Source organism: Stegostoma tigrinum, chromosome 26, assembly GCF_030684315.1.
Source record: "Stegostoma tigrinum isolate sSteTig4 chromosome 26, sSteTig4.hap1, whole genome shotgun sequence".
Lineage (NCBI taxonomy): Eukaryota > Metazoa > Chordata > Chondrichthyes > Orectolobiformes > Stegostomatidae > Stegostoma > Stegostoma tigrinum.
Window position 1 is genome coordinate 2276147 of NC_081379.1, and position 144179 is coordinate 2420325.

At 47.4% G+C, this 144179-nt stretch overlaps 1 protein-coding gene across 1 annotated transcript; it reads left to right on the forward strand.

Moving 5' to 3' along the window:
- Positions 1 to 4003: 4003 nt before the first annotated feature.
- Positions 4004 to 108669, forward strand: mmp17a (matrix metallopeptidase 17a). The gene is made up of 10 exons (XM_059654888.1): positions 4004 to 4416; positions 42070 to 42199; positions 52565 to 52694; positions 60213 to 60496; positions 69939 to 70115; positions 75642 to 75738; positions 77684 to 77766; positions 96562 to 96714; positions 105105 to 105362; positions 108100 to 108669. The coding sequence occupies exons 1-10, from the start codon at positions 4321 to 4323 to the stop codon at positions 108402 to 108404; spliced, it is 1713 nt and encodes a 570-aa protein (XP_059510871.1). The 5' UTR covers positions 4004 to 4320; the 3' UTR covers positions 108405 to 108669.
- Positions 108670 to 144179: the final 35510 nt, after the last annotated feature.

Genomic DNA, 144179 nt, shown 5'->3' on the forward strand with positions numbered 1-144179 from the left:
GTGCAGATATACAATTCTTTGAAGTTTGTGTCACATACAGACAGGGGGGTTAAAAAGGCGTTTGGCGCGCTTGCCTTCATTGCTCAGACCTTTGAGTATAGGAGTTGGGACATCTTGTTGAGGTTGTATAGAACATTGATGAGGCCTCTTCTAGAATACTGTGTCCCATTTCAGTCGCCCAGTTACAGGAAAGATATTAATGAGCTGGAGACGGTTCAGAAGAGATTGCCTAGGATGTTGCTGTGTATGGAATGTTTGAGTTATAAGGAAAGGCTGGATATGCTGGGAGTATTTTCACTGGAGTGTAGGAGGCTAAGAGATAACCTAATAGAAGTTTAGAAAATAATGAGAGAGATAGATTGAGATAATGTTAGATAACAAGGTGTAGAACTGTTTGAGCACAACAGGCCATCAGCATAAGAGCACAAAGGCAGACTTTTCGGGTCTAGACCCTTCATCAGAAAAGGGAGATGGGGAGAGGGTTCTGAAATAGATAGGGAGAGAGGGGGAGTTGGATCGAAGATGGATAGAGGAGAGTATAGGTGGAAAGAAGACAGACAAGTTAATGAGGTAGGGATGGAGGCAGTAAAGGTGAGCGTAGGTGGGCAGGTAGGGAAGGGAATAGGTCAGCCCAGGGAAGACGGACAGGTCAAGGAGGCGGGATGAGGTTGGTAGGTAGGAGATGGGGATGGGGCTTGAAGTGGGAGGAGAGGACAGGTGGGAGGAAGGACAGGTTAGGGAGGTGGGGACGAGCTGGGCTGGTTTTGGGATGCAGTGGGAGGAGGGGAGATTTTGAAGCTTGTGAAGTCGACATTGATACCATTGGGCTGCAGGGTTCCCAAGCGGAATATGAGTTGCTGTTCCTGCAACCTTCGGGTAGCATCATTGTGGCACTGCAGGAGGCCCATGATGGACATGTCGTCTGAGGAATGGGAGGGGAAGTTAAAATGGTTCCCGACTGGGAGGTGCAGTTGTTTATTGCGGACCAAGCGGAGGTGTTCTGCAAAGCGGTCCCCAAGCTTCTGTTTGGTTTCCCCAATGTAGAGGAGGCCACAAAGTGAACAGCAGATACAATATACCACATTGGCTGATGTGCAGGTGAGCCTCCGCTTAATGTGGAAAGTCATCTTGGGGCCTGGGATGGGGGTGAGGGAGGAGGTGTGGGGACAAGTGTAGCACTTCCTGCGGTTGCAGGGGAAGGTGCCGGGTGTCGTGGGGCTGGAGGGGAGTAAAGAGCGGACAAGTGAGTCACAGAGAGAGTGGTCTCTCCGGAAAGCAGATAAGGGTGGGGAGGGAAAAATGTCTTTGGTGGTGGGGTCGGATTGTAGATGGCGTAAGTGTCGGAGGATGATGCATTGGAGACACGGTAGAGGGCATTCTTGACCACTGCGGGGGGGATGTTGCAGTCCTTGAGAAATGAGGACACCTGAGATGTACGGGAGTGGACTGCCTCATCCTGGGGGCAGATGCAGCGGAGGCGAAGGAATTGGGAATAGGGATTGGCAGTTTTGCAGGAAGGTGGGTGGGACCGCTTTGCAGAACACCTCCGCTCGGTTTGAAATAAACAACTGCACCTCCCAGTTGCAAACCATTTTAACTCCCCCTCCCATTTCTCATGTCCATCCTGGGCCTCCTGCAGCGCCACAATGATGCCACCCGAAGGTTGCAGGAACAGCAACTCATATTCCGCTTGGGAACCCTGCAGCCCAATGGTATCAATGTCAACTTCACAAGCTTCAAAATCTCCCCTTCCCCTACCACATCCCAAAACCAGCCCAGCTCATCCCCGCCTCCCTAACCTGTCCTTCCTCTCACCTATCCACTTCTCCCACCTCAAGCCCCACCCCCATTTCCTACCTACTAATCTCATCCCACCCCCTTGACCTGTCCGTCCTCCCTGGGCTGACCTATCCCCTCCCTACCTCCCCACCTACACTCACCTTTACTGGCTCCATCCCCACCTCTTTGACCTGTCTGTCTCCTCTCCACCTATCTTTTTCTCTGTCCATCTTCTATCCACCTCCCCCTCTCTCCCTATTTATTTCAGAACCCCCGTCCCCTCCCCCATTTCTAAAGAAGGGCCTAGGTCCGAAATGTCAGCTTTCCTGCTCCTCTGATGCTGCTTGGCCTGCTGTGTTCATCCAGCTCTACACTTTGTTATCTCAGATTCTCCAGCATCTGCTGTTCCTAATATCTCTGGAGATGATGTTAGTTATCTTTTCTCTAAAATGGGGGATTTCAAGACTAGGGGGCATACTTTTGAGGTAAGAGGAAAGAGATTTAAAAATGAGGGGCAAATTTTTCACGCAGGATGGTTCGCTTGTGGAATGAATTTCCTGGGGAAGTGGTGGATGTGAGTACAAATACAGTGTTTAAAAGACATTTGAATGGAAATACGAATGGGAAAGGTTTGGAGGGATGTGGGCCAGGAGCAGGCAGGTGTGATTAGTTTAGTTTGGGATTATGTTCAGCATGGACTGGTTGGACCGAGGGGTCTGTTTTGCGCTGTCTGACTCTATGACTCTACGCATCCAGAATTCCTTCACTAACTCTATCTCTCTCTCTTGATTTAAGATCATCCTTAAAATCAATTAAAATCTTTTGCCTTCCTTAAATAATAGCCCTTTAAATAAGTCCAGTTGTGCTTCTGCAAACATTATAGTACCATAAGAGTGCTATAGAAATGCAATTCGTCTTTGCAATGCAGCTACTATTCTCGATGCTGAGTCAGTGGGTTGAGTGTTCAGGTCCCACTTCAGAGACTTGAACCTAAAATTCCAGGGTGCAATTGGCAGCTCACTGAGGGAGTGCCACACAGTCAGGGGTAACATCTTTTGGCTGTGACTTTCATACTGTCTGGTGGGCGGAGCGGGGGGAGGGGGTGAATCCCATCTGCCTTCTGGTGGTCATGAAAGATTCCACAGCCAAGGTTTTGGAGGAGAACAGAGATCATCTTGAGCGAGTATTTACCAACACAGAAAACATTTTCTATTCACTCATGGGACATGGGCATTGCTGGCTGGGCTGGCATTTATTGCCCCTCTCTAGTTGCCCTGGATTAGGTGATGATGGGCTGCCTTCTTGACCCGCTGCAGATAGACCCACAATGCCCTTAGGGAGGGAATTCCAGGATTTTGACCCAGCGACAGTGAAGGAACGGGGATATATTTCCAAGTCAGGATGGGGAGGGGATCGGAGGGGAGCTTGCAGGGGGTGGTATTCTTACGCACGGAATATCAATGGGGATGCAATGATCTGACCACTATTGCCCAGCTGTTTGTGGGATCCTGCCTTCCGCAAATTGAGCGCTGCCTTTGGTGCGACTCGGCACTTGGGGATGTGCCTGGGCTGGTGGGAGTCGCTATGCAAATGCAAGTTTCTGAGGTTACAACCAAAAGGGGGCATTTCTGTCTACAGCCCACAGTTGCCCCAACCCAAAGGGGAAAGGCTGCCTGAACAAATGATACCTACCTTGTGTGAAAAGAACGGCAGATGCTGTAAATCAGGAACAAAAACTAGAAGTTGCTGGAAAAGCTCAGCAGGTCTGGCAGCATCTGTGAAGGAGAAAAAAATCAGTTAGTTAACTCCGGTTTGTTTTCTCCTTCACAGATGTTGCCAGACCTGCTGAGCTTTTCCAGCAACTTCTGGCTTTGCTCCTCCCTTATGTTAACGAGTTTGTGGGGGTGGGGGTGGGGGTGGTGAATGAGGAATAACGCATTGAAACGTGACAACTGCCCCTGACCCTAGGGCATGGGGCGGGGAGGGGGGAGTGCAGGGACGGTGAGGGCGAGAGAATTCTCTTTCAATTTGCAGCTTCCCCTTTAAGAGAGGAAGGTGCCAGATTCAGGAGGAAGCTGAGACACTGACCTGGAGGAGGATTTGCACTCGGGCGAGGCTGCAGCGGCTGTTCAGCCGCCGAGTTCACTGCTGTACCCGGGACTGGCTCCAGTCGAATGCAGCCCGTGTTTGTTGCTTCGATTTATTTGTTGCGCGGATGCAATGAGTGAGTGGGACTGTGAGAGAGAGCAGGGAGCTACTGCCTCGCTCTGTTACAAATCAGATGGAAGCAGAATAGAAACAGAAGTTTATTTATTTCTGCGCTGGCTGTTTATCTCATTGGGGTTCGGGGTGAATTTCACACCAGAGGCTGGGGGGCGGTGGTGGAGATGAGATGCAGTGGAGTTGGTGAAGAGCCTGGAGACTGGAAGCAGGATTCTTTATCCAGCGTCTGGAAGAGATGAGCAAACGCTGAGGATCTCAGGAAGAGAGAGGAGGCTTTCTCACCGAGAGACCTGTTGGATCTGCAGCGGGGGGTGAACCATGTTAGAGTCGGTACTGTCAGTCCTGCTACTGCTAATCCCCTACCCTGGAGCACAGTTAGCACCAGTCCCCAGTGAGGAGATAGCCCTGGGCATTGTGAGTATGGCTTTCCCTGTATAAAACAGCTAAACAAAAAGCAGTAACAACAGCCAAAAGACATCTCAGTGCTTGGATTGTGGGATTATGCCCGGCTCGAACCGGTCAGGTTCAATTTTCGGGCTGGGAATTAATTCTTTAAAAATGTGCGATTTGAGATACTGAACGGGGGCTGGAGTTAGTGCCTGGAGAGAGATGTTTTGTACAACAAAGCAGAGACACAAACTCAATGGAGAATGGTCAGCTTTGCTGCTAGAGATTTGATGTTTGTTGGGATCTGGCTGGGTTTGACGCCGGCGACTTTCTCACTCTCTCGGGCAGGGACCTGTTTGGGTTACTGCAGACAGAGCACCGGGATTAACCTGCAGCAGCTGGTCCCTCCCAGCGTGCCCTCTCTCAGCCCCCCGTCTTCTATCACCCTGCTACCCCTTTCACCACCTGTCTCACTCTTCTCTGCCCCTCTCACCCCCGCCTGCCCCTCTCAGCCCCCGCCTACCCCTCTCACCCCCATCGCCTGTCTCTCTCTATCCCACCTGTGCTGCTCACTCCTGCCTGTCCCTATCACTCCTGCTTGCCCCTCTCAGACCCCTCTGCCTCTCTCAGACCCGTCTGCCCCTCTCAGACCCCTCTGCCCATCTCAGACCCCTCTGCCCCTCTCAGACCCCTCTGCCCATCTCAGACCCCTCTGCCCCTCTCAGACCCCTCTACCCATCTCAGACCCCTCTGCCCCTCTCAGACCCCTCTGCCCCTCTCAGACCCCTCTACCCATCTCAGACCCCTCTGCCCCTCTCAGACCCCTCTGCCCCTCTCAGACCCCTCTGCCCATCTCAGACCCCTCTGCCCCTCTCAGACCCCTCTGCCCATCTCAGACCCCTATGCCCCTCTCAGACCCCTCTGCTCATCTCAGACCCCTCTGCCCCTCTCAGACCCCTCTGCCCATCTCAGACCCCTCTGCCCCTCTCAGACCCCTCTACCCATCTCAGACCCCTCTGCCCCTCTCAGACCCCTCTGCCCATCTCAGACCCCTATGCCCCTCTCAGACCCCTCTGCCCCTCTCAGACCCCTCTGCCCATCTCAGACCCCTCTGCCCCTCTCAGACCCCTCTACCCATCTCAGACCCCTCTGCTCCTCTCAGACCCCTCTGCCCCTCTCAGACCCCTCTGCCCATCTCAGACCCCTCTAACCCTCTCAGACCCCTATGCCCCTCTCAGACCCCTCTGCCCATCTCAGACCCCTCTGCCCTTCTCAGACCCCTCTGCCCCTCTCAGACCCCTCTACCCATCTCAGACCCCTCTGCCCCTCTCAGACCCCTCTGCCCCTCTCAGACCCCTCTGCCCATCTCAGACCCCTATGCCCCTCTCAGACCCCTCTGCTCATCCCACACCCCTCTGCCCCTCTCAGACCCCTCTACCCATCTCAGACCCCTCTGCCCCTCTCAGACCCCTCTGCCCCTCTCAGACCCCTCTGCCCCTCTCAGACCCCTCTGCCCATCTCAGACCCCTCTGCCCCTCTCAGACCCCTCTGCCCCTCTCAGACCCCTATGCCCCTCTCAGACCCCTCTGCCCATCTCAGACCCCTCTGCCCCTCTCAGACCCCTCTGCCCCTCTCAGACCCCTCTACCCATCTCAGACCCCTCTGCCCCTCTCAGACCCCTCTGCCCCTCTCAGACCCCTCTGCCCCTCTCAGACCCCTCTACCCATCTCAGACCCCTCTGCTCCTCTCAGACCCCTCTGCCCCTCTCAGACCCCTCTGCCCCTCTCAGACCCCTCTGCCCCTCTCAGACCCCTATGCCCCTCTCAGACCCCTCTGCCCATCTCAGACCCCTCTGCCCCTCTCAGACCCCTCTGCCCCTCTCAGACCCCTCTACCCATCTCAGACCCCTCTGCCCCTCTCAGACCCCTCTGCCCCTCTCAGACCCCTCTGCCCATCTCAGACCCCTATGCCCCTCTCAGACCCCTCTGCCCATCCCACACCCCTCTGCCCCTCTCAGACCCCTCTGCCCCTCTCAGACCCCTCTACCCATCTCAGACCCCTCTGCCCCTCTCAGACCCCTCTGCCCCTCTCAGACCCCTATGCCCCTCTCAGACCCCTCTGCCCCTCTCAGACCCCTCTGCCCCTCTCAGACCCCTCTGCCCATCTCAGACCCCTATGCCCCTCTCAGACCCCTCTGCCCATCCCACACCCCTTTGCCCCTCTCAGACCCCTCTGCCCATCTCAGACCCCTATGCCCCTCTCAGACCCCTCTGCCCATCCCACACCCCTTTGCCCATCTCAGACCCCTCTGCCCATCTCAGACCCCTATGCCCCTCTCAGACCCCTCTGCCCATCCCACACCCCTTTGCCCCTACCCCCACAATCTGTGCCCAGCTGTAGGATTTGTGGTGATGCCCGTCACTGGCCACACTGTGCCCTGGGCACATGGGATGATGTGATTTGCAGTATCTGATCTGACAGTCTAGAGTGTGCCCTGACTGCATACCTCTCAGTCCCAGGGCTGCAGTAAATTGGCAACTCTCTGGTTATCATTTGGACTGCCAAGGTTTCTTTTAAACTGAAAAATTTTTGAACTATTTTGAAGCTACAGCTGAAGTCCTGAATGCGCACATCCATTTGGAGAGAGAGGGTGCACCTCTTCCAGATGATCAGCCCAAGTCAGAAAGGGGAAGGACACTGTGGTACACATTCTGCCAGCTGTGTGCACGCTGCACTGGCTGTGTACACATTCTGCCGGCTGTGTGCACGCTGCACTGGCTGTGTACACATTCTGCCTGCTGTGTGCACGCTGCACTGGCTGTGTACACATTCTGCCTGCTGTGTGCACGCTGCACTGGCTGTGTACACATTCTGCCTGCTGTGCACATGCTGCACTGGCTGTGGACACGTTCTGCCGGCTGTGTGCACGCTGCACTGGCTGTGTACACGCTCTGCTGGCTGTGTACGTGCTGCACTGGCTGTGTACACATTCTGCCTGCTGTGTACACACTGCACTGGCTGTGTACACATTCTGCCTGCTGTGTACACGCTGCACTGGCCATGTACACATTCTGCCTGCTGTGTGCACGCTGCACTGGCTGTGTACACATTCTGCCTGCTGTGTACACGCTGCACTGGCTGTGTACACATTCTGCCTGCTGTGTACACGCTGCACTGGCCATGTACACATTCTGCCTGCTGTGTGCACGCTGCACTGGCTGTGTACACATTCTGCCTGCTGTGTGCACACTGCACTGGCTGTGTACACATTCTGCTGGCCGTGTACACGCTCTGGCAGCTGTGTACACGCTCTGTCGGAGGGGACACTGCATGCAGTCTAGGTGCATATACATTTGGCTTGTTACGCAGTCTGCTGGCTGGCTGCACACTCAAAGCACTTTCATTCGCGGATCTTGGTGCAGTTTTAGAGCGTTTCAGACAGAGGCTGCCTTCAAAGATAACCAGTGTGTTTGTATAGATGTGGTCCCAATTTTAACAACAGCTGATCAGGGGAGACAGCAATTCTGCGGAAATATCTGTAACAATCACAAGTAACTACTGTTTGTCACTGTATTTATTTAAAGCAGCTCTATCTGATTTTACTTGCACAAAAGTATGATAATTGTTTCAGTCTTTCCAAGACTCAGGTTGTTTCAGAGCTCCCCCTGATGGTTAACTTGGTGGTCTTTGCATGAGAGGCAGACGGCCACTGCAACCCCCCCCCCCCCCCCCCCCCCCACACCCCGGGAGTGTGTTCTCATAATCCATCAGAGCAGGGACTGTGACAAATCCCTCCACAAACTGGGGATGAGTGGAGCACGCCCCCCCCCCCCCCCACACCTAACCAAACAGCTCGCTCATTGGTACTTACTGCTGTGAGTCAGAGAAACAGGTTCCATCTGCAGAATGTGCCCCCCGCACTGATGGAACTTAGACAGACACAGGGCATGTGGGAAACTCCAGCAGACAATGATTTCTATGGAATGCTGTCCTTAAAACCTTTCAGAGTGAAGTGCAGCTTCCTTCACCCAAAACAAAATTTGCATAAGATTTTATTTAAGTTACAGTTATCTCCTGAAATAGACAGAATATTTACTGCCTGAGACCCTGTGTTAAAACCTTCAGACGTCTCTGCAATGGTTAGACAATTGCTGCAGGAGGTGGGTCTGTTTTGGAATGGCAGGTCTTTCAGTTGCAATCTCGCCTGATCCATTTCCTACGTGACACAGTGTTGATTTTTGTCACCGTACTGTGGCTTTATGAGGTGTATTTTATCCTGCTTTGTTTTTCAAGAGAGGTTTAAAGGCAAGAGCACCGAGCTGTTATTGAACTCTTAAAGGAAGCAGCTTGTGAGGTCTTGGTTTTTTTAAAAAGTTGGAACTATAGAAGCAGCCTGAATGGGTGTGGTTAAGCTCCCACAGAACCAGGAATTTTTTAGGTTTAGTTTTAGCAGCCAGGTTTGGAAGCTGCAGTACACCTGTCCACTCTCTCAGAGTTTTCTCTTGATGTTTATTTTTCCTGGACTGTTAGAATTGCATGTGAAATAATCTATTCTATTAGTGGCAACAAGGTGCAGAGCTGGATGAACACAGCAGGCTGAGCAGCTTCAGAGGTGCAGGAAAGCTGACTTAATGGGCCTAGACCCTTCATCAGAAAATTTCTGAACCTATTTTATTGCCTTTGCCAAAGGTGTTTTTTATGGGATGTTGCTATTTTGGAACAATTAATTAGTAATGGTTACTGTGTCTATTATTTTATTAAGCATTTCAATCGGATTACAGCTAAGTCATACTTTTCCTTTTAGTTGCATTTTCACTATGTATGTTTTGCTTAACGTTGAGTAGTTTGACCAATCAAATTGCAACTTACCTTACAAATAAGAATGAGTTAGGGTTAAGGCCACCTTCTGAATATTTTGAGGATGGCTTGGCCTGGTCTACAACATATTTCTGGAACTTTCTAGGAAATGTTTCAATGGCTGTAACTACTGCTCCTGAGTCAGGATGACTCTTTCGGCATCTAACACCAGCTGGCAATCCTGATGTGGTGCTGACAGAGTGTCACATCTTCAGAACTGCCGTGTGACAGAGAAGTTCACCCAAAACTGAACCCTTCCGGCTGGGTGAAAAAATCCCCTTTTTTCCCAAAAAACTAAAAAATCCCACAGTATGAAGGAGAGTTCAGGAGTCACATCGTAGTACCCAAACCAACATAGACCCTCAGCCAGCATTGCTGTCGGGGCACTGATCTCATTGTTGTTGCTGTGATCTTGCTGTGCTACCTTATACCAGTGACTACAGTCCAAGTGCTTTTCTGGCTATGAGGTGATTTGGCACCTTGTGAAAATACCGTAAACTACAACCGATTTTCTCCCATATTTAAGTAGCCAATACCGAAAACTGTTTGAAGTTGTAAAGCCACACAGCCATTGGTGTGATCACATAGAGCCAGAAAGACCTACTGCACAGGAATAGGCCATTCGGCCTACTAAGTCTGTGCCGGTCAAAAACAAACATCTGACTATTCTAATCCCATTCACTAGCACTTGGCCTACAGCCTTACCTGCCATGCATTGCAAGTGCACATCTAAATCCTTCTTCGTTGTGACAAGGGTAGTACAGGCAGTGAGTCCCAGGTTCCCACCACCCTCTGGGTGAAAAAGGTTTCCTCAAAATCCCCCTAAGCCTCATGCCCCTTGCCTTAAATCTGTGGCCCCAGCTGTTGATCCCTCCATCAAAAGTAATAGTTTCTTCCTTTCTACCCTATCTGTGTCCTTCATATTTTTGACATCTCAATCGTGTCCCCTCTCAGTCTCCTCTGCTCCAAGGAAGACAACTGCAGTCTGTCCAATCTCTCTTCAGAACTGAAACTCTCCAGCCTGGGCAACATCCCCTCTGCGCCATCTCTAGTGCTATCCTATCTGGAGTACTCTGTGCAGTACTCATCACTGTACTTCGAGACGGATGTTAATGCATTGGAAGCAGTTCAGAGAAAGTTTTCTAGGCTAATACCTGGAATGTGCAGGTGCCTTATGAGGAACGGCTACTCAGGCCAGACCTGTAAACTCTGGGGTTTAGGAGAATCAGAGACAGCTTACACGAAATGTATGAGATCCTGAGGGGACTTGACTAGATGGATGTGGAAAGGATGTTTCCTCTTGTGGGAGAATCTGCAACGAGGGGTCACTGTTAAAAATAAGGGAGTGCCAATTTAAAACAGAGAGAAGGAATTTTTTTTTCTCTCAGAGACTAGCGAGCCTTTAGAATTCCCTTCCTCAAAAAACAATGGGTGCAGAAACTTTCACTATCTTTAAGACAAAGGTAGATAGGTTTCTGATTCCCAAGGGGTAGAGATTATCAGGGGATATGCAGGAAGGTAGAGCTGAGGGTAAATCAGATCAGCCATGATCTTATTGAATGCTATCGCAGGCTCAGTGTGCTCTCTTTTTCTTTTTGTTCGTATAATCGTGAATTTCATACAGTTTTTACTTGTGAATGTTTTGTAGAATCTTTCCCCTTTATAATTAGGACATTGAAAGGTTTCTGCTCCCGGGCAGCAAATTTCCCTAATCTCTGATTTCTTTACAACGTAAAGAATGGGGTAAAATTGGTGGGGTCATTTGAACCCTCGAAGCCGTTGCACAAATCTCTGTGGTTCAGTGACCCCCATGTAAACTGCACATTTGAGAAAATTCAGTCACGTATCTGTTCATTTGCTAAAATTATAATTCATTTGCATCTCCTAGTGATAGTAGAGAAGCAGCAACAACACATTACACATAGTGTTGTTCGAAGATAGTGTTTCAAAGATGTGACTGAGCAGTAATTTGGTTAACAGCATGCTTTACATTCATGTAAAGAGGTAATTGGGACCTTGGCTTGCTACCTCACTTGAAAGCAGTGTAGATTATCCTGTCTGCTCTCGGCAGTGGTTTAGGAAACCTCAAGCCTCTGAACTAAATATGTGATTTACTTTGAAAACAAAAGATCCTAACTAATTTCTACTTGAAATGCTTTTAAAATATCAACATGGTCTTCAGTATAGTAAGGGGTATCATGAGTTTGATCTCCAGATTATGTTTGCAGCTTTAGGGAGCTAATTATAAACCTGCCACTAACAGAATAAAGCTGCAGGAGCAATGAGTAATGATATTATTTTGCTCAGAAGACGGTGACTGGTGTGAGATCTAAAATTGGAAGTCAAATATTGTAGCATTATGCAATGCTTTATCTAATACTGCCGATAATGACTGTTCTTACCAGCAAGTGTGTTTGATGTTACTTTCATCTTGAAAACGATCTCATACTTAATAGCATGCAGAGTCCATTAGTACTACATAGGTTTGGCTCAATCAGTAACCACCGTGCTCCATTCCTCAAGCTGTGCGGTGCAACTCCTCCTTTTTAAAGTCTGTGAGGTGCTTTGAATTCATATTGCAATGCTGAATTCTAAAGTGCTCTTTCCTCTCAGGGAGTCAGCTCGGATCTGTAATTGGATGAACTTTGCACAACTGCTCACAGAGATTTGGAAAATCAATCAATACTAGCAACCCTCCAATATATGAAGTTGAATTAACTGGGAGACCTGCCCTGAGGGATCTCAGTCCCTCTCTGCCACCTTCAACCTCATTCCAACAGGATATTTTGTATCTGTAACTCACTATACTGTTGGGGCATGTGGGTCATGGTGTTGGTGAATGTTCAGAATTCTGCAAACTGAGAAAGTACAAATTCTGTAGACTCAAGCTCACAGTCAGATCTCCAAATCGTTGAGGGAGATTGTGAGAAAAAGCTGAGATGCTGAATTGCTGGAACCTTTGAAAGAACAGTATGATATATCAGAATATCGGAGCATTGCTTCGTGAGAATGCTGCTTCTCAATTCCTGGGAGGGTTGCACATTCTTTGAAAGGGAAACACAGCGCATTTTACAGCACCACAACAGGTCACTCAGTACAGCAGCTCCATGCTGATGCCTGTGCTGTATAAAATCCTCCCCCCATCCCGTTCGCATCTCACCCTGTGATCACAACCTTTGATTCCTTGCTCCCTTGTGTTTACCCGGATTTTCCCTAACTGCTGAGGATCTAGTTAGCTCAGTTGGCCAGTTTCATAGAATCCCTACAGCATGGAAGCCAGCCATTCGGCCCATCAAGTCTACGCCTACCCTCCAAAGCGGATCTCCAACCCAGACCCACCCACTATCCTATCCCTTAGTACCCTGAATTTCCTGTGGCTAATCCACATAACCTGAATATCCGTGGATACTATGGACATTCTTACAATGCAGAGTGACAGCAACAGGCTGGGTTCATTTCCCACACCAGCTGAGGTTACCAGCTTGGGTGGGCCCTGTCTTCCCAATCTCACCCACCACCACCCCCCCTCCACCCCGGGTTGTGCTGTGGCGACCATCAAGTTAACACCCCCACCCTCTGTCATCACTCTCTCATGAGAATAGCTATCATAAAGCCTGGTAAGACTTTCTCATTCTTTTCACCCCGACCACTCCCTGGGACAGCACTTTCCACATTCTCCCCAGTCTCTTGGGGTAATGAAGGTTATTTTTCGGAATTCCTGGTCGGTATTATTAAGAAATGTCTTGTATTGATGTCCCCCCAAACAAATTTGGGGTTTGCCCCTAAAGTAGGAACCTCTCCATGTTTACTCCATCAAAACTTAATCTTAAAGCCTGCTATTTTCTGATGATGAGCACCAATCCAGATAATTGTATTTTTAAGAGTTCTAACCTCTTCATTTGGATGTTATCTTTGCAAGTGTATTTCTTGTACCTTCTCACCATCTGTGACTTTTTTTGTCTGGATCTGGTTTGTTCAAACTTGTCATGGTGTAAAACATCATCACTGAACATAGAACATAGAACATTACAGCACAGCACAGGCCCTTCGGCCCTCGATGTTGTGCCGATCTGTCATACCGATCTCAAGCCCATCTAACCTAAGCTATTCCATGTACGTCCATATGCTTATCCAATAACGACTTAAATGTACCTAAAGTTGGCGAATCTACTACCGTTGCACGCAAAGCGTTCCATTCCCTTACTACTCTCTGAGTAAAGAAACTACCTCTGACATCTGTCCTATATCTTTCACCCCTCAATTTAAAGCTATGCCCCCTCGTGCTCGCCGTCACCATCCTAGGAAAAAGGCTCTCCCTATCCACCCTATCTAACCCTCTGATTATTTTATATGTTTCAATTAAGTGAACATGACATTGAGTAGCTGAAGCCAACGGTCTGACTCCCACCCTCCTGTCACCTTGTCCCCCTTGTTGAGTCTATCCATTACTGTCTGTGTCAGGACAGATACAGGCTGTGAACGCCCCAGTTACACTGTTCCTCAGTTGACCACAGGGAGTGGACAATGACCGGCACAGCAAGATCACATCAACAGCAATAACATCCACATACAGAGATGCTGCTTGAGGGACAGATATTGGCTTGGACTCCACAGTTATCCCCCAAACTCTTCTTCACCCAGCACCTATGGGATCTTTCTGATCACCTCACTCTGCCTCTCTGGCTATCAGAATGTCAATCTTTCTACACTGTAAAGCCCATATTTGAGAATTGCCAGCCCAACAGCTCATTGATCCTGGCTGAGTGATCGAAGTTTAGGGCTGGGAGTGAACTGAGGGGGTTCCCTGTTCATGTCCCTGAACTCATAATCCAGGGACTCAGGCCCACCCTCTGAGAACATGTGCTCAAATCCTGCCCTGGCAGACGATGCAATTTAGACTCAGTTCATTAAATTTTGGGATTGAAAAGCTAGCCTTAATGTTGATCTATTGCAAGTTGTTATTAAAAACCCATCTGTTTCCCTGGTAGGGAAATCTGTCATCCTTTCTGGGTCTGAACTACATGTGACTCCAGACCTGCAGCAATGTGTTGACTCTTAAGTGCCCCCTGAAATAGCCCTAGTCAATCAATCAGTTCAAGGAACACACACATGTGTGTGTGTGTGTGTGTGTGTGTGAGTATTTATGTATGTGTGTGTGAGTATTTATGTATGTGTGTGTGTGTGTGTGTGTGTGTGTGTGTGTGAGTGTATGAGTATTTATGTATGTGTGTGTGTATGAGTATTTGTGTGTGTGCGTATGAGTATTTATGTATGTGTGTGTGTGTGTATGAGTATTTATGTATGAGTATTTGTGTGTGTGTGCGCGTGTGTGCGTGCGCGTACGTATGTGCGCATGCATGTGTGTGTGTGTTTATACGTGTGTGTGTGTGTATGAATGTGGGTATGAGTATTTATATGTGTGTGTGTATGCGTGTGTCTGTGTGTGTATGCGTGTGTGTGTGTATGAGTATGCGTGTGTGTGTGTATGCGTGCGTGTGTGTGTGTATGCGTGTGTGTGTGTATGCGTGTGTGTGTGTATGCGGGTGTGTGTGTATGCGGGTGTGTGTGTATGCGGGTGTGTGTGTTTGCGGGTGTGTGTGTATGCATGCGTGTATGTATGCCTGCGTGGGTGTATGCTGGCGTGGGTGTATGCGTGCGTGTGTGTGTATGCGTGCGTGTGTGTGTCTGCATGTGTGTGTCTGTGTGTATGCATGTCTGTGTGTGTATCCGTGTGTGTGTGTATGCGTGTGTGTGTGTATGCGTGTGTGTGTGCGTGTGTCTGCGTGTGTGTGTATATGCGAGTGTGTGTGTGTTTATGTGTGTATGAGTATTTATGTGTGTGTCTATGCATGTGTGTATGTGCGTGTGTGCGTGTGTGTATGTGTGTGTGCGTGTATGTGTGTGTGCGTGTATGTGTGTATGCGTGTGCATGTGTGTATGCGTGTGCATGTGTGTATGCATGTGTGTGTGTGTGTGGGTGTGTGTGCATGCGTGTGTGTGTATGAGTATTTATGTGTGTATGAGTATTTATGTGTGTGTGTGCGTGTATCAGTGTTTATGTATGCGCACGTGTGTATGCGCGCGTGTGTATGCGTGTGTGTGTGTGTATGAGTATTTATGTGTGTGTGTGCGCGCGCGCGCGTGCGCGAGTGTGTTTAGTGGTGTGTGCGTGTGTGTGTGTCTTTAGAAAACAAATGTTTGTTAAAGTCATGTTATGAAAATAAACACTTGTTCTTTCTTTGATTTAAATTTGCAATAAAACCTGTTCATGTCTTCCTCAAATGACCAAAACTCGAGATGGCTGAAATACTCCTTCTAAGAAATACATTTTGTCATGTTCGGCCCAGGGATGAGAAATGGGAGAGAATTATCCCCGACTGTCTCTCACCATCTGTGCAAACTCTCTGAGTTACAACGTTGAGGTGAGATGTTAACCCAAGGCCTTTCTGTCCTTGAAGTGACAGTCAAATTCCAATCTCATCCGGAGATAAGCAGAGAAATCCTCCCTGTATCCTGATCAATGATTATCCCCTCAATCCTCCCTCAAAAACAGGGTTTCTTTTCCATTTCCATTTTGCTGCTTGTGGGGACTTGCAGTGTGTAGCTTGGCTGTTGTGTTTTCTAAATAAGAACAGGATCAACATGCCAAAACTGCTCCATCTCCTGCAAAGCACATTGAGATGTACTGAGGGTGTGAAGTGTGATGTACAAATGCAAATATTTCTTCAAGTTGTTTCTCACTCTAACTGTTCCATCCTCTTCAAAATGATGACATTGCCTTTATCTGTAAATTTGTTGATGCCCCTTCATTTCCTGCTTAATATCAGTGGGGGATGCAACAGATAATCTAACCTGTTCTTAATGTTTCTAGCTCATCACAAAACTGTAATCTCTCAGTACAAGGATTAACGTATTAATCGCTTATTATTTGCTCCATGTTAGTTTTAAACTACGATCACATCTGACCGATTACAGCCAGCATTTTCACCTAAAATAGACGCTGAATGTCACTGTTTAATGTCTGTGGATTATTTTTGACACCCACATCACTCCTGAAAATTCTCCGAGATGTCTGCGCTCATCTGCTCCTGGCATCTACAATTCCCTTCACCTAACTACTGGAGGTGCCGATTCTACCTCCTCCTTTCAGACACACCTTAAAATCTTTGCCTGAGGTTTGGGTTCACTGCCTGAACATCATTTTAATGTGGATTCATTGTTGAATTTTTGTTGATGTCCCTTCGAAATACTGCAATGCTTCACAACTTTATAGACACTGTGCAGATACAAATTGTTACTCTTTTTGAAATTCATTCCTGAGACGTGGGTATCACCGGCTGGGCCCAGCATTTATTGCCCCATCCCTAACTGCCCCTTGAGAAGGTGGGGGTGAGCTGCCTTCTTGAACCGCAGCTGACTATGTGCTGGGGGTTGACCCACAATGTCCTTCGGATATTCCAGGATTTTGACCCAGCGACAGTGAAGGAACAGGGATATATTTCCAGGTCAGGATGGTGAGGGGCTTGGAACTTGCAGGAGTGGGAATTGGAGGATATTTTGATGTATCTGCTGCCCTTGTCCTTCTGCATGGAAGTGGTTGTGGGTTTGGAAGGTGCTGTCTGAGGATCTTTGCTGAATTTCTGCAGTGCATCTTGTAGATGGTACACACTGCTGCGACTGAGCGTCAGTGGTGGGGGGAGTGGGATGTTTGTGGATGTGGTGCCAATCAAGCGGCTGCTTTGTTCTCGATGGTGATGAGCTGCTTGTGTGTTGCTGGAGCTGCATTCATTAAGGCAAGTGGGGAGTATTCCATCATACTCCTGACTTGTGCCTTGTAGATGGTGGACAGGCTTTGGGGAGTCAGGCAGTGAGTTACTTTGTGTCGGATTCCCAGCCTCTGACCTGCTCCTGTAATCACTGACTGATATTATCTTTGTCACAGACATGAAACTGCAACACTCTCAGTTTGTATTTAAGGTGAAAAAGCTGACTGTAACCAGTGAGATACGGTGAAAAATGTTGTTTTATGTGCTGTACCGGCACATCGTACCAAACGCAGTGCATCGGGGGGTAGCAGAGCAAGGTGCAGAATTCAGTGTCACAGCTGCAGAGACGGTGCAGAGAGAGATCAGCTTTAACGTTTGTGAGGTCTATTCAAAAGTCTGATAACGACGGGGAGAAAACCTGCTTTCGAATCTGTTTGCATGTGTATTCAAACTTTTCTATCTTTTTGCTTGGATTGAGGAGGGTGGAAGAGAGTATAACTGGGGTGGGGAGGGGTCTTTGATGATGCTGTGTGCTTTCTCGAGGCAGTGGGAAGTGTAGATGGAGTCAGTGGATGGGAGGCTGGCTTGTGCGATTGACTGGGCTGTGTTCACAGCTCTCTGTAATTTCTTGCGGTGTTGGCAAGAACAATTGCCAAACCAAGCTGTGATGCATCCCCATTGGATGCTTTCTAAGGTGCATCTGTAATAATTGGTTGGAGTCCATGCTGAATTTCCTTAGCCTCCTGAGGAAGTAGAGACATTGTTGTGCTTGACCATCATGTCGATGTGGGTGGACCAGGGCAGATTGTTGGTAACTGTCACTCCCAGGAACTTGATGCTTTCGATCATCTCCACCTCAGCACCATTGATACAGACGGGGGTGAACCCCTCCACCTCACTTCCTGAGGTCAGTGCCCAGCTCCTTCATTTTGCTGCTGTTGAAGGAGCGATCATTATCTTTACACCATACTGCTAAGCACTCAATCTATTTCCTGTACTTGTTGTTGTTTGGGATCTGACCTACTACAGTGGCGTTGTCAATGGAGTTGGGGTGCAATTGGGCCACATGGAGGTGAGTGTACTAGGGGTAGAGTAACGGGCTGAGTCCGTTGCCTTGTGGGGCACCAGTGTCGAGGATTGTGGTGGAAGAGGCGTTGTCGTCAATTCTTACTGATTGTGGTCTCTGGGTCAGGAAGTCGAGGGTCCAATTACAGGGTGGGGAGGTGAGATGAGTTTGTGTTCTTTGGTGAATTCAACTGAGTTCCTGGTCAACACGACCCCCAGGATGTTGATTCTGGAGGATTCAGTGATGGTCATAGTGTCATTGAGTAAGGAAACAGAGCCTTCATTCCAATCCATCCATACCAAGTTTCCCAACATAAATGCCTCCCACTTGCCTGAGTTTGGCCCATTTCCGTCTGAACCTCTCCTATTCATGTACCCGTCCGAAAATCTTTTAAATGCTGTAACTGCATCCTGCATCCACCTCTGGCAGTTCATTCCATGTATGAACCACCCTCTGTGTGAAAAAGTTGCCCCTCGGGTCCCTTTCTCATCTCGCCTTAAAATTTTGCCCTCTAGCTTTGAACATCCCTACCCTATGGAAAAGACCATTGCTCTTCACCTTATTTATACTTCTCATAATTTTATAAACCTCTGTAATGTCATCCCTTAACCGCCTATGCTCCAGGGGAAGAAATCGCAGCTTATCCAGCCTTTCCTTATAAATCAAATCCTCTGATCCCGATAATATCCTGGAATATCTTTTCTGCGCCCTTTCCAATCTAATCATATCCTTCCTATAGCAGGGTGGGGTAGTGGTTAGTTGTCTCTTACTGGAGAGGGCCATAGCCTGGCCTTTGTGTGGGATAAGTGTTACAGCCCAGGCCTGGATATTGTCCAGATCTTGCTGCATGTGAACATGGACTGCTTCAGTATCTGAAGAGTCGCGAATGGCGCTGAACATGGTGCAATGATCAGCGAGCATCCCCACTTCTGACTTTATGATGGATGGAAGGTCATTGACGAAGCAGGATTGGGTGCATCAAAGACCCACAATTCACCAGAAAGTGAAGGGCAGGGCTGGGGGTGGTGGTTGCTGAAGGAAATTCTTTCTGTTTTGATAGCTATTTGCTGTTTTACTTCGCAAGTAAATCAGCACCCCTTCTCCCGGTCAGGAGACCCTGTTTCAATGAACTGGCCAATGTAGTTGTTTAAATGATGCTCTGTGTACAACTGACAGGGTGTGAGGTGGAGTCTGGTACCCAGCGCTTTGACAGTCGGGTAGCAACTTGAATCCTTTCCATCCCTTTGCTTCAGACTCTACTCTTCTCCATGAGCCAGCGATTGAACCCTTGTGCACACGGTGAGTTCTACAGCAATGATCTCGGGAGCACAGCATCCTGACAATCTGAGTACATGCCCCGGAAACGAACAGAGGAGTGCTCCCCAATCCCGTCGCACTGGTGTACAAAAATGACCACTTCTGTTCTACACCTCGGCCACATCTTACATTTCTGTGACGCCTTCGGCATGGAAATGCTGGGAGGCCCAGAACAGTGGAGGAGGAGGAAAGGTGGTTCAGAAGTTGTGCTTCAATTGCACTAAGCGCTCATTGAAGCTTGTCCAGGGTTTAATTTTGCGATCTGCAGCTCAGTGAGGCTCAAACCTAGCGGAATGACTTCACCACTTTACAGGGTTAAATAAGGAGGGAGGTTGTATATCCTACGGGGAGTTGTTTACACCTCAGTTTAGACATTTGAGGTGTTTGCCTATCTGTCATATCGTTTTACAGAGGAATATTTTACAGAGAAGTCCAGGTTAGAGTGGAATGGCGAGGCAGGCTGGATGCACTGAATGGCTTCCTCCACCTAGCACATTGTCCCAAGATTTTCCTTCTTCCTAATTTACAGCTTTAAGTCTCTTGAGAATGTCTCATCGCGCTCTCCTTCAGAATCATGCCTGTGCACAAAATTACAAATTCTTCAGCTGATTCTTGTGATTGCAAAGAAAACTGTGAATAGCTCATTTTGATTCATTCATCTTGGCTTTACCAGAAACAAAAACGCAGTTATAAAACCTGTTCCTCCAATTATTACTTATATCCACGGTGTAGCTGTGCCTCTCAAGAGCAGTGTTTTTTTTTGCTAAAATTCAAAACCTCGAACTGTGGCTTAATGATTAGCTTCCACCACAAAAAAAGCCTCTTATCTTTCTAGATGTAATTAATTATTTTATCTTCATGTGAATGCAATCCAACTGGGAAAGGTCAGGAGCAGCAAATTGAGATGTTAGAAAGTCACTGGATTAAAATCCTGGAATTCCCAGCCTGAGGGCATAGTGGGTCTATCTACAACACATGGACTACAGTGATTCAGGAAGGCAGCTCACCCCCACCTTCTCAATTGCACCATCTAGCGACACCCACATCCCACAAATGAATAAAACTAAGTCTGAATTGTAGGTTGTAGGCTCCTATGTAAAACCAAGGACAAGTCTGAAATCTCAAGTGGATGTAGAAGTTCCAGAGTCACATTTAGGACAGGTGATGGAGACTTCCACCAGCTTTTTTCCTCATTATTTTTCTCACAGCCGTTGTCATTAACGCAGATCAGTAGGCCACCATCACTTTGCTGTTTGTGGGAGCTTGCTGTGCACAGATTGGATACTGTGCTTCTCACATTGCAACAGTGACCACACCTCAGAAAGATCCTCATTGGCTGTATGTCATTTTGGGACATGCTGAGACAGTGAAAGGCACCGCTGGAATGTAAGTCCTCCATGCATTTTCATGTGGAAATGTTGCTCTTTGCACCTGAGAGTTGTTTAGTTCAGCAGCAATATCTCAGCAAGACTCTGATTGCTGTTTGTTTTTGTTGAGGATCATTTCAACTCACTTTTGAAGGTAGTGTTGGAAAAATGTTGGCTTTTCTGTAACTTCTTGAAGCGCAGCTCCATTCACAGTTGTTGTTGTCTGGAATTGATGCCTGGCTGAAGACTGTCTATATGTAGTAGTGGCCAATTCAGGAGTGATTTGGATTTTGAACTGAGTCATGGGTGTCCTGAACCATCGGGACACTAAGCAGACCTTGTGGCTAACCGCTCTTGCAGTCCTTAACTCTAACCCCATTACTTCCACCTTTGTTGTAGGAACATGTGAGCAGGAGAGGGATTGAACATTCATGGGTGACCTGTGCAGCCAGCACCATTTGTGAAAACATAGAAAGAAGACATTCAGCCTATTTAGTCTGCACTGACCCTCTGAAGAACATCCCCACCCTCCTTGTAACCCTGCACTTCCCCTTGGCCAATCCACCCTAACCTCCACATCTTTGTGGGAGGAAACCAGAGCACCCAGAGGAAACCCACACAGACAGGGGAGAATGTGCAAACTCCGCACAGACAGTCACCCGAGGGTAGGATTGAACCCGGGTCCTGGGCGCTGTGAGGCAGCAGCGCTAACCACAGCGCCTCACCTCCCAAAAACATTGGAAATTTCAAAACCTTTCTCATGCAACCCAGAGATTCCCTTGAGCAGCTGATGTCTATGACAATCACCATTTCAATCTATATATTAATGTTCAGCAGAGTAGGACGCCAGTCAGCCCATCATATTCCTGGAGGTTCTCTGAAATAACTACCAGTCATCACGTTCCACAAAGCGTTTTTCACCGTTTTAAAATATTTATCCAATTCCCCTAATGAAAGTGTTTATACACCATTTTCACCGTCTTCACAAGCAATGAATCTGGATCATTTCTCTGGTCCCTTCACTCTCCACCTTACGTCTGCTTTTTGGTTTCTTGCCTTCCTGTAATTTGGAACAGCTTCTCCTTGTTTGAGCATCGTGGTTTTGAACTCAAGTGCTAAAATATCCCCCGAACACTCAATGCTTGAGGAAACAATTAATTAGTAACTGTGTAGATTCAGCATTTGAAGGGATATAGTTGTATCCATTCTGCCACCTAAGTAACACAACTCCTGCATCAGCTCAGGCTGTGGCCCTCCGTGTATAATTAGACAACAGCAAGTGTAGCACAGCCCTGTCTGCTCTCAAATATATCCCAACTAGGTAATTTTCACCAACCTTCTGTCATAACATGACAAGTGCATCTTCACCCTTTGATGATCTCTCTCCCAATAAAATCATTTCTCTCTCCCACTAAGGCCTTTCCTGACTTTCCTTCACATCTACTCGCATCAGCCCAGGAACGCTGATTTGAAGAGCTATAGTGGATCTCGTTGTGGCTTAGCCTTCACAGCTTATCCAGCTCGTCTACATTCCTGAAACGAGGCTCTATCAGGTTCAGAGACTGCATTTGGACCTCAGTAAACCACAGACCTTTGGTTCCAGGTCTCTGTTTGCCTTCCCAGCCCCTGCTCTGCCTTCAGTCTTACTGTAGACCTTTTAAGCCTTTTGTTGGCGATAGTGGACACTTGGGCAATCGCGTTCACTAATGTATCGGTTCTCCCAGCACATGGGTCTCATCTACCGACCAGCTCCCTGTCTGCCAGTGTGAGGCTGTGTCACCCTAATGGTGCTACCGGTGGGCTGTTAATCCAGGCGACCCCAGGTTCAAATCCTGTCACAGCTGACAGTGGGATTTAAAATCAATTAAAGGTCTGCGTTTAAGAGTCTAATGATAACCATGAAACCATTGCTGGATGTTGGGGGGAGAAAAAACACATCAGATTCACTCCTTTAGGAAACACCTAGCCTACACATGATCCAGGTCCACAGCTTTGTGGTTGAACTCTCAAGTGCCCCGGGGCAATAAATTTTGGTCAGGCCAGCAATGCCAACATCCCATAAATGAATTAAACACACCTTCTAAGGATTTGAGCACCTCCAAAATTCATCTGTCTGATTCGTACCTTGCACAAGTTCCCATTTGCACATCACCCCTGTACTGGGGAGGTAATGGCCTAGTGGAATTATCGCTCGATTGTCAATCCAGAGACCCAGGCAATGTACTGGGGACCTGGGTTCAAATCCTGCCCTAACAGCGGGTGCTATTTGAATTCAACAAAGTATCTGGAATTAAGAATTTAATGATGACCATAAATCCATTGTCGATTGTCAGGGGAAAACTCATCTGGTTCACTAATGCCCTTTAGGGAAGGAAATTGCCATCCTTACCTGGTCTGACCTACATGTGACTCCAGACCCACAGCAATGTGGTTGACTCTTAACTGCCGTCTGGCCAGTTAGGGATGGTCAATAAATGCTGCCTGGTCAGTGAGGCCCGCATCCCGTGAATACAGGAAAAAACTCAGTGACTTGCCCCATACTACTACAGTTTATGATCCTTGTTGGGATTCCCTCTTTAACTCCGATCTCATCAGCCCACATCCCTTCCTGACATTTGCATCCATCCAGTGCTTGCTGTTTCCATGATTTGAATGGCTCTGCCAGTGGTGGATGTGCTATCAGCCACCTGTGCCCCTAGCTCCAAGACCCCCTCCCTCACCATCTCCCTACCTCGCTCCCCTCTGTAAGACCAGTGACCATATGTGGCTTTGGTGTCAAACCTCGGCTGATAATGCACTTGTGAAGCACCTTGTGGAATGTTAATCCTTCAAAGGTGCCACGTGAATTCAGATTTCTGTTGTCATAATTATTATGAAATTCAAGACAAAACAGAGGGAATCTTGCCTTATTCCAGTCTAGACTCAACGGATCGATTGGCCTCTTTCTGTGCATTGGTAACTATAACATGTTCAGTCAGCAGTCACCCTCACCCATGATCTTTTGCATGTGTGTGATGACCTAGTTTGAAAGTTTCTGAGTGACAAGGTTGTGATTTTAGGTGGTAATTGTTCTTGGGGGTACCATGTAGGCTGACACTTCAGATTCTAACTTTGGTCCTGAAGATACATCATATTGTCTTCCCTCTTTCAGTCAACTTCCCAAATAGACTGCTTTCCTTTGCTTTCCCCGGTATTCTTCTAACTACAGGCTAACATGTCTCCAGGTGCTGGGGCTTCTCTTGCTGATGACATGCAAAGCAACATCCTGGGAATCAATCTTTCGAGTGTGCAGACTCTCAGCCTGTTCTGAGGAATGGATGGAGGGGCTGAGGGAGTGCTGCTCTGTTGGAGACACAGTCTCCCAGATGAAACTTCAGCCGTCTCTGTCCTCCAAGTTGGACGGCATTACCCAAAATATTCTGCAGCAAAGATGGAGGCCATTCACTCCATCCCACTGTGCTAGCTCTTTGAAACAGCAGTCCCACAATCAAGAAGCAGTGCCCCCTAATTTTGTGATTTGGTGAATATTGGTGCCTGAGCCACTGCTCCTGGAAAATCCCTTTCCTTATGTTGCTGATTACCAAGAGGTCCAATAGTGGGCAGACTTAGTGGGTGACTTCACATGAGCCATAACAGTTAGGAGCAGGAGGAGGCCATTCAGCCCCTCAGGTCTGCTCTGCTGTTCAGCAGGATCATGGCTGACCTGGCATTCCTCACTTTACTGCCCTTTCCCCAGAACCTTTGACTCCCTAGCTGATCTAGGATCTATCACATAAAATCCCTAAATTGCAGAAGGAGGCTTTTCAGCCCGAGTCCTCAGAATACCGTACCTCTCAGACCCAGCTCCCTACCCTATTCCCATATTTCCAATGGCTAGCCCACCTAGCCTGCACTTGCCTGAACACTACGAGCAATTTAGCATGGCCAGTCTACCGTAACCTGCACATCTTTGGACTGTGGGAGGAAACCGGAGCAAATCCGCACAGACACGTGAACACAGCTTACACACAGGCAGCCACTCAAGGATGGTATCCAACCCAGGTCCCTGGCACTGTGAGGCTGAAGCTCCAACCACTGAGCCAACATGCCATCCTACCTCAGCCTTAAGTACACAGGACATGGAGAGTAACTGCTGATGATGAGATTCATTGGGTTCTCCTGACAATATGATAATTTGAAATACAAACGTGAGCTGGTTCAGTTCAAAGTATCCCCCCAGAATATCCTTTGTGCTTGAAAGTGTTGAAGACATTCAGAACTGCAGATCTTATCCTTCCTCTATGCAGTTTCCATTCGGCAAGTCTCTCGTGATTTATTACAATGCAGCATTGAAACTAAACTCCCCAAGCTTTCCCAGTTTGTAACTTCAGCCCATGCATATAGTCATTACTGAGTGTTATCAGATCATTTTTAGAGTGTAATCATGAATATTCCTGGTGATAGTAATCAGAGAATTTGAATAAAATGTTGGTCCTGCTTGAGAATTAAAATTTGTGTAGAGCTGGATGAACACAGCAGGCCAAGCAACATCAGAGGAGCAGGAAGGCCAGCTCGGCCCGCTGTGTTCATCCAGCTCTACACCTTGTTATCTCAGATTCTCCAGCATCGGCAGTTCCTGCTGTCTCTGAGAATTAACGTTTGCTGCTTTTTATGATATTGTGAAGGATGTAATCACTGAAAGTGTTGTACAGTACACTGAATGTTGTTCCCAGTTCTATCATGTACAATTGTAATGGCAGGGTTTTAGCAAGTTTTCAATTGAATTTTTTAAAAACTTGCACTTTTATAGCACCTTTCTCAACCTCACAACATCCTAGAGATAGCAAGAACTGCAGACCCTGGAGTCAGATTGTGGAGCTGGGGGAGCACAGCAGACCAGGCAGCACCAGAGGGAACGCAGTGTGGAGCTGGAGGAACACAGCAGGCCAGGCAGCACCAGAGGGAACACAGCGTGGAGCCGGAGGAACACAGCAGGCCAGGCAGCATCAGAGGGAACACAGTGTGGAGCTGGAGGAACACAGCAGGCCAGGCAGCCTCAGAGGGAACGCAGTGTGGAGCTGGAGGAACACAGCAGGCCAGGCAGCCTCAGAGGGAACGTAGTGTGGAGCTGGAGGAACACAGCAGGCCAGGCAGCATCAGAGGGAACACAGTGTGGAGCTGGAGGAACACAGCAGGCCAGGCAGCATCAGAGGGAACACAGTGTGGAGCTGGAGGAACACAGCAGGCCAGGCAGCATCAGAGGGAACACAGTGTGGAGCTGGAGGAACACAGCCGGCCAGACAGCATCAGAGGAGCAGGAAAGCTGACATTTCAGGCCAGGACCCTTCTTCAGAAATGGGGGGGGGAGAGAAGGAAGCTCTGAAATAAATAGAGGAGGGCTGGGGTAGATAGGTGGGATGGTGATAGGTGAGTGCAGGTAGGTAATGGTGGGGATTGGTCAGTGAGGTGGGAGGGGCAGACAGGTGGGTGGGGTGAACAGGTGGGAGAGAAGATGGACAGGTTGTGTCAGGTCAAGGAGGCGGGGATGAGAGGGAGGGTTGGACATGGGATGAGGCTGGGGGTGGGGTCCCAAGGCGGAGTTTGAGGCGCTGCTCCTCCACTTTGTGGGTGGTGTCTTTGTGACACTGGAGGAGGCCCAGGATGGTCATGTCACCCAGGGATTGGGAGGGAGAGTCAAAATGGTTTGCGATTGGAAAGTGTTGTCGTTTTTACTCTACAAAGTGGTCTCCGAGTCTATGCTTGGTCTCGCCAATGTAGAGGAGGCCGCACTAGGAGCAGCGGTACAGTGAACCATGTTCGCGGATGTGCAGGTGAGCCTCCGTCTGGTGTGAAAGGTTTGCTTTGGACAATAAGTGGAGGTTGTCGGGGGGAGGTGTATCACTCCCTGCGGTTACAGGGAAAGGTGCTGGTGGGTGGTGGAGCTCATGGGGAGTGTGGAGTGGGCGAGGGAGTCACTGAGAGAGCAGTCTCTATGGGCGGCAGGTAGGGATGGGGACGAAGCTATCTCTTTGGTTGTTGGGTTGGATGGTAAATGGCAGAGAATGATACGATGGATGTAGAGGATGATGGGGTGATAAGTGAGGACAAGGGGTATTCTGTCTTTGTTTTTGTTGGGGAAGTGGGTCTGAGGGCAGAGGTGCGGGAAACGCAAGAGATATGATTGAGGGAATTTTCAGTCACTCCCTCTGGGGCTCCTCCAGTGTCACAAACTGGGGGAGTAGCACCTCATAGTCCACCTCGGGAGCCTACAGCCCGGACCTGAACATGGAATTCACCAGTTTTAAAATCTCCCTGCCCACAGCCTCATCTCATGACCAACCCTCCCTCTCATCCCTGCCTCCTTGACCTGACACAACCTGTCTGTCTTCTCTCCCACCCATCCCAAAGACCAATCCTCACCCTCCCTACTTGCACTCACCTGTTACCATCCCACCTATTGTCTCCGGCCTCACCCATCCTCTCGATATTTATTTCCCAGCTCACTTACTCCTCCTCCATTTCTGAAGAAGGGTCCCAATCCTCAACATGATCTTTCCTGCTCCTCTGATGCTGCCTGGCCTTCCATGTTCATCCAGCTCCACACTGTGTTATCCCACAACATCCCAGTGTGTTTTTAATCAGTGGATGAAGCTGTTTTTGGAGTTGTAGTCATTGTTGTAATTAGATTCCCTACAGTGTAGGAACAGGCCCTTCGGCCCAACAAGCCCACACCAAACCTCAGTGCATCCCACCCAGACCCATACCCCTATAACCCACACATCCCTGAACACTACGGGCAACTTAGCATGGCCAATCCACCTAGCCTGCACATCTCTGGACTGTGGGAGGAAACCAGAGCACCCGGAGGAAACTCACACAGACACGGGGAGAATGTGCAAACTCCTCACAGACAGCCACTCGAGGCCAGAATTGAACCTGGGTCCCTGGCGCTGTGAGGCTGCAGTGCTAACCACTGAGTCACCGTGCCGCCCCCTAGGAAGTGATTGCACAGCAAGATCCCACAAGCAGGGATAATAAGCAGATCGCCTGTATGGGATGATGAGATGGAGGAAAGATATTGGCTCAGATAAAGCAGGGGAAAATTCTTCTGAATAGTAACATGATTGGCTAAGGGGGAGCCTTTGCTTAACATTTTGTCTCAAAGCCAGCACCTCCAACAGTTCCACACATCATCAGTCCCACGCTGGGAATGCCAACCTAGATTCTGTGCACAAATCTTCAGGGTAAGCCTTGAATCCGTAATCTTCAAAGCAGACAGAAAAATCTGATGCATTGAGCATCTGTGTGCAGTTATTTACGCACTAATTCTTAAACTCTTATTTCCTCAGGGATGGTTAGTGATGTCTTTATTCATTTACAGGATGAGGGTGTCTCTGGATAGGCTGGCATTTATTGCCCAGAGGGCAGTTAAGAGTCAACCATAAGTGGCACAGATCGCAGTTTTCAACCATAAGGGGCATCAGAAAACCAGGTGGGGTTCTCTCCCCAACAATCAATTCATGAGAGATAGTAGAAACTGCAGATGCTGGAGAATCCAAGATAACAAGGCGTAGAGCTGGATGAACCGAGCAGCATCAGAGGAGCAGGAAAGCTGACGTTTCGGGCCTCGACCCCTCATCATTCGACTCTCAATTCCATTCTTTTCTTCTTTTAATTAAATTCAGATTCCAACCTCTGCCACGGCAGGATTCAAACCAAGTACATGATGTGGGTCTCTGGACTAACAGCCCAGCGATAATGCCATTAGGCATCACCTCTCCAGCATGTTCCCAGTTTCTGCTTTTATTGCTTTGTGTGAACCTGGGGGAACTGGGGTCTGCTTTAACCGGCAGAGTCGCACCCGGACTCTTTTCGCACAGGATCCACATTGACCTTATTGAAAACATTCTGTCCATCCTCAGCCTCCCGTTTTAACCTCATCCCATAATTCATGAAATTTATGTCAATATCTTACCATGGAGTATCAAGGATATCTTGCTGCAGTTATACAAGGCCTTGCACCAGGAGCACTGTGTGCTGTCTTGGACTCAGGATCTGAGGAAGGATGTTCTGTCTTATGGAGGGAGTGCAGTGAAGGTTCACCGAACTGATTCCTGGGATTAGCAGGACTGACATGCAAGGGAAGAACGAATTGGGTAGGACGAGATTCACTAGAGTTTAGAAAAATGAGATGGGGCCAGAAGCTGGTTGAGAGCGATAAGCCTTTAACAGAATGACACAGGGTGGACGCAAAAAGGATGATCTCAACAACCAGGGGTCTTTGTTGAATTGTACTATGTTGGCTATTTAGGACTGAGATGAGGAGAAATGTCTTTACCTAGAGGGTAGGGAGCCTGTGGAATTCTCTCAACAGAAAGCAGTCGAGGCCAAAGCATTGAATGTTTTCAAGAAGGAGTTAGATATATTTCTTAGGACTAAAGGGATCAAAGGAAATGGGAAGAAAGCAGGAAGAGGGGACTGAGTTGGATAATCGGCTACGATACTAGTCAGTGGTGGAATAGGCTCAAAGGGCCGGCTGCTCCTCTGCTTTTCAATGTTTCACCCAGTTTTATCCTTCCCTTTGCTCACATGTTCTTATTACTGTGTAAAACCTCAAACTGCTGCCGTCAGTCAAGAGATGGGCCTGGGGTTTGGGTGAGGAGGGGTATCAAAAATCCAAGCCACAAGCTGAGTCCCATTGCTATCCTGCCAGTGAGTGGGATTCTTCAAGGAGCGGCATCCTTCACTAGCCTCAGGACAACTCAGTTACCTGGAGCTGTTGGTGCAAGGTAATGTCATTGGGCTGGTAATGCAGGTCACCAGAGTAATATTGAGAGTTCATGGTGATAGCAAGGTGGATGGAGAAGTTTAAATTCAGTTCTGAAAACAAAAGCCCAGAATGAAGATCTAATGGTGACCATCTAACCCCTGCCAATTGTCATGAAAACCCCTTTTCTATCACTAATGCTGTTTAGGGAAGGAAATCCCCCATCCTTACCTGGCCTGGCCTCCTTGTAATCCCAGACCCGCAGTTAATAAATGCTGGCAATTTTTCCCACATCATTAAAGGAATTAACAAAAAAAGTAGACGTAGTCATTTCTGGCCCAGTTATGTTCATTAGGAGAATTCAACACTATGTTTCACTCTGAATTCTACATTAAAACGCACCCCACGTCAGGCAATTTAAAAGACACAAACTTTACTCATATCATCCCCTTGGTAACTGGTTCAGTTATGATCAGTGATTGCATAAGCAAATTGATTTCCAGAGAAATAGATGCAATTTAAATATTTGATGATCGGTACACTTTTTATTCACTCATGGGATGTGGCTGTTGGCAGATCCAGCATTTACTGCCCATCCCTAGTTGCCCCTTGAGAAGGTGGGAGTGAGCTGCCTTCTTGTACTGCTGCAGTGCCTGTGCTGTGGGTTGACCCACAATGCCCTTAGGGAGGGGATTCCAGGATTTTGACCCAACAACAGTGAAGGAACGGGGATATATTTCCAAGTCAGGATGGTGAGTGGCTCGGAGGGGAACTTGCAGGGGGTGGTGTTCCCATGTATCTGCTGCCCTTGTCCTTCTAGATGGAAGTGGTCGTGGGTTTAGGAATGTGCTGTTGGAGCAACAGATTTCCTAGAATTCTGAAGAACATCTGGTTCTTGACCTATTCCTTTAGCCACGGTACTTATTTGGCTAGTCCAGATCTGTTTCTGGTCAATGATAAACACCTAGAATGTTGACAGTGGGGGATTCAGTGATAGTAATGCTATCAAACTGTGATGGTTAGATTCTCCCTTGTTAGAAATAGACAGTGACTGGCATCATTGTGATGTGAATGTTACTTGCCACTTGTCAGCCCAAACCTGGATATAGTCCAGATCTTGCTGCATATGAACACGGACTGCTTCAGTATCTGAGGAGTCGCAAATGGTGCTGAACTTTGTGCAATCATTGGCGAACATCCCCACTTCTGACATTATGATGGAGGGAAGGTCATTGATGAAGCAGTTGGGGTCTAGAACACAACCCTGAGAAACTCCTGCAAAGATACAGGACGCCAAAAGGTGTTGTGTTATTATTTAAGAAAAGCTGCAAAGAAAAGCCAGGGAACTATAGACAGGTGAGCCTGACGTCAGTGATGGGTACGTTGTTGGAGGAGATTCTGTGAGACAGGATCTGCATGCATTTGGAAAGGCAAGGACTGGTCAGGCATTGTCAATATGGCTTTGTATGTGGAAAATTGTGTCTCATAAACTTGATTGAGTTTTTTTGCGGACTTGACCAAGAAGAGAGATGAGGGTAGAATAGTACATGTCTACATGGACTTTAGTGAGGCTTTTGACAAGGTTCTGCACGGTAGACTGGTGAGTAAAGTTATGTCACATTGGATCCGGGGAGAGCTAGCCAATTGGATACAAAATTGACTTGATGGTAGGAAACAGAGGGCGATGATGGAGATAACAAAGTGTGGAGCTGGATGAACACAGCAGACCAAGCAGCATCTTAGGAGCACAAAAGCTGACGTTTCGGGCCTTTCTGATTAAGGGTCTAGGCCCAAAACGTCAGCTTTTGTGCTCCTGAGATGCTGCTTGGCCTGCTGTGTTCATCCAGCCCCACACTTTGTTATCTCAGATTCTCTAGCATCTGCAGTTCCCATTATCTCGGGGAGGATGGAGAGGTATTTTTCGGACAGGAGGCCTGTGACCAGCAGTATTCTGCAGGGAATCGGTGATGGTTCTACTGTTTGTCATTTATATAAACAATTTGGATGCGAATATAGGAAGCGTGAGGCTAGTAAGTTTGCATATAAAACCAAAATTGGCGGTATTGTGACGATGAAAAAAGTTATTTAAGAGAACAACAGGACCTGGATCAGCTGGACCAATAGTCTGAGGAATGGCAGATGAAGTTTAATTTAGATAAATACAAGGTGTTGCATTTTGAAAAGACAAACCAGGGCAGGACTTAGACAGTTAGTGGTGGGACCCTGGGGAGTGTTGTTGAACAGAGAGCCGAGGAGTTCAGGTACATAGTTCCTTGAAAGTGTCATCAGAGGTAGACAGGGCAGTGAGGAAGGCATTTGGCACATTGGCCTTTATCAGTCAAAGCATGAGTACAGGTGTTGGGATGTCGTGTTGCAGTTGTATAGGACATTGTTAAAACCACTTTTGGAGGACTGTGTACAATTCTGGTTGCCCTGCCATTGGAAGGATGTTATTTAAATATACAAGGATGTTACTGGGAATGGAAGGGTTGAGTTGTAAGGAGAGGCTAGATAGGCTGGGACCTTTTTTTCCCTGGACAGTAGGAGTTTGAGGAGTAACCTTATAGAGATTTACAGACTCATGAGGGGCATAGATCAGGTGAATATCAAAGGTCTTTTCCCTAGAGTAGCGGAGTTCAAAACTAGAGGGCGTAGGTTTAAGGTGAGAGGAGAAAGATTTAAAACGGACCTGAGGGGTGTTTTTTTCACTCAGAAGGTAGTTCCCATGTGGAGTGAACTGCCAGAGGAAGTGATAGATGCAGGTACAGTTACAGCATGTAAGAGATGTTTATACGGGTACATGAATAGGAAATGTTTAGAGAGATATGGGCCAAATGCAGGACTAGTTTAGGTTGGGAAACTTGGTTGGCATGGATGAGTTGAACTCAAGGGTCTGTTTCTGTAACTGTATGACTCTTTGTCTTGGAACTGAGATGACTGACTTCCAAGAACTACAACAATCTTCGTAGTTAACAAAGTGTGGAGCTGGATGAACACAGCAGGCCAAGCAGCATCTCAGGAGCACAAAAGCTGATGTTTCGGGCCTAGACCCTTCATCAGAAAAGGGGGATGGGGAGAGGGAACTGGAATAAATAGGGAGAGAGGGGGAGGTGGACCGAAGATGGATAGCAGAGAAGATAGGTGGAGAGGAGAGTGTGGGTGGGGAGGTAGGGAGGGGATAGGTCAGTCTGGGGAGGACGGACAGGTCAAGGGGGGCGGGATGAGGTCGTAGGTAGGAAATGGGGGTGGGGCTTGATGTGAGAGGAGGGGATGGATGAGAGGAAGAACAGGTTAGGGAGGCAGGAACGAGCTGGGCTGGTTTTGGGATGCAGTGGGGGGAGGGGAGATTTTGAAGCTTGTGAAGTCCACATTGATACCATTGGGCTGCAGGGCTCCCAAGTGGAATATGAGTTGCTGTTCCTGCAACGTAGAGGAAGCCACACCAGCTACAGCAGATGCAGTATACCAAATTGGCGGATGTGCTGGTGAACCTCTGCTTAATATGGAAAGTCATCTTGGGGCCTGGGATGGGGGCGAGGGAGGAGGTGTGGGGGCAGGTGTAGCACTTCCTGTGCTTGGAGGGGAAGGTGCAACCACAGGAAGTGCTACACTTGCCCCCACACCTCCTCCCTCACCCCCATCCCAGGCCCCAAGATGACTTTCCACATCAAGCAGATGTTCACCTGCACATCTGCCAATGTGGTATACTGAAGCCACCCATTCTGATTTCACATTTCTTGAATTGAATTTAAACTCTGAGATTGTTCAAAACTCTGGATTAATATTTCAGAAATAAACCCACTTTGCTTCGATATACCACATTGAGCGACTTGAAGTTGATATATCTGTCTGATAGCTGTAAACAATGCTCACCACTGAGACTGACATCTTAGCAATTCCTTCTTTTTAACGCAAGTCCCCTTTTTAACGATGTGTTAAAATTTAGCCTCAAACAACATCACCATCGGTGAAAAATTAACTGTTACAAGTGCAGAGTCACATTCCTTTAGAATTTAACTGATGGATATTTTATAAATTTCTATTTTAAATAAATGTTTTTAAGTCTTCTCAGCCTTCTTTTCTCACTCTTTCTTTCTCTGTATTTATCTCTCTTTCTGTATTGGATTGGACAGTGAAGCCACCCGTTCGCATTTACACTTCCTGATTAGTCATTACATTGTTACATCTATAATCATTCAGTCAGAAAATGAAGAAGGGTCCAGGCCCGAAACGTCAGCTTTCCTCCTCCTCTGATGCTGCTTGGCCTGCTGTGTTCATCCAGCTCTACACCTTGTTATCTCGGACTCTCCAGCATCTGCAGCTCCTACTACCTCTGAAACAATTTTAACTCTCTTCCAACTTACTACCCTGTTCCCACTTTCTCCCATACCCTTTGATGTCTTTTGCCCAAGACGTCTTTTTGTAATCTACTTTTAAAAAGGTGAATGAGAACTACACAATTTGCAGCAGTTCATGGGCTAAACGATAAAGAATTGGAGAACATCAGTTTCAGACTGGAACCTTATCAATCCAAGTTAACTGAATTAAAAGCCGGCATCTTTAACAGTGCAGCACTTCCTCAGAAAGGTACTGAGCAGGTCAATCTATATTATGGATTCAAGTCGGGGACTTATGAAGCTCACATCCGAAATTGGAGCTGCAAACTGTTCTGGCGTGGATCAGAGACCTTGTTCATTGAGTTACCATAACAACAAGCTCCTTTTGTACTCGTGTTTTCAGTCTCTCCTATCTAATTGTAAATACAATTCAGTTAACTTGGGACAGATAAAGCTTCGGTCTGCAACTGATGTTCTCCAATTCTTAATTGTTTAGCCCATGAATTGCTGCAAATTACATAGCTCTCATTCGCCTTCTTAACAGCAGATTATAAAAAGGCGCCTGGGTCACAGGGAATAACGTTGACTCTGAGGAAAATGCTGTAACAAATGAAAGATTAATAAATGCTTCAATAAAAAGCACAGAGTGGTCTAATCTCACAGAGATCAATGCGCACTTGTTAAAAGAAATGAGAAAGTGAAGCAAGATGGGAATAAAATAAATAAAGGTGCAGAAATAAATTAACTTACTACGGGAAGCTGACATGGAACTGGATTTTCCACTACTTATTACCCTCCACAAATCTTTATTAAGAAACTTAACAATGAATTGTCACTGAGGGTACAGCCAGAACAATTGGTTATTTCTGGGATAACAAGGAGTGGAGCTGGATGAACACAGCAGACCGAGCAGCATCAGAGGAGCAGGAAAGCTGACGTTTCAGGCCTGGACCCCCAAAATGTCAGCTTTCCAGCTCCTCGGATGCTGCTTGGCCTGCTGTGTTCATTCAACTCTATATCTTGTTATCTAATAAGTTGGATGGTCAGCCATGATCATATCAAATGGCAGGAAAGGCTCGAAGGGCCCACTCCTGCTCTTATTTCCTGCATTTCTAGAATGTGTCGGATTTAATCCTCGTGCTCAGGAGAACCCAGTCAATGAAGACCAGAATATGGTCCTTACAAACGCGGTCAACAATCGCCCACAATGTTTGAAACCGAAAGGGGAGATTGTTACTTTCCACTTGTTTGTCTAAAGGATCTCACTCCAGACCTGTGTGACCACCGCTCAATGCCCTCCGCCCACTGACCGCACTAACTGTAAAAGATACCGTGGCAATATTTTGAAGTTTACCAGGGAGATTTTTTTCATTCATGGGATATGAGCTCCACTGGCAGGGCCAGTGTTTATTGCGCCCATCCCTATCTGCCCCTTGAGAATGCGGTGGTGAGCTGCCTTCTTGAACCGCAGCAGTCCATGTGGTGTTGGAATACCCACAATGCTATTCCAGGATTTTGACCCCATGAAGGAACGGGGATATATTTCCAAGTTAGTCCAGCATTCCTGAGTGTCTATGCTAAAGTTTATCCTTTAGGGTGTCACTCAGACCACCGGATGCTATGTTATGATTACACTCTAAAAGTACTTAATTGGCTGGAAAACACTTTGGGACATCTTGAGTTTTGTGATAGGTGCCATAGAGATGCAATCCTGAGGAAGAGGGCTGAAACAGTTTAGCATTGCCTTAATCAAGATTGTTATCTGCACCTTCTCCAAGTGAAATGCACCTTAAGACTGGGTAAATCGCACCAATATGGGCCTGAAGCCTGCCATGGTCAGTGAGTAGCAAATAATACAGAGACAAGGCAGGAGAATGGGGTTGAGAAACCGATCAGCTCTGATTGAATGGTGGAGCAGACCAGATGGGCTGAATGGCCTAATTATGCTTATATCTTGTGGTCTTATGATCTAACCAATCCAGTTTGTCTTCATTCTGTCTCAAATGATACCAACTGAGGCATCAGCTACCAAACAAAGTCTATCAGAGATGAATTTCTCTTCTGAAATCCAGAGTTATGATGAAGATTCTTTGTTCGTGTCAAGCTTCTTCATAATTCCACTGCAGTTCCATTTTGCCCTCTGTTGCTATCCCTCATAAATCTTTGCTGTAATTTGGAATGGAATTAGTGTGCGTATAACCTGAGTCATTCATCAAAGCCCTTCACCAACTCAAATCAAAGATGACATCCTGCCAATTCTTATTTCCAATCATTTAAGGGACTTTGTAGTCAGCTTTCCAACCAGCCAAATTGCTCAAAATGCATTTAATAAATAAATCGGTACCGACTTGAACCCTGACAAGACTGTTTCCTGAAATTCTATTGCCTGTCTTTGTAGGTTTGTTTCTGTTCGAAACTTAAATATAGTTAAAACAATACACTAAAAAAAGAGAGTTTTGACTCGAAACATCAACTTTTGTGCTCCTGAGATGCTGGTTGTCCTACTGTGTTTATCCAGCCCCACACTTTGTTATCCCAGAAACTCTTGATAATTACTTTTAAAAGGATACTTGTGATTTTGGTGCGTGTGCCGCAGCCTGTTGACTTGCTTGAAGGATTGTTCTATAAGACAACAGCTGGCTTCGGCTGTTTGCAGTGTTTTTGTGTCTAAGACGTAGCCGGACTATGGTGGTTTCACCAAATATTACAGATTTGGATATATTGAGGAATCTTGGCATGGGGGTTTTGGGAGGCGGGCGCTGGAGGATGGGGAATTGAGTCGGGAATATGGAGTGACTGTCTTTGGGATTTTGTACAGTTGATAGGAGTAAGTTGATATTGCTGAGGTTGGTGAGCTGTTAAATGAAGGTTAGATCAGCAGTTTCTCAGACAGAGCTAATTGCTCCGATGGTGCTATATTGAAGCACAAGGCATTGTGCCATTGTCCCAGCCAATGTCCCTCAGCCATTATCATTAAAATCAAATTATGCAATCATTATCTCTTTCGTCTTTTTGGGAGTTTGCTGTGTGCAAATTGGCTGCCTTGTGCTTACTTTATAACATGTTTGGCAGCATGTCAAATGCATTTAATTGACTGTAAAGCCGTTGGGACATTCTGAGGTCACAAAGGGTGCGAACAAAACAGAAGGCTGCCTGTAATCAGAGATAATGGGACCTGCAGATGCTGGAGAATCCGAGATGAACACAGCAGGGCAAGCAGCATCTCAGGAGCACAAAAGCTGACTTTTTGGGCCGAGACCCTTCATCAGAGAGGCCCGAAACGTTAGCTTTTGTGCTCCTAAGATGCTGCTTGGCCTGCTGTGTTCATCCAGCTTCACACTTTGTCATCTCAGAAGGCTGCCTGTCTATTTTTTGACTGCCTGTCTGTCCTTCCATTGTCTGCTTGTTTGTCTGGCTATCCTTGAAGGGTCTGCCTGTGTGTGTCTGAGTGTCCTGTGCCTGTCTGCCTGTGTCTGTCTGTCCTTTGATCGTTCTTCTAACCTTCGATGTAATTTTTTATGTGTGCCTTCACATTGAATTTCTTGTGGAAATCTAAATGCACTGACACCCTCCATGACAAAGCAACCCACGTGACTGGCACCACATCGGGCACCTTCATCACCTCCCCCTTCGCCAACGCCCAGTAGCAACAGTGTGTGCACTGCAAAAATTCAACAATCATTTCCCGAACCCACAATCTCTACCACCAAGGACAAAAACAGAAAAATCTGTGTGTTGAACGGTATCTTCTGGCTTGGAACGTATGTAACACTAAATTCCAGATTCCATTTAATAGTGGCTGGCTTTTAGTAATTGGCTCCTAGTTCACATCTCCACCATCCTCACAGTGATTAACGTAGTAAATCCTTTTCTAATTTTAAAGCCTTCATAAGCTATTGCACAGCTGAGGGCAAAGAGATGATGGCCTAGTGGTATTATTGCTGGACTGTTAGTGTAGAGACCTAGATAATGTCTTGGGGAGCTGGGTTCAGATCCCACCACAGCAGCTGATGGAATTTGAATTCAATAAAAAAAATCTGGAATTAAGAATCTAATGATGACTGTTCCAGGAAAAACCCATCTGGCTCCCTAATGTCCTTTAGGGAAGGAAGCTGCCATCCTTACCTGGTCTGGCCTACATGTGACTCCAGACCCTCGGTAATGTGTTTGACTCATTACTGCCCTCTGGATTATTAGGGATGGGCAATAAATATACCCTGGCCAGCAACGCCCTCATCCTGTTAATAAATTCAAAAAGGGACCCACAACCTGTTCAAACTTCCTTGTTAAATTCTCACCTCATAGTCAAGGTGATATCATTGTATGTGTCTTGCCCACTGTTTCCATATCCTCTCTGAAATGTGGAGATCTAAACTATTCACATGGGCTCCAATTGAAAGCTAATGTTATACTTTGCCACAAAAACAGAGATTGCTGAAGAAACTCAGCAGGTCTAGCAGCATTTGTACAGAGAGAAGCAGAGTTAATGTTTCGAGTCCAGTGACCCTTCTTTGGGGCAATCTGAAGTTGAGGGTCAAACCAATGACCTCAGGGTAGGAGGCATCCTACATTAAACTGCCCGCCTATCTCTCACTCCACAGCTCAGCATGCTATTACCAAATCTTTAATACAGGTTCTTAGGAATCCAATGCTAACAAAAAGCAGAATCAGGAGAAATGCTTGAATGTTGTCAGGGCCCATAGCCTTTGCAGTATCCAGTGTCTCCAACTGTTTCTTAATATCACGTGGAGTGAATCGAATTGGCTGAAAACTGGTATCTGTGACGCTGGGGACCACTGGAGGAGGCCGAGATGGATCATCCACTCGGCACTTCTGGCTGAAGATTGCTGCAAATGCTTCAGCCTTACCTTTTGCACTGATGTGCTGGGCTCTTCCATCAATGAGGATGAGGATATTTGTGGAGCTTCCTCTTCCAGTTAGAAATATTTCAGGGGAAGCTGGATAAACACATGAACTAGACAGAACAGAAGGAAATGATCAGAGTGTGAGTAAAGGATGCTATTATGAGTCACGGTGTGGACTGAATGGCCGATTGAGTATAATTCCATGTAAACATTTTTCATTTAAATTGAATCTATGCTATTTGAGATCTAGCAGCATTTTTCTATTCACTCCTGGGACCTGAGTATTGCTGGCCAGGCCAGTATTTATTGGCCATCCCTAGTTGTCCCCTTGAGAAGGTGGGGATGAGCTGCCTTCTTGAACTGCTGCAGTCCATGTGCTGTGGGTTGACCCACAATGCCCTTGGGGAGAGAATTCCCGGATTTAGACCCAGTGACACTGAAGCAGCGGTGATGTATGCCCATTAAGAGCATTGTGCTGGGAGATGGGGATTTCCTCTGAGCAGCTTTGACTCTGGACTTTGAAGGAAACTGCGTCTCAGTGACAGAAACTCTGAACACATTCATGGTGACGCCTTTACTATGAGAAAATGTAGAAAACTGATGTCAACGCCTGGCAGATTGAGCAGTTTCTGTGACAGCATTTGTTTTGCCAGCCTAGTGCTTAGTTTGTCCAGCATTCTCTGAGTTGGATTCACATTCATCCACAGTGTTTTATCTTTTTCTGAGGTTATGCTGGGACACTATAAAATGCTGGTTAGGCCACAGCTAGACTACTGTGTGCAGTTCTGGCCATGACGTTATAGGAAGGATGTGATTACACTAGAGAAGGTGCAGAGGGGGTTTACCAGGATGCTACCTGGTCATGAGGGAGGCTCTAAGGAACGATTGGAGACTGGATTTGTTTTCCTTGGAGCCGCAGAAGTTGAGAGAGAGCCTAATAAAGGTGTATAAGATTATGAGGATGTAGATGTCAGTTGAGATGAAGTTGAGAGAGAGCCTAATAAAGGTGTATAAGATTATGAGGATGTAGTTGTCATGGATAGGAGGCACTTCCATTATTAGACAGAGGTCAATAATCAGGGGCATATTTAAGGTAAAAGGTAGGAAGCTCAGAGAAGAGTTGAGGAGATTTTTTTTCTCATCCAGAGGATAGTGGAGGTCTGCAATTCAAATGCCTGAAAGAGAAGCTGAGTCAGAAACTCTCGTAACATTGAAGCAGTACGTAAATATTCACCTATGATACCATTGTCCACAAGGGGCGGAAGATGGGATCGGTGTGGTCAGATCTTTGTTGAATGGCATGGACATAAAGGGCTGAATGGCCTCATTCTGTACTGTAAACATCAGCTGGAAGGGCTGAATGATCTTCTTTTGCTCCTAAATTTTGTGTGCCAAAAATATTAAAGGATTTATGCATGTTAAAATCATGTAACGAATGACCGGGTTTATGTCCTATTCATTTATGTACTGATCTGAAATGTAAATAACTAACAGAAGAAGAAATTGCTGGAGAAGCTCAGTAGGTCTGGCCGCATCTGTGGTGAGAAATCAGAGTTAGTGTTTCAGGTCGAGTGATCCATCCTCAGAAGGGTCCTGCTTTGAGGAAGGGTCTTTCGACCGAAAACGTTAACCCTGATTTCTCATCACCGATGCTTCTAGGCCTGCTGAGCTTCTCCAGCAACTTCTATTATTGTTTCTCATTTACAGCATCCACAGCTCTTTCAGTTTTTATATAAATAACTAACTCCAGTCCCCAGTTTAACACACATGGCCAGTGGCTGGTATTGTTTGGATAAACACTGGTATATTTGGATAAACACTGGGAAATTTGGATAAACACTGGGAAATTTGGATAAACACTGGGAAATTTGGATAAACACTGGTATATTTGGATAAACACTGGTATATTTGGATAAACACTGGTATATTTGGATAAACACTGGTCCTTGTCAATGAGTATTCTTACTTCCTGAGGTTTCACCCTAAACACAAGCTGCTACACAGTAGAGAAAACAAATGTGTAGACTGGGAGAGAAATTTCACTTCTCTGCTGTTCATGGATTGTGGCTGACTCTGACAGGCGGAACAATTGAAGATAGATAGATAGATTGAAGATAGAACATAGAACATTGCAGCACAGTACAGACCCTTCGGCCCTCGATGTTGTGCCGACCTGTCATACCGATCTCAAGCCCATCTAACCTACACTATTCCATGTACGTCCATACGCTTATCCAATGACAACTTAAATGTACCTAAAATTGGCAAATCTACTACTGTTGCAGGCAAAGCGTTCCATTCCCTTACTACTTTCTGAGTAAAGAAACTACCTCTGACATCTGTCCTATATCTTTCACCCCTCAATTTAAAGCTGTGCCCCCTCGTGCTCGCCGTCACCATCCGAGGAAAAAGGCTTTCCCTATCCACCCTATTTAATCCTCTGATTACTTTATATGTTTCAATTAAGTCACCTCTCAACCTTCTTCTCTCGAATGAAAACAGCCTCAATTCCCTCAGCCTTTCCTCGTAAGACCTTCCCTCCATACCAGGCAACATCCTAGTAAATCTCCTCTGCCCCCTTTCCAAAGCTTCCACATCCTTCTTATAATGCGGTGACCAGAACTGTACACAATACTCCAAGTGCTGCCGCACCAGAGTTTTGTACAGCTTCACCATAACCTCTGGGTTCCAGAACTCGATCCCTCTATTAATAAAAGCTAAAACACTGTATGCCTTCTTAACAGCCCTGTCAACCTGGGTGGCAACTTTCAAGGATCTGTGTACATGGACACCGAGATCTTTCTGCTCATCTACACTACTAAGAATCTTACCATTAGCCCTGTACTTTGCCTTCTGGTTACTCCTACCAAAGTGCATCACCTCACACTTGTCTGCATTAAACTCCACTTGCCACCTCTCAGCCCAGCTCTACAGCTTATCTATGTCTCTCTGCAACCGACAGCATCCTTCGTCACTATCCACAACTCCACTGACCTTAGTGTCATCTGCAAATTTACTAACCCATCCTTCTATGCCATCATCCAGGTCATTTATAAAAATGACAAACAACAGTGGACCCAACACCGACCCTTGCGGTACACCACTAGTAACTGGTCTCCAGGATGAACATTTCCCATCAACGACCACCCTCTGTCTACTTTCAGCAAACCAATTTCCGATCCAAACTGCTATATCTCCCACAATTCCATTCCTCCGCATTTTGTACAATAGCCTACTGTGGGGGACCTTATCGAACACCTTGCTGAAATCCATATAGAAATAGAGGATGGATTTACTTAACATAACTTTGAATATAGAGTTTCCGGGTCATAATGGTGTTCAATTGTTACCTTCCACAGGAATGGTTGACTAAATTTGGCTACTTGGCTCACCTGGATCCAACTGATCAACTTCAAACCCAAGAAGCATTGACTCAGGCCATTAAAGCCATGCAGAGGTTTGGAGGCCTTGAAATTAATGGACTATTAGGTATGTGCTGGCGTTTCCAAAGCCAAGTTTGTATTTCAAATAAGCTTTTATATATTTCAGTTTGTGATTTTGATTCGCCCCCAGTAGCTGTCGAAAGAGCTCTGCTTCTCTTCCTTCACTCTTTTATTGATCACAGTTAATGCTTGGAAAGGCTAGTTTTGTCACCCATCATCCCCATGAACCGAGTGGCTCTCTGGGCTATTGCAGAGAGGGGATTAAAGGATCAACCACATTACTGAGGCTCTGGGGTCACATGTAGGCCAGACCAGGTAAGGATGGCAGATTCCACTCCCTGAAGGCCATTTACAAATCAGACACATTTTTACAGCAGTTGGCATTTAGGTGGCTGACATCAAATTAATTTTTATTTCCAGATATTTTTTGTCGATGAATACAAATTTCATAATCTCACATGTGACCGTTACACGGGGGTTCTGGATTACCAGTACACAGCAGATAAATGATCTCCTGACTCCCCAAAGCCTGACCATCATCCAAAACGCACAAGCCAGGAGTGGGTGGAATACTCCCCACTTGCCTGGATGGGGGCAGCCCCAACAACACTCAAGAAGCTTGATACCATCCAGGGCAAAGCAGCCGCTTGATTGGTACGACACCCACAAACATCCCACTCCCCCCACCACCGATGCTCAGTCACAGCAGTGTGTACTATCTACAAGATGCTCTGTAGAAATTCACTAAGGCTCCTCAGGCAGCACCTTCCAAACCCATGACCATTTCCATCTAGAAGGAGAAGAGCAGCAGATACATGGGAACACCACCCCCTGCAAGTTCCCCTCCGAGCCACTCCCCATCCTGACTTGGAAATATATCCCTGTTCCTTCACTGTCGCTGGGTCAAAATCCTGGAATTCCCGAAGGACATTGTGAGTCAACCCCCAGCACATAGTCAGCTGCGGTTCAAGAAGGCAGCTCACCCCCACCTTCTCAAGGGGCAGTTAGGGATGGGGCAATAAATGCTGGACCCAGCCGGTGATACCCACGTCTCAGGAATGAATTTCAAAAAGAGTAACAATTTGTATCTGCACAGTGTCTATAAAGTTGTGAAGCATTGCAGTGTTTCGAAGGGACATCAACAAAAATTCAACAATGAATCCACATTAAAATGATGTTCAGGCAGTGAACCCAAACCTCGGGCAAAGATTTTAAGGTGTGTCTGAAAGGAGGAGGTAGAATCGTCACCTCCAGTAGTTAGGTGAAGGGAATTGTAGATGCCAGGAGCAGATGAGTGCAGACATCTCGGAGAATTTTCGGGAGTGATGTGGGTGTCAAAAATAATCCACAGATGTTAAACAGTGAGATTCAGCGTCTATTTTAGGTGAAAATGCTGGCTGTAATCAGTCAGATGTGATCGTAGTTTAAAACTAACATGGAGCAAATAATAAGCGATTAATACGTTAATCCTTGTACTGAGAGATTACAGTTTTGTGATGAGCTAGAAACATTAAGAACAGGTTAGATTATCTGTTGCATCCCGCACTGATATTAAGCAGGAAATGAAGGGGCATCAACAAATTTACAGATAAAGGCAATGTAATCATTTTGAAGAGGATGGAACAGTTAGAGTGAGAAACAACTTGAAGAAATATTTGCATTTGTACATCACACTTCACACCCTCAGTACGTCTCAATGTGCTTTGCAGGAGATGGAGCAGTTTTGGCATGTTGATCCTGTTCTTATTTAGAAAACACAACAGCCAAGCTACACACTGCAAGTCCCCACAAGCAGCAAAATGGAAATGGAAAAGAAACCCTGTTTTTGAGGGAGGATTGAGGGGATAATCATTGATCAGGATACAGGGAGGATTTCTCTGCTTATCTCCGGATGAGATTGGAATTTGACTGTCACTTCAGGGAGAGAAAGGCCTTGGGTTAACACCTCACCTCAACGTTGTAACTCAGAGAGTTTGCACAGATGGTGAGAGACAGTCGGGGATAATTCTCTCCCATTTCTCATCCCTGGGCTGAACATGACAAAATGTATTTCTTAGAAGGAGTATTTCAGCCATCTCGAGTTTTGGTCATTTGAGGAAGACATGAACAGGTTTTATTGCAAATTTAAATCAAAGAAAGAACAAGCGTTTAATTTCATAACATGACTTTAACAAACGTCTGTTTCCTAAAGACACACACACATGCACACACCAGTAAACACACTCGCGCACGCGCGCACACACACAGACACACACACACACACACACACACAAATACACACACACACACACAAACAAATACACACACACACACACATAGACACACACAACTACACACACAACTGTACACACACACGTACACACATACACACACACACACAAATACACACACACACATACACACACAAATACACACACTCTGACACACACACACACAAATACTCACATACACAGACACACACACACTCACATATATAGACACACACACACACAGACACACACACACACACACACAAATACACCACACACATAGACACACACACACATACACAAATACACACACACACACAGACACACACAGACACACACACACAACACACAGACGCGCGCGCGCACACACACACACTCACACACACACACACACACACACACACAGACGCGCGCACACACACACACAAATACACACAACTTTGAAGCATGTATCAAAATGTATTGCCGTCCCTTCACTGTCGCTGAGCCAAAATCCTGGGATTCCCTCCCTGCAGGCAATGTGGGTCAACCCACAGCACATGGGCTGCAGCAGTTCAAGAAGTCAGCTCACCCCCACCATCTCAAAGGGCAACTAGGGATAGGCAAGAAATGCCGGGCCCAGCCAGCGACATCCCATGAATGAATAAAAAGTAATTAATTACAAAAATAAACAACAAATCTGTAGAATCGTACCATCTCGCCATAGCTGTACTGAAGTTTAACACTGGACTCGTACCCAATACAGGTAAATGTATTCAACTCTGTGAGCAGTTACTGTACAAGCCCCTGCTGGCATTTAGACAAAAAGAAGATAAAACACTCACAACAATCAGAAACCTCGCTTCCCTTTCTTTCCAGCTTAGCAACAAATGCACAAATACCCAGACAGCTCTGTGCAATATCTTTTATAGAATGTGACCTCTGCTTGTGAAGAATTCTCTCAGTATGGGACTGCTTTGTAAAAACAGTGGAAATCCTCCTGTGCAGAGAGTTTTGAGGCTGAGGAAGCAACTCATTTCCGGGCTCCATGACTGGACCACATGAAGGAATTTCTTAAGAGAGGTAAATAGAGAACCAGGGGTTAGCAACATATGGGAATGGATGGCTAAACTTTCCTCAGCCACAGTTAGAGTACTGGAAAAGATGGAAATAGATTTATAAAGATGATACCAGAACTTTGACCCAATTACAAGTTAGTTCTCTTTCGTATTGAAGAGAGTAGGATTGGGGGTAACCAAATAGAGTTTGTTAAAATTGTGCAAAGTTGTGACTGCGTGGATACAGAGAGAGTGTTTCCAGGTGCAGGAAAGAGCAAGTTTAGAGGCCACAGGTATCAGGCAGTGACTTGAAAATCCAACTGGGAATTCAGGTGAAACAAATAGTTTGGGTGGAGCAGATTTTGTCAGGTGTGTCCAGGATGGATTTCTGACTCAATATGTCAGCCAACTAACGGGGGAGGCCATGTTGGATTTAGTGCTGGGCAAAGAACCAAGACAGGTGTCAGATCTCTCGGTGGGAGAGACTTTCGGTGATAGCAATCGCAACTCCCTGACCTTTACTATAGCCACGGAGATGGATAGGACCAGATGGTATGGGAACTTATTTAATTAGGGGAGGGGGAATTACAATGCTATTACGCAGGGACTGTGGAACACCAACTGGGGTCAGATGTTCTCAGGGAAATGCACGATAGAAATGTGGAGGTTGTTTAGGGAGCAGTTGCTTCAGATACTGGATAGGTTTGTCCCACTGAGGCAAGGAAAGGATGGTCAGGTGAAGGAACCTTGGATGACAAGACGTGTGGTACACCTCGTCAAGAGGAAGAAGGAAGCTTATTAAGGTTGAGGAAGCAAGGATCGGACAGGGCTCTAGAGAGCTACAAGGCAGCCAGGAAGGAACTGAAGAATGGACTTAGGAGAGCTAGAAGGGGGTATGAGAAAACCTTGGTGGGTAGGATCAGGGAAAACTCCAAGGTTTTTGATACTTATGTGAGGAACAAGAGGATGGCCAGAGTGAGGGCAGGACCAAACAGGGATAGTGGAGGGAACTTGTGCCTGGACTCGGAGGAGGTAGGGGAGGTCCTTAATGAATACTTTGCTTCAATATTCACCTGTAAGAGGGACCTTGACGTTTGTGAGGACAGCATGAAACAGGCTGATATGCTCGAACAGGTTGATGTTAGGAAGGAGGATGTGCTAGAAATTTTGAAAAACATGACCATAGGTGAATCCCCTGAGCCAGATGGGATATACCCAAGGTTTCTACGGGAAGCAAGGGAAGAGATTGCAACCCCTTTGGCAATGATTTGGCATCCTCACTGTCCCAAGAGTAGTGCCAGACAATTGGAGGGTGGCAAATGTCATTCCCTTCTTCAAGAAAAGGAATAGAGGTAATCCTGCGAATTATAGACCAGTCAGTCTTAATTCTATGGTAGGTAAATTATTGGAGAGGATTCTGAGAGACGGTATTTATGATTATGTAGAAAGGCACAGTTTGATTAGAAATAATCAGCATGGCTTTGAGAGGGGCAGGTCACGCCTCACAAGCCTTATTGAATACTTTAAGGATGTGACAAAACATGTTGATAAAGGCAGAGCAGTGGATGTGGTGTACATGGATTTTAGCAAGGCATTTGATAAGGTTCCTCATGGTAGGCTCATTCACAAAGTAAGGAGGCATGGGATTGAGGGAAATTTGCCTGTCTGGATACAAAACTGGCTGTCCAATAGAAGACAGAGGGTGGTATAGATGGAAAGTATTCAGCCTGGAGCTTGGTGACCAGTGATGTTCTGCAGGGATCTGTTCTGGGACCTCTGCTCTTTGTGATCTTTTTAAATGAGTTGGATGAGGAAGTGGAAGGGTGGATTAGTAAATTTGCTGATGACATGAAGGTTGGTGGAGTTTTGGACAGTGTGGAGGGCTGTTGTAGGTTGCAACGGGATATTGACAGGAGGCGGAGCTGGGCAAAGAAGTGGTAGATGGAATTCAACCCAGAAAAGTGTGAAGTGATTCATTTTGGAAGGTTGAATTTGAATGCAGAATACAAGGTTAATGGCAGGATTCTCGGCAGTGTGGAGGAACAGAGGGATCTTGGGGTCCACGTCCATAGATCCTTCACAGTTGCTACTCAAGTTGATAGGGTTGTAAAGAAGCCGTATGGTGTGTTGGCTCTCATTGTCAGGGGAATTGAGTTTAAGAGCTGTGAGGTTACGCTGCAGCTCTATAAGACCCTGGTTAGACCACACTTGGAATATTGTGTTCATTTCTGGTCACCTCATTACAGGAAGGGTGTGGAAGCTTTAGAGAGGGTGCAGAAGAAATTTACCAGGATGCTGCCTGGACTGGAGGGCAGGTCTTATGAGGAAAGATTGACGGAGCGAGGGCTTTTCTCACGGGAGCAATGAAGGATGAGAAGTGACTCGATAGAGGTTTACAAGATGATGAGAGGCATAGATAGAGTGGATAGCCAGAAACTTTTTCCCAGGGTGGAAATGACTATTACAAGGGGACATAATTTTAAGGTGATTGGAGGAAGGTATGGGGGAGATGTCAGAGGTCGGTTCTTCACACAAAGAGTGTTGGGCATGTGGAATGCACTGCTGGCAGTAGAGACTTTTAAGCAACTCGTGGATAGGCATGTGGAGGATAGTAAAATGTAGTGTGTGCAGGGTAGATTGACCGTAGTAGGATAATAGGTCAGCACAACATTGTGGGCTGAAGGGCCTGTGTTGTGCTGTACTGTTCTATGTTCTATGTTCTTCACCCAGAGAGTGGTGAGAACGTGCACTCACTTCCACAACGAGATGAATTGTGTGGGTGTTTTTAAGGGGAGGCTTGTAACTACATGAAGGAGAAAGGGATAGATACACTGATGGGTGAGATGTGTGTTTCATTGTGTCGGCTAGTTAGTTCTGGGGGTCAGTTAGCTCAGTTGGTTAGCTGGCTGGTCATTGATGCCAACAACATGGGTTTAATTCCCGCACCAGCTGAGGTTTACCATAAAGGACTCTCCTTCTCACCTTGTCTGTGGCGTGGTGACCCTCCGGATAGACCACCACCAGCTGTCTCTCTGTAATGAGAGAGCCCCCATGGTCTGGAAGGCATGTTTCAACTTTGGTGTGAGTTCTTCAGGTCTGGGAATTGGCTCAGACCATGCTGCTTGGTAACTGTATGACCTTGACACAACAGTGTAATGTTCTGAGCTGGACAGAAACGCAACTATTTAAAATATTAACGTGTGACAACTGAGGTCACAATTCCATCACTGCCTACCTAATGACCTCACTTACATATTAATTCAAGCCAACTGGAGGAGGCCGGAATAGAGCACAGACACTGGGCCTAGCCTGCTTGGACCAAATGGCTTGTTTCTATGTTGTCATACCATGCTGAAGAGGCTCTTCAGCCCATTGAGTCTGTACTGACCAAACACAACCCATCGGCTATCTACACTGATACCACTTTCCAACTTTTGGTCTACAGCTTTGAAGCTTATGACATTTCAGGTGTTCATGCTCGCAGCCTTTTAAAGGACGTGAAGTTTTCCCATCCCGTACAGTGCATTCCGGATTCCCACCACTTTCCGGGTGGGAAAAATGATGCCCCTTCTTGTTGACCCTTCAGCTGAGGGGATCAGCTGCTATCTATCCTCCCTGTTCATGCCCCTCCTATCAGTGATGTTGTATGTTCTGTATAACTCTGCGTTAACAGTCAGGATTATTTGCTGAGGAAATGATGGCATGGACTAGTTAGGCTGCATGTTAGGCTGTGACAAGATATTAACTAGCGTGCATAATTCCTCATCTATGTCATAAGATTTCATAAGATTGTCATGAGACAAAGAAGCAGAAATCAGCCCATTTGGCCCATCAAGTCAGCTCTGCCTTTCAGCCATCGCTGATAAGTTTCTCAAGCCCATTCTCCTGCCGTCTCCCCATAACCTTTGATTCCCCTTAAAAATCAAGAAGGTGCCACGTGGAAATGTCGAAGTTCTATAAAATGGTACGTGGCACAGGCAAAGTACCTACACAATATGGCTTTGAACGAGAATCTGATGGTGGTTTGGAGAGTTACAGATTGAAATTGTTAAAAGAAAGATATAGATGGCCCATCTCTCACCTCAATTGCGCCCCACGCCCCACCCCGTGAAGTTCCACACAGAGTGGGCTAGGTTGGTGATGGAAGGGTTGATTTTATAAGCTTAGAATCCCAGCATGTTCCCCCCCACCCAATCAATGCCCCTCCTAACTACCCTTTACAATGCCACTGGAGAGTAATGTAAACTCCAGCCTGTATCTTCAGTTCAGGACGAGAGATTGCTAGTTCAGTCACAAACACAGATGGTAAAAATTTGTATCAATTGGAACTTCAAAAGAAAATGACAACTTAGAAGTGACCTGGTAGAGGTCTTTCAAATGATGAATGGATTGGTCAAAGCAGATGTGGACAGACAGTTTCCAAGTGTGGGAGTATCGATGACAAAGGGCCATTCACTGGAGACAAATCCATGAGGGAGATATGGAGAAATACCTTTTATCAGACAGTGTTGAGATCAGTGTATCCCAAACATTTCCCCACAGTCACCCTATTGAAAAATGGTGCCACCCCTGAGGGGGAGTGGGAGGCATTGGTCAGAGCAGTTGTTCAATGAAGGAGTAGAGACCTGGCTGATGAGGGGATGAGGAATTAACGAGCAGTGTTAAATGTTTTTGTCCTGAGCCATCTGAAGATTTTGACTGAAGTCTCAGAGCTGATCCTGGGACTGTGTAGGACTTCTTCACCTAAAGGGTTGTGAATCTGTGGAATTCCCTGCCCAGTGAAACAGTTGAGGCTTCCATGTTGAATGTTTTTAAGGCAAGACTAGATAACTTTTTGAACAGTAAAGGAATTAAGGGTTATCATGAGTGGGCGGATAAGTGGAGCTGAGTCTCAAAAAGATCACTCATGATCTTATAGAATGGTGAGGCAAGCTCGAGGGGCCGGTTGGCCTACTCCTGCTCCTGTTTCTTATGTTCTTGTGTCAGTCTCCACTTGACAATGATCATTGCTGCCTCTGGGCTGAGCACCCCAAATGATTGTTCCCCTAACCCATTGGGAACCACTCATCGGGATTGTTACATTCATGGCCACAGTGGGATTTAAGCAGGTGGCGTTGATGCTTTTGGGGGGGGTATATGAGAGAATTGGAGATAGAACCAGATGCTGAAAGTCTGAGATGGCAGATGGTATAAGACATAAAGCATGTGATATAAACATTAACACAGGTGCTTGAGGACAAATCGCTGTATATTGTATATTTGCCTTTTTGAACTTGGGAGTCAGGCTGCAGCAATGATATGAAAGTCAGACTCCATGCCCTGACTGTACTCACATTATCTCAATAACTCCTCCAGTCTGTTTACTAGAATGATTCTTAATGTGTGCCTTGTTAATGATACTCTATCGTAAAGTTTACTACCACCATTATGTTTTCCATCACTGCTTTTGATGTCCCTGTTTAATTATTGTACCCTTGAGCTATTAAAATAAAAGGATCCCTACCGTGCAAGAAGAGACCATTGATCCCACTGAGTTTTCACCGATCCTGTAAACAGCATCCCACCCAAACCCCATAATCCTGCATTTCCCACAACTAACCCTGCATATCCCTGGACATTATGCGACAATTTTTGCATGGCCAGTCCACCTAGTCTACATATCATTGGACTGTTGCTGAAAAAGATGCTTCTTGTTGAAGATGTTTGTCTTGCACTCATCAGGACAGTTAGAAAGAATGTCAAATCAAGTGGGGGGTGTGGAGTGGAAATCAGTATTTCTGTTGCAACAGAGAAGAGCACTGATTGGTTGACAATTGAACTATGATTGATTGAGATGTAAAATCCACCAATAATGTTGATCGGCAGTTAACTGCTAGATTTGTTTAATTTTTAAACTAGGCAGTTTGACACTGATTGATCTCGGCGTTACTCTGAGAAATGAACCAGAGATTGGCTGTCATTTATTTTGTTGTGTTGAAACCGATGCTGTTCTTTCAGTATGCAAAAAACAGAGCTCTGTGCATTAACATACAAAGCTTTCAGTGTGCACAAATATGCCACACTGTGAACATGAAAGACAATCCTTAAAATAGTTGTCAGTATACTTCCTCACACACTGTCCTCTCGTGCAGTATCAATAATGTTTTGCCCTTGGATTTGATATTCTTGAGAATTGTCCTGATGATTGCAAAACAATCTCTTCGACAAAATGTGTCATGTTCCAGAAACCAGAATGTCTGGCTTTAATTTCACCACCTCTGCTTCCCATTCCTTTCTCCAACTCCTGCTGCTCATTGCCCTCCTCATTGACCCCAGGTCCTTGTCTCATCCATTTCCATGTAGAATTATGCAGCACAGAGTGACGCTATTAGCCCATCTTGCCTGTGTCAGTGGTTTTCTTCCTAACTCTAAACTAAATCCAAACCCAAACACTGAATCTAACCATGGCACTAGCCCTAACCCTAACCCTAACCTTAACCCTAGCCCTAACTCTAACCCTGACCCTAACCCCAACCCTAACGGTAACTAGAACCAGGAACCTAACTTTAACCTTAACCCTGACCCTGACACTCACCCTAACCCTAACCTTATCCTGAACTGTAACCGTAACCCTGACCCTGACCCTAACCCTAACCCTAACCTTATCCTGAATTTTAACCCTAAACCTAACCCTGACCCTAACCCTAACCTTATCCTGAACTCTAACCCTAACCCTAACCCTAACCCTGACCCTGACCCTGACCCTAACCCTAACCCTAACCTTATCCCAAACTCTAACCCTAACCCTAACCCTAACCCTGACCCTGACCCTAACTGCACTCTAACCAGGAACTCCTTTTAACCTTAAGTTTAACCATAACCCTGACTTTAATCTTAACCCTAACTCTAAACCTAACCACAAACCGAACTAAGCCTCACCTTAACCATAACCCTGACCCAAAGCCTGACCCGAATCCTAACCTTAACCCAAAAATCTTAACCCTGACCTTAAACTTAACCCACATTTCTGCTGGCAGAAGTGTTATGGAAGTAACTGTGTGAAGGAACTTGGTGCATGGACATTCCGTCATCTGGTTCATTTGCTGCGCTCCTTTATGAAAAGCAATTGACTTGTTTGAATTTTAGATCAAGCCACTGTGACACTAATGAAGACACCTCGCTGTTCACTGCCTGATATTGCAGAACCAGAAAGTATCAGGAGGAAAAGATCTGTTCAACTAGGGACTAAATGGAATAAAAGAAATATATCCTGGAGGTAAATGTCAATCTTGTAATTGCATCCTCATATTGAACATTATTAATGGAAAGTTGTGAGTGGATGAAAGCTACTTCAGTTAATCAGATATAAAATTTATTGGCAATTGCACTTTAGAACCAAAGTTACTTGCTCGGAGAAATGTAATAGTTTTAAGTGCTATAAATAATTTCACTCCTTCTTATTAAAAATGTTATTTGGCCAGTAATCTGCTCTGTTTTCCTTCCATTGCTCATAACCAGATCTCTTTCTCCCCCTGCGTCATTTGGAGGTCTTGCAGCACAGTGCTTACTGTCCCTCCTCGACTGAGCCAGAGCTCTGGGTACACATTGCAGTTCAGGACTGGATGGTCAAGGAGCACACATTCACAATTTGACCAAGCTAACTGATTAGCACACATTACCAAATTGTAATGGTGCAGGACGACACCATTCAGCCCTCTGGTTCTATCCCCTCGTACCAACCTCCTCCCATCTCCCTGGAAACTATTTCCACCCAAATAGCCATGCAATACCTCCTTGAATACCTCGATAGAACCTGTCTCCACCACATTTCCAGGCAGAGTGTTCCACACTCTTGTTGTCTGCTCAACTGCTCAAAGGTGTGCTGCATGAAAAGGATTTTTTCCTCATATGCTCATTTGCTCATCATTTTAAGTCTGCACCCCCTCATTCTCGCTCCTTTTATGAATGAGAACAATTTCTCCCTATCTACCATGCCCAGCCCACTCACCGTGCTGGCAGCTTTCTCAGATGAATTTGCACTAGCAGGAGGTTAGAGTGGGACAGATTGCTGTTTAGCTGTGTGAGGAAAGAGAAGAGGAATCTCTACCGTCACTATCCATCGCCCCACGCTGCATCATACTGGTAATAGTGCTGTCACAGCAGCTTAAACCCATTGAGGTGTGGGAGGGGCTGGTTGGCTGGGGTGGGAGAGATACTTTCTGGCTGAGTTTGGACTCAGGGACCTACTCTCCTTTCTCTCTCCTTGGTGGAGGTAGTGAAGCTGTGTGGGACAGACCTGCCTTCAGCCAGACAACTGAATAGAGAGTCACTTGGAACCAGCAACTTAAGGTATTCCTTGCCGACTTGAGTACTGGCCAGGTGTGGAAACATTCCATTGGTCAGATTTTGATGTACCCAGTGGCAGATAGTTCTTGCTTTGACTGCTGCAATTCAGGGGTTTGGTAAAGTGTGGGCCACTCCTTCCAAGCAGCACCAGCATTTCTTTTCACTGATCACAGGATATCTAAGCACTACACTTACCGAGTGAGAGTTTGTTTGTGTGTGTGTGTGTGTGTGTGTGTTTGTGTGCACCTGTGTGTGTGTCTGTGTGTGTGTGTGTGTGTGTCTGTGTATGTGCACCTGTGTGTGTGTGTGTCTGTGTGTGTGCACCTGTGTGTGTGTGTGTGTGTGTGTGTGTGTCTCTGTGTGTGTGTGTGTCTCTGCGCGTGTGTGTCTCTGCGCGCGTGTGTACTTGTCAGCATGATTTGTGTCTACATGTGTGTGTGTCTGAATGTGTGTCTGCATGATTTGTGTGTGTGTGTGTGTGTGTGTGTGTGTGTGTGTGTGTGTGTGTGTGTGTGTGTGTTGGATTTGATGTGTCCAAAACAGTTTACAATGTTCAATAAAAACCAAAAAAACTGTGGAAGCTGTAAATCAGGAACAAAAACAAAGTTGCTGTTAACAGAGTTAACGTTTTGGGATGTTAAGAAGACTCTGAGGAAGGGTCACCGGACCCAAAACGTTAACTCCGTTTTCTCCTTCACAGATGCTGCCAGACCTGCTGAGCTTTTCCAGCAACTTTGTTTTTGTTACAATGTTCAATGTTGGCCACGACTCAGTGTATAGCATTCTGATGTTTTGCGTTTGAGTCCCACTTAGTCCAGGCTGGCCCTCCCAGTGCAGTACTGAGGGAGTGCTCTTAGATGGTGACATCCTTCAGATAAGATGTTAAACCAAGGCCACGTCTATCATCTCTGATGTAAACACCCCTCCTTGAAGCAGAGCTGATGAGTTCTCTCTGGTGTCTTGTCAATCTTTAATCTTTAATTCAGCACCATTAAAGCTGCTTATCCAGTTGCTGTTGTGATGCTGTTTCTGGAAGTTTGCAATGTGCAGCTTGGCTGTTGTGCTTTCATTACAACAATAACGTTAATAATTGAAAGGTACTTGGTGAGTTTAAAGAGTTTGCAGACACCCTGAGACTGTGAACCAGAACAGCTTGCATTTATATCGCATCTTTAACAGTCAGCAAACAAAGCTTGACTTTGAGCCATGAGATATAAGGACAAGTGACCAAAAGTTTAGTTGAGAGTGAGGATTTAAGGATGGCTGAAAAGAGAGAGAGAAATCGAGGACTTAGGTTTACATAGAATTACATAGAAAATAGAAAAGAGAAGACCATGCAGTCCTTTGAGCCTGCTGTACCATTCAATACGATCATGGCTGATCATCCAAATCAGTCCCCTCTTCCCACTTCCTCCCCATACCTTTTGATCCCTTCAGCCCCACAAACTACATTTAACTTCTTCTTGATAACATTCAATGTTTTGGCCTCAAATGCTTTCTGTGGCACAAAGTCCCACAGGCTCATCACTGTCTGAGTGAAGACATCTCTCCTCATCTCAGTCCTAAATGGCCCACCATGTATCCTTAGACTGTGACCCCTGGTTCTGGGCTCCCTGGTCACTTGCAACATCCTTCCTGTGTTTATCCTTGCCTCATCCTGTTAGAATTTACAAGCTTTCGAGATCCTCTCCCCGCCTCCAATTCTTTTAAATTCCAGTAAATACAATCCTAATAAATCCAGTGCCTCTTCATACATCACTCCTTCCATCCCAGCAATCAGTCCGGGAAACATTTGTTGCACTCCGTCCATTGCCACAACATCCTTCCACAGATCTGAGGACCAAAATTGCAGACAAATCACAGGTGTGGTCTCACCAAGACCCGGTACAATTATAGCAAGACATCCAGGCTCCTGTACTCCAATCCTCTCACTACCAAGACCAACATATCATTTGCCTTCTTCACCACCTGCTACCCCTGCAATGCTTACCTTCACTGACTGGTGTTACAAGGACACCCCTCTCTCAATCTATTGCCAGTCAGATAGTACACTGCTTTCCTGTTTTTTGCTCCCAAAATGGAGATGCAGTTGAAGATACAGCAGTCACTGACCCAACAATGCAAACTGAGGATGACCAACAATCACAGAGTGTAATGGCACGCAGGGAGGCCATTCAGCCCACCAGGTCCGCACCTGCTATCCAATGAGTGGCATGATTTAGTGCCATTTTCCTCCCTTGTCCCCACACCCTTGCACAATATTTATGAAACTAACCATCCAATGCCTCAGTTGAACGATTGTCATTCCAGACAATGCATTCCACTTTGGAACCACTCTGTATGAGCAGTTTTGTTGCTCACATCACATTTGCTATGTTTGTAAATTGCTGTAAGTCTGCGTCTATAAGTTCTTGATCCGATTATGAGCAAAAATAGATTCCCCTCCAACACCCCCCCCCCCCCACCCCATCTACTCTGTCTAAATCTCAGATGATTTTGAAAACATATCAAATCACTTCCTAGCCTGCCACTCTCTGCAAGCAAAAGAGTCAGAATGTCTCCCCATAAATGAAGGTTCTTAAGCCTGGAACTATTTGTGTAAATCACTTCTGTACTCTCTCCACCATTCCCTAAGAGGTGACGCCCAGAACGTTGCACAGTACCCCAGCTGCAGTCTTATATGTGTCATACAAAAGTTCAGAATCACCTCTTTCTTCTTGTAACTCTATGGCTCTGTCAGTAAAGCTGAGAACACCATATGCGTTATTCACTGCTCACTCCACCTGACCTACCGTGTTCAATGATCTGTGAACATATACGTCCAACTCTCTCTTTTCCTGCAATCCTTTGAGTATAATACACTGAAACTGTCCTAAACCTAACCTGAGCTCAAACCCTATTGCAGAGATCCCAGGAGGAGGAGGTTACATGGAAGTTACAAGTTCAAGAAACTATTCTAACAGTCAAACCTACTCAAACGCCACAGAATCACTCCAGTGTGGAAACAGGCCATTTGGCCCAGCAAGTTCACACAGACCCTCTGAAGAGCATACCACCCAGACCCAGTCTCCTACTCTATCGCTGTAACCTTGCATTTCCCATGGCTAATCCACCTCGCCGGCACATCCCTGGACACTATGGGAAATTGATCATGGCCTCTCCTGCCAACCTGGGCATCTTTGGACTGAGGGAGGAAAGCCGCGCAGACACTGGGAGAGCGTGTAAACTCCACACAGAGAGTCACCCGAGGTTGGAATCGAACCAGGGGTCCCTAATGCTGTGAGGCAGCAGTGCTAACCACAGAGCCACCGTGCCACCTTTCAGTTTTCTTCGCTTCTTGGTAGAACATGGGCACAGTCAATGTTGGTATTCCCCCAAAAGCAAGGAGATATTTGTAGGATTATACATATGATGAGATTAGGATGCTGGTGTTTATCAGGTGCTTCATGCTTTTTTGATATTTTACAAACATCAGGTGCATCAACTTCATGACATCAAATATGGATCAATGATTGCTCCTCAACAAACAAGGTATTGTCCTTTCAGAGAGAGCAGGAACTGCCGATGCTGGAGAATCTGAGATAACAAGGTGTGGAGCTAGATGAACACAGCAGGCCAAGCAGCATCAGAGGGGCAGGAAAGCCGATGTTTCGGGCCTTGAAGAAGGGTGTAGGCCCAAAACATCAGCCTTCCTGCTCCTCTGATGCTGCTTGGCCTGCTTTGTTCATCCAGCTCCACACCTTGTTATCTAAGGTATTGTCCTTTAGTCAACTGAAATTTATTATAATAAACTCATTAAATCTTAAGTGGTGACATCACATGATGCCAATTGCCTTTTATGAATGTCAACATTAGGCTTAGCTAAAAGCTGAACCTTCTTTCTCGGGGATAGATAAAAGATACAGCCCACCTGGACTGTAAATCAAATTTTGCACTAGAGGAAAATGAGAAGACTGTTCAGCCCATTACCATTCAGTTAGAACATGCCTGAGCTGTAATTCCAATCCCTTTGCCTGCCATTATCTTATAATTCTAGATGTCCAAGCCCAGCAATGATCAATTCCAGGCACAACTGCCCATAAATACCATCCTTTCATTTTGGGAGAGAGTTCTAAATTTCCACAACCCTTTGTATGAAGAGGTACTTATTGTAATCAGCTCTCAACAGCCCTTCTCAAAGTTTGCCCCTTGAACGGGATGCCCCCCCACCATCTGAGGAACTAGTTCTCTGCATGGGACTAGTTGAGTTTGGCAGCATGGTTGTTATGGACTAGTTGGGCCGAAGGGTCCGTTTCCATGCCTTCTAACTCTGTGATTCTATCTACCCACTTGGAACACCCTCAACCATTTTGCATGGTGAAGGCACTCACTTTGTGAATATATGAAGAAAAGTGTTTCCATTTCTGCCTCTTTGGCCCTGACACATGATGCTGATAAAACCCGCTGATGCCTTGCCCACTTCATAAATTTGGCATTTGTCAAAAGGCAACATGAGGAAGTGTTTTTACACTGTACACAGTGAGAATCAGGAGAACATTCTCAGAGTGTGTGACAAACATTCAGTTGTGAAATAGGATATGTTTCTGAAGGGGAAAGTGATTGACAGGACTACAAGAGAGGGGCTGGAGAGTCGAACTAATTGGTCTGAGATAGACCTGGCAAAAACACAATGGGCCAAACAGGCTCCGAGCTGTTACTATGCTGTGATTTGAAGCAGACATCCCACTAAAGCACAGAATCCCAGCTAAACACAATCTGTTCTCAGCTGATCCTCAGACATGAACCATTCACTTCTAATGGTTTTCACCTGTCAACACACATGATAATTATCAGGCCACTATGTTGAGATGAGTTTCAAACCTCCAGCTATTTCTCTGATTGAGATTATAGATTCGTTCTGCACTGGATACAACACAACATTTCCATTCAAAATAGTCTTTTTACCTTTGAGGCCATTATATAGAAGCATTCAGCACATTGAGGCAGGTTTTTGGAAGTGCTATTCTATTGATCCCACCTGCCTGCACTTTCCTCGTAGTTCTGTATATTTTCCACACTCAGCTGTTTATCTTGTACAATCTTGAAGGTTATGACAGAATCTACTTTTCCACTGCCCTTTCAGTGTGTGCGCCCCAGGCCATACGTGTCCTAAAACATTCTCCTCACCTCTAATTCTGGCTGATTGATCATTTATCTTAGAATTCTCGGGTCAGGTTACCAATGCTCCTAGAAACGTAGAAGATAGGAGCAATAGTCCAATCTGCCCTTCAAACTTGCTCTGCACTTCAATATGATCATCCAACACAGTCCCCTGTTCCCACTTTCTCCCCATTCCCTTTGATTCCTTTAGCGCTAAGCATTATATCCATCGCCTTCTTGAAAACATTCAATATTTTGGCCCTAAAGTAACTGCGCAGAGGCAGGTATCTCTCACCAAGTCACCCTTTATTTACTTGTGCACTGTACACTGGTTGTGACCAGCCAGCTTGGTGTCAGTCCCCCTGAACTGGGGAGAGTCTGAATCCCCTGCTTGTATTGGTCAGCCAGGGCTTTCCTCATTGGCCCAGGTTAACAGCCCCAATCAAGGATCTCATAGTCGGTGGATCCACCTGGTTCCAATCACAACAGACCTCAACCACTTTCTGTGGCAGAGAATTCCACAGGCCACCCACTCTCTGCATTTTCCCTCATCTCAGTCCTGAATGGCCAGTCCCGTATCCTTAGACTACAACCCTCTGGATCTGGTCTCCCTGGTCTTCGGGAACATCCTTTCTGTGTTTACCCTTGTCTCATCCTGTTAGAATTTTATGGGTATCTCTGAGGCACCCCCATGCTCCCTACACCACCATCCCCCCACCACTCCCAATTCTTTTAAACTGCAGCGAATATCATCTGAACCTATCTGTCTCCTGACAACGTTCTCACAATCTCCCCTTCACAGTTTTGAACAGCTGGAGTAAATTTCCCCTTAACTATCTGAAATTGGAAGAGAATGCTTTGAGATCCTTCAGATCTCTCACGTATTCGAAGGCCTTTATTTTGGACCAGTCTCACCTGAAACCTTTCTCTCTGTGAGATATAGTGACGTAGCATATGCAGAGTGATAAATGTTTGCAACAAGTCATTGTGGAATTGCCCAACAGCTGCCCTTAATGGCGGAGTTAATTTTTTTGTTCAGTGATACTGTTTAGGAAGGATTCTGAGAATTGGTGAGGACTCAATGTTGGTATGGTAGTCTTACATCAGTGCAGTTCTAGACTCAGTTATTGATATTTTAATCCTAATGCAGATGTCAGTTGCTAAAAGCATTATCATTTTTTCACTGAAGCTTAAAAGACGAGACTATCACATTGTGCTCCCATTAATGTTTACAAGTGATTAATTGCATCGTTGTCACTAATTAGCAGTAATTAAGTCCACACTTACAGCTTTGCTTTATGATCTGCAGAGTGCGAACATTTCCGACAGACAGTCACTTGGGACATGACACCATTCGTGCTCTGATGTATTATGCTCTGAAGGTGTGGAGTGACATTGCACCCCTCAATTTCCACGAGGTAGCAGGAGACAACGCAGATATTCTGATCGATTTCCCAAAATCTCAACACAAAGACCACTACCCCTTTGATGGACCAGGGGGCGCCGTGGCCCACGCATTCTTCCCCGGCGACCAACCAATTGCAGGAGATGTGCATTTCGATAACGATGAGGCTTGGACCTTCCGATCGTCAGGTACTGTCATTAACTGGAGCGACAGCCAAAAGTGACCTTTCAACAGTGTCGGCCCATTGCTCAGTGTTGGCTGTTTGAGTTAGGAGGTTCTCAGCAGCACAGAATCCCAGGTCAACCTTACAGGTGCAACACAGAGAGCAGCACACTGTCGGAGGGTCAGTGCTGAGGGAGCCCCCCACTGCCGGAGGGTCAGAGCTGAGGGAGCGCCGCATTGTCGGAGGGTCAATGCTGAGGGAACGCCACACTGTCAGAGGGTCAGTGCTGAGGGAGTGGGCACTGTCGGAGGGTCAGTGCTGAGGGAGCGCCGCACAGTCGGAGGGTCAGTGCTGAGGGAATGCCACACTGTCGGAGGGTCAGTGCTGAGGGAGTGGGCACTGTTGGAGGGTCAGTACTGAGGGAGCGCCGCACTGTTGGAGGGTCAGTGCTGAGGGAGCGCCGCACTGTTGGAGGGTCAGTATTGAGGGAGCGCTGCACTGTCGGAGGGTCAGTGCTGAGGGAGCGCCGCACTGTCGGAGGGTCAGTGCTGAGGGCGTGGGCACTGTCGGAGGGTCAGAGCTGTTGGCTTGGGCACTGTCAGATGGTCAGTGCTGATGGAGTGGGCACTGTCGGGGGGTCAGTCCTGAGGGAGCGCCGCACTGTCGGAGGGTCAGTGCTGAGGGAGCGCCGCACTGTCAGAGGGTCAGTGCTGAGGGCTTGGGCACTGTCAGAGGGTCAGTGCTGAGGGAGTGGGTACTGTTGGAGGGTCAGTGCTGAGGGAGTGCTGCACTGTCGGAGGGTCAGTGCTGAGGGAGCGCCGCACAGTCGGAGGGTCAGTGCTGAGGGAATGCCACACTGTCGGAGGGTCAGTGCTGAGGGAGTGGGTACTGTTGGAGGGTCAGTGCTGAGGGAGCGCCGCACAGTCGGAGGGTCAGTGCTGAGGGAGCGCCGCACTGTCGGAGGGTCAGTGCTGATGGAGTGGGCACTGTCGGAGGGTCAGTGCTGAGGGAGCGCCGCACTGTTGGAGGGTCAGTGCTGAGGGAGCGGGGCACTGTCAGAGGGTCAGTGCTGAGGGAGCAGGCACTGTCGGAGGGTCAGTGCTGAGGGAGCGCCGCACTGTCGGAGGGTCAGTGCTGAGGGCGTGGGCACTGTCGGAGGGTCAGTGCTGAGGGCTTGGGCACTGTCGGATGGTCAGTGCTGATGGAGTGGGCACTGTCGGAGGGTCAGTGCTGAGGGAGTGCCGCACTGTCGGAGGGTCAGTGCTGAGGGAGCGCCGCACTGTCAGAGGGTCAGTGCTGAGGGCTTGGGCACTGTCAGAGGGTCAGTGCTGAGGGAGTGGGCACTGTCGGAGGGTCAGTGCTGAGGGAGCGCCGCACTGTCGCAGGGTCAGTGCTGAGGGAGCGCCGCACTGTCGGAGGATCAGTACTGAGGGAGTGCTGCACTGTCAGAGGGTCAGTGCTGAGGGAGCGCCGCACTGTCGGAGGGTCAGTGCTGATGGAGTGGGCACTGTCGGAGGGTCAGTGCTGATGGAGTGGGCACTGTCGGATGGTCAGTGCTGATGGAGTGGGCACTGTCGGGGGGTCAGTCCTGAGGGAGTGCCGCACTGTTGGAGGGTCAGTGCTGAGGGAGCGCCGCACTGTCAGAGGGTCAGTGCTGAGGGCTTGGGCACTGTCAGAGGGTCAGTGCTGAGGGAGTGGGTACTGTCGGAGGGTCAGTGCTGAGGGAGCGCCGCACTGTCGGAGGGTCTGTGCTGAGGCAGCGCCGCACAGTCGGAGGGTCAGTGCTGAGGGAGCGCCGCACTGTCGGAGGGTCAGTGCTGAGGGAGCGCCGCACTGTCGGAGGGTCAGTGCTGAGGGAGTGGGCAGTGTCGGAGGGTCAGTGCTGAGGGAGTGGGCACTGTCGGGGGGTTCAGTGCTGAGGGAGCGGGCACTGTCAGAGGGTCAGTGCTGAGGGAGTGGGCACTGTCGGGGGGTCAGTGCTGAGGGAGTGGGAACTGTCGGGGAGTCAGTGCTGAGGGAGCGGGCACTGTTGGAGGGTCAGTGCTGAGGGAGTGGGCACTGTCAGAGGGTCAGTGCTGAGGCACGCCGCACTGTCGGATGGTCAGTGCTGAGGGAGCGCCGCACTGTCAGAGGGTCAGCGCTGAGGGAGTGCCGCACTGTCGGAGGGTCAGTGCTGAGTGAGCGCCGCAGTGTCAGAGGGTCGGTGCTGAGGGAGTGGGCACTGTCGGACGGTCAGTGCTGAGGGAGTGGGCACTGTCGGGGGGTCAGTGCTGAGGGAGTGGGCACTGTCGGGGGGTCAGAGCTGAGGGAGCGGGCACTGTCGGGAGGTCAGTGCTGAGGAAGTGCCGCACTGTCAGGGTGTCAGTGCTGAGGGAGTGGGCACTGTCGGAGGGTCAGTGCTGAGGGAGTGGGCACTGTCGGGGGGGGTCAGTGCTGAGGGAGTGGGCACTGTCGGAGGGTCAGTGCTGAGGGAGCGGGCACTGTCGGGGGGTCAGTGTTGAGGGAGCGCCGCTCTGTCGGAGGGTCAGTGTTGAGGGAGCGCAGCACTGTCGGAGGGTCAGTGCTGAGGGAGTGCCGCACTGTTGGTGTGTCAGTGCTGAGGGAGCGGGCACTGTCAGAGGGTCAGTGCTGAGGGAACACCGCACTGTCGGAGGGTCAGTGCTGAGGGAGCACCGCACTGTCGGAGGGTCAGTGCTGAGGGAGTGGGCACTGCCAGGGTGTCAGTGCTGAGGGAGCGCTGCATTGTGAGATGGTCAGTATTGCTGCCCTTATAGCTGTGGATATGAAAAGGAAAATGAAAAGAAATGCTCACAATCATGACTCTTTGGTTGTTGTAAATAAGTAGCGACTATTCCAGTGATCGGTGACTCAGGATCTGGAGCACACCAGTTTTAAGCAGTTACTCACCAGGCCTGGCAGCATGTCAGAGTTCGTGTTTCGACTTCAGTGACCCTTCGTCAGAACCAATTCAGAAGGGCCAGTGGAAAGATATCATTAACTCTCAGATGCTGCCAGAGTTTCTCCAGCAATGTCTCAGAGATAGTGGGAACTGCCGATGCTGGAGAATCTGAGATAACAAGGTGTAGAGCTGGATGAACACAGCAGGCCAAGCAGCATCATAGGAGCAGGAAAGCTGACGTTTCGGGCCTAGACCCTTCTTCATTTTCTAAAGAAGGGTCTAGGCCTGAAACATCAGCTTTCCTGCTCCTATGATGCTGCTTGGCCTGCTGTGTTCATCCAGCTCCACGCCTTGTTATCCCTCCAGTAATGTCTTGTTTTTGTTTGATTCCCAAAGTCTCTGGATTAATAGGCTCACGATAAGTTTGGTTTTATTTAACCCTTTTTTCTAATCAACCTGTTCAGAGATGTTATTGTGCATCCCTGGCACAGGTGGGGCTTGAACCCTGGCCTCCAGGTTCAGGAGTAAGGATACCACATCTGTGCCATAACAGAGCCCTTCATTTTAGAATAAAACCTCTGGCTTATTGCCTCCCCTAAACCTGCACATGATTCCCCTGCAATGATTTATCCAACTCCTTCTTAATATCCCTGATTCTGTTTGGCCCAGCCCCCCTTTCGGCTGCCCACTAATTCCATTGGCAGTGTTCCAGCCACTGCATTGAGGTAATTCTTCAAATCTAATCTTTCACAGATGAAATGGACCAAATTGCAAGAAATTCATTGATGTCAGAAACATATTGATGCATTGACGAGATATGCATCTTGTAGATACAGTAAAGACCTTTACGTGAAGCTTTGAGGATGTCTGCTCACATGCTGGTGTCTCTCCTGGTGCACGGCATAGTCAACAAGATGAAGGAGCACATTAAATACACATAAAATCTATCTGCTGAGCCCCAGGCTAAAGGATACATTTGAACATTAGATGCAATGTTCTCAGGTAGAACTTTAACAGCGTTCTGGTGCTACTGACAGTAAGGCTGATTTTACAATTCAGTTTTATTGCTGAGTGATAATGGGAACTGCAGATGCTGTAGAATCTGAGATAATAAAATGTGAGGCTGGATGAACACAGCAGGCCAAGCAGCATCTCAGGAGCACAAAAGCTGACGTTTCGGGCCTAGACCCTTCATCAGAGAGGGGGATGGGGTGAGGGTTCTGGAATAAATAGGGAGAGAGGGGGAGGCGGACCGAAGATGGAGAGAAAAGAAGATAGGTGGAGAGGAGAGTATAGGTGGGGAGGTAGGGAGGGGATAGGTCAGTCCAGGGAAGATGGACAGGCCAAGGAGGTGGGATGAGGTTAGTGGGTAGATGGGGGTGCGGCTTGGAGTGGGAGGAAGGGATGGGTGAGAGGAAGAGCAGGTTAGGGAGGCAGAGACAGGTTGGACTGGCTTTGGGTTGCAGTGGGGGGAGGGGAAGAGCTGGGCTGATTGTGTGGTGCAGTGGGGGGAGGGGACGAACTGGGCTGGTTTTGGGTTGCGGTTGGGGAAGGGGAGATTTTGAAACTGGTGAAGTCCACATTGATACCATTGGGCTACAGGGTTCCCAAGCGGGATATGAGTTGCTGTTCCTGCAACCTTCGGGTGGCATCATTGTGGCAGTGCAGGAGGCCCATGATGGACATGTCATCTAAAGAATGGGAGGGGGAGTGGAAATGGTTTGCGACTGGGAGGTGCAGTTGTTTATTGCGAACCGAGCGGAGGTGTTCTGCAAAGCGGTCCCCAAGCCTCCGCTTGGTTTCCCCAATGTAGAGGAAGCCACACCGGGTACAATGGATGCAGTATACCACATTGGCAGATGTGCAGGTGAACCTCTGCTTAATATGGAAAGTCATCTTGGGGCCTGGGATAGGGGTGAGGGAGGAGGTGTGGGGGCAAGTGTAGCACTTCCTGCGGTTGCAGGGAAAGGTGCCGGGTGTGGTGGGGTTGGAGGGCAGTGTGGAGCGAACAAGGGAGTCACGGAGAGAGTGGTCTCTCCGGAAAGCAGACAAGGGTGGGGATGGAAAAATGTCTTGGGTGGTGGGGTCGGATTGTAGATGGCGGAAGTGTCGGACGATGATGCGTTGTATCTGGAGGTTGGTGGGGTGGCGTGTGAGAACGAGGGGGATCCTCTTTGGGCGGTTGTGGCGAGGGCGGGGTGTGAGGGATATGTTGCGGGAAATGTGGGAGACGCGGTCGAGGGCGTTCTCGATCACTGTGGGGGAAAGTTGCGGTCCTTGAAGAACTGGGACATCGGGGATGTGCGGGAGTGGAATGCCTCATCGTGGGAGCAGATGCGGCGGAGGCGGAGGAATTGGGAATAGGGGATGGAATTTTTGCAGGCGGGTGGGTGGGAGGAGGTGTATTCTCGGTAGCTGTGGGAGTCGGTGGGCTTGAAATGGACATCAGTTACAAGCTGGTTGCCTGAGATGGAGTCTGAGAGGTTGAGGAAGGTGAGGGATGTGCTGGAGATGGCCCACGTGAACTGAAGGTTGGGGTGGAAGGTGTTGGTGAAGTGGATGAACTGTTCGAGCTCCTCTGGGGAGCAAGAGGCGGTGCCGATACAGTCATCAATGTAACGGAGGAAGAGGTGGGGTTTGGGGCCTGTGTAGGTGCGGAAGAGGGACTGTTCCACGTAACCTACAAAGAGGCAGGCATAGCTGGGGCCCATGCGGGAGCCCATGGCCACCCCCTTAGTCTGTAGGAAGTGGGAGGAATCGAAAGAGAAGTTGTTGAGGGTGAGGACGAGTTCGGCTAGGCGGATGAGGGTGTTGGTGGAGGGTGACTGGTCGGGCCTGCGGGACAGGAAGAAGCGGAGGGCCTTGAGGCCATCTGCATGCGGAATACAGGTGTATAGGGACTGGACGTCCATGGCGAAAATGAGGTGTTGGGGACCAGGGAATTGGAAGTCCTGGAGGAGGTGGAGGGCATGGGTGGTGTCACGGATGTAGGTAGGGAGTTCCTGGACCAAAGGGGAGAAAATGGAGTCCAGATAGGTGGAGATGAGTTCGGTGGGGCAGGAACTGGCTGAGACGATGGGTCGACCAGGGCAGGCAGGTTTGTGGATTTTGGGAAGGAGATAGAAACGGGCGGTGCAGGGTTGGGGAACAATGAGGTTGGAGGCTGTGGGTGGGAGGTCCCCTGAGGTGATGAGGTCATGAATGGTGTTGGAGATGATGGTTTGGTGCTCGGGGGTGGGGTCATGATCGAGGGGGCGGGAGGAGGTGGTGTCGGAGAGTTGGCGTCTGGCCTCGGCAATCTAGAGGTTAGTGCGCCATACTACCATTGCGGCACCCTTGTCTGCGGGTTTGATGGTGAGGTTGGGGTTGGAGCGGAGGGAGCGGAGCGCTGCCCATTCTGCAGGGGAGAGGTTGGAGTGGGTGAGGGGGTGGAGAGGTTGAGGCGGTTAATGTCTCAACGGCAGTTTGAGTTGAAGAGGTCGAGGGAAGGTAGGAGGCCTGGGGGTGGTGTCCAGGAGGAGGACTTGTGTTGGAAGCGGGAGAAGGGGCCAGTGGAGGGAGAGTTAGGTTCCCGGTTGAAGAAGTAGGCCACGCATCCCAAAACCAGCCCAGTTCGTCCCTTCCCCCCACTGCACCACACAACCAGCCCAGCTCTTCCCCTCCACCCACTGCATCCCAAAACCAGTCAAGCCTGTCTCTGCCTCCCTAACCTGTTCTTCCTCTCACCCATCCCTTCCTCCCACCCCAAGCCGCACCTCCATCTCCTACCTACTAACCTCATCCCACCTCCTTGACCTGTCCGTCTTCCCTGGACTGACCTATCCCCTCCCTACCTCCCCACCTATACTCTCCTCTCCACCTATCTTCTTTTCTCTCCATCTTCGGTCCGCCTCCCCCTCTCTCCCTATTTATGCCAGAACCCTCACCCCATCCCCCTCTCTGATGAAGGGTCTAGGCCCGAAACGTCAGCTTTTGTGCTCCTGAGATGCTGCTTGGCCTGCTGTGTTCATCCAGCCTCACATTTTATTATCTCAGTTTTATTGCTTTCTTGTTTATCCATTTGTATATGTTCTCCTGTTTACGAGCCATATAAAAAGTGATTGGGTATGTAGTGTGAGGACTGGGGGTGCAGTGAATGGAGATTGACGTGAATAGAGGCAGGCAGCAGGGGGTTCACAATGGATGCATCTCCCCTCCCCCGGTGAGGGCATTTGTACCTTCATAACTGTTACGATGTTAACTCCCAGGTTTCACAGGGCAACAAAAACCTCATTGAAATAATTAAGAAAGGCTAATGGACACTGACCTTTATAACCAGAGAGCTGCGACATATATACAAATCCCTGGTGAGATTGGAGCAGTGTGTACACTTCTGGGCAACACAACTCTGAAAAGATATAATGGCTTTTGGGAAGCATTTAGCACAGGTCGGGGGAGAGTGAGTGGGTTTGCTGTCACTAGAACAGTAACTCAGAGCGCTGGGGTAATGCACGGGGGCACGGGTTCAAATCTCATCGGTGACAGCCTGTGGAATTTCAGTTCACTTAATAAAAATCTGGACTGTGTGGGCAGTGTTAGTGACGGCAGATGTGAAACTGTTATTGATTGTTTTTAAAACTCACATGGTTCCCTCATGCTGTTTAGGGAAGGCAGTCTACTGTCTTTACTCTGTCCAGTCTATGCGAGACTTCAATGCCACTGGCCCATTGACTCCCCTAAACCTGTGCATGATTCCCCTGCAATGATTTATCCAATTCAGTGGCTGCGGTTAGTGTAAGGTCCAACCTCTCCCCTCAGCCGAGGTCTGGTGATCCTCAGTTTAAACCATCTGTCATCTCTCTCTAATCAGAAACTTTACTTATGCTCCACAACCCAACTTTTGGTCGCATGCTTGTGATTTCTTTGTAATTCTTTCATGACTCTTAACTGCCTTCAGATGTGTCCTAAAAAGCCGTACAGTTCAAGGGAAATTAGAAATGGGCAGCAGATCTTGGCCAGTAATGACCACATCTCATGAAAGAATTACAGAGAAATGACAAGCATGCGACCAAAAGTTGGGTTGTGGAGCATAGGTAAAGTTTCTGATTAGAGAGAGATGACAGATGGTTTAAACTGAGGACCACCAGACCTCGGCTGAGGGGAGAGGTTGGACCTTACACTAACCGCAGCCACTGTGGGCGTTACACCTATGTCATTCTGCATGACTGTCCAGCACTGAGCCAGTCAACAAGTCTGGCATTTTCAAGAGATGTAGGAGGTTTGATGGGTGATTGGTGTAAAGTTTTTGGAATGTTGGAAAGAATTGAGAGAAGAGAGAGAGAGAAAACCATTTCCACCAGTGGAGGAGTCTGGCCATTCAGAAATTTGAATCATACAAAGATGGGAAGCACCCTTAATAATGCCGTAGATGCTGGGCTTGATGAAGCATTTAAAATCTGTGACCAGAGATAATGGGAACTGCAGATGCTGGAGAATCCACGATAACAAAGTGTGGGACTGGATGATCACAGCAGGCCAAGCAGCATCTTAGGAGCAGAAAAGCTGACGTTTTGGGCCTAGACCTTTCTTCAGATGAAGGGCCTAGGCCCGAAACATCAGCTTTGGTGCTCCTAAGATGCTGCTTGGCCTGCTGTGTTCATCCAGCCCCACACTTTGTTATCTTAAAATCTGTGACCAGTTGGGTTTTGAATGTAGGCGATGTGAAGCTTCGGTAGGTGGATGGAATGGGGATAAACATCAGCCAAAAATGATGGAACAGGTTAGAGGAAAGAATGGCTAGCTCCTCTTCTTATGTTCCTTCATCATAAGTAGTCGAATTCCACATTAAAATGCAAAGTCTGATGACTTCATTCAGATCCGAGAACTATTTCAACACTGAGCCATGCATGCATTTTCCACCCAATTTGGCTTCACCAGGAGCTGCAGGTATTCTATATGAGAATCAAGAAGGCGAGAGGATTTTCTTGAGTAAAGCTTCTGCCCCCACATGGGCTAGAAGCAAAGCAGTACAATAACATCACCACCTCGACACCATTCAGTACCATAATTTTACAGTTGGATGTTCAGCAATTAAACAATATATCGAAATCTTTCTTTGCGAGGTAGTGAAACACCTTGAAACGTACTCACTGTAACAAAAACAACATTATTGTAGTAAAGCAGTAAGGTACTCCAAGGCAATTCAAACACAACGTGACAGGGAGTCACTTAGTGGGAGATCTGCACATGTGATGAAATCCCTGGTCAAAGACCAAGTTTTTAAAGTGCAGCTTCTTAAAAGAGGAGTAAGAGAGATGGAGAGGCATAGAGGTTTAGGGAGGGACTTCCCAAGGTTAGGATCCCAGCCACCAATGGTTGAACAATTGAAATCAGGAATATGCTTAAGGTCAGGATTGGAGGAGCACAGAGATCTGAAAGGGCATTGAGAGTGAAGGTGGTTCTAGAGATGTTGGGGGTGGGGTGGATACAGCAAGGCCATGGCAGGATTTGAACACACTGATGAAAATGAAGCTTATGAGGGATGATGTGCCAGTTTCAGAATGTTTCTTTTGTTCTTTCTTTCTTGCAGATCCTCGAGAGATGGACCTGTTTGCAGTCGCTGTCCATGAGTTTGGTCATGCCATTGGACTGTCCCATTCTTCAGTCAACGAATCCATCATGAGACCTTATTACCATGGGCCTGTGGGTGATCCCCTTCAGTACCATCTTCCTTATGAAGACCAGCTCCGGACCTGGCAGATATATGGTTTGAACTCTAACCTCCTGTGTTGTTCTTCCATGTGTTCTCTTGGGACCCAGAAAGTAGCCACAGGGAGTACTGTAATAAAACAAAGAAGTGCAGAAGGTGGAGAGCTGAAACAAAAGCAGAAATTACTGAAGAAGCTCAACAGCATCTGTGGGGAGAAAGCAGAGTTACTTTTCTGAATCCAGTGACTCTTCATCAGAACGTATAGCAGCTAGAAGAACATGGTATATATGGTAAAGATGAGGTTGAGAGTTGGGGAGGAATGGAGGAAGAGGTGAGCAGATAGCTAGAGATGGAGCACATGGAGAGCACAATATGAAAGGGGTATGTATCTGAGGGGCTTATTGATGGTAAGCCAAGTCAAAAGAGAAGCTTATTAAGTGATAATGAGGGTTAAGAATAGGACAGAATGGGTAGGTTGCACTGAAAGTGACCCATATTATGACAGGGCCAAGGTGTAGGAGTGGGAAAAAGGGATGAAAGGATGGAATCAGGCTGTAAACTTATAGAAGTTGATGTGGAGTCCTAGAGGTTGCAGGATCCCCAAAGGGAAGATGAGATGCTGCTCAGAGTAACAAAAAATATTGGTTCATCCAGATACAAATTGTAAAGATTTCTTTCAGAAGTAACATTGTTGGGATCGAGTATCTGAGTAAATTGAGAGCGGATATTTGGTGGGTGGAGCATGTTCTGGGAGCAACAAGGGACTGTGGACCTGTCATTCTCCTCCTGCCCCCACCCTCATATGTCAGACTGGTGTAGTCTGATCACAGTGATCAGGCACTAATTCCATATTGCTGTGTCATGTGATGGGAAAGGGTGAACTCAAGGGCTTTTTTTTTCAAAATTTATTCATGGAATGGCTGGACCGGTGTTTATTGCCAAGAGGGCAGTGAGAATTCAACCATGTTGCTGTGGGTCTCGAGTCACATGTAGGAAGAGTAAGAGCAGATTTCCTGAACTAGAGAGTGTAGGTGATGCTCAGTGGGTTTTTAACAATAACTGAGTGCTTACATAGTTTTTCTTTCCAGAATTCAAATTTCCTCCATCGGCCACAGTGGGATTTAGCTCCATGACCCCAGAATGTGAAGCTGATGTTGTGGGATGACTGACCCAGTGATTTTACACAATGCCGCCACTACCTCCTCTTGGGGGCTACCATGTTCCTAGTTTGAGTTGATGTTAGGTTACATGCAGACCTCAGAATAGAGAGAAAAACATATTATTCCAACCAGAAACCATCTCGAAACCAGCTACTGCCTGTGACTGCTGGCATTAATTTTACAATGTGCCTGGACTTAATGTGCTCAGCCAGCTGTGTACTTACACTATGAGATTTATGATTTCTCCAGGCCAATCAGTCATTGAGAGAATTTAATAAAAATCAAACTGTCTGGAAGAATGTGTTTGACTTCCAGCTGTGTTCTTGTTGGGAACAATCTTCACATCTGTCTGACTGTGACCATCTTTAATATTAAAAGTTTAGATTTTAATGTCTCTCTCTATTGCTTTTTCCTGAATTGAGATGAATTGTGACAGTGGAGATTGGCTTCACATTCATCTGCTGGGATATGGATTTATCTTTTCCATGTTGAAAGATCTTGGACATAAATCCGATCCGTGGGTACATGGGGTGACTATCTGTGTGGAGTTTACACCCTCTCCCTGTGTCTGCGTGGCTTTCCTCCAAGCGCTCCAGTTTCCTCCCATTGTCCAAAGATGTGCAGGTCAGGGTGGATTGGCCATGGGGAATGCAGGGATAGAGTGGAGGGGTGGGTCTGGTGGGATGCTCTCCAGAGGGTCAGTGTGAACTTGATGGGCCAAATGACCTGCTTCTGCACAGTAGGGATTCCATGATTCAATAATGTCTCACTGAAGACCAAAGAGTAATTTGAATTCTTGGTGAAAATCGATTGACGCAGCCCTTATCCTGTGGGAGTATGAGATTTTAACACTTTTAGTTTGACTCATGACTCCTGGTCAAAGTTAGAATTATGACATGCTTGGGTAATAGGGGTGGGGTAGTCGGGTTGCGATGGGGCAGACTTGATAAGGTACCTCGTGGGACAATGGTCCCAGTGATCGGGAGTGCAGGTGGAGTATGGACAAAGGGGTTACCAATGCTGCAAGGTGAAGAACGAGGGAGGAGAAGGTGTGGCATCTAAATGGCCCTCTCGCTCCTCCAGTTTCCTTCTACCTCATGGACTGAACAACAACTTACACTGTCCCGAGCTGCTATGTGGAAGAAGCAAAACCAAATCAGACAAGGAGATATTGGGGCAGGAGATAAAAAGAGGTTGGTTGAAGGGGCGTGGAGTTAGCTGGAACATCTTAAAGGAGTAAAGTGAGCTTGAGGTATGGAATTGTGCAGGAAGGGAACTCCAGAGATTGAAGTACCCAAATTTACTAAGGGCTGGCCAACACGGTGGAGTGATTAAAATTGGGGTGCTCCACAGGCCGAGATGAGAGGAGCACCGAGGACTTTAGGTGGAAATGGAGGAGATAGGGGTGAGAGGGTGGAGAGCTGGGCAGAACCACGGATGGATTTCAAAGTTAGGCCAAGGATGCTTAACCAGGAGGCAGTATCAGTCAGCGAGCGCAAGTGTCAGTGGCTGGATGGCATTTGATGCAGGTGTGTAGATCGCAGCAGAGATTTGAATGGCCTCAGGCTGGTGAAGGGGAGGAGGTGGAAAGCTGGTCGGTGGGGGTGTTGGAATAATTCTACATCAAGGTAGGAAAGGTATGAACGAGAGTTTGGGTGGCTCTTGAACTGTGGCAATGTCACATAATGTTACAGAGGTCTTCATGATGGGGGGTTTTACAGTTGGAAGGGCTCAATATGACCCCAATGTCGTGTAGAGTCTGGTTGAGCCACAAGCAGGAAATGGGTGAGACATGGTGGGAACAGCGGGTGGTTTGTGGCTAAGGCCAAAGGGGAATGGGTACAGTTTTAAAGAGGATGATATTTCTGCTGACACAGTACTGGATTTGGAATATATTAGAAAGAGATTTCACCGCCTTCCCAAGGGCAATTAGTGAAACCAAGCAAGGTGCACACCACATGGGCTAATAAAAAGATTAACACTAATAACAATATATCTACCTGTGCCTCAGCTGTCATGACAAACTGGACACCATGAAAATGCTGGAGAGCATTACTGTTCAATTGCTTATTCCTGCTTCTAGCTCAGATCCTTCTGTGTGTATTCCTCACCAGCCCCCGAAGTGTGAGATGAAAGGGACTCAGCCGAAAAGCAGACACAAATTGTAGAGTAACAAACTATCCCAAACAGAAACTACCTCTGCCAGTGCACTACAGAGGGCACTGTCGGAGGGTCAGTGCTGAGGGAGCGCCGCACTGTCGGAGGGTCAGTGCTGAGGGAGCGCCGCACTGTCGGAGGGTCAGTGCTGAGGGAGTGCCGCACCGTCGGAGGGTCAGTGCTGAGGCAGTGCCGCACCGTCGGAGGGTCAGTGCTGAGGGAATGCCGCACCGTCGGAGGGTCAGTGCTGAGGGAGCGCCGCACTGTCAGAGGGTCAGTGATGAGGGAGTGGGCACTGTCGGAGGGTCAGTGCTGAGGGAGCGCCGCACTGTCAGAGGGTCAGTGCTGAGGGAACACCGCACTGTCGGAGGGTCAGTGCTGAGGGAGTGGCCACTGTCGGAGGGCCAGTGCTGAGGGAGTTCCGCACTGTCAGAGGGTCAGTGCTGAGGGATTGCCGCACTGTCAGAGGGTCAGTGCTGAGGGAGCGCCGCACTGTCGGAGGGTCAGTGCTGAGGGAGCGCCGCACTGTCGGAGGGTCAGTGCTGAGGGAGTGCCGCACTGTCGGATGGTCAGTGCTGAAGGAGCGCCGCACTGTCGGAGGGTCAGTGCTGAGGGATTGCCGCACTGTCAGAGGGTCAGTGCTGAGGGAGCGCCGCACTGTCGGAGGGTCAGTGCTGAGGGAGCGCCGCACTGTCGGAGGGTCAGTGCTGAGGGAGTGCCGCACTGTCGGATGGTCAGTGCTGAGGGAGTGACCACTGTCAGAGGGTCAGTGCTGAGGGAGTGCCGCACTGTCGGAGGGTCAGTGCTGAGGGAATGCCGCACTGTCGGAGGGTCAGTGCTGAGGGAATGCCGCACTGTCGGAGGGTCAGTGCTGAGGGAGTGGCCACTGTCGGAGGGTCAGTGCTGAGGGAGCACCGCACTGTCGGAGGGCCAGTGCTGAGGGAGTGCCGCACTGTCGGAGGGTCAGTGCTGAGGGAGTGCCGCACTATCGGAGGGTCAGTGCTGAGGGAGTGGCCACTGTCGGAGGGCCAGTGCTGAGCGCGTGGGCACTGTTGGAGGGTCAGTGCTGAGGGAGCGCCGCACTGTCGGACGGTCAGTGCTGAGGGAGCGCCGCACTGTCGGAGGGTCAGTGCTGAGGGAGCGCCGCACTGTTGGAGGGTCAGTGCTGAGGGAACATCGCACTGTCGGAGGGCCAGTGCTGTGGGAGTGCCGCACTGTCGGAGGGTTAGTGCTGAGGGAGTGGGCACTATCGGAGAGTCAGTGCTGAGGGAGTGCCGCACTGTCGGAGGGTCAGTGCTGAGGGAGCGCCGCACTGTCGGAGGGTCAGTGCTGAGGGAACGTCGCACTGTCAGAGGGTCAGTGCTGTGGGAGTGGGCACTGTCGGAGGGTCAGTGCTGAGGGAGCGCCACACTGTCGGAGGGTCAGTGCTGATGGAGTGCCGCACTGTCGGAGGGTCAGTGCTGAGTGAGAGCCGCACTGTCGGAGGGTCAGTGCTGAGGGAGCGCCGCACTGTTGGAGGGTCAATGCTGAGGGAGCGCCGCACTGTCGGAGGGTCAGTGCTGAGGGAGTGCCGCACTGTCGGAGGGTCAGTGCTGAGGGAGTGCCGCACTGTCGGAGGGTCAGTGCTGAGGAAGCGCCACACCGTCGGAGGGTCAGTGCTGAGGGAGTGCTGCACTGTTGGAGGCTCAGTACTGGAGTCCCTCCGGTGGAACTTGAACTGATCGCAGTCTCAAATACTATCAAATCAGATGAAGGATTCACACCAGTTTGAAGTACATTCCAAGGAATGAGAGAAGACACATGTTCAATTATTCTGAGGTCATTCAGCCCTCAGAAGAGCGTTTTTCTTCCAGTTGCTCTCTGTTGCCACACTCTGAGCTCGTAATGAACGTTGTAGCAGAACCCTGGGCATTAAAGAATAAATTGGATAGTCAGTGAACTGGAAAAAACGTTTCTAATTAGAAATGTCATCCTGTGATTTAATACGTATGCGGAGTGCAGAAGGGTACTTAGATCTGGATGATGAGAAACCAATGGCATTGACAATGAGACTGAAAGTTTGCATTTACAGCTTTCTGCAGTTCCAGCCTGCTCCAAACCATTCACGTTAACCTCAGGGACAAAATTATAGCCTGTTGGAGAGATTTTACATAACTGCACTATCAAATTTCATTTGCTTTTTGGTTAATCAGGTTTCGTCAGGATACTGCTTGTCTGTTTTGCTGATTTGAACTGACGTGTTTTCTGTCTTTCTGTCCATGTTGAGGTGTCAGAGAACTGCTGCTCCCCAACCAAGTCCAACTGGAAAATTCATCCTGGCACCCAGAGCTCCCAGAACCAGCAGACCAGCAGCCAACCGTTCAGTGAGTTGTTCAGACCATCATTTTCACCCACTGTCTTCCCCAGCGCCCCCAATTCCCCCCCCCAACCATCCCCCCCGACACCTGAGTCCTTCAGCCAAATTTAACACAAAGCAAGAAATCTCTGTGCCCAACTTTACACTCTGAGAAACCGTCTCTTTCATCTTGCACTCATCCAGACAATTTGCAAGAACATAAAGACGAGGAGCAATGTCTTTACCTTGGGAGGTGACGGCCCGATGGTCTCATCGCTGGACTGTTAATCCAGGGATGCAGATAATGTTCTGGGGACTTGGGTTCAAATGCCTGACATGGTAGATGATGGAATTTGAAATCAATTTAAAAAATGATGATTATGAAACCATTGTTGATTCTTCATCAGAATCACCTAGTCTCAAAATGTTAGCCTGATTTCTCTCTCCATGGATGCTGCCTGACTCTGACTGAAGCAACGGGGATATATTTCCAAGTCAGGATGGGGAGTGGCTCGGAGGGGAACTTGCAGGGGGCAGTGTTCCCATGTGTCTGCTGCCCCTTCTCGATGGAAGTGGTTCTAAGGTTGGAAGGTGCTATCAAATAGCTAAGTATATATATAAACTGCCTTTGATCACTGTGTGTTGATTGAGACTGAGTGAGTAAAACGTGGTTAACTGTTCTCTTGGTGCGAGCCATGAAGTCAAGGTGAGTGTGATCAGGGTCATGTTTCAGGATCAGTGATTGACCCTGAATTGGATCGTTCTAAAGTGTGAACAGGGCAGTGGTGTGGTCAGAAATCTCACTGCCTCTCTGCTCCTGCCCAGTTAGATCAAGGGTGAGAAAGCTTATGGGCAACCTTCCTGACCAAAGTGACCTCGAGCTGTTAAGTGGGAAATCAGCACCTGGTGAAGGGCCTCACCCTGTCACTGCTGGTGTTCATTCGCTAGGCAGTGAGTTGGGAGCTTGAAAAGCAAATAGATGCAGGGCATTGCCCCCTAACCAGAGAAGGCCACAACCATCCCTGCACCACTCCTGCCTTCCCAAAATCCTCAGAATACCCACCATCCCACAGCCAATTAGAAATGGAAAGGAATCTTCATTCTGTTGAGTGGATGAGTCCCAATCTTCGGTCAGGCATCACCCCACAGCAATCCTCAATGTTAGAGACAATAGACAACAGGTGCAGGAGTAGGCCATTCGGTCATTCGAGCCAGCACCGCCATTCATTATGATCATGGCTGATCATCCACAATCAGTATCCTGTTCCTGCCTTATCCCCATAACCCTGGATTCCACTGTCTTTAAGAGCTCTATCCATCTCTTTCTTGAAAGTATCCAGAGAGTTGGCCTCCACTACCTTCTGGGGAAGAGCATTCCATTTATCCACCACTCTCTGGGTGAAGGAGTTTTTCCTCAACTCTGTTCTTAATGGCCTACCCCTTATTTTTAAACTGTCCCCTCTGGTTCTGGACTCACCCATCAGTGGAAACATGCTTCCTGCCTTCACAGTGTCCAATCCCTTAATAATCTTATATGTCTCAATCAGATCCCCTCTCAACCTTCTAAACTCAAGTGTATACAAGCCCAGTCGCTCCAATCTTTCAACATATGACAGTCCCGCCATTCTGGGAATTGACCTCGTGAACCTACGCTGCACTCCCTCAATAGCCAGAATGTCCTTCCTCAAATTTGGAGATCAAAACTGCACACGATACTCCAGGTGTTTCTTGTAACAACGTCTCCAGATTTTTTTCCTGGGGATTTTGTGCATACAACATCCTGGAGATTATTTTTTCAGTTCTTGGAGTCCACAGAACAAACTGCAGGGTTAGCAACTCCCTACTCTGCAAATCCTGGCCAATCCCAGAACTTTCCATTTGAGTGGAACATCGATGGATTGAGCAATTGTGCATGATTACAGGCTGGAGTGTGAAGAAAGCTATGTTCTGACCTGACCATCTCTCCCTCACAGGTCTCGACCAGATGTTCCTGATAGATGTAACACTAACTTTGACGCAGTGGCTCAGATCAGGGGAGAAGCTTTCTTCTTCAAAGGTAAAACTCATGATTCTGCTCTTATTTCATTTCGCTGCAAGAACGTATGCGCTGTTTTGACGGCACAGTGGCTCAGTGGTGAGCACTGCAGCCTCACAGCGCCAGGGACCCGGGTTCGATTCCAGCCTCGGGTGACTGTCTGTGTGGAGTTTGCACATTCTCCCCGTGTCTGTGTGGGTTTCCTCTGGTTTCCTCCCTCAGTCCAAAGACGTGCAGGTTAGGGTGGATTGGCCATGCTAAACTGCCTGTAGTGTTCAGGGATGTGTAGATTGGGTGGGTTATAGCGGAGTGGGTCTGGTTGGGATGCTTTGAGGTTCGGTGTGGACTGGTTGGCCCGAACAGCCTGTTTCCACACAGTAGGGATTCCATGATAAATAGAAACAAAGAAACAAAGAAACCTACAGCACAGGAACAGGCCCTTCGGCCCTCCAAGCCTGCGCCGATCAAGATCCTCTGTCGAACCTGTCATCTATTTTCTAACGGTCTGTGTCCATTTGCTCCCTGCCCATCCATGTACCTGTCCAAATATATCTTAAAAGACACTAACGTGTCTGCGTCTACCACCTCCGCTGGCAACGCGTTCCAGGCACCCACCACCCTCTGTGTAAAGAACTTTCCACGCATATCTCCCTTAAACTTTCCTCCTCTCACTTTGAACTGATGACCCCTAGTAACTGAGTCCCCCACTCTGGGAAAAAGTTTCTTGCTATCCACCCTGTCTATACCCCTCATGATTTTGTAGACCCCAATCAGGTACCCCCTCAATCTCTGTCTTTCTAATGAAAATAATCCTAATCTATTCAACCTCTCTTCATAGCTAGCACCCTCCATACCAGGCAACATCCTGGTGAAACTCCTCTGCACCCTCTCCAAAGCATCCACATCCTTTTGGTAATGTGGTGACCAGAACTGTACACAGTACTCCAAATGTGGCCGAACCAAAGTCCTATACAACTGTAACATGACCTGCCAACTCTTGTACTCAATACCCGGCCCAATGAAGGAAAGCATGCCATATGCCTTCTTGACCACCCTATTGACCTGCGTTGTCACCTTCAGGGAACAATGGACCTGAACGCCCAGATCTCTCTGTTCATCAACTTTCCCCAGGACTTTTCCATTTACTGTATAGTTCGCCCTTGAATTTGATCTTCCAAAATGCATCACCTCGCATTTGCCTGGATTGAACTCCATCTGCCATTTATCTGCCCAACTCTCCAGTCTATCTATATTCTGCTATAATCTCTGACAGCCCCCTTCACTATCAGCTACTCCACCAATCTTAGTGTCATCTGCAAACTTGCTGATCAGACCACCTACACCTTCCTCCAGATCATTTACATATATCACAAACAACAGTGGTCCCAGCACAGATCCCTATGGAACATCACTGGTTACAGGTCTCCAATTTGAGAAACTCCCTTCTACTACTACCCTCTGTCTCCTGTTGCCCAGCCAGTTTTTTTTATCCATCTAGCTAGCACACCCTGGACCCCATGTGACTTCACTTTCTCCATCAGCCTGCCATGGGGAACCTTATCAAACGCCTTACTGAAGCCCTGTATATGACATCTACAGCCTTTCCCTCATCAATCAACTTTGTCATGTCCTCAAAGAATTCTATTAAGTTGGTAAGACATGACCTTCCCTGTACAAAACCATGTTGCCTATCACTGATAAGCCCATTTTCTTCCAAATGGGAATAGATCCTATCCCTCAGTATCTTCTCCAGAGCTTCCCTACCACTGACGTCAGGCTCACCGGTCGATAATTACCTGGATTATCCTTGCTGCCCTTTTTAAACAAGGGGACAACATTAGCAAGTCTCCAGTCCTCCGGGACCTCACCCGTGTCTAAGGACACTACAAAGATATCTGTTAGGGCCCCGGCTATTTCCTCTCTCGCTTCCCTCAGCAACCTGGGATAGATCCCATCCGGACCTGGGGACTTGTCCACCTTAATGTCTTTTAGGATACCTAACACTTCCTCCTTCCTTATGTCAACTTGACCTAGAGTAAGCAAACATCTATCCCTAACCTCAGCATCCGTCATGTCCCTCTCCTTGGTGTATACCGACGCAAAGTACTCGTTAAGAATGTCACCCATTTTCTCTGATTCAGCGCATAACTTTCCTTCTTTGTCCTTAGTGAGCCAACCCTTTCTCTAGTTACCCTCTTGCTCTTTGTATATGAATAAAAGGCTTTGGGATTTTCCTTAACCATGGGTTGCCAGCAATATCTCATGTCCTGTCTTAGCCCTCTTAATCCCTTTTTTCAGGTTCGCTCTACATTCCCGATATTCTTGCAAAGCTTCATCTGTCTTCAGTCGCCTAGACCTCATGTATGCTTCCTTTTTTCTCTTGGCTAGTCTTACAATTTCACCTGTCATCCATGGTTCCCTAATCTTGCCTTGTCTATTCCTCATTTTCACAGGAACATGTCTCTCCTGTATGCTAATCAACCTCTCCTTAAAAGCCTCCCACATATAAAATGTGGATTTACCTTCAAACAGTTTCTCCCTATCTACATTCCTCAGATCCTGCCGAATCTTGGTATAGTCAGCCTTCCCCCAATTTAGTACTCTTCCTTTAGGACCACTCCTATCCTTGCCCATGAGTATTGTAAAACTTAGGGAATTGTGGTCGCTATTTCCAAAGTAGTCCCCTACTGTAATATCAACCACCTGGCCGGGTTCATTCCCCAGCACCAGGTCCACTATGGCCCTTTCCTGGGTTGGGATACTGCTCTAGAAAACCCTCCTGGACACACCTTACAAATTCTGCTCCGTTTTGATCCCTAACACTAAGTGAATCCCAGTCAATGTTGGGAAAATTAAAATCTCCCATCACCACCACCCTGTTTCTCCTACACCTTTCCATTATCTGTTCACATATTTGTACCTCTATCTCACGCTCGCTGTTGGGAGGCCTGTAGTACAGCCCCAACATTGTTACTGCATCCTTCCTATTTCTGAGTTCTCCCCATATTGCCTCACTGCTTGAGTCCTCCATGGGGCCCTCCTTCAGTGCGGCTGTGATATTGTCTTTGACCAGGACTGCAACTCCTCCACCCCTTTTACCTCCCTCTCTATCCCACCTGAAGCATCGGTATCCTGGGACAACTAGTTGCCAGTCATGCCCTTCCCTCAACCAAGTCTCAGTAATAGCAATAACATCATACCTCCAGGTACCAATACAAGCCCTAATCTCATCTTCCTTATCTACTACACGCCTCGCATTAAAACAAATGCACCTCAGACCACCTGTCCCTTTGTGTTCATCATCTGCTCCCCGACTACTATTCCCTTTAGTCACACTGACTCCATTATCTAGTTCGCTACAGGCTTTCGTTTCTATCTCCTTTCTGTCCAATATTTGGTTCCCATCCCCCGGCCACATTAGTTTAAACCCTCCCCCACAGCATTAGCAAAAGCACCCACAAGGACATTGGTTCCAGTCCTGTTCAGGTGTAGACCGTCCAATTTGTAATAGTCCCACCTTCCCCAGAACCGGTTCCAATGTCCCAAAAATCTGAACCCCTCCCTCCTACACCATCCCTCAAGCCACGCATTCATCCTAGCTGTTCTTTCATTTCTGCTCTGACTAGCACGTGGCACTGGTAGCAATCCTGAGATTACTACCTTTGAGGTCCTACTTTTTAACTTGGCTCCTAACTCCCTAAATTCTGCTTGTAGGACCTCATCCCGTTTTCTGCCTATATCGTTGGTGCCTATATGCACCACGACAATTGGCTGTTCGCCCTCCCCCTTCAGAATGTTCTGCAGCCGATCGGAGACATCCCTGACCCGTGCACCTGGGATGCAACATACCATTCAGGAGATAATAAAATGTGAGATAATAAAATGTGAGGCTGGATGAACACAGCAGGCCAAGCAGCATCTCAGGAGCACAAAAGCTGACGTTTCGGGCCTAGACCCTTCATCAGAGAGGGGGATGGGGAGAGGGAACTGGAATAAATAGGGAGAGGGGGGAGGCGGACCGAAGATGGAGAGAAAAGAAGATAGGTCGAGAGGAGAGTATAGGTGGGGAGGTAGGGAGGGGATAAGTCAGTCCAGGGAAGACGGACAGGTCAAGGAGGTGGGATGAGGTTAGTAGGTAGGAGATGGAGGTGCGGCTTGGGGTGAGAGGAAGGGATGGGTGAGAGGAAGAACCGGTTAGGGAGGCAGAGACAGGTTGGACTGGTTTTGGGATGCAGTGGGTGGAGGGGAAGAGCTGGGCTGGTTGTGTGGTGCAGTGGGGTGAGGGGACGAACTGGGCTGGTTTTGGGATGCGGTTGGGGAAGGGGAGATTTTGAAGCTGGTGAAGTCCACATTGATACTATTGGGCTGCAGGGTTCCCAAGCGGAATATGAGTTGCTGTTCCTGCAACCTTCGGGTGGCATCATTGTGGCACTGCAGGAGGCCCATGATGGACATGTCATCTAAAGAACGGGAGGGGGAGTGGAAATGGTTTGCGACTGGGAGGTGCAGTTGTTTATTGCGAACCAAGCGGGGTGTTCTGCAAAGCGGTCCCCAAGCCTCCGCTTGGTTTCCCCAATGTAGAGGAAGCCACACCGGGTACAGTGGATGCAGTATACCACATTGGCAGATGTGCAGGTGAACCTCTGCTTAATGTGGAAAGTCATCTTGGGGCCTGGGATAGGGGTGAGGGAGGAGGTGTGGGGGCAAGTGTAGCATTTCCTGCAGTTGCAGGGGAAGGTGCCGGGTGTGGTGGGGTTGGAGGGCAGTGTGGAGCGAACAAGGGAGTCACGGAGAGAGTGGTCTCTCCGGAAAGCAGACAAGGGTGGGGATGGAAAAATGTCTTGGGTGGTGGGGTCGGATTGTAGATGGCGGAAGTGTTGGAGGATGATGCGTTGTATCCGGAGGTTGGTGGGGTGGTGTGTGAGAACGAGGGGAATCCTCTTTGGGCGGTTGTGACGGGGGCGGTGTGTGAGGGATGTGTTGCGGGAAATGCGGGAGACACGGTCAAGGGCGTTCTCGATCACTGTGGGGGGAAAGTTGCGGTCCTTGAAGAACTTGGACATCTGGGATGTGCAGGAGTGGAATGCCTCATCGTGGGAGCAGATGCAGCGGAGGCGGAGGAATTGGGAATAGGGGATGGAATTTTTGCAGGCGGGTGGGTAGGAGGAGGTGTATTCCAGGTAGCTGTGGGAGTCGTTGGGCTTGAAATGGTTCGGGAGTCCCGTTTTCGACCGCAGAACCGCCTATCTACTCCCCTTACAATTGAATCCCAAATGACTATCACCCTTCCACTCTTTCTCCCACCCTTCTGCACAGCAGAGCCAGCCACGGTGCCATGAACCTGGCTACTGCTGCCTTCCCCAGGTGAGACATCTCCCCGGACAGTATCCAAAACGGAATACCTGTTTTGGAGGGAGATGACTGCAGGGGAGACCTGCACTGCCTTTCTGCTCTTCCTCTGCCTTTTGGTCACCCATTCCCTTTCTCCCTCAGCAATCCTAATCTGCGGTGTGACCAATTTGCTAAACGTGCTATCCACGACCCCCTTGGCATCGCGTATGCTCCAAAGTGAGTCCATCCGCAGCTCCAGAGCCACCATGCGGTCTAATAAGAGCTGCAGCTGGACACACTTCCTGCACGTGAAGGAGTCGGGGACATCAACCCTGTCCCTGAGCTCCCACATTGAGCAAGAGGAGCACAACACGGGTGTGAGATCTCCTGACATTATTAAACTTAACTTAGATAAATGAAAAAGGAACCGGAAGGTTTTTGGCAATCACACGATATATATATAAAGAAACGTGAAACAGAAAAAGACTTACCTTATCTACACACCACCAAGACTTTTTTTTGGTTAGAGGAGGAGGGCGGGTGGGAGGCACTACACGTGTAGTGTCTCGGGTTCAGCCACTGCCCAAATAAATGAAGATCGCTCCCGTTCGAGGTAAGCTTTTTAAAGTGGTAAAAAAAGTTACCTTCCCGGCAGCCTCCTGGTGCTCTCTCTGTCTGGCTCTCTCACTCTCCTCGTGAAAATGAAGACCGCTCCCGCTCGAGGGATACTGATATTCTAACCCACATCACACCAACAAGTCTGGCAACTGATCCCGTCACCTCTTGGTGATGGTGATTCAAATTTCCCTCTTCTTGCCTTGATATTTCTGTTAAACTCACACTGTGTCCAGTTTTGCGCAGTCTCCACACTGAGCACTGTGTCCAATTTCTGGTTAATCCCCACATTGAGCGCTGTGTCTGTTTCCGCCCATTGAAACAGGAACGTGCGTATAAATTGCAGAATGTGCCACCGTGAGAGGACTGAACTGTCACAAGCAGAGTAAATAATCAGCACTGGAGAAACCTGGCCTCCTCCGAAACTTTGTGAAGTTCAAGCCAGTATTCAACAGCCAGAAAAATGTTACTTTATTCTCCTCTCTGAACACAGCCTTGCCAAGGGATTCAGGGGAATGAGTTAGAACTGGCAAAAAACAAGCCTAAACACCAATGTTACTCAAAGAGGGCATGAGCACGTAGAGGCAAAATCTTTGAAACCATTACTGGAACAGTTGGTGGCAGTGTTGGGGAGGGAACATCTTATTTCTGCATTGAATTTAGCGTTGCTGTCTCACAGTGTGATATCCCATTGTGTCTGAACTCCTTACAAACCCATTGAATCACATAATTTGCCGTTGGAACGTAGTGATGCCTTATTTACAAATGTTCAGGGCAAGACCTGCATCCAACACTGCATTCTTTTAGCCCTCGGGTATAATTTACTCTTTTCATACCTGTGAAAGCAGGCAGCTGTCTCCAATTTCTTTGTCTGTTTATGTGGATGTTTACAGTGATGGAGTAGGGGAATTTGACTGTATGACAATGAGGTATTCAAACTGCTGTCCTAAACCATTACAGCATCAGGCTCGAGATGCAGATTGACCAGATGGTATACACTAGAACTGAGCAGCCAGTCAGCCTGGTTCCTGCTGTGCAGCTGAAGAATTATTTGTGTTGAAGACTGAAATAAGATTAATCATGGCTCCATTCAGCCATGCGATCTCTCAGAAAGAAGTTATAAATGTGATGCACATCTCTCTCATTTACTTTCCTAATTTTCCATCTTCATCGATTCATAGCATCTTAAAGCACAAAGGCCATTCAGTCCGTTGCGCTGGTACTGGCTGTTTTTAATGGCTGACCAACATTGTCCCACTCGTCATACACCCGGGTGGCATTCCTTTTCAAATGTTTATCAAATTCCTCTCTGAAAACTACTGTTGAATCTGTTTATGTCACCCTGACAGGCAGAATGTTCCAGATCATCACAATTCATTGCCTGAAAACCTGTTTCCTCGTTTCCTCCCTGATTGGATTTAATCCGCTCCCTACATTTGTTAAGTTAACATTTCAGATGCAGTGATCCCACACATCCAGGTCGCTCTACATTAGGGAGGTGAAGCATAGACTGGGTGATGAAGTAACTCCACAAGGGGCCGTTATCCCATCACCAAATCCCCCTTTATTTACGCATGAACAGTCCTTGACTCTAATACTTTCTCATTCAGACTCAGGCATTAGAATGTCAGTATCTCTGACACTCCCCTTTCTATCCAACTACATTCCAACTACAACCGTAGTGTCTCCCAGCCGCCCTCCTCCTCTAACCGAGTTAATAAGGTAAGGTTCATTCTAAACTTTCTCTATTGAATATAAGTTTGTTATTAATTTTATAGCAACTTGAAGTAAGCTTTCTACTTTAGTACTGAGTGGGTGTTCCGATAAGTGGGGTATGGATGCTAGGGCAGTTGCTTGCTCCTCCTGCAGAATGTGGCAGGTGGGAGACATGGCACACGTCTCCGCTGGCGACATCTGCGGGAAGTGCACCCAACTCCAGCTCCTTGAAAACCGTGTTAAGGAAATGGAGCTGGAGCTGGATGAACTACGGATCATTCGGGAGGCAGAGGGGGTAACTGAGAGGAGTTACTGGGAGTTGGTCATTCCTAAGGTTCAGGACCAGGATAGATGTGTTACAGTTAGTGGGAGGAAAGGGGACAGACAGGCAGTGCAGAGATCCCCTGTGGGCATTCCCCTCAGCAATAAGTATACCGTTTTGGATACTGCTGGGGGGGTGATGACCTACCAGAGGAAAGCCATAGTAGTCAGTTCTCTGGCACTGAGCCTGACACTGTGGCAAAGAAGGGAAGGGGGCAGAATAGAAAAGTACTTGTGGTAGGGGACTCGATAGTTAGGGGAATCGACAGGAGATTTTGTGGTCAGGATCAGGATTCCCGGAAGGTATGTTGCCTCCCTGGTGCCAGGGTCCGGGACGTCTCCAATCGGGTGTATAAGGTTCTGAAAGGGGAGGGCGAACAGCCAGAAATCGTGTTACATTTTGGCACTAATGATATGAACAGAAAAAGGATTGAGGATATAAAAAGTGATTTCAGGGAGTTAGGATGGAAGCTGCAAAGCAGGACGAACAGAGTAGTGTTCTCTAGTTTACTACCGGTGCCACAAGATAGCGCGGCGAGGAACAGGGAGCGGGCACAGCTTAACACGTGGCTGCGCAGCTGGTGTAGGAGGGAGGGCTTCAGATATGTAGATAATTGGGATGCCTTCTGGGGAAGATGGGACCTGTACAAGAAGGACGGGTTGCATCTGAACTGGAAGGGGACCAATGTCCTGGGTGGAAGGTTTGCTCGAGTAGTTCGAGAGGGTTTAAACTAGTATGGCAGGGGGGTGGGAACCTGAGCTGTATACCGGAGGTGAGAGTTGATGCAGGTGAGGCAGTAGCAAGAGGTAGACCAGCTAGAGGGAAGGATTTTCCTGGGAAGGAACCAAGGGATCAGTTAAAGTGGGTTTGCTTTAATGCAAGGAGTATCAGGAATAAAAGTGATGAACCTAGAGCATGGATCAGTACCTGGTGCTATGATGTTGTGGCCATAACAGAGACATGGGTTTCTCAGGGGCAGGAATGGTTGCTGGATGTTCCAGGGTTTAGAGCATTTAAAAAGAATAGGGAGGGGGGAAAAGAGGAGGGAGTGTAGCACTACTAATCAGAGAGGGTATCACAGCCACAGAAGCTTCCTTTGTCGAGGAAGATCTGCCTACTGAGTCAGTGTGGGTGGAAATTAGGAACAGCAAGGGAGTAGTCACCTCATTAGGGGTTTACTACAGGCCCCCCAATAGAAGCAGGGAGATTGAAGAAAGCATAGGTCGGCAGATTTTGGAAAAGTGTGGACGTAGTAGGGTTGTTGTAATGGGTGACTTTAACTTTCCTAATATTGATTGGAACCTCCTTCGAGCAGAAGATTTGAATGGAGCTGTTTTTGTAAGGTGTGTTCAGGAGGGTTTCCTAACTCAGTACGTTGACAGGCCGATGAGGGGAGAGGCCATTCTAGACTTGGTGCTCGGAAACGAGCCGGGGCAGGTATCAGATCTTGTGGTGGGAGAGCATTTTGGTGATAGTGACCATAACTGCCTCACATTCTACATAGCTATGGAGAAGGAGAGGATTAGGCAAAATGGGAGGATATTTAATTGGGGAAGAGGAAACTATGACGCAATTAGACATGAGTTAGGAAGCATGGCCTGGGAGCAATTGTTCCATGGTAAAGGCACTACAGACATGTGGAGACTGTTTAAGGAACAGTTGTTGCGAGTGATGAATAAATATGTCCCTCTGAGACAGGTAAGAAGGGGTAAGATAAAGGAACCTTGGATGACAAGAGCGGTGGAGCTTCTCATCAAAAGGAGTAAGATAGCTTACATAAGGTGGAGGAAGCTAGGGTCAAGCTCAGCTCTAGAGGATTACAGGCAGGCGAGGAAGGAGCTCAAAAATGGTCTGAGGAGAGCCAGGAGGAGGCACGAGAAAGGCTTGGCAGAATGGATTAGGGAGAACACAAAGGCATTTTACACTTAAGTGAGGAATAAGAGAATGGTCAAAGAAAGAGTAGGGCCGATCAGGGATAGCATAGGGAACTTGTGTGTGGAGTCTGAGGAGGTAGGGGAAGCCCTTAATGAGTTTTTTGCTTCTGTCTTTACGAAAGAAATGAACATTGTAGTGAATTAAACCTTTGAAGAGCAGGTGTGCATGCTGGAATGGATAGAGATAGAGGAAGCTGATGTGCTGAAAATTTTGTCAAACATTAAGATTGACAAGTCGCCAGGCCCAGACCAGATTTGTCCTCGGCTGCTTTGGGAAGCGAGAAACGCAATTGCTTTGCCACTTGCGAGGATCTTTGCATCCTTGCTCTCCACTGGAGTCGTACCTGAGGACTGGAGAGAGGCAAATGTAATTCCTCTCTTCAAGAAAGGAAATAGGGAAATCCCCGGCAATTACAGACCAGTAAGTCTCACGTCTGTCGTCTGCAAGGTGTTAGAAAGGATTCTGAGGGATAGGATTTATGACCATCTGGAAGAGCATGGCTTGCTCAAATGCAGTCAACACAGTTTTGAGGGGGGCAGGTCATGCCTCACAAACCTTATCGAGTTCTTTGAGGATGTGACTAGAAAAGTTGATGAGGGTCGAGCTGTGGATGTGGTGTATATGGACTTCAGCAAGGCATTTGATAACGTTCCCCATGGTAGGCTCATTCAGAAGGTCAGGAGGAATGGGACACAGGGGAACTTAGCTGCTTGGATACAGAATTGGCTGGCCAACAGAAGACAGCAAGTGGTAGTAGAAGGAAAATATTCTGCCTGGAAGTCAGTGGTGAGTGGGGTTCCACAGGGCTCTGTCCTTGGGCCTCTACTGTTTGTAATTTTTATTAATGACTTGGATGAGGGGATTGAAGGATGGGTCAGCAAGTTTGCAGACGACACAAAGGTTGGAGGTGTCGTTGACAGTATAGAGGGCTGTTGTAGACTGCAGCGGAACATTGACAGGATGCAGAGAAGGGCTGAGAAGTGGCAGATGGAGTTCAACCTGGATAAATGCGAGGTGATGCATTTTGGAAGGCCGAATTTGAAAGCTGAGTACAGGATTAAGGATAGGATTCTTGGCGTGGAGGAACAGAGGGATCTTGGTGTGCAGATACATAGATCCCTTAAAATGGCCACCCAAGTGGACAGGGTTGTTAAGAAAGCATATGGTGTTTTGGCTTTCATTAACAGGGGGATTGAGTTTAAGAGTCATGAGATCTTGTTGCAGCTCTATAAAACTTTGGTTAGACCGCACTTGGAATACTGCGTCCAGTTCAGGTCACCCTATTATAGGAAAGATGTGGATGCTTTGGAGAGGGTTCAGAGTAGGTTTACCAGGATGCTGCCTGGACTGGAGGGCTTATCTTATGAAGAGAGGTTGACTGAGCTCCGACTTTTCTCATTGGAGAAAAGGAGGAGGAGAGGGACCTAATTGAGGTATACAAGATAATGAGAGGCATAGATAGAGTTGATAGCCAGAGACTATTTCCCAGGGCAGAAATGGCTAACATGAGGGGTCATAGTTTTAAGCTGGTTGGAGGAAAGTATAGAGGGGATGTCAGAAGCGGGTTCTTTACACAGGGAGTTGTGAGAGCATGGAATGCGTTGCCAGCAGCAGTTGTGGAAGCAAGGTCATTGGGGACATTTAAGAGACTGCTGGACATGCATATGGTCACAGAAATTTGAGGGTGCATACATGAGGATCAATGGTCGGTACAACATCGTGGGCTGAAGGGCCTGTTCTGTGCTGTACTGTTCTATGTTCTACATTCTATCTGTCAGCCAGGGCTCCCTGATTGGACCAGATTAACTGCCCCAAACAAGGAACTCTTATTCTATCGGGTCCAACTGTCTGACCTCATTACAATCAGTACAAGGAAGCGCTTTGCAGAACATTTACATTATGCTCACAAAAAAGACCCTGAACTACCTGTTGCCTGCCACTTTAACACACCTCCATGGTCCCTGGCCAATGTATCTGCCTCAGGCTCGCTGCAGTGCCCTGGTGAAGCTCAGCACAAATTGGAAGAGCAGCATCTCACTTGGGAACCGTGTAGCCTTCTGGACTCAATATCCAGTTCAACAATTTTAGGACCTGAGTACCTTCTCCTATGCCCTTACCCATACCCCCACACAGCAGGCCATGCCATCACATGGGCTGTTACCACCATAAACAGCCCATTATCGGCCACTAATGGTCTCCCCATTAGCAGCTGTTGGTTCTCCCAGCCTGACCCTTACCAATTCTTTTGTCTGTCCAACTGTTGTTTTCTCTCTCTGGGCTCCATCTCCACCTGTCACTGACTTTTGTAACCACACAACCTGCCCCTACACACCCCCTGTTGTTAGTCACTAACTGTCTCCATTAACAATTATTCACCCTCCCAGCCTGATCGTTAGCAACTCCTTTGTCTGTCCAACTGCCTTTCTCTCTCTTTGGGCTCTATCCTATCGTTTATTCCATACACCACCCACCTCCCTATTTTCTGCATATAAACTGACGTTTTCCCAGCCACCATCAGTTCTGAGGAAGGGTCACCAGACCCGAAACATTAACTCTGTTTTCTCCTCCACAGATGCTGCCAGACCTGCTGAGCTTTTCCAGCAACTTTGTTTTTATTATCATAGACTCCTCGCCCCCTCCCGCCCCATCCTCAGCATATATACCAAACTTCTCCAACTACAATCAGGTCTGAAGAAGGGTCACTGGACCTGAAACGTTTAGCTTTGATTTCTCGCCACACATGCTGCCAGCCCTGCTGAGTATCTCCAGCTATTTCTGTTTTTGTGCCTGATTTCCAACATCCTTAGTTCTTTGTTTTATTTTCCTTTATTTGTTGACCTTCCTGCCCATGAAATGTATCTCATTACTTGCCCCACTAAAATCCTTTGAGAGCTTGAATAGTCTTAAAGAACATGGACATACTGCTCAGAACAAGCCCAGCTGCTTCAAGCTGCTGTTGCTGTTACTTATCATTTTCTCACTCCCTGTTCATTCACTCCGACGCTGTAGCTTTCTGTTTCTTTCTCCTTCCAAGTGTTAATCTAGCTTTCTTTAAAATACATCTGTATTATTCACCTTCACCACTGCCTGTGGCACTGAGGTCCACATTCTCTTCATGTGGTTTAGTTAAGTATTTCCCCTGGCTTCACCTTCACCACACTCTAAGGTAAACAGTCACAATTTTTCTAATCTATGTTTATGATGGACCTCTTTGCTTAGTACAGCTGGAATACTGTCAATAAGTTTCATCCCCTAATCTAAGGAAAGATCATACAATCCTTACAGTGTGGAAACAGGCCATTTGGCCCATATCAACCCTCCAAAGAGCATCCCACCCAGACCCACCCATCTGTCCTGTCCCCATGAGCCTGTATTTCCTATGGCTAACCAACCTAGTCTACACTTCCCTGGACAATTTTGGCATGGCCAATCCACCTAGCCTGCACATCTTTGGACTGTTGGAGGAAACCAGAGCACCCGGGGGAAACTGACACAGACACGGGGAGAATGTGCAAACTCCACACAGACAGTCACCCGAGGCTGGAATCAAACCTGGGTCCCTGGCGCAGTGAGGCTGCAGTGCTAACCCCTGAGCCACCGAGCCGCCCTATCTCTCAAGAACTAGAAGAGAAACTACTGATTAAGTGATTCATTGAGTCCTCCTGACAATGTGACAATATGATGTATAAATGTGAGTTCTTTTGCTTCAAAATATCTCCGCAGAATACCCTTGAAAGTGTTAAAGATATTAGGATCTGCAGATCAGAAAGCTGCCTGTCTTTTGTGAGTTGCCATTCAGCAGGTCTGTCATGATTTATTACAATGCAGCATTGGAACTTGCCCAGTTTGTAATGTCAGCCCACGTATTCTGTTGGAGGCAGTCCAGAGAAGGTTCATTATCTTGTTCCTAGATATGGATGGATTGTCTCATGAGGAGAGGTTGAGCAGATTGGCCCAGTACTCACTGGAGTGGAGACGAATGAGAGTTGATCTTATTAAAACACACAAGATTCTTAGATGAGTTGACAGGGCAGATGTGGTAAGATTGTTTCCTGTTGTGTCAGAGTCTAGCGCCAGAGGGCATCATCTTTGAAAAAGGAAGGAGTTTAAGACAGAGAAGAGGAGGAATTCCGTCTCTCAGAGAGAAGCGAATGTGTGGAATTATTTACTACAGAGGGCTGTCGAGGCTGGGTCATTAGACATAATCAGACAGATTTTTAATCAGGAAGGAGAAGTCAAGGGCTGTGGGAAAAAGGCAGGAAAGTGTAATTGTCAATGATCAAATCAGCAATCATCTCGTTAAGTGGTGGAGCAGACCTGAAGGCTGAATGGCCTCCTTATGTTCTCACGTCCGATTGTATTATTCTGCTCGCTATTTTACTCGCCTCTCGTTTGCTCTTGGTCTTGCAAACTGACCATATATCCCAGTCAGCGCCTCTCACTCCTGTACCTGCTTCATATGCCCATTGTTCACAACCAGGAGGCAAGATAAAGCAGGGCAGGGAGGAGGCGCGTGTGAAATAGGAACACAAACATGAAGCAGGCTGTGTTTCTGTGCTGGCGCGGCAGGTCACAAAGTCAGAAGTCACACAGCACCAGATAACAGCCCAACAGGTTTATTTGGAATTACAAACTTTCGGAGCAGAGCTGTTGGACTGTAGCCTGATGACCTGTGACTGCTAACTTTGCCCAGCCCAGTCCAACACTGGCACCTCCACATCTATATGGGTCATTGCTTCCAAACATCAACTGACCAGCTACACTTGTCATGAATTGAACAAAATCCCCCTGCGGGCTCCAATAGATGTGTGTGAAAAAAACTCGCATTTAGATAGCACCTTTCACCACCAATGGATCTGCCAAAATATTTCACAGTCATTGAGGTACTTTTCAAGTGTGGGCATGTTGTAATGTAGCTCGGCCCTCACCCCCATCCCAGGCCCCAAGATGACTTTCCACATCAAGCAGAGGTTCACCTGCACATCTGCTAATGTGGTATACTGCACCTGCTGTACCCAGTGTGGCTACCTCTACATTGGGGAAACCAAGCGGAGGCTTGGGGACCGCTTTGCAGAACACCTCCGCTCAGTTCACAATAAACAACTGCACCTCCCAGTCACGAACCATTTCCACTCCCCCTCCCATTCTTTAGACGACATGTCCATCATGGGCCTCCTGCAGTGCCACAATGATGCCACCCGAAGGTTGCAGGAACAGCAACTCATATTCCGCTTGGGAACCCTGCAGCCCAATGGTATCAATGTGGACTTCACAAGCTTCAAAATCTCCCCTCCCCCTACCACATCCCAAAACCAGCCCAGCTATGCCTCCCTAACCTGTTCTTCCTCTCACCCATCCCTTCCTCCCACCCCAAGCCACACCCCCATCTCCTACCTACCAACCTCATCCCACCTCCTTGACCTGCCCATCTTCCCTGGACTGACCTATCCCCTCCCTACCTCCCCACCTATACTCTCTCCACCTATCTTCTTTTCTCTCCATCTTCGGTCCGCCTCCCCCTCTCTCCCTATTTATTCCAGAACCCTCACCCCATCCCCCTTTTCTGATGAAGGGTCTCGGCCCAAAACGTCAGCTTTTGTGCTCCTGAGATGCTGCTGGGCCTGCTGTGTTCATCCAGCTCCACACCTTGTTATCTGGTAATGTAGGCAGTTGGGCAGTGAATTTGCAACAATTTGATGGGTCAGACTGTCTCCTGCTTTTGTATTGTGCATTCTCATATTCTCTCAATTTTTCACACAACAGCCAAGGGCCAGCTCTCAAACGTCTGCTGTTCACTTGATTACAAATCACATCCCGTGATATATTGGTGCTTTTCTCTGCAATTTAAAGGCAATAATGTCACCCTGGAGATGGAACAGTATATTATAACTATTATTGAAAGATCTGACAAATGATTGGAATAGGAAGCTATTTATGAACAGGGGAGAGATGTTGTAATGAATTGAAGGCAGTAATATTAAATATTAAAATTTCCAGTCGTGCTCTCAATGAAACCATGCAAAATGTGCCTCCTTGAAGCGTATCTAGTTTGGCGCATTGCCCCATCTGCTGGAATAGACATGAACTGTAGAAGCCAAGCCAATAATTCTACTCCGTTTAATAGTGGAATTACAGTACGTAAGAGAGACCCTTCGACCCATCAAGCCTGTAGTACTAAAACTGTAAAAATGTGCCCCTGTGTAACTTATCCTTCGACTAAGGGGAGCAGCTGCTTCCTATCCACCCTGTTCATGTCCCTCATAACCTTATACACGTCTGTCAGGTACCCCCCACCCCCACCACCACCACCCACCCCAGCCTTCTCTGCTCCAAAGAAAACAGCCTGAGCTTATCCAGCCTCCCCCCATCACTGAAACCCTCCATCCCAGGCCTTCATCCTGGTGATTCCCCTCCTCATCCCCTTTCAGTGTGATCACATCCTCCCTCTCGTGCAATGACCAGAACCGTACACAGTGCTCCAGCTGGGGCCTAAACAAAGTCCTGTACAGCCCCAACATAACCTCACTGCTCTTACAATCACTGCCATGCCTGATAAAGGCAGTGCGTGCCTTTTTGACTCTAGTACTTTATTAACCTGCCTTGCCACCTTCAGGGGTCTATGAATAAGTGTGTCCCTGACCCCTCTGTCCCCCCTGCACTTCCTGGTGTGTTGCCATTTACTGAGTACTCCCCTTGTCTTGTTCCTTCTTTCAAAGTGCATCACCTCACATTTCTGAGGGTTAAATTCCGCATGTCACTACTCTATCTATCTGACCAATCCATTTTTGTTTCTATTCATCTGTGGGATATAGCCGTCTCTGCTGGGCCCAGCATTTATCACCCGTCCCTGGTTGCCCCTTGAGGAGGTGGAGGTGAGCTGGCTTCTTGACCCACTGCAGTCCATGTGCTGTGAGTTGACCCACAATGTCCTTAGGGAGGGAATTCCAGGATTCTGACCCAGTGACGGTGAAGGAATGGCGATATATTCCAAGTTAGGATGGCGAGTAGCTCAGAGGGGAACTTGGAGGTGCTGGTGTTCCCATCCTTCTCTAAACTAACACCTGATTGGGACAACACATCCATCCTAGGACAAGCCAAACAGAGACACGCATGAGAATTCCTAGAAGCATGGCATTCCAACCGGAACTCCATCAACAAACACATTGATTTGGAGCCAATCTACCATCCTCTGAGAAAAAGAACAGGAAATGACATCACCAACGCAGGAAATGACATCACCAACCCAAGGAACCTAACCAGATAAATAGAAAGCAGGACATAACACCAGCGCTTCACCAGAGGCTCACTGATGATGTTACCTAGAATGGTGACGAAACGTCTGAAAACTAACCTTCCGCTCAGCGAGCAAACTCACATCCAGAACCTCAACCTGAGCTACAAATCTTCTCAAAACTTGCTAACACCTACCTCCTTACTATCAGCCAATCTTTGTATCACGCAAAATTACTTATCATCACTCCTCATCTCCATCGTTTATGAATATCACAAACAATACAGGACCCAGCCTGTGGTATGCCAGGACATACTTGGCTCCAGTCAGACACACCACCTTCTACCACCACCCTCTCCTGTCACTAATTTTGGATCTAACTTGCCAGGTTATTCTGTATCCCATGTAGTTTTGCCTTCTCTATCAGTTTTCCTGTTTAGGACTTTGCCAAAGTCCTTTCTGAAATCTACGTCACAGCAACAGCAACAATCTCACAAATAGTCACTTGGTCTTGGAAAACCTAATTATCGCTGAACCAAGGAAACATTTTGCCAAAGGTTTTTATCTTGCATTCGTCAACGCAATTTGTAAAAGTAACAAAATAAAGGGAAAATAACATTTATACTGCATGGGAAGAGAGTGCTGATTGGTTGGCAAGTGGACTCTGATTGTAATTAGTAGGAGTTAAATATTAAATAATAGTGTATTGCAATAACAATTGAACGAGTTCACTCTCTTCCCATGCAGTTTACCTGTGTTTTCCCTTTATATTAGTAATCTTGATAAATGACCTGATGAGTGCAATTTTTGTTATGTTGCAGGCTGTGCACAGAATAGACAGTAATAATCTGCATATATATTTTACCCTTGACAAGGAAAGGCTGGGACATCTTTCACTGGAGCACAGGAGATTGAGAGGCAACCTTATGTAGGTTTATAACATAACGAGGGGATATGGATAGAGTTAATGATAGTAGTATTTTTCCTAAGATGGGGGATTTCAAGACGAGGGGGCACGCCTTTAAGGTGAGAGGAGATAGATTTTAAAAAGACATGACAGGCAATTTTTTTACTCAGAGGGTGATTCACTTATGGACTGAGCTTCCTGAGGAAGAGGTGGGTGTGGGTACAGTTACAATATTTAAGAGACATTTAGATAGATACATAAATAGGAAAGGTTTGGAGGGATATGGGCCAGGGGCAGGCAAGTGGGACTAGGTTAGTTTGGGATTATGTTCGTCATGGACTGGTTGGACCAAAGGGTCTGTTTCTGTGCTGTATGACTCTGGCTGTTTGACTATGATTCCATGAGCCAAGGCTCGAGAGCTTTTATGCCACAGAATTTAATATTCACACAGGTCAATCTAAAAGGCGAGTTCCGCGCAGAATTTTTAAGGAGGCAGTACCTAGAGGTTGATGTGAGAGAATTGAACGGTTGGGCCCTAGAGACCTGAACTCAAGCTGCCAGAGGTGGAGCAGTTAAAATTGGAGATGCTAAAGAGGCCAGAGTGTAGAGATCCTGGAGGGTTGTGGAGATGAAGGAGTTACTGAGAGGACAGTGAGGGAATTGAGGACAATTTGTGAAGTGCTGCATTGTAGACTGGGATGTTACTCTCCTGTTTTGGAACCCACTTCCGTCAGTAACCCAGTATGTTTGCTGTCATAGGGAAGTATTTCTGGCGCCTGACCCGTAACAGACATTTGGTCTCCCTGCAACCAGCAGAGATCCAACGATTCTGGCGCGGTTTACCCAGCAACATGGAAAGTGTGGACTCTGTCTATGAGAGAACTGCAGACCACAAGATAGTATTCTTCAAAGGTAAGAAGTTAAGTTCTTCAGCCCGAGTGCAGCAGGCCCACCCCAGTGCGGTCTCCATTCCCTACACTCTCCAATGTTAATATCTGGGCAGACATTTGTATCAGTCTAAATGGGCCACCATTAGCCGTCTCCATTAACTCAACCTCACGCAGCTGCTTACAAGGCCTTAATCCCTCCACATCTTTCTCACAGACTTGAATCTTGGCTCAGTTCCTTTGCAGAAAGCATAACAGGTTATGATTTCAGAAAACTATTTTGGTTGCTTTGACAGAGTTATAGAGCCAGAGGGATTTACATTATAGGAAAAGACTCCTCAGCCCATTGAGTCTGCACCAATCAAACCAACCACCGCACCATTCTGATCCCATGCTCCGCCACTTAGTTCACAGCCTTGATTTTGCAAGTGCACATTTAAATCCTTCTTAAGCGTTTGGAGGGTTTCCGCCTCTCCCACCCTTACAGACAGTGAGCTCCAGCTTCCACAATCCCATGGGTGAGAAAGGATTTCCTCACGTCTGCTCTAAACCTCCTGCCCCTTACCTTCTATCTATGTCCCTTGACCATTGATCCTTCCTCCGAGGGAAAAGATGTTTTCCTGTCTGCCCTGTCTAATGGCACTCACCATTTTATACATCTCAATCCTGTCCCCCTTTCAGTCTCCGCTGCTTCAGGGAAAACAATCCCAGTCTGTCTAACCTCTCTTTGTAACTGAAACTCTCCAACCCAGGTAACATCACGGTAAATCTCCCTCTGCACCCTCCCCAATGCTATCACATCCCTCCCTATCACGTGGATTCCAGAACAGCACGCAATGCTCCAGTTATGGCCTAATCAGCATCTTACACAGTTCCAGCATCAATTCCCTTTGATCCTCGTTGCTTCCCAGAGTCCATCATGTGTTCCCTTTGCCTTGTTTGTGCTGCCCGAGTGCGTCACCTCACATTTATTTGGATTGAATTCTATTTGCCACAGATCAGTCCATCTGACCAGCCCATCTATATCCTCTCGTAATCTAAGGCTATCTCCATCAGTATTTGTCACCCACCAATTTTCATATCATCCTCAAACTTACAGTTCACCCCTCCTACATTCAACCTAAGTGATTTATACATACCACAAACAGCAAGGACACTAGCCCTGGTCCCTGTGGAACCCCACAGGACACAGGCTTCCAGTCACAAACACAATCCTCAGCCATCACCCTCTGTTTTCTAACACTCAGCCAATTTTGGATCCAAAATGTCAAATTTTCTTCGATCCCATGGACTGTCACTTTAACCATTTGTCTACCATGTGGACCCTTATCAAAAACATGTGATCATATTGTGTAGCTTAAACAGGCCACAAAGATGTGTAAAAACCTCATAGAATCACATAATGATAGAGCGCACACAGACATCTGGTAGCTCCTTGTGTCTGGGACACCTCTTTGAGAGAGGTTTCTAAGACTTTGCGCTCTCCCCATGGCCTGGCCCTTTGTTTTTTTCCTGTTCAACATTTTATGCATTCCTTTTTCAACATAATTATTGAATCTTCTTCCACCACCTTATCAGGCTTTACAAATATCATTTTATCATTCCCAACTATCATTACTGCTTACTGAGCAATTGCCTTCCCTTCTGTCACAGCCTACTCTGCCAAAACACTTCCAAATTTAAACATGTCTATTTAATCCTCCCCTTAATTTTCCCATTCTGATTTGCCTGGTTTGGGAATCACAAATTTCCCTAGTCCCCACCTCATCCTAGCCATTCTCCTGTATTATGAGCTGTTTGTGATTCCCAGCCTTTACAGGAACACAATGAACCCTCAACTAAAACTCAATTCCACTCCCCATGGTGTGTTTTACTAGCCATGAACCCTGGCCATGGGCATGGCTGGCCATTGCCCATCCTCAATCCATGCCCATTGGGCATTTAAGAGTCAGCAACATATCTGTGAGCCTGGAGCAACAGGTAGGTCAGACTAGGTCAGTTTCTTTCCAGTTCCGACACATTGGAAAACAGCAAATGTAATACCACTGATAAAAGAAAGGAAGTAGACAAAAGGTGGTTAACTATAGGCCAGTTAGCTTAACTTCTGTAGCAGGAAAATACTTGAATCTTTTACGAAGGAAGAAATAGCAAGACATCTAGATACAAATTTTCCCATCGGGCAGACACAGCACGGGTTCATGAAAGGCAGGTCACATTTAACTAATTTTCTGGAATTCGTTGAGGACATTATGTGCACAGTTGATAACGGGGACCCAGTAGATGTGATAACTGGATTTCCAGAAGGCACTCAACAAGGTTGCACACCAAACCCTGCTGCGTAAGGTAAAGGTGCACGGTGCTACGAGCAATGTATTAGCATAGAGAGATGATTGGTTAACTAACAGGAAGCAAAGTGTGGGGATAAATGAGTGGTTTTCTGTTTGGTGCTCAGTGGCTAGTGGTGTGCTTCAGGGATCGGTGTTGGGACTGCACTTATTTACAATTACGTAGATGATTTGGAGTTGGGGACAAAGTAAAGTGTATCAAAGTTTGTAGATGACAAGAAGATGAGTGGTTGAACAAAGTGTTCAGAGGACACTGAAAGTCTGCAGAGGGGACGTAGATAGGCTAATTCAGTCGGCAAGGGTGTGGCTATGTTGGGAAGCATGAAATCATCCACTTCGGTAGGAATGACAGTAAAAGGTGCTATTACTTAAATGGTAAAAAATTGCAGCCTGCTGCTGTGCAGAGGGAGCTGGGTGTCCTTGAGCATGAATCGCAGAATGTTGGTTTGCAGTGCAACAGGTAATTAAGAAGGCAAATGGAATTTTGCCCTACATTGCTAAAGGGATTGAATTTAAAAGCAGAGAGGTTATATTGTAGCTGTACAAGGCGCTGGTGAGGCCACACCTGGAGTACTGTGTACAGTTTTGGTCTCCTTACTTGAGAAAGATGTACTGGCACTGGAGGGGGTGCAGAGGAGGTTCACTCGGTTGATTCTGGAGTGGAGATGGTTGGCTTATGAGGAGAGACTGAGTAGATTGGGATTATATTTATTGAAATTTATAAGAATGAGGGATGAATCTTGCAGAAACATAGAAAATTATGAAGGGAATAGATTAGATTCCCTACAGTATGGAAACAGACCCTTCGGCCCAACAAGTCCACACCGCCCCTTGAAGATAAGATAGAAGCAGAGAGGATGTTCCCACTGGCAGGTGAAACTATACTAGAAGCATCGCCTCAAAGTAAGGGGGAACAGAACTAGGACTGAGTTGAGGAGGAACTTCTTCATCCAAAGGGTTGTGAATCTGTGGGATTCCCCACCCAGTGAAGCAGTTGAGGCTTCCTCATTGAATGTTTTTAAAGCTAAGATACATAAGAACATAAGAACTAGGAGCAGGAGTAGGCCATTCAGTGCTTTGAGCCAGCTCCGCCATTAAATAAGATCACAGCTGATCTTTTCGTGGACTCGGATCCACTTACTGTATCTCTTAATTCCTTTATTGTTCAAAAAAAATCTACCTTAGCTTTAAAAACGTTTACTGGAGTAGCATCAACTACTTCACTGGGCAAGGAATTCCATAGATTAACAACCCTCTGGGTGAAGAAGTTCCTTCCCAATTCAGTCCCAAATCTGTTCCCTCTAACCTTAAGGCTATGCCCTATTGCCCCAGCTTCACCTGCCTGTGGGAACATCCTCTCTACTTCTATCTCATCTATTCCCTTCATAATTTTACATGTTTCTATAAGATCCCCCCTCAATCTTCCAAATTCCAATGAATATAATCCCAATCTACTCAGTCTCTCCTCATAAGACAACCCCCTCAACTCCGGAATCAACCGAATGAACCTCCTCTGCACCCCCTCCAGTGCCAGTACATCCTTCCTCAAGTAAGGAGACCAAAACTGTACACAGTACTCCAGATGTGGCCTCACCAGCACCTTGTACAGCTGCAACATAACCTCTCTGCTTTTCAGCTCAATCCCTTTAACAACGAAGGACAAAATTCCGTTTGCCTTCTTATACTTGTGCCTTCTGTGATTCATGGACAAGGACACCCAGGTCCCTCTGCATAGCAGCATGCTGCAACTTTTTACCATTCAAGTAATAATCCCTTTTACTATCACTCCTACCAAAATGTATGACTTCACATTTATTTACATTGTATTCCATCTGCCAGACCTTTGCCCACTCACTCAATGTATCTATCTTCCTCTGCAAAGTTTCACAGTCCTCTGCACACTTTGCTCTGCCACTCATCTTAGTGTCATCTGCAAACATTGACACTGCACACGTGGTCCCCAACTCCAAATCATCAATATAAATTGTAAATAATTGTGGTCCCAACACCGATCCCTGAGGCACACCACTAGTCACTGACTGCCAGCCAGAATAGCACTCATTTATCCCCATTCTTTGCTTCCTGGTAGTCAAACAATCCTCTGCCCACACTAATACTTTACCCCTAACGCCATGCATCCTTATCTTATGCAGCAGCCTCTTGTGCGGCATCTTTTCGAAGGCCTTTTGGAAATCTAGGTACATCATATCCACTGGGTCCCCATCGTCCACCTTGCTCGTAATGTCTTCATAGAATTCTAAAAGATTTGTCAAGCATGACCTGCCCTTCATGAACCCATGCTGCGTCTGCCCAACGGAACAATTTCTATCGAGATGCCTTGCTATTTCTTCGTTGGTAATAGACTCCAGCATCTTCCCCACTACACTGGTTAAGCTAACCGATCTATAATTCCCCATCTTTTGTCTACCTCCCTTATTAGACAGTGGCATCATATTTGCTGTTTAGGATAGATAGATTTTGGAAGAGTAAAGAAATTAAGGGTTACAGTGAGAGGATGGGTAAGTGGAGCTGAGGCTATGAAAAGATCAGCCACAATTTTATTGAATGGCAGAGTGGGTTCGAAGTGCCAGATGGCCTATCCCGCTCCTATTTCTTATGTTTCTTAAAGGACATTCAGGAAGCAGATGGATTTTCTGGCAATTAGCAGGTGTTTCTTGGTCATCGTTAGATTTTTATTAAAATCAAATTCCACCATCAGGTGTGGTGTGTTCAAACCCAGATCCTGGGACCATTACCTGGGGCACAATCAATCATTTTAAGTCTGAGATCAGATTTTGTTCAACAAGGCTGTTGAAGGATATGGAGCGAAGGCAGGTGGTACAGACAGTGGGATGGAACAGGCTTGGGACTCTGAATGGCCACTCCCTGTTCCCACATTTTTAAAACTGTGGAAGGAAGCAGCTGTTTATTATGGAATGCCCAAAACAATATTGGGCAATACACAAAATATACCAAATACAGAGAGACCCAGCACAGGTCTGGCAGCATCTGTGGGGAGAGAAATACTTAATGCTCAAGTCCAGTGTCCCTTCTTTGGACTCAGAGCATTAACTCTGTTACTGTCTCTACAGATGCTGCCAGACCTGCTGAGTTGCTGTGTATTTTGCCATCATTTAATGGCCAAAACGGAGCTGGAATTACCTTGTATCAGAAATAGTAGAAACTGCAGTTGCTGGAGAATCCAAGATAACAAGGTGTAGAGCTGGATGAACACAGCAGGCCAAGCAGCATCAGAGGAGCAGGAAGGCTGATGTCTCAGGCCGATACCCTTCATCAGAAAAATCACTGAAAGATTAACAGCTAGAGTGCTTAATGTAGAACAATTTCTCTGAAACTCAATCTAAGGGAGCGTTTTCGCATTTGTTTCAATTTCTGTTACATCGAGCCTTGTGCAAATAAACAGGCCATTCTGCCCATCTGGTCTGTGTTGCAAGTTCTGTTCCAGGTGAAGCTCCTGTTCCCACCCTCTCTTCAGCCCATCTTCAGCACTCCTCTGTCCTCAGTGTGTTTCATCCAGTTCTCACTCAAACAATCTTTTATAGAATCATACAGCATTACAGTACAAAAGGAAGCCATTCAGTCCATTGAGAACATGCCAACCCTTTGGTACAGCCATCTGTCCTATACCACTCTCAATGCTCATTCCCCACAGTCATGTACGTTTTCTCTCACCTTCAAATTGGCTTCCTGTTTGTAGATGACAGTAAATTCTGCACCAGACAGCACCCACCACCCTCTGGTACAAAGCCTTCTCCTGAGTTCCCTGTCAGATCTGTTTGTGACCCCAGCTTACCTCTATGGGTCCACTCTAAAAAGAAACATTTGGAAACTACATCCCATTCATCACTTTAAAGGCTCTGACCAAACTGAATGTAAATTGTCCCTTTCCCAGAGAAGGGAGTCACGGTCTGTTCAGTCATTTGTTCCATAGATTAATATCAGAATGGAACTGTTTGATTCATGCATTGACAACAGCAACGAGGGTATGTCCCACACTGAGTCTGTTCATTCATTACCAACATAACCACATTGTGAAAATCAGCCCACATCACTGACCAAAACAGGTGATAAGATCCTTTCATCTATAAATGACATTCTTAACAGCTGATTGGCACCAAACTGTTGAAACTGGCTGACAGTCAAACATACAGAAATCTTCCATTTATTAACACAGAGGGGCACTGTTGGAGGGTCAGTGCTGAGGGAGCAGGCACTGTCGGAGGGTCAGGGCTGAGGGAGCGCCGCACTGTCGGAGGGTCAGTGCTGAGGGAGCGCCGCACTGTCAGAGGGTCAGTGCCGAGGGAGCGCCGCACTGTCGGAGGGTCAGTGCTGAGGGAGCGCCGCACTGTCGGAGGGTCAGTGCTGAGGGAGTGCCACACTGCTGGAGGGACAGTGCTGAGATGGTGGGCACTATCGGAGGGTCAGTGCTGAGGGAGTGAGCACTGTCGGAGGGTTAGTGCTGAGGGAGCGGGCACTGTCGGAGGGTCAGTGCTGAGGGAGTGCCGCACTGTCGGAGGGTCAGTGCTGAGGGAGCGCCGCACTGTCGGAGGGTCACTGCTGAGGGAGTGGGTACTATCGTAGGGTCAGTGCTGAGGGAGTGGGCACTATCAGAGGGTCAGTGCTGAGGGAGCGCCGCACTGCTGGAGGGTCAGTGCTGAGGTGGTGGGCACTATCGGAGGGTCAGTGCTGAGGGAGTGAGCACTGTCGGAGGGTCAGTGCTGAGGGAGCGCCGCACTGTCGGAGGGTCAGTGCTGAGGGAGCGCCGCACTGTCGGAGGGTCAGTGCTGAGATGGTGGGCACTATTGGAGGGTCAGTGCTGAGGGAGTGAGCACTGTCGGAGGGTTAGTGCTGAGGGAGTGGGCACTATCAGAGGGTCAGTGCTGAGTGAGCGCCACACTGTCGGTGGGTCAGTCCTGAGGGAGTGCCGCACTGTCGGAGGGTCAGTGCTGAGGGAGCGCCGCACTGTCGGAGGGTCAGTGCTGAGGGAGCACCGCACTGTCGGAGGCGCAGTGCTGAGGGAGCGCCGCACTATCGGAGGGTCAGTCCTGAGGGAGTGCCGCACTGTCGGAGGGTCAGTGCTGAGGGAGCGCCGCAGTGTCGGAGGGTCAGTGCTGAGGGAGCGGGCACTGTCGGAGGGTCAGTGCTGTGGGAGTGCCGCACTGTCGGAGGGTCAGTGCTGAGGGAGCGCCGCACTGTCGGAGGGTCAGTGCTGAGTGAGTGGGCACTGTTGGAGGGTCAGTGCTGAGGGAGCGCCGCACTGTCGGAGGGTCAGTGCTGAGGGAGTGGGCACTGTTCGAGGGTCAGTGCTGAGGGAGCGCTGCACTGTCTGAGGGTCAGCGCTGAGGGAGCGCCGCACTGTCGGAGGGTCATTGCTGAGGGAGTGGGCACTGTCGGAGGGTCAGTGCTGAGGGATGGCCGCACTGTCGGAGGGTCAGTGCTGAGGGAGCGCCGCACTGTCGGAGGGTCAGCGCTGAAGGAGTGGGCACTGTTGGAGGGTCAGTGCTGAGGGAGCGCCGCACTGTCGGAGGGTCAGTGCTGATGGAGTGATGCATTGGTGGAGGGTCAGTGCTGAGGGAGTGGGCACTGTTGGAGGGTCAGTGCTGAGGGAGTGGGCACAGTCGGAGGGTCAGTGCTGAGAGAGCGCCGCACTGTTGGAGGGTCAGTGCTGAGGGAGCGCCGCACTGTCGGAGGGTCAGTGCTGATGAAGTGATGCATTGTTGGAGGGTCAGTGCTGAGGGAGTGGGCACTGTTGGAGGGTCAGTGCTGAGGGAGTGGGCACAGTCGGAGGGTCAGTGCTGAGAGAGCGCCGCACTGTTGGAGGGTCAGTGCTGAGGGAGCGCCGCACTGTCGGAGGGTCAGTGCTGATGGAGTGATGCATTGTTGGAGGGTCAGTGCTGGGTTGAATGGCCTCCTGTTCTGTAGTGATCTATTGTTTTGCCGCAACCCAATACTTTATAACTAAATAAAGAACATGGTTAACCAAAGAGTAGGAATGACATGGTTGGACGTACATTAAGCCTGGAAGTAAGTCTCTAATCCTGTTTAATAGGGGAGCGGTACTGGGTGTTCAAAGATAACAATGTGGAGGAGAGTTACCCACGCTCCATCAGCGACTTTGACCTGTCTGTGAAGAGTATCGATGCTGCCTTCGTGTGTCCCCACGACGACAAAACCTACTTCTTTAGGGGCAACCAATACTGGAGATATGATGACCACTTGCGGAGAATGGATCCTGATTACCCGAAGGACATGGTGCAGTGGCAGGGTCTGCCCAGCCAACTCGACGATGCCATGAAATGGTCTGATGGTATGTTGGTATTTTTGGCAATTACTTTCAGGAGAAGCCTGGCGTGCAGTCATATCCAGCAGCTTCTGTTATCTCCCATGGCGTAAGAAATTAGCTGTGGATGTGCTGGTATTGAAGGATCCAACAGACTGTTATTACAACTCTCACTTAAATATTAACATTACATCCCTCAGGGAAGTACATGCCTGGGCTCATATGACATTCATATTTTACCAGAAAGAAGCATGCTTTCTGTGAGTGTCATGCTCCCAGTGATCTTCAGGATAAGATGGAGTGCGGGATCTTCATATCATGAGTTCTGAGGAAGGGTCACTGGACCTGAAACGTTAACTCCTTCACAGGTGCTGCCTGACCTGCTGAGCTTTTCCCACAACTTTTGTTTTAGTTTGGGACCTTCATACCCTCCAGCTATATTGTATGAAACGGGAATGTTGTTATGAACATATCTCTTAAAGGCAAACTGATAGTGACCTCTCTAAGAGTTTTAAATTCAGCAAAACTCAGGTTCTGAGGAAGGGCCACTGGACCTGAAACATTAACTCTGCTTTCTCTCCCCAGATGCTGCCAGACCTGCTGGGTTTCTCCAGCAATTTCAGATTTTTGTTTCAGATCTTCAGTGTCTGCAGTTGTTTGTGTTATTCTCTTATATTTTTACTGACATGGTGACCGTGAGACAACAAGGCAAGGTGAAGTGCTGGAAGTTGGACAGAAAAATGAGATCCCTCCGTACTCTCCCACTAACATCTCTTCATCCCAGCCTTACTGAGATGGTGGAATATTCCAAACTCCCATTGTTATAACCACTGTAACCCCTGACAATCTGCAGCAGCAGCCTGGAATTTGCTTCCCCAAAGTGAGTTCGGTGCAGCTGGAGAGACCAAGGTGGTCAGGTTTCATTGGGACCATGCCGCCTTATAGTGGAGGTGCATGGGTGAGGCGTTTACTGAGAGGAACACAGCTTTTGGTTGATGGATATTGAAGATCGGATTTTAACAGGCAGTGCAGAGACTCACAAAAACTTCCTGACAATCATCTTGTTGACCAGTCATTCTGTGCCCTTACTCACAGTCACTACAAACCACAACGTCCTCCCAACCCAATCCCCGCACTCCTCCAAATCCACTGGTGGGGTGGGGGGTGGGGGGAACGCAGGGGGAGCTATGTGTGGCATGACCTGTCCCTTTAAGGCCAATTCTCACCTCCTCCCTGTCAGAAGAGGCACAACCCGCATTAAATGTAGCATGTCCCTGTGAACATTTTCTCCAGGTTTGGGGTGTGCTTGTGAATTCTGGGCAGAGGCAAAAAATGTGAGAAGTGATGATTTTTTCCATGGTTTAACACTTTTTTCAAAGTGGTGTGATTCATTGCTCTTTAAGCAATATGACATGAGCTAATCAGGTGCAAGCATGACCAAAAATGAAAGAATTTTTATTTCTATTGCCTTTCGCAAACTCACCTCTCCCAAATACAGTTCAGTTCAGGCATGTTTGTTCAGAGATGTATTATTGGTCAGGTCACTGGTAGGACACGCTTCAAATGGTGTCACAGAAACTTTCTCACACAATTGTGAAACCACATGGGACTTATAATAGATAAATATCCTGGCAGGATAGCACTGACCCCAGCTCTGACCCTCCATCAATGCGGCGCTTCCTCAGCACTGACCCTCCGACAGTGCGGCACTCCCTCAGCACTGACCCTCCGACAGTGCGGCGCTCCCTCAGCACTGACCCTCCGACAGTGTGGCGCTCCCTCAGCACTGACCCTCCGACAGTGCGGCGCTCCCTCAGCACTGACCCTCCGACTGTGCCCACTCCCTCAGCACTGACCCTCCGACAGTGCCCACTCCCTCAGCACTGACCCTCCGACAGTGCGGCACTCCCTCAGCACTGACCCTCCGACAGTGCGGCACTCCCTCAGCACTGACCCTCCGACAGTGTGGCGCTCCCTCAGCACTGACCCTCCGACAGTGCGGCGCTCCCTCAGCACTGACCCTCCGACAGTGCCCACTCCCTCAGCACTGACCCTCCGACAGTGCCCACTCCCTCAGCACTGACCCTCCGACAGTGCGGCACTCCCTCAGCACTGACCCTCCGACAGTGCCCGCTCCCTCAGCACTGACCCTCAGACAGTGCGGCGCTCCCTCAGCATTGACCCTCCGACAGTGCGGCACTCCCTCAGCATTGACCCTCCGACAGTGCGGCACTCCCTCAGCACTGACCCTCTGACAGTGCCCACACCGTCAGCACTGACCCTCCGACAGTGCGGAACTCCCTCAGCACTGACCCACCGACAGTGTGGCGCTCACTCAGCACTGACCCTCTGATAGTGCCCACTCCCTCAGCACTGACCCTCCGATAGTGCCCACTCCGTCAGCACTGACCCTCTGACAGTGGGGCGCTCCCTCAGCACTGACCCTCCAACAGTGCCCACTCCCTCAGCACTGACCCTCCGACAGTGCCCACTCCCTCAGCACTGACCCTCTGACAGTGCGGCGCTCCCTCAGCACTGACCCTCCAACAGTGCCCACACCGTCAGCACTGACCCTCCGACAGTGCCCACACTGTCAGCACTGTCCCTCCGACAGTGCCCACACTGTCAGCACTGACCCAAGTACGCATGTGAGGTATGTCCAGGCTGTATAGTTTGCAAAACCATTGCTGTCGTGTCTCTGAGTAAGAGTGTGACAACAGTGAAAATGAATGAAGCCAAATTGATTATTTGTGTCCCTGTGTAGGTGCTGCCTATTTCTTTAAGGGGAAGGATTACTGGAAAGTGACGCGCAGGGACATGCAAGTGGACCCTGGGTACCCAAAATCCGTGGCCAAGGATTGGCTGGTGTGCAGCGAGATGCAGGCGGACTCATCGATTTCCGAGCACGCCCGTTCCAGAGCGCGAATGGGCCGCGGTCAGCACGGTGACGACAGGTCAGGAGACGAGAAAAGGAATTGTTCCTGCACATCTCAGGCTTGCATTGTGTTGAGCCGGAGTGTGACGCTTGTTGTTAGTTTTGTGGTGTTAACCCGGCTGGGATTGGATTAACGCACGTCACCAACCTCAACAGCGCCAACTTCATGAGGCTCCAGTGACTGTGCCGAAGCCAGGCGTCGCTGGCTTGCCTGGAAGGGGCTCGGCGATGACCCAGCCTCCATTTACAAAAACAGGATGCTGTGCCCAGTCCTACTGTAACCTTTCACACTGCGTGGATTCACAGTGAATCAGAGATAATGGGAACTGCAGATGCTAGAGAATCCAAGATAACAAAGTGTGGAGCTGGACGAACACAGCAGGCCAAGCAGCGTCTCTGATGAAGGGTCTAGGCCCGAAACATCAGCTTTTGTGCTCCTGAGATGCTGCTTGGCCTGCTGGATTCATCCAGCTTCACACTTTATTATCACAGTGAATCAACCCTTTTTAAAAAAAAGGGATAATGGAGGAATTTCATGGCAAGCGTTCGCTATCATTGAGGAAAGTTCAAACAATTTATTTTTTAACACAAAAAAACCAGAGCAGTTGTGAGGAACTTTGTTTGGCTATGATTAGGAAGAGTTTCCTGGCTTTTGTTTTATCAGTATTATGAAATCAGGTGTTTCTCATTATTATTCGTATTTATTTCAAAACAGTTTCATTCACTAAACAAGTTTTCTTTTGACACTTGAAGCTGTTTTAAATAATGTTGATCGCAGTGGATACTGAAGGTAGATGATGTACTCTCCCCCAGAGGTGACCCAGAACTGACTGAATGCTGTGGTGAGATTTCACTAACAAGCGATGGCGATCACTCCTAACTGATAGCTGGACCCATTCGCTCCCTCTATGCTCACTAAACTACACTAGCTCCAGCCCGGTAATGCCTCCATTTTAAATCAGAAGAACATACGAAATAGAAGCAGGTTGGTTATTCTGGATCTGTGTGTTCTGGATAGATATGTTCGCCCACCCAGTCCATGAGCCCCCTCTCGTCGTTCCTCATGCAAAATCCATCATCTCAGCTTGTCCAGCTTCCCCTTAAATGTATCCATTTGCCTTAATTACTCCTCCATTTATCTGTTAACCACAGCGCTTGCTACGTCATCAAAGAACTCCAATAAATTTTGTAGAGTCTCCTTCATAGAATCCCTACAGTGTAGAAACAGGCCCTTCGGCCCAACTAGTCCACACCGACCCTCACAGCATCTGCCCAGACCCATACCCCATGGCACTCCCAATCTACATATCCCTGCACACTGTGGGGTAATTTAGCATGGCCAATCCACCCTAACCTGCACACCTTTGGACTGTGGGAGGAAACCGGAGCACCCGGAGAATGTGCAATCTCCACACAGACAATTGCCCAAGGGTGGGATTGAACCTGAGTCCCTGGTGCTGTGAGGTAGCAGTGCGGACCACAGAGCCAGTGGTTTCCCTTTCACGAAACCATGTGGACTCTGCCTAATTATAATGCCATTTTTGAAATGTCCTGTTTCCTTAATAATGGAGTCAAGCATTCACTCAATGGCAAATGTTAGGCAAACTGGCCTGTAGTTCTCTGCTGTTTGTCTGCACCCTTTATTGAAAAAAGTTGTTACATTTACAGTTTTCCAATCCACTGGGTCCTTTTCAGAATCTAAAGAATCTTGGAAGATTATAACCAATGAATTCACAATCAATGTAATTACTTTGTCTGAGAACCTAGGGTGCACATCATCTTATTGAGGAAACCTGTCAACTTGCAGTCCTACGAAGAGCCTCATACTATTTTGCTCGTGACAATGATTATTTCAGGTTTTTTGCCCTTCGTCCCCCTAACTCACTGCTGCTGATGGAATATATTTAGTGTCTTGTTCCCACTCTGTGTCATTTTTCTACTTCCCACTATTAATTCCTTTCATCCTTAGTGCCCAACACTTAGTTTGGATGGTCTCTTTCTTACATATAGGAGAAGTTCTTACTGTCTGTTTCTTTATTTCCTGCTAATTTACGCTCATAATCCAACGTCCCCTCTTTATTTTTAGTTACCTGTTGCTGGTTTCTGAAGTAATCCCACTTTTCTGGCTTACCGGTAGTCTTCATACACTGGTGTTTTTTCTGTCAATTTGATGCCATTTTCAACTTGTGGAGGTGATGGCCTAGTGGTGTTGTCACGGGATTGTTGGCTTTAGAAACCCAAGTAATAATCTGGGGACCATGGTTCAAATCCCACCACGGTGGAATTTGAATTCAGTAAAGTCATTTGGAATTAAGAGTTTAATGATGACCATGAATCTGTTGTCAATTGTTAGAAAAACTCGTCTGCTGCACAATTCTTATAAGTGACTCCTGCCCTACAACAATGTGATTGGCTTTTAACTGCCCTCTGGGTGTTTAGGGATGGGCTATCAATGGCTGGCCTAGTCAGCGACACCCTCGTCCTGTGAATGAATTAAAAATCTTCTCAGTGAAGGAATTTATAATAGTCTGTGATAATTTGTCACTGCTCCTTCTTCCAAATGTCCAATACGAAGGAATTGAGAGTCTGAAACTGATTCTAAAGAAGCTTTTTTTACTGAAATTAATTCTCAGGGTATGTGTGTTGGACACTTCATCACCCACTAGTCCGAGCTGACATGATACTATCTCCTTGACCCATGGTAGTCCATCCTGTTGCTCTAACTGATGTTTTTTTTGGTCACAGTTTGATACTGGCTAGGAGGCAGCTCAAGTGTCAATCAAACTGGTGTGAGACTGGAGTCTGCCCCACTTTAGGTGCTATCTCTTGCCCCTGGGCCCAGTTCACTGTCACCGCTGAGCCCTCACTTGCCCCACACCCAGGAATCCCTGGCTCTGCTGCCAGGCCAGGCCCCTGGGGCCATGGGTCCCATTTCAGATGCAGATGCTGCTTTGCCAGCTCTGCCATCTTGACTGGAGTGTGAACGGGAGGCAAAGGATGCAGGTGAAACAGTTAGGACTTTGAAAAGGTGTGGCAGTGAGGAAGATGATATTAGATTACAGGAGGATGTAGAGGAGCTGATCAGTGACCAATGGGATTTGACCCTGATAGTATGAGATGTTGCACTTTGGAAGAAGTAACAAGACAAGGGAGTACTCACTGAATGACTGGGAAGCTGAGAGGAACAGAGGAATTTTCCCGCAGAGGTCTGAAGGCGGCAAGGCGGGTTAATGAGGTAGTTCATAAAACCAATGGAATGCTTATGGTGTAGCCATGGGGTAAATGATAAGAGCAGGGAGGTTATGTTGGAGGTAGACAGGATATGGGTGAGCTCACAGTTAGACTACTGTAAGCAGTTCTGGACTTTACACAAGAGGAAGGATGTTGAATTGAATTAACTTTATAGTTCCATGTTCTCAAAAGAATGCAATGAAATGTTTACAATCATTGCATTGTAACATCTCCTTAAGTACAAAGGTACCTCGGTACAGATATATAAGATCAAATTCTTAGGAAACAAAAAAAATTTAGAAAAGTAAAGAAATAAAGCGTCCAGCATTAGTGGTCATAGGAATAAATTAGAAGAGTGAAGAAGTAAAAAGTTGACAATGTCAGACTTTTTGACCCAGACCATGCCAGCCCCCACTGCCTCACTGCCTCCTGCACCAGACCTACCACCGTAGGATTTGCCCCACTTTAGGTGCTATCTCTTGCCCCTGGGCCCAGTTCACTGTCACCGCTGAGCCCTCACTCGCCCCACACCCAGGAATCCCTGGCTCTGCTGCCAGGCCAGGCCCCTGGGGCCATGGGTCCCATTTCAGATGCAGATGCTGCTTTGCCAGCTCTGCCATCTTGAAGAGTCCGCTGCTGCGGGCATTGCCATTCCCCCACACCCCCCCCAATCGCTGGAGGGGCTTTCCTGCCTCCAGCCCCAAACGTCGGGGGAACGTCCTCGCTGCCCAGGCACAGGGCCTGGAACATCAGGAGAATGATCTCACTGTCGCTGCCAAGGGCCTGGAATGTTGGGGGAGCAACCTCGCTGCCCAGGCACAGGGCCTGGAAGGTTGGGAAAACGCTTCCCAGGTGCAGGGCTGGGAATGTCGAGGGAGTGACCTTGCTGCCCAGGCACAGGGCCGGGAATGTCGGGGGAAGGACCGCGCTGCCCAGGCACAGGGCCGGGAATGCCAAGGGAGCAACCTCACTACGCAGGCACAGGGCAGGGAATGTCGGGGGAAGGACCTCGCTGCCCAGGCACAGGGCCTGGAAGGTTGGGGGAATGACCTCGCTGCCCAGGCACAGAGCCGGGAATGTCGGGGGAACGTCAGACCTCACAGCCGCCACCTCCGATTGCCGGGAGAAGCCATGTCCCCTCACTCTGCGTGTGGCCCTTTCTCGCTGCCGCACTGCCCTGGCGCTCCCTACCAACCTGCCACAGAGAGGAAGGACCAAAAGAAAAAGAAAATGAAGCAAAAGAGAAAAGGAGAAGCCAAAGTAAAACAAAGAAGGCGAACAGATGGGATCAGGTGGGTTCCAGGCCAGAGCGCGCCCACAGCTGGGTTACTGCTCCGCCATCTGTCCCTGAAGCGTGCTGCAGAGGGGATTCACCAGGATGCAGGCCTGGGACGGAGCGTTTCAGCAATGGGCGGGAGGCTGGATAAGCTCGGGCTGTTTTCTTTGGAGTGGAGAAGGCTGGGTGGAGGGAACCTCACGGATGGGTATAAGGTTATGAGGGGAAAGGTAGAATGGTCAATAACAAGGGGCAGAATGTTAAGGTGAAAGGCTGGAGGTTCAGAGGGGATTTGAACGTTTTATCACCCAGAAGGTGCTGGGGGTGAGGAATGCATTGCCTGGGAATTTGTTGAGGCTAAAAACCTCATAACCTTTGAAATGTACTAACATGTCATAACATTCAAAGCTATGGGCCTAATGAGGGAAAGTGGGACTGGTGTAGATTTTTCTATATTTTTGACAGTACAGACTTGATGGGCCAAAGGGCCTATTCTGTACTGTGTGAGTCTATGATTTTATTTGAATCCATGCTCACCTCTACCAATAACTGATATATACCCAACAAAATCCAAACTGTCAGCAAGCCGCTATGAGATTTGAACTCATGGTTTGCTGAGGTTCCTACATAACCACCACACTGCATATGGGACGCAGTAATTGACGGAAAATTGCTTCAGGTCTGGCAGCATCTGTGGAGAGAAATCAGAGTTGACATTTCAGGTCGAGTGACCCTTCCTCAGGACTGAAGAACTACAGAACCCTTAGATAATTCCGCGGGGGTTTGGCCAAGAGCTGGTGGTGTCCCTCATTTAGGACAATCGTACTTGCCTCCCCATCATTAAATGCCGTCCTCTCCTGTGATCTGGTCTCGCTGGGCACAGAAAGGCTTCAGTTCTGGTTGTGATGGCCCTTTTGTTCCCCCCATCACCACCAGCAGTTTTAGTTTCGCCAGGGTGGGATCTTCTGTGAGTTCACACTCTGATATTGCCAGGGAGGCAGCACCGTTGGAGTTTCTGCCAGTAGGAGGCAGCTCAGGGCCTCCGCACTCCCTCCCTGTTGTCGTTCCAGCTTGTAATTATATTCCATCTGAATTCAACCTGAAGCTATGGGTAGCACGGCCTTGTCCTCTTTGAGTAGCCCTAAAGCAGTTTGTGGTCTGTTACTGTTACAAGTTTACCTATTGGTGGAACTTTCTCACAACAAAGATGACCGCCAAACCTTCCTCCTCTACCTGGCTGTATCTTCATTCAGCATCAGCCAATGTCCCAGGAAACATACGCTCTCAGGCGTTCCTCTCGGCTGGGCCACCGGTGAGCCAACACCACCCCAATGCCAAAACGGGGAGGCATCATATGCCAGCACAATTACTCACTTGGGATCATAGTGCGCCAACAGCTTAGGTGATGATAGCGGCTCCTTCGCTTCCCTAAAGCCTACCATTTCCAAGTCTGTTCATTTCACCATAGCAAGTGTAAAGGTGCCAGGATGGATGCCAGGTTATCTACGAGCCATCTGTAATAATTCACCAACCCAAGGAAAGAACTCAGCTCCAGTACAGATGTGGGAGCTGGGGCACCTTGCAGTACCCTCACTTTGTCTTCCAATGGGTGTAACCCCGTCTTTTGGACTCTGTAACCTAGGGAGGTACCTTGGGGTGCCTGGAACACACATTTTTCCCTTCTAAGCCTTATGCCCACCTGGGAGAAACATCTAATGACTATGTACAAGTTCTCTAAGTGCTCCTTATTAGTTTTCCCAGTTATTAGTACGTCATCCAGACAAATGGCAACCTGGGGTAGCTCTGGTAAAATATTCTCCATGGTCTGCTGGAAAAGGAGGCAGGCTGATGATACCCCAAATGGCAGGCTTGTACATTGATATAAACCCTTAACAGTATTAATTGTAGCCTAATTCTGGCAATCATCATCTAACTGCAATTGCAGGTTCCCCATGGCCTATGTCTATCATGTCCAGCTTTGGGAACGTCATCACCCCCTGCTCCCTACCAGCTTCACATATAAATCCACAATCTGAGGGATTGGGTATTTATCCAGCCTCAAGAAACGATTTACCATTTGTTTGAAACCCCCACAAAAGTGAGCTGACCCATTGGGCTTCACAATCAGAATAAACCATTTCACAAACTGGACTGGTCTGATGATTCCTTCACTTTCCAGCTCCCTGATTTCTGACTCTACTTTAGTCCATAAATCAAATGGCACTGGAGAATCATGGAAATGCTTCCTGGTCAACATGCAACGTTGTCTTGGCTCCTTTGGCAGTCCCTGGACCTTCCTGAAAAGCTCAGGTAGTTAATTAGGATTTCACTCAGGCAGCCATTTTCTCATCAAAAATTGTTGAGCCAATCTAGGCGAATCTTTCTCAACCAGTTCCACCTCTCAATAGGCTTGGGCCCAGGCAATCAGTAGTTACTGCACCAACTGCTTCTAATATGCAACTGGAACCAAAAGCCCATTGTGGGAGAATTTCTTTGAAAGCGTGCTTTATTTGTGTCAGCACTGAAATAAGTCCACAGAGGCCAGCATCCTGTCACCAAGTCCCACTTTGTTTAAAGTGTACAAAATTATTAGGGGTAGAGATAAGACCATAGAGTGGTGGGCTTGTGCAATTTCAGCCAGAGAGTGGTGGGCTTGTGGAATTCATTGCCACGGAGTGCAGCGGAGGCCGGGACGTTAGATGCCTTCAAGGCAGAGATCGAATAATTCTTGATCTCGCAAGGAATCAAGGGCTACGGGGAGAGTGCAGGGAAGTGAAGTTGAAATGCCCATCAGCCATGATTTAAATGGCGGAGTGGCCTTGCTTCCACTCCTATGTCTTATGGTCTTTAACTTATATGCTCCACTTGCTACATTTTTTCCTGACAAAGCCATTTGCTGTTGTAAGGCCTGTTTGAAGCCCAGTGGCAATTTTGCATGGTTATGTCATTAATCCCATATACCAACCAGTCCTCTGACCATCTCGATAACAGTTAAACCAAAGCCACATCCTCTGCCAGTCACCTTAACCTCGTCAAAAATCCCAAAACGAATTCCCCAGGTTCTCGATGTGCCGAGTAAAACCGATAGCGTCTCACAGTTACGGGTAGCTTGGGGCTGTAATGTTCTTACCTAAATCCATCAGCTCTTGAAAAGTTTCAGTATCTGGTGCATCAGGGAAAGTTAGGCTCCTAAAAGCTGAAAAAGCTGCAGGTCCACAAGCAGTCAGGAGAATTACCCATTGCTCTTCACCTACCCCAACGTCCTTTGCCCAGAAAAAATAATTCATTCTTTCCACATACTGGACCCAGTCTTTAATAGTAGGATCGAATGAGTCGAGCTTCCCAAATAAGGGTGTGATGCCAGAAATGCTCATCCTAACTCCAAGATGACAGTTGTGGGTGAATTTCTTCGGAAGCGTGCTTTATTCGTGTCGGCACTGAAATAACTCCACAGAGGCTGGCATCCTGTCACTAAGCCCCTTGTTTAAACTTGGAGAGTCCTTGACACTGATCCAGCTCCCTCAGAGCCAGCTCTCCGAGTGAACAGAACCTCTGAAACTCCTGTTTCCATCTGTCAGCCAGGGTTCCCTGATTGGACCAGATTAGCAGCCCCAATCAGGGAACCCTTATCATGTGAGGAGCACCTGTCTGACCTTGATACAGTCACTACAACTGTCTTTCCTGTCCTTTTCTAACTGAAACCTAGCGTAGCCTCGGGTGATGTTGGAAACAAAGCAGACGAGAACCTGGTGCTGTTGACCATGTGTTCATCCTTTCTTCGCTTTGCCTCCTGTACATGCCACAGAGAGCCTTGATTACTGACTGTCGTAGCAGGAGCAAGGCAAGGACCCTGGTTGTGGGATGTCTCAATGACCGGTTGAAAGGCCTCAGTGCTTTAGAAAGTGACATTCGTTGTGTGGGAGGTCGTGCCCAACCTGACACTCTCGGATACCAGCTACTAAGTTCCAAAGCATCATTCCAGCCGATAACAGCACAACCAGACAGACTTGTTGCTGTCAGTGGGATCTTGCTGTGTAACAATTGGCAATTACTGCATTGCCTGCCCTTCAGAGTAACTGACTGTATGTGAAATGTATTAGAGTGTATCTGAGCAGTGTTGTTAAAGTGCTTTTATAAAAGTGAAATTTATTTACTATGTGTCAGCTTTCTTTGATGCTACCTGTCTCTGAGGCGGAGGTTGTGTGTGTGCCTGTCCTGGACCAACTCTTCTCTGGCTGCAAGCTGCCACTTCACACTGATTTTAAAGATGGAAAAACGGGGCAGAAAGGTACAATTTTTGCAGCCAGCGTCACTGCTCCCAAAGGGGTTATCAGACACCTGCCTACTTCAGGAATGTTGGGAGCTTTCCAGCAGGCACCAGGCCTCTTGAACATTCAAGAGCTAATTCTGGGGGAGGCAGAGGGCTAGTGATAATGTCGCTGGGCTAGTAATGCAGATAACATAGAGCTCCATGCTACTGATCTGAGGACGTCGGTTCGAATCTCACCGTGTCCAGTGGTGAATGCAATAAAAATGTGGAGTTAATAGCTGGCTAGCCTGAAGGTGACTGTGTAACCATGTTGATTGTTGTAAAAAACCCATCTGGTTTACTAATGCCCCTTTAGGGGAGGAAAGCCTGGCCTCCATGTGACTCCACACCCACAGCAATGTTGTTGACTCTGAACTGCATTCAGGAATGGGCAATAAGTGCCGCCTGGCCAGTGACATCCAAGTCCCGTTATCAAACAAACAAAAGCTAAACCCATTACATGGAAGCTAACCAATAGACCTTAAATCATGCTGTCGGTGGTGGAGGGAGTTTGTAACTGCAGCATGATACTTTGATTAATTTTATTGTAATTGTTGACAAACCCCTCAGTTACAATGGCAAAGTTAGCAGGATATGGGCAGATGTGAATATGTACGCCTGTATTTCTTCTCATAATTCACAACAAAACACAACTCCTGTTGTAGTCAACAACTGCAGGAATCCAAATCTGAACGTCAATGATTCAGACGTTGTGCTGTGTATAAAGCCCCTGCGTGGGAGAGGAAACTGAGCCTAATCCTCAAAATAAAAGCAGAATGATCCAAAATACATTTAAATTAGCTAAAAAGTGAGATTTTGACATTAGTAAAAGGAAGATTTTTCAGGGCTAGGGGGTAAGGATAAGGGTGTTGGGGATGGGGGAAGAGCGCAGAGGAGGTGGAGTTAATTGGAACTTTCTTCAAACAATCTGCACAGCCATAAGGAGTGAATGGCCCCCTACTGCTCAGTGTCAGTGTATTCCTAATCAGCGCTTGTACGAATATATAGGGAGGGGGAGGCAGACCGAAGATAGATAGAGGAGGAGATAGGTGGAGAGGAGAGTAAAGGTGGGGAGGTAGGGAGGGGATAGGTCAGTCCAGGGAAGACGGACAGGTCAAGGAGGTGGGATGAGGTTAGTAGGTAGGAAATGGAGGTGCGGCTTGAGGTGGGAGGAGGGGATGGGTGAGAGGAAGAACAGGTCCGCCTCCCTAAACTGTTCTTCCTCTCACCCATCCCCTCCTCCCACCCCAAGCCGCACCTCCATCTCCTACCTACTAACCTCATCCTACCTCCTTGACCTGTCCGCCTTCCCTGGACTGACCTATCCCCTCCCTACCTCCCCACCTATACTCTTCTCTCCACCTATCTTCTTTTCTCTCCATCTTCGGTCCACCTCCCCCTCTCTCCCTATTTATTCCAGTTCCCTCTCCCCATCCCCCTCTCTGATGAAGGGTCTAGGCCGGAAACGTCAGCTTTTGTGCTCCTGAGATGCTGCTTGGCCTGCTGTGTTCATCCAGCTTCACACTTTATTATCTTGGATTCTCCAGCATCTGCAGTTCCCATTATCTCCAACGCTTGCAGGGCAGTTTTTGCATTTACGCTGTGAAATTAGAAGAAACTTTAATTGTCTGTGACAATGAGATTGGTTTTTATAAAGAGTTTTGTTTTATAATTGAACAGTCACTGCAGCATGTAATGGGGAGATTCTGTCAGTGTCCTCAAACAATGCAAAATGGTATCAAAAGCAACATGCTTGCATGGACAAAACTGTAGCATTATCTACTTTGCTGTGCAGTTTAATCGCTTTATTTTGTGAAGATACACTGAGCGTTGCTGGGTTAGAGACAAAAAAACCGCAGATGCTGGAATCTAAGGTGGACAAACAGGAGGCTAGAAGGAGGGTAATACCTGAAATGTTGACTGCTCCTTTCCTCCAGATGCTGCCTGGCCTGCTGTGTTCTTCCAGCCTCCTGTTTGTCTACCTTAGATTCCCCGGGTGCATGTTCCGCTCTGATCTCCCGTAAACCTGGCTATTCCTCAAGATTGTTGACTGAACCGTGAGCCTCCAAACCAGGTTCAGACCTAAGGGATGTCGGAGCTGCTGACCAGCCCCCAGGATTGGTCTGACGTTGCCAGGAATTTAACATCAATTTCCAGAAAACCACCGCAAAAGTAAAATTGGTGACCCACATCACTGGGCAACGTGAAAAAGAAAACAATTTTTCTTTGTTTTCTCCTTGCAGGCTTGTACATGATGACAACATTGAAGACTGGAAAAAGACCATTTTGCTATTTGTTCTTGGGATATGGGCATTGCTGGCTGGATCCAGCATTTATTACCCCATCCCTAGTTGCCCTTGAGAAGGTGGTGGTGAGGTGCCTTCTTGAGCTGCTGCAGTCCATGGGATGTATGGACACACACGATGCTGTTAGGGAGAGCGTTCCAGCTGGAAGGGTACAGGCACAGAATTCAGGAGCAGGGACAGTGAATGGTTTGACACAGGGAGTGAGAAGGTAATGGGGGTTACAGTGGGCTTAAATATGGTCAGACCTCCAGGTCTGGGTGAGTTCAATCCCAGGCTGTTGAAGGAAGTTACAGGGGCTTTGACCCAAAATGTTTATTTAATTCCTGTCTGACCACAAGAAAGGACTGGAGGACAGCTAATGTGGTTCCAATTTTCAAGAATGGTGGCAGAGATAAACCAACAAATTATAGACCAGTGAATCTCACACCAGTTCTAGGGAAACTATCAGAGAAGATTCTGAAGGAGGGAATTGATCTCCACCTGGACAGGTAAGGTTTGATCAGGAATAGTCAACACGGCTTTCACAGAGGGAAGTCACACCTAACAAATTTGATTGGATTTCTTGAAGAGGTGACCGAGTGTCACTATGTATGTAGCATCGTTGATGTAGTTTATGTGGATTTCAGCAAAGCCTTTGACAAGGTCCCACATGGGAAACTAATGAAGAAAGTAAAGCTTTATGGGATCTGGGTTAACTTGGCAAGTTGCATCCAAATTTGGTTCAGCGACAGGAGACAGGGGGTGGGGGTAGAAAGCCGTGTGTGTGACAGGAGCCCGTTGTGCAGTGGTGTACCACGGGGATCAGTGCTGGGGCGTGCATTGTTTGTGATGGTCACAAATGATGTCGATGAGATTGGTCGGTGACCGACAAGTTTGAGAATGACACAAAGATTGGCCGGGTGGGTGACAGTGAGGAGGAAGTTGCTAGGTGACAGATTGGTCAGACAGATAAATCATTGCCAGATGGAAATTAATCCTGATAATTATGTGATGGTAATGCACTTTGGAAAAAGGAACAAGACAAGGGAATACTCAATGAATGGCAGGACACTGGGAAGCTCGGGGGGATAGAACATAGAACAGCACAGCACAGTACAGGCCCTTCGGCCCACTATTATCCGACCTATTATCCTACTCTAAGATCATACGACCCTGCATACCGTCCATTTTGCTGTCATCCATGTGCCAGTCCGAGAGTCACTTCAATGTCCCTAATGTGTCTGACTGATCGTCCACAGATCCCTGAAGGCAGCAGGGCGAGTTAATATAGCAGTCATTGGGGACCCTTGCCTTGTTGTATAGACTGTAAGAGCAGGGTGATTATTTTAGAGCTGTACAGAACTTTACTCAGGCCCCAGTTGGAGCATTGTGTGCAGTTTTGATCACCTCACAGGAAGGGGATGGTGAGGAGATTCACCAGGATCCAGGCCTGGGATGGAGCATTTCAGTGATGGAGGGGAAGCTCGGGCTGTTTCCTTCGGAGCAGAGAGGGCTGAGGGGAGAACTTGATAGAGGGGTATAACACAATGAGGGGCATGGACAGGGTGGATAGAAAGCAGCTGTTCTCTTCCCTGAATGGTCAGTAATGAAGGGGAACACTTTTAAGGTGACAGGCAGGAGGGTTAGAGGGGATTTGAGCATATTTTCACCCACAGGGTAGTGGGGGTGTGGATGCATGGCCTGGGAAGGGAATGGAGCTGGGAAACCTACAACCTTTAAAAATTAATTGGATGAGCACTCGAGGTGTCATAACATGAAAGGGTACAGGTCTGTGATAATGGGAACTGCAGATGCTGGAGAATCCGAGATAACAAAGTGTGAAGCTGGATGAACACAGCAGGCCAAGCAGCATCTCAGGAGCACAAAAGCTGACCTTTTGTGCCTAGACCCTTTATCAGAGGTACAGGTCTAGTGGGACTGGTATAGATTTAGTGAAGATTTTGTCAACACAGGTTTGGTAGGCCAAAGGGCCTATAGGGGATGAGTTTATGATTTTAACCTAGTTACAGTGAAGGAACGGTGATACATTTTCAAATTAGGATGGTTAGTGACTCGGAGGGGAGCTTGCAGGGGGTGGTGTTCCCATGTATCTGCTGCCGTTGTCCTTCTAGATGGAAGTGGTCATGGGTTTGGAAGGTGCTACTGGAGGAGGCTCTGATGTTAGATTAGTACTGACAGGGTGCTGCACTGTCTGAGAGAACGCAGGAGAATTACACTGCCAGAGATGCAGACTTCTGAATGAGCCATTAATCAGAGGCCCTAACTACCCTACGATATGAATGTAAAAGATGCTGTGACATTTTTTCAAATAAAATTTGCAGATTCTCCCTGTGCTTGAGGTGACTATTCACCCCATTAAACAAATGATTTAAGCAATTTGATGTTGAAATTCACGGAAACTTGCTATTCACAAGTTGTGTGCTGCGTTTCCTACACTACAACGATGCTCCAGAAAAGACCATTGTCATTGACTGTATCAGGCTGTGGGACATCCTGACATTGTTTAATATGTTCTAGAAAACAATGAAAATATGAATTTAAATCCAACATTAACACAGTGACAGCGTGACTGGGATTGAGTCAATGTCAAGATTGAGAGAGTAGGAGCTGCAGATGCTGGAGAATCCGAGATAACAAAGTGTGGAGCTGGATGAACACAGCAGGCCAAGCAGCATCTCAGGAGCACAAAAGCTGACGTTTCGGGCCTAGACCCTTCATCAGAGAGGGGGATGGGGAGAGGGAACTGGAATAAATAGGGAGAGAGGGGGAGGCGGACCGAAGATGGAGAGCAAAGAAGATAGGTGGAGAGGGTGTAGGTGGGGAGGTAGGGAGGGGATAGGTCAGTCCAGGGAAGACGGACAGGTCAAGGAGGTGGGATGAGGTTAGTAGGTAGCTGGGGGTGCGGCTTGGGGTGGGAGGAAGGGATGGGTGAGAGGAAGAACACCCCAACCCCAACGTCACCATCAAACCCGCAGACAAGGGTGGCGCAGTGGTAGTATGGCACACTGACCTCTACATCGTTAAGGCAAAACACCAACTCTCCGACACCACCTCCTACCGCCCCCTCAATCATGACCCCACCCCCGAGCACCAAACCATCATCTCCAACACCATTCATGACCTCATCACCTCAGGGGACCTCCCACCCACAGCCTCCAACCTCATTGTTCCCCAACCCTGCACCGCCCGTTTCTATCTCCTTCCCAAAATCCACAAACCTGCCTGCCCTGGTCGACCCATCGTCTCAGCCTGCTCCTGCCCCACCGAACTCATCTCCACCTATCTGGACTCCATTTTCTCCCCTTTGGTCCAGGAACTCCCCACCTATGTCGGTGACACCACCCACACCCTCCACCTCCTCCAGAACTTCCAATTCCCTGGCCCCCATCACCTCATTTTCACCATGGACGTCCAGTCCTATACACCTGTATTCTGCAAGCAGATGGCCTCAAGGCCCTCCGCTTCTTCCTGTCCCGCAGGCCCAACCAGTCCCCCTCCACTGACACCCTCGTCCGCCTAGCCGAACTCGAACTCGACCTCACCCTCAACAACTTCTCTTTCGATTCCTCCCAGTTCCTACAGACAAAGGGGGTGGCCATGGGCTCCCGCATGGGCCCCAGCTATGCCTGCCTCTTTGTAGGTTACGTGGAACAGTCCCTCTTCCGCACCTACACAGGCCCCAAACCCCACCTCTTCCTCCGTTACATTGATGACTGTATCGGCTCCGCGTCTTGCTCCCTAGAGGAGCTCGAACAGTTCATCCACTTCACGAACACCTTCCACCCCAACCTTCAGTTCACCTGGGCCATCTCTAGCACATCCCTCACCTTCCTGGACCTCTCAGTCTCCATCTCAGGCAACCAGCTTGTAACTGATGTCCATTTCAGGCCCACCGACTCCCACAGCTACCCAGAATACACCTCCTCCCACCCACCCTCAACCCCTATTCCCAATTCCTCTGCCTCCGCCGCATCTGCTCCCATGATGAGGCATTCCACTCCCGCACATCCCAGATGTCCAAGTTCTTCAAGGACCGCAACATTCCCCCCAAAGTGGTCAAGAACGCCCTTGACCGCGTCTCCCGTATTTCCCGCAACACATCCCTCACACCTGCCCCCGCCACAACCGCCCAAAGAGGAGCCCACTCGTTCTTACACACCACCCCACCAACCTCCGGATACAACGCATCATCCTCCAACACTTCCGCCATCTACAATCCGAACCCACCACCCAAGACATTTTTCCATCCCCACCCCTGTCTGCTTTCCAGAGAGACCACTCTCTCCGTGACTCCCTTGTTCGCTCCACACTGCCCTCCAACCCCACCACACCCGGTACCTTCCCCTGCAACCGCAAGAAGTGTTACATTTGCCCCCACACCTCCTCCCTCACCCCTATCCCAGGTCCCAAGATGACTTTCCATATTAAGCAGAGGTCCACCTGCACATCTGCCAATGTGGTATACTGTATCCATTGTACTCGGTGTGGCTTCCTCTACATTGGGGAAACCAAGCGGAGGCTTGGGGACCGCTTTGCAGAACACCTCTGCTCGGTTCGCAATAAACAACTGCACCTCCCAGTCACAAACCATTTCCACTCCCCCTCCCATTCTTTAGATGACATGTCCATCTTGGGCCTCCTGCAGTGCCACAATGATGCCACCCGAAGGTTGCAGGAACAGCAACTCATATTCCGCTTGGGAACCCTGCAGCCCAATGGTATCAATGTGGACTTCACCAGCTTCAAAATCTCCCCTTCCCCCACCGCATCCCAAAACCAGCCCAGTTCGTCCCCTCCCCCCACTGCATCACACAACCAGCCCAGTTCGTCCCCTCCACCCACTGCATCCCAAAACCAGTCCAACCTGTCTCTGCCTCCCTAACCTGTTCTTCCTCTCACCCATCCCTTCCTCCCACCCCAAGCCGCACCTCCATCTCCTACCTACTAACCTCATCCCACCTCCTTGACCTGTGCGTCTTCCCTGGACTGACCTATCCCCTCCCTACCTCCCCACCTATACTGTCCTCTCCACCTATCTTCTTTTCTCTCCATCTTCGGTCCGCCTCCCCCTCTCTCCCTATTTATTCCAGAACCCTCACCCCATCCCCCTCTCTGATGAAGGGTCTAGGCCCAAAACTTCAGCTTTTGTGCTCCTGAGATGCTGCTGGGCCTGCTGTGTTCATCCAGTTTCACACTTTATTATCTTGGATTCTCCAGCATCTGCAGTTCCCATTATCACTGACGCAGTTCTAGAACCTCTCCAGTTGCTGTTCACATATCCACCACCATGTGGCGCCGAAGGAAGCTGGAATCTCACTCTAATTCTGGTATAGTACAGGGTGTGAATTGAGTGGGAATGAGGCCTTTACTTCAGACCGAGATCAAGTGAGACCCCCTTCGGCCTCAGTGACCATATGCTCTTCACTCATTACCGGGCTCCACGCTTTCAGCAGCCTGGGCCTTAAGCTCTGGCATGTATCCATATCTCTGTCGGCCTCTCTTCCTCCTTTAAATCACACTTTAAAATCTGCTCCTTGGATCACAGTTGATTGGTCACCTACTTGATATTTTCTGATGTGTCTCAATGAGAAATCTTGTTTAGCATTTACTACCAAGAAGGCTCTGGGGACATTTTATGATACTAAAGGCACTATATAAATTTGTAATGTTATTGAATTATGTTTGATAGACGTTGCCTCTCCAAAGGGGAACATTAAAGAATTTTTCTATAGCATTTCTATAGCACATCAGTGCAGCCTGAGGGAAGGGAGGGCAGGGTAGGGAGTGGGTCTAGATGGGATGCTCTTCGGTCAGTGTAGGTTCAATGGGCCGAATGGTCTGCTTTCACACTCTAGGGGTTTTAGATGACATTTTATTTATCCTGAAATGTGACCACTGCAATAGAATTGCAAAACAGCAATGTCCAGAGTCAGCAAATGAAAGAAATGCTGATGTAGTTTTTCTCTGTTCTGTTGTTGACGGAGGGAACTTGGCCAGGATACCAAGAGAAATCGTCAAGGCACATCACCAGGTATGATCGCTAGGTCAGTCTTGTTGTTTCTGGGATTTTCCTGTGTAAAAATTGACCACAAAAACTATTCCATTGTCAGTAAAACACACTGGGACAGGCTAAGACCATAACAAAAAGGAACAGGAGCAGGCCATTTGGCCCCTCAGGCCCGCTGGGCCATTCAGTAAGATCATAGCTGCTCCAACATTCCTCACGTTCACTTTCCTACCCTTTTCCTGTGACCTGTGATTCCCGACTGATCAAGAATCTCTCTCAGCCTTAAATAAACGCAACTACTCTGCCCCACAGCTCTCTGTGGCAAGGTGTTCCAAAAACTCAACCCTCTGAGAGAGGAAATTCCCCCTCAACCCAGTCTTAAATTGGAGCCCCTTTATTCTGAGACTATGCCCTCTGATCCTAGGCTCTCCTATGAGGGAGAAACATCCTCTCAGCATTTACTCTGTCAAGCCCCTTAAGAATCCAATATGTTTCAGCGAGATCGCCTCATTCTTCTAAACTGCAGTGAGGAGGTAATAGGGGTGCTGCCCCTTTAAGAGAGATGGTCAGGTGACCTTGGAGGGACGGTGTATCAGTCCAGAGTAGAACCCAGCTGTGGGGGTGTCACCATCGACAATAAATTATTTTGTTCACTTTTACCATTTCTCTACCTGGCATATAATTCCTGGTTCTAAAGGAAGCACCTACCGAATGCCAGGCACACAAACAGGAGGCTGGAAGAACTCAGCAGGAGATGCAGCATCTGGACGAAAGGAACAGTCAACGTTTTGGGTATTACCCTCCTTCCAGTCCTGGAGACGGGAAATCCCTGAAACGTTGACTGCTAATTTCCTCCAGATGCTGCCCTCTCCTGCCGTGTTCTTCTAGCCTCCTGTTTGTCTACCCTGGATTCCAGCATCTGCAGTCTTTATTCTCTGACCTAACTAATACCAACCTGTTTAGCCTTTCCTCATAAGACAATCCCTTCATACCAGGAATCATCCTCGTTAATCTTCTGTGAACTGCCTCCAATAAATTGATATCTTTCCTTAAATAAGGGGAGTGAAACTCAAAAAAGGGGCCGGTATCCCATCACCAAATGACCCTTTACTTGCATGTACAGAGTTACACAGTCATATAGCACAGAAACAGCAGAACCCCTATCACTCCTGTTTCTGTCTGTCAGCCAGTGTTCCCTGATTGGGCCAGGTTAACAGCCCCAATCAGGAGACTCATATTCTATCAGGTCCACCTGGCTGACCTTGTTACAGCCATTATAGAAACTGTCACGGTATTTTTCTGTACTTTTCTGAAAAAGGGTCCAGATCCAAAACATCAGTTTTCCTGCTCCTCTGATGCTGCCTGGCCTGCTGTGTTCCTCCAGCTCCACACCTTGTTATCTCTGACTCCAGCATCTGCAGTTCCTACTATCCCATTCCCAATGTGATCTTACCAACGCTTTGTACAGTGCAGGCGCTATAGAAATGCATACAGAAGTGCTTTCCTTCACCTTCATGGAAAATAATGACTGCCTTGATCTGATTACATTGAACATGAATAAAAGAATATTTGTGATCATGTCATCAGTCCTGTTTTTATCTCATTTAACGTAAGAAATGTTTCATTATGTGGTTGATATTTTGGCTAAGAAATGCAATGTGTTTTTAATAACCATCCTCATTAACATGTATGTGCTGCAAGTTAGAGTTTGTACAATCATAGAGTGACACAGCACAGAGGCAGACCCTTCCCGAAAGGTTAACATGCAGGTAGAGTCCGTGATTAAGAAAGCAAATGTAATGTTATCATTTATCTCAACAGGGTTGGAATATAAAAGCAGTGATGTGCTTCTGAGGCTTTATAAGGCTCTAGTTAGGCCCCATTTAGAATACTGTGTCCAATTTTGGGCCCCACACCTCAGGAAGGACATACTGGCGCTGGAGCGTGTCCAGCGGAGATTCTCATGGATGATCCCTGGAATGGTAGGTTTAACGTATGATGAACGGCTAAGGATCCTGGGATTGTACTCATTAGAGTTTAGAAGGTTGAGGGGAGATCTAATAGAAACTTACAAGATAATGTATGGCTTAGAAAGGGTGGACACTAGGAAGTTGTTTCCGTTAGGTGGGGAGACTAGGACCCGTGGGCACAGTCTTAAAATTAGAGAGGGTAAATTTAAAATGGAAGTGAGGAGACATTTCTTCAGCCAGAGAGTGGTGGGCTTGTGGAATTAATTGCCACGGAGCGCAGTGGAGGCCAGGACGTTAGATGTCTTCAAGGCAGGGATTGATAAATTCTTGATCTCACAAGGAATCAAGGGCTACGGGGAGAGTGCAGGGAAGTGGAGTTGAAATGCACATCAGCCATGATTTAATGACAGCGTATACTCGATGGGCCAAATGGCCTTACTTCCACTCCTGTGTCTTTTGGTCTTGTGGTCTTCCACCCAACTTTTTCATGCTGACCAGACTTCTCAGTGTTCAACACTCTGCATCAAGCCACAGCTGTTTTGCAACATTTCTCCTGTCACCTCTTGAAGAATTTTATTTCATTCTCCTAAACTCATGCTGTTCCTGTTCCAGTCTGTTCCACTCAAGCATTCCTCATGCAACAGCTCACTCATCCATTTGATTTTGAAAGGATTTAGGGCCATAGGAACAGGAGTAGGCCATTCAGCCAATCAAATCTGCCCCACCCTTCAAAGGGATCAATGTACTGATTGTAACGAGGTCAGCCAGCTGGACCTGAGTGAACAGGAGTTCCCTGATTGGGGCTGTTAAACTAGTCCGACCAGGGAGCCCTGGCTGACTGATATAAACAGGAGTGTCAGGGATTCTGCTCACTCTGAGAGCTGGCTCTGAGGGAGCTGGATCAGTATGAAGGTCTCCCCCTGTGTGAATAAAAGGGACTTGGAGACGGGATGGAGTTATTTCAATCATGGTTGATCTAACACTTTAATGGGCTTTAACCACTCCATCCCCATAATCTTGCAGAGCACTGCCAATCAGAAATTAATCAATCAATCTCAACCTTAAGCAGACACAAACGCTGAACTTCCACAGCCCTATGTGGGACAGAATTCAAAGATTCATGGCCCTCTGAGTAATATGACTTTGCAACAGTTTATTCCATTGTCCCCACCCACTCTTCCTCCCATCCTGTTTACATCTCCTTTGGATCCTTTCATGTGCTTCTCCCATCACTGTACTGACACCCCCCCCCCCAATACATTCTCCACTGGGGGTGTTTTCCACACTCCCATCCCTCTCTGGGTCAAGATAGGTTTTTATCAGAATTCCTGATTGGATTTCGTGGTAGTGGTCTTAAACTGATGACCTCTTGTGTCACTCTTCCCCTCAAGAAGAGTTTCTCCCCTTGCCTACACCTTTCATCATTTTAAAGACCTTCATTAAATCACTCCCAGTCTTCACATTTCAAGAGGAGGGAGCCCCAGACAGTATCCTCTCCTGGTAAATACACACCCCTCCCCCCAGATTACTTGTAAATCTCTTATGCACCCAGGGTCTCTATATCCTTGTATTGGTATTGGTAACCAGAATTGTAGTTAATAATTCAGACAAGTGACTGTTCCTCTCTCCATGGAAGCTGCCTGACAATGGGGAGGTGATGGCCTTCTGGTGTGATTGCTGAACTATGAACGCAGGTAATATTCTCAGGCCCTGAGTTCAAATCCTGCCATGGCAGACGGTGAAATTTGAATTTGATTCAAATCTGGAATTAAGACTCTAATTATAGAATCCCTACAGTGTGGGGACAGGCCCTTTGGCCCAACAAGTCCACACTGACATACAGAGCATCCTGCCCAGGTCTAATCCCTAATCTCCACATCCCTGAACACTATGGGAAATTTAGCATGACCGATCCACTTAGCCTGCACCTCTTTGGACTGTGGGAAGAAACTGAAGAGTGGAGGAAACCCGCGCAGACACAGGGAGAATGTGCAAACTCCACACACAGTGGCCGGAGGCTGAGATTGAACCTGGTCCCTGGGGCTGTGAGGCAGCAGCGCTAACCACCGTGTTGCCAAAATGTTGACTACTGATTGTTGGAAAAACCCATCTGGGTCACTCATGTACTTCAGGGGAAGGAAGTTTGCTATCCTGTCCTGGTCTGGCCTACATGTGACTTCAGACTCACAGCAATGTGGTTGACTCTCAGCCACAGCCAGAGGTGTGCAATAAATACTGGCCCAGCCCAGTTACACCCTCATCCTGTAAGTAAACACAAAATAAAACAGAGTGGTGTCAGTGTGCTGGCTTTTATTCCAAGTATTTTCCAATCTACAGTATTTGCAGAGATCAGTTAACATCCAGGTCATTTCCCACAGGCCATATATTTGACTCATTAACATCAGGGTTCTCAAGATTTCTTTGCTTCTGGTCACAGCTCCCACTTCCTGAGTTTTAAAAAAACTACAACAGAAGTTTATTCCTCAGGATAAAAATTGGAAAAACAACTTGATGCATATTTCATATTTCATTATTTAGTAAGTGTGAAACTGTTACTGAGAAAACATTCACAAATCTTATACCAATTTTCAAACCTATCATCATCTCAATTCAAATACAAAACTTCAGAACATGCCATAGCCCGGCCATTACTTCACTGATCAGGGATATGAAGAAACTCCCGTTGCTCCTAAACCAGCTTCCCTTACTCTCCCTGACACAGGAAGCTCAGCTAAACAATACCCTACAGATTAAATCCAGATTTAAGAAGCTGGCTGGAGTCATTGCGTCTAAGCAGTGAAAACAGACTTTGGAGGAAATGAAATCTGCTACTCTGCAACTTTACCAGAAGAGAAAAGGTGAGGGCAGCAATAACAGGAAAGACACACACTGTAGAGGAGTCATTCATACAAATGCAGAGTCTGTGTGAACTAGGGACCAATTGTCTGGGAGACTTCAGATATGTTTAGAGGAGTGCTTAATTTGAACATCACTCAGCTCTCAATGACACTGGCGTCCTTCGTGTGTATATGCAAGGATATGTGTCTTTGAGTATGTTTTGAGTGTGCGTATGTGTGTGTTTGTGAGTTTGCATGTCTGTGTCCGAGTGTATGAGTGTTTGGGTATGTGTGAGTGTGTGTGTTTGAGTGTTTGTGAGTTTGCATGTGTGTGAGTTTGAGTACATATGTTTGGGTGTGCGTGTGCATATATGTTGTGTGTGTGTATATTGTGTATTTAAGTATGTTATGTATTGAGTGTTGTTACATGCATGATTGCTGTGTGTTTGAATGTGACTGTTGTGTATTTGAGTATGCATTTGAGCATGTTGTGTATTTGTGTGCATTGTGTGTCTGAATGTGTTGTGCATGTATGTTTGAGTGTGTACCGCGTATGTGAGCGTACCGCGTATGTGAGCGTACCGGGTGTGTTGAGACCCTTCAATTGGCCAGTCAAGGAGCTCAGTTGCTGGTGAGTCCCAGAGGATGGTTTAACGAAAAGGGCATCTTTGCTTCCCCAGGTGACTAGGGAAATTCTGCACGTCCACAAGCGTTTTATAGCTGCACCATAGAAAGCATCCCGTCCAAGTGCATCACAGCATAGGTTGGTAGCTGCATGGCCAAAGACCATAAAATACAGCGAGTTGTGAACACCGTCCAGTCCATCATGCAAACCAGTCTCCTATTCAATGGCTCTGTCTATACTTCCCACTGCCTCGGGAAAGCAGCCAAAGACCTCGCCCCACCCTGCGTATACTCTCTCCCACCCTCGTCCATTGGGCAGAAAGATACAGAAGTTTGAATAAACGTACAAACAGATGCAAGAACAGCTTTTCTCCCGCTGTTACCAAACTCTCTCAAATGGTAATGTTGCGCTCTCTCTCTCTCTCTCTCTCTCTCTCTCTGCACCATCTCTGCAGCTGTAACACTGTATTCTGCACCTTGTTCTGCTACCCCTTAATGTACTCTATATGGTACGATCTGCCTGTAGAGCACACCAAGCAATACTTTTCACTGTATCTCGGTGCATGTGACAACAATCAATCAACCAGTCAATAAGAGTGCTTCACTGTGGCCAACCTACCTACTATTTGCTGTTCTGTACTATGTCCAGGAAAGGGAACATATCCTCTGGAAGGGATTCACACACACAACAGAGTGGAAATCTGATAGTGTTAAGAGGATAGCGGGTAATCAGCAACAAGTTTATACCTCAGGCCTAAGCCAAGAGGACGTAAACATGGCAATGTTGTCAAGTGTGATGGTGTTACAGTCTCTAACCCACAACCCCACCCAGTGTAACTCCCAATAGTGTTATCAATATCACTCCATAAAATATAATGAAAAGTCACATTCACATCCACTGGGCATTAGGTTTCTAAACTGCGACATTAAATGTTGAGAAATGTGTGCGTTTTATGTATTGAGATGTCAGAAAAGCAACATGAATGATCAGTGAGGAGACTATAACAGATGTTATTTATGGCTTGGGGTCTTGGAGAGTTTTATTAAAATGACCAAAATGAAATGGTTGCAGATGAAATGATGAACAAGGAAGAGTGAAATGATACATTCTGCTCGATAGAGAGAGGAAGAGGAGGAGCAGTTAGAAATGAACGGGACTGCTGTGCACGTACCTGTGATGTGTTTTCAGTACAGGTGAGACACTGGTGAAAAGGCCGACGAGTTTGTGGACTTTCTCAGCAGAGCACCAAAGGACGCCAGCTAGGGAATTATTATAAACCGTAACATTACTGGTTACACCCCAGTGGGAGTACATGGTTGCGGGCACGGTTCTTCAATGCAAGGAGGATTTAGAGGCTTTACACAAACTTCAGAAGAAATACTCTGTGGCATTAGAGCACAGCTGGAACACTGTGCATGGTTTCAGTCCCTTATCTAAGGAAAGATAAACTGGCATTGAATGCAGTGCAGAGAAAGTCCAATAGGTTATTTCTAGGTTTGGAGGGATTCTCTTACAAGGAGAGGCCAAGTAGGTTGGACATCAGCCCATTGGCGTTTAGAGAAATGAAGGGCGATGTTATTGAAAGATGTCCCAATTCCTAGGGGCTTGGCAGGGTAAATGTGGAAAGGCTGTCTCCCCTTGTGATAGAGCCTAGGACCAGAGGGCAACATCTCAGAATAAAGGATCACACATTTAACGCAGAGGTGAGGAGGAATGTCTTCTCACAGAGGGTAATGAATCTGTGGAATCCTTTACCACAGAGAGCTGTTCTGGCTGGGTCCATGAGTGTGTTTGAGGCTGAGACAGACAGATTTTCAATCAATATGGGGGAATCAAGGGTTATAGGGACAAGGCAGGAATGTGGTGTTGAGGATTAACAGGTCAGCCGATGATCTCAATAACAGGTAGAGCATTCTTAATGGGCTGAATTGTCTATTTCTGCTCCTTCATTTTATGGCCTTACAGAGACGATATGGAATTGTTACCTTGAGGAGTAGTTGAAGTGATTAGCATAGACATTTTTAAAGGGAGCTGAACAAGTATGAGGAAAATGATGTTAGATTTAGAAGTGGAAAAACATGACAAGACTTCAGTGGGGTGTAAACATCAGGTATATTTTGGGCTGAATGGCCTGTTTCTGCACAACCTCTCTTATGTAAATCCATGGATCAGATTTATTGGAATGATACCATCAGTGAGGGGAACTTCTGTTCCATGGAGAGATGAGAGAAATCTCAGTATGGTCTCTAATAGTCTTGGTCTAAAGAATATTTAGAGAGTCTGCTGAGGTAAGGAAAGCATTCTGTGTATTTAAGAAACATCCTACTGCAGCTCCAGCCTGCCATGAAAGCTAGCAAGATCAAGTGACCCAGCATCACTCTCTGAAGCAGTGTATAAAATGTCACATTAGCATTAGACACAGTCAGACTTCACACCTTATACTACAGACGGGAGAAGGTACAAACTAATGAAAGTGTTTACATCACGAACAGTGCAACATTGAAAAGAATGAACAATCCCCTGGGTCTGTAAACTCGATCACCAGATCCATCAGCCCCATGTCATTTCAGTTTTACTGGCTATTGCTGATTCCCCCACACGGTCCTTTCCCAACCCAGTGAAAAGTTCACCAATATTCTGAGATAAGGATTTGACAGCTGTCAGGAATTAAGTTGTTATTTGGTTCACAGTTTTATTAAGCAGTGACTTCGCTGTGGGATTTTCAAATTGAGGCTAGTTTCAGTCTCCCTCTGAATCTTTAGTCACAGCTCTCCTGCCTGTGGTTCTGATTTAAAGCCTGCTATTAATAGTTTCAAGACTTTGTAGTGAACATCACTTCCTGTACCCTTTCACCCCTCACTACCAAGCTGTCTGCTTTTGTTCATTTCCATGCAACTGGTCTCACTGCCCTGTGTGGCTAATTGCATGTTCTTGACTAACAGAACAAATCAGGCATCATTTCTTCAAAGCAAGTTTGTTTCCCTGTTCATAATCTTTTCTGTTAACAAGTGCCAAGGAATCCCTTCTAAACCCTGTTCTGTCAGTTTCTTAATCTCCTCCACATTAATCACAGCATTTACAAAGCATGTTCTTTCATGGGATATGGGCATCACCAACAAGGCCAGGATTTGCTTCGGACTCCTATTAACCCTTGGGAACTGGCTTGAAAGCTTCTATCTGCCCGTACTCACTATTTTTGTCTCAGTGTGTTCTTACTGCTTTGGGTCTGTGTGAATGTGTGTGGCTTCCAGCTTGGTTATATCAGATATATATGTCTCATCACTTTCAATTTGTTTTCTCAATTTACTCTGAAATAAGATTTAAACATTCCTTTATTGTTTCAGGAGATGAGGGCATTGTCAGCAGGGCCAATGTTTATTCCCCATCCCTAACTGCCCAGCAGGCAGTTCAGAGTCAACCACATTGCTTTGGGTCTGGAGTCACATGTAGGCCAGACCAGGTAAGGACAGCAGTTTCCTTCCCTATTAGTGAACCAGATTGGCTTTTCCTGACAATCAGTAATGGATTCATGGTCATCATTAGATTCTTAATTCCAGATTGTTATTGAATTCAAATTCCACCATCTGCCATGGCAGGATTCAAACCCAGGTCACCAGAATGTTATCTGGGTCTCCAGATTAACAGTTCAGCGATAAAAGCACTAGGCCATCACCTCCCCTCACTCCCCCCACCACCGATGCTCAGTCACAGCAGTGTGTACTACATATCAGATGCACCACAGAAATTCACCAAAGATCCTCAGACAGCATCTTCCAAACCCACAACCACTTCCATCTAGAAGGACAAGGACAGCAGATACATGGCAGCACCAGGCCCCTGAAAGTTCCCCTCCAAACCACTCACCATCCTGACATGGAATTTCCTTCATTAGACCAAAGTCCTGGGATTTCTTCCCTGAAATCTTACATTTTAAAATTACTGCACAGAGGCCAGTACCTTGTCACTAACTCACCCTTTATTTTCAAGTGTGCATTACATAGGCTCTGAGCCAGTCCCTAGAGTAAGGACACCCTCTGACACTCCTTTTTATATCTGTCAGCCAGGGTGCCTTGATTGGCCCAGGTTATCAACCCAATCGAGGAACTCATAGTGAATAAGATCCACCTGGCCCTTGCTCCAACTACTGCACATTTCTATTGTGCCTCTAACATAATTAAAATTGTTCCAAGTTGCTTCATAGGAGCCTTAAAGAAAATGACTCAAGCCACATAAGAAGATATTAGGTCATGTGAGAAAGGCATGGTCAGTGAGGCGCATTTTAGGGAATCGTTGAAAGGAGGGAAGAGGCAGCGAGGTTTCGGGAGAGAAATCCGAACATCGGTTTTCACGTCTTTGCAGGAGAACACACTAATAACATTCCAAAAAATAGCACTAAATAATCAATCGGAATAATGGGGAGAGGAAATAAAGACACTAACTGTCACTAGAGAATAGGAACTTGGGAAGCCCCGTAGAGGTAAAGGCCAATATGCTCCCTGGACCTGATAGGCTGTATCCCAGGATATTAAAGGAAATAACAATGAGATAGAGGCAGCAATCATCCAAGAATCCTTAGATTCTGGAAAAGTCCTGGGGGGACTGGAAAACTGCCACCCTTATTCAAAAAGGAAGGGAAACAGAAAACTGATAACTTTAGGCTAATTAGCTTAATAACCGTTATTGGGGGTAAGTCAGAGTCTACTTTAAAGGATGTAATAGCAGAGCATGTAGAAATACATACTATGATCAAGCAATATCAGCATGGCTTCATGAAGAGGAAGTCAGGCTGACAACTTTATTAGAATTCTTCTAAGAGAAAACAAGCGGGGTAGATAATGGAGAACCTATAGATGTAATATGTTTGGATTTCTAAAAAGGCAGTTAATAAGATACCTCGTGTAAGGCAATTTACATGGGGTTGGAGTAGTACACTAGCATTGATGGAGGACTGGCTGGCTAATAGACAACAGAGAGATGGAATAATGCTGGCATTTTCAGGATGGCAACTTGTAACGAGTGGAGCGCCACAGGGATCAGCACTGGGGCCACAATTATTTACGATATATTTAAGTGATTTGGCCGGCAGAACTGAATGTTCCACCACCAGGTTTGCATATAACACAGAGAAAGAAACAAAGACAAGTAGTGAGAATGATGTCAGGAGTCTGCAGCGGAACAGAGACAGGTTATGCAAATGAACAAATACTTGGCAGATAGAATACAATGTGGAAAAATATGAGGTTATGTACTTTGGCAGGAAGAGTAGAGGAGCTGAATATTATTTAAATGGAGAAAGAGTACAGAAAGCTGCAGCGTAGAGGGACTTCCTTATGCATGAATCACAAAAAGCTAGCATCCAAATTCATCAGGTGGCAAGGAAGACAAACAAAATGTTGGCCTTCATTTCAAACAGAAAGGAGTATCAATAGAGAGAAGTTTTGCTACAACTTTTTGAGGGACGAGTCAGACCACAGTTGGAATATTGTGATCAGCATCCAAGGAAAGAATATGTTGGCTTTGGAGACAGTGCAGAGACAGTTCATTAGCTTGATCCTGTATACGGAGAGATTTTCTTCAAAGGACAGGATGAGTAGGGAGTTTAGAAGAATGAGGGGAGACTGTATTGAAATATGTAAAATTCTTGAGGGAGTACATGTGGAAAAGGTGTTTCTCCCGCAGGAGGGTCTCAGACCAGGAGCATCATCTCAGAATAAGGGGTCATGTTTTTAAGACAGAGATGAGGAAGAATTTCTTCTCTCAGAGAAGAGTGGATCTGTGGAATTCTTTACCACAGAGGGCTGTCATGGCTGGGTCATTAGGTATATACAAGGCTGAAATAGACAGATTTTTAATAAGGAAGGGAATTAAGGGTTATAGGGAAAAGGCAGGAAAGTGGAGTTGAGGATGATCAGGCCAACATTAAATGACAGAACAAACTCAATGGGCTGAATGGCCTACTTCTGCTCCTTCATCTTGTAGTCTCATGGTCTCAGGAACCTGAGGTCACAGCCAGCAATGGTCGGGTGTTTAAACTGACAGTGCACAAAAACCCGGAATCAGAGAAATGCAAACATCTCCCCAGGGTGTAGGACTGGACACAACAGAACTGTTCCAGGTAAGGCCCAACCAGAAAGAGTCATAGAGTCAAACAGCACAGAAACAGACCCTTTAGCTCAACTCATCCATGCTGACCAGGTTTCTTCAACTGTACTAGTCCCATTTGCTTGTGTTTGCCCTATATCCCCCTAAACCCTTCCTATCCATGTACCTGTCCAAATGCCTTTTAAATGTTGTATTTGTCTCGGCTTCCATGTCTTTCTTCATGATAAATACTGGCAACAAATATTCGTTAGGATCTCAAACAAAAACAGAAGTTGCTGGAAAAGCTCAGCAGGTCGGGCAGCACCTGTGAAGAAAGAAAAATCAGAGGTAAGGTTTCGGGTCCGGTGACTCTTCTTCAGAACTGGACCCGAAACATTAACTCTAAGCTTTTCTTCACAGATGCTGCCCGACCTGCGGAGCTTTTCCATCAGCTGCTGCTTCTGTTCCTGATTTATAGCATCCACAGTTCTTTCGGTTTTTCTTTCTGTTAGGATCTCATCCATTTCCTGTGGTTCCACACATCGATGACTTCATTGGTCGTTAAGGGGCACTATTCTCTTCCTCGTTCTCTTTATATACCCTTTATATACTTGTAGAAGCCCTTTGGGTTCTCCTTCATTTTATATTCCAAAGCTATCTCATATCCCCTTTTTGCCCTCTTATGTGTACTCCTACACCCCCTACACTCCTCTAGGGATTCACTTGGTCTGAGCTGCCTGATATATGCCTCCTTCTTTTTCATGACCAGAGCCTCAATATCTGTAGTTTCCCGGGATTCCCTACACCTGCCAGTAATACCCTTTACACTAACAGGAACGTGATGGCCCTGAACTCTCGTTATCTCTCTTTTGAAAGCTTCCCACTTGCCAGACGTCACTTTACCTGTACACAGCCTCCTCCAATCAACTTCTGAATGTTCCTGCCTAATGCCATCACAATCGGCCTTGCCCTAGTTTAAAACTTCAATTATAGACAAGGCCTGTCCTTTTTCATAACTATTTTAAAATTCATCTGGAAAATTCAAGGTTCTCTCAAGAGCAAAATAGTTTGACAGGTAATCTTGCCATAAAACAGTGTGGGCACTGTCCCAATTTCTTCCCACTGATTTGAAGATTGGGCCTGATGAGGAAATTCAAAAGAAAACTTTGGCCACAAGCTCTATGCCTAATGCAGGTTTCAACACTCACATTTTCTGACCCTTTCGGGAGGGAAAGTGAGGTTACATTTCAGGTCTAAGTGAACCAGACGGAGCTTTACAATAATCAATGATACTGTGATTACGATTACTAGATTTAGGAACTTAAAATCCACCACTTGCCAACGGTGGGTTTTGCATCCATGTTCCCTGAGCTTTAATTTGGGTCTCTGGATTACAAAACAAAAAGCAAAATACTGTTAATGCTGGAAATCAAACACAGAGAAGGATGGGGAAACTCAGCAGATCTGTGGAGAGAGAAAGCAGAAGTGATGGTCTGAAGAGGAGTCACACCCAGATTCAAAATGTTAACTTTGTTTCTCATTCCACAGATGATGCCAGACCTGCTGAGTTTCTTTAGCTTTCTCTGCATTGTCTCTGAATCACTAGCCCAGCGTCTTTACCTCATACTCCTGGTTCCCCTTCATTGCTATGAGATCTGTATTTCAAATGGGATTTGAAGAGGCAATGCAAAGTTGGCTGACTCCACTCCTAACGTTCCCGTGTTAGCCCCGACCATCACAAATTTCATCACGCCATTTGCCAACCTTCCACCCATTGCAATTTTCAATGGGTAACAGCTCAATAAATTGTCCGCTGCTGCATTAAACTCTGATTTTGTCATTTTTCAGGACATGTGGTGGGGATGAATATACAACATGAGAGCTGTGCTTTGAAACATCAACGGCCTCGCAGTTGGCTAGCACCTTTAATGCAATTATTTATTCCACAAAGTACTTCACAGCCAATGGAATTTGACACCAAGCCACATGAGGTATTACTGTGTAAGCCCAAAGAGATAGGATTTTCGATGGAGTACATTGTAGAGCCAGCACAGATATCATGGAAACAATAGACTTTCATGGATTTGATGTGTCCTGTATTAACAAATGTCTTAAAATTGAGATAGGGAAAATAAGGAAGTGATTCCAGAGTTTAGAACCCAGACAGTTTAAACCACACTTCTAACAGTGAGTCCACTGGGAGTGAGCAATATTTGAGAGGAACAAGGATTGAACGAGTGCAGAGATCACAGAGGGTTGTTGTGCTGGAAATGGTTATAGAGCAAAGTGGGGCACGGGTTGGGCGGGGAAGGGGGGAGGTAACCCATTACAAAGATAAATTGCTGGCTCCAATGAGCCCAGAACTGACTTGCCGAAAGAAGGGGAGAAAACTTGTTGATGTGGGGCCGCTGAAGTGCAAACTGGAAGTGCTGGGAGTGAACAGAACATGCCGTATTTTGACCAGGAAAAAGACAGATCAGCGTGAGCTTTGAGATAAACACATCCTGTTATATAGGGTTGGAAGAAAATGGAAAGGAGAGAGAGCAAGAAGTCAAGGTCAAATGTCAAGATTAGCACCTGGTGACATAATTGAGCAGATAGCGGATTTTATCATACATGAACAAATATTTTAAGTTGTTGTCAAAAGGGGTCCTTTTACAAAAGAAGCAATTTACAAATATCAATTGGCATACTTCAGTCATGGAACAGAGAGTGAGAGGCTCAAATCCACATCAAATTGGAAAGCAAATCAGTGGCAGGACGATGGCTGTGACAGAGTTAAGCAGCAACAGTCAGGTAGAGACCTACAGAAGTCAGATTTCAGGCCAATAGGCAACAATGACAACAAAAACAACTTGGATTTAACGCAGTGTTTTTTAAACACAATAAGACCTCACAGGACTTCACGAAAACATATTTCACGGAGCTGTCAGGGGAGCTGGCTAAAAGAGAGTTTAAGGAGACAGGTGAATAGTTGGAGAGTTTCAGGGAGGAAATTAAAGAATCACAGGAAATGCGCCCCCCCCCATATGAGCGAGGGTATTAGAGACCGATGGGCACCACTGGGGCTGAAATGCATCATTTACCCAGACAATGTTGTTTTAATTTAGTGAGTTTCTGTTTTGCTAAGTAAGATTCCATTATGCTGTTAATTTGTGTTTTTGATACCGTGCCCTGGTGGAGGCTGCTCAGCAGTTTTGGTAAATTCTTGTTTAAAAGAGTGAAAGTTGTTGACATGGTCCATTGTATCCAGGATGACTGTCAGCAACAGCAGCCTAGTTGATCCCACTGCCCCTCCGGGACCTTGGCCACACTTTCAGCTCCTAACCCATTCACTGCTTTAATAAATTATTTCCAGTTGTTCCTTCATCATTCGCCTTTGATCAGTGTCCCCCGGTGCACAGTCATTCTGCCAATGCAAACATTTATCTTTATCTACTGTGTCCTGACACCTTATGATTTTGAACAACTCCGTCAATTCAGCCTTCTCTTCTTTAGCAGCCCCAGCTCTACATCCATAGAGTCATGCAGCACAGAACAGACCCTTCGGCCCAACCAGTCCATACCGACCATAATCCCAAACTAAACCAGTCCCACCTGACTGCTCCTGGCCCACGTCCCTCCAAACCTTTCCTATTCATCTATCTATCCGAGTGTCTTTTAAACGCTGTAATTGAACCCACACCCAGCACTTCCTCGGGAAATTTATACTGCAGGTGAACCGCCCAGTGTGTAAAAAATTTGCCTCTTGTGCCTTTTTTAAATCTCCGCCCTCTCACCTTAAAATGTGCCCCCTAGTCTTGAAATCCCCTCACCCTAGGGAAAAGACAGCTACCATGAACCCCATCTAATACCCCTCATTATTTTATAAACTTCTGTCAGGTCACCTCTCAACCTCCCACGCTCCAGTGAATAAAGTCCCAGCCTGTCCAGCCTTTCCTTATAACTCAAACTTTCCATACCCACAACATCTTTTACGAACGCTCTCCAGACTGATAATATCGTTCCTCTGACTGGGCGACCAGAACTGGACACAGTATTCCAGAGGAGGCTTCACCAATGTCCTGTACAACCTCAACATGGCATCCCAATTCCTATTCTCCGAAGGACTAGGCAATGATGGCAAGTGTCTTTTCAACCACCCTGTCTATATATGATGCAAACTTCAAAGAATTATACACCTGCGCCCCTCGGTCCCTTTGTTCTACAACACTATGCAAGGTCCTACCACTAATTTCAAAGACCCTGGCCTTGCTTGTTGAACAAAAATGCAAGACTGCGAGAACATTCACATCCTTTCTAAAGTGTGATGTGCTCAGAGCTGGACACAATGCTCCACTTCAGGCTGATCAAATGTTTTATGAAATATAAACCAAAAGAACTACAGATGCTGCAAATCAGGAACAAAAACAAAGTTGCTGGAAAAGCTCAGCAGGTCTGGCAGCATCTGTGGAGGAGAAAACAGTTAGCGTTTCAGGTCCGGTAATTCTTTATGAAGTTGCATCATAACGCCCCAGCTTTTGTAATTTATGTTTTGATTCATTTACCCAGGTTGCCACACACCTTACTAACCTGTCCTGCTCTGTTAACTACTTGTGTGCGCAAAGTCCCAGCTCCTCTGTTCCTGCATTCATATTAGAGTCTGTGACATATGTCATGCAGTGCAGAAACATGCCTTTCAACTCACCATTGATCAACAAATACCAAACTGCACTAAATAACAATTTCCTGCACCTGATCCTTAGCCTGCTATGTGCTGGTATTTTCAGTCCTCACCCAGATGCCCTCAGGCAATGTGTTCGACATTTCTACCACCCCCTGGGTGAGAAAAAGTTTCCTCAGATCTCCTGTAAACCACCTACTCCTCACCTTAAACTTACACCCTCTAGTCTTAGTGATAATGGGAGCTGCAGATGCTGGAAAATCCAAGATAACAAAGTGTGGAGCTGGATGAACACAGCAGGCCAAGCAGCATCTCAGGAGCACAAAAGCTGATGTTTCGGGCCTAGACCCCGAAATGTCAGCTTTTGTGCTCCTGAGATGCTGCTTGGCCTGCTGTGTTCATCCAGCTCCACACTTTATTACCCTCTAGTCTTAGACATGTTTGCCATGAGGAAAATCATCTCAAGATCTAACCTGTCCATACCTCTCAATATGATTTAACAGCTCTGTTCTGGCTTTTCCGAATCAATCCAGACATATCGCAGCACCAGAAGTTGGAGCCAAGGCAACTGAAGGCGTGGTCACTAGTGATTGAGTGTGTGTGAGAGGTCAGAGTTAGGGGAACACAGGATCACAGAAGGACATGGGGAGGGAGGAGATTACAGAGATTGAGGGATTGGTGAATGTTATAGAGATTGGGAGAGGGTCTGAAGGGGGTTACAGAGATCGGGAGAGGGTCTGAAGGAGGAGTAAGAGATTGGGAGGGGGTAAAGGGGGGTCACAGAGATTGAGAGAGGGTGAAGGGGGTCACAGAGATTGAGAGAGGGTGAAGGGTTGCAGAGATTGGGATGGGGTGAAGGGGGTCACAGAGATTGGGAGAGGGTGAAGGGGGTTACAGAGATTGGGAGGGGGTGAAGGGGGTTACAGAGATTGGGAGGAGGTGAAGGGGGTTACAGAGATTGGGAGAGGGTGAAGGGGGTTACAGAGATTGGGAGGAGGTGAAGGGGGTTACAGAGATTGGGAGAGGGTGAAGGGGGTTACAGGGATTGGGGAGTGAAGGGGGTTACAGGAATTGGGAGGGTATGAAGGGGGTTACAGAGGTTGGGAGGTGGTGGGTTGTAGATGAATATTTTTTCTTTATTCATGAGATATGGCATCACTGGCTTGGCCAGCATTTATTGCCCCCATCCGTAGTTGCACCTTGAGAAAGTGGTGGAGAGTTGCTTTCTTGAACTGCTGCATTCCTCCTGCTGTGGGTTGGCCCACAATTCCCTTGGGGGGGATTCCAGGATTTTGACCCAGCGACAGTGAAGGAACGGCGATATACTTCCACGTCAGGATGGTGAGTGGCTCAGAGGGGAACTTGCAGGGGGTTGTGTTCCCATGTATCTGCTGCCCTTGTCCTTCTAGACGGAAGTGGTCGTGGGTTTGGAAGGTGCTGACTGAGGATGTTTGGTGAATATCTGCAGTGCATCTTGTAGATGGTACACACTGCTGCTACTGAGTGTCGGTGGTGGAGGGAGTGGGATGTTTGTGGATGTGGTGCCAATCAAGCGGCTGCTTTGTCCTGGATGGTGTGAAGCTTCTTGAGTGTTGTTGGGGCTGCCCCCATCCAGGCAAGTGGGGAGTATTCCATCACACTCCTGACTTGTGCCTTGTAGATGATGAACAGCATTTGGGGAGTCAGGAGGTGAGTTACCCACTGCGGGATTTGCTATAGTCTTTATGTGGTGACTCCAGTTCAGTGCTGTGCTTGAGTATCAACCTTTCTGGATGGAACAGTGAAAATTAGGTCAAACCTGGCGCATGTTCTCAGTGTGTGATCAGGTGTAACATTCTCAGACCATTTCAGGTTTATTATTCCTCACTCTAAGGCTCAGCATTGGAGAAAATACCAAGCTGTCTCTCAGTCATTAAAATGAGGCCTAGTCCCACTCCTAGGCCCTGGAATGGACGCACTGCTATTTTATTTTTGAAGTGCATTCGAGACAGCAGAGTAGTATTAGGCTCAGTAAAGGTTAAGCAAAACCTTGCAGATTCTGGAAATCTGAAATAAAAACAGAGAATGTTTGACCGTCTGACCATATTGATGGAGAGGAACAGATCTGATGATTGTCTATTGATCTGAGATGTTAGCTCGGGGCAGAATCTCGTAGAAATGACCAAGACTGTTCTGGCCAGTCAGATCCTGCATAGCTCTCCTTCAGGATGGTCTACCATACCCTGTGTCAAATGCTACAGCAGTTTAACAGTTGAACAGTGCTCCCACCCTCGAGAGGGGGGGAACATTGCCCCCACTCAGAGCTGCTGAGCTACCAGGCTAGCAGCTGTTTTAGATCATCATGGGAAGGAGAAGTGTGCGTGCAGTAGCATTGGTTCCCACTCGAAGCCTGGGATCAAGGACAGTCCCAGAAACAGTGATGGCAGGGGGGAGGTCTGGGGAGAGGCGAGGGGAAGGACAGGCAGTGGCATTCAGTGTTACCACCCACACTTGATGGTTGGATCCCCCAATGGGCACTGGATGTCTTTGATAAAGGGATCTATCCCTCTGTGACTCACAGGCCAACATACCTGGAGCAGGGCCACTTGACAAACTGGCGACACG

Coding starts and splice junctions, on each gene's coding strand:
- mmp17a (XM_059654888.1), top strand. CDS start 4,321: ATGTTAGAGTCGGTACTGTCAGTCCTGCTACTGCTAATCCCCTACCCT. Junction 42,200..52,564: donor TGAAATTAATGGACTATTAG/GTATGTGCTGGC, acceptor TTTGAATTTTAG/ATCAAGCCACTGTGACACTA. Junction 70,116..75,641: donor CCGGACCTGGCAGATATATG/GTTTGAACTCTA, acceptor GTCCATGTTGAG/GTGTCAGAGAACTGCTGCTC.